The following is a 136,943-nucleotide window of genomic DNA, read 5'->3' as shown; positions in this document are numbered from 1 at the left end:
TATATATGTACCACATCTTCTTTATCCATTCGTCTGTCGGTGGGCATTTAGGTTGCTTCCATGACCTGGCTATTGTAAATAGTGCTGCAAAGAACATTGGGGTGCGTGTGTCTTTTTGAATTAACATACCCACTTTGGCCACTCCCCTCTGAAACAGCTAAAGCCCGTGCATTGGCCCGCTGGTCTCCCAGTCCTTTCTGACCAGCTTTCCCCATGCCGTGGTCCAAAGTAGTGGCCCAGCCCAGGAAGAAGGAGCCCGGAACGATGCTCCTAATTTGACACCATCCCTATGGAACACCACTTCCACCCGGCACCCCACCCTAGTAGCCTAAACCTGTGGCCTCAGGAACCAGACCGGCTATGCAGACTCCTCCCCCACCACCCCCATCGCCCAGGAACGGGGAAGGATCACAAATCAGCTCCTTCCCGGGCAGCGGAAGTAGCTGGGTGCCGCACCTCTGAGTCTCTCGGGGTTTTGGTAGGCGGCAAGGAAGAGGGTGATGCTCGGCTGGGCAGCAGCATCTCCGTCTCTGGCTGCGCTTGCACAGCGCCCCCTGCTGGCCCAGCCAGAATTTTCACCCCTCAAAGTGCTGTTCAAATTACAGGTATACATAGGAAATAATTCTCATTTGAATGATTTTATGTCAGTTCTCATAAAATGTGCCTCAATTTTATAAAATTTTATATAATAAGTGGAGATTTATTCTGCACAGAGTTGCTGTGTGCATAATTTCATGTTGGAAAGGTGTGGAAATGTCACCACCAGTGATATTTCTGTGGTTGGAGAAGCACAGCTTTTGGCTGGTCCCTTTGTGGACGCAGAAACTGCTGTGTAACAGTGAAAACGTCGTTCCGGATGAATTATCAACCACAACCATCACGGCGATACGTTTGGCTGCCAAGAAAAGGGTTTACTTTCTTCTGTTGTTTCAGGGCTGATGGAAGTGAAGAGGGTGTAAATAGCCAACAACAAATTGACTTTCTAAAAGATGTCAGTCAAAGCTCACAAAATGTGTTTATTCTTTGATTTAATGAGCCTTCTTTTTGAGATCTATCCTAAGTAGTTAAGGTTGTTGGCAAGGATTTAGCTGCAGGATCTTTAGTGAAGCACTGTTTATACAGTAACTCTCCTCCATAACGAACCTTCAAGTTTCGAACTTTCAAAGATGCGAAAGTACGTTCACACGTTCAGTCACATAACTTAGTTCACGTGTCTGGCATACATTGTTATGTGCGTGCATTCTCCACACGTGGTTGTGCTTTTGTGTACTTTACAGCACTGTTGCTGTGCAACACGGGGCGCTTACTAATGAAGACCTGAAGGAATTGGAGGCCCAGAGAAAGGATAAATATAGACAAGAGGAAGAAGAAGTAACTGAAGAACAAAAGAGATTCACGATGCAGGAAATAGCAAGGGGATTTTCTTTATTTGAGGAGGCACCGTTAGTTTTTGAGGCACAGGACCTGAACGTAGAACAGTACACGAAGGTTGTAGCAGCCGGTCAGAATGTAATCCAGTGCTACCGTGTCGTCTATGACGAGAAAAAAGAGCTACTACCCAGACGTCACTGGATCATTTTTTCAAGAGGGTAGATAGAATTGAATCCAGCAAGGAACCAGACGTGTGCTATCAAGGTCAGGTGTGAGTGAAATTGCAGCTTGCTCTCCGTCTCCTATTGCTGATGACCCTTCAGCTCTACCATCTCCCACCTCCTCTCCCTCCTCCAGTCAGTAACTCTTCTTGCCTGTTCACTCGATGCCAGCCCCTGGATGCCAGCTGTTGTACTGTACTATTGTACTTTTCAAGATACTGTACTGTAAGATTAAAAATGTTTTCTTTATTTTTTGTGTTTGTTTTTTATGTATTATTTGTGTGAAAAGTATTATAAACCTATTATGGTACAGTACTATATAGCTGATTGTGTTAGTTGGGTACCCAGGCTAACTTCGTTGGACTTACGAACAAATTGGACTTACGAACAGGGTCTCGGAACGGAACTCGTTTGTATGTAGGAGACTTACTGTAAAGTCCAATACCAGAAGGATGGTTGAGTGATGGTGATAGATATGTATCTGTGCTCCATTTAACAACTTTGAAGAACTGTATTTATTGGCACCTAAAATTTTACCTTTTAGAGGTTGCAAACATAGGTATTGCATACCTGCGTTAAAAAAATATACATCAGGGGTTTGGGATTAACATATACACACTACTATATATACAATAGATAACCAACAAGGACCTACTGTATAGCATGGGGAACTATACTCAATATTTTGTAATAACCCATAACAGAAAAGAATCTAAAATAATAATAAAAAAGAAATAAATGTGAACACTGAAAGTTCAAAATATTTTTTAAAAAGATAATTTTGCACTTCAAAAAATATATATACATTATATGTTTTAAAAATTTGAGCACGTATATATCAAAATGTTTCTTGTGTTACCTCTGGATGATGGTATTATGAATTATTTTTAACACTAGTTTTCCTTAGCTGCATTTTCTAGATTGAACATTGTTTCTGCAATTGCGAGCGTGCATTACTCACGTGATAAAAAACACAGCAGAACTAATCTTATGATTTTACCTTGACTCTACAAAATTATTTATCCAAGTAAGACACATGTGGCTCCAAACATTCTAAAACTGCTCTTGTACAGCTGATCCAATACAGGGCTGACAGCAGCGCACTCAGCTTGGTTCAGCTATTGAGGTGGTCTTATTCTGTGACAGCTCTGGAGTTTCTTCTGAGGTGGTTTCGAGTAGGGTGGCCCCTACTTGGAAGCATTCTAGGGCATCCTCAGACCGACAGGGGCACTCACTGGGTCCCTTGTTCCCAAACTCCATTTGTCCTTCTCCTCTGCTGCCAGGTAGGTCTGCCTCAGCGGTGATCTGAGTTCTAACTAGTCTCACTGAGCTCTCATTCCTGAATTTATTTTGTTATCCTAGGATTTGTAACCAATAGGTCTTTGTTTAAAGTAACTAAATCTAGGTCTTTGTATAAGATCCTTAGGCCTTTTGGTTTGGAGATGAAACATTGGAAAATATTTGCTTATTCTCCAGCTGCTTGCTTTGCCTCTGTGTGTGTGTTTATGTGTGTGTGTATTTATAAGTATGAAGTCTTATTTCAGTTGTCTTTTTTTGTCCTGGATTATCTTGTGTTCCACAAGAAACATATGGTTGTATAAGCTGATTATTCTCTGCTCCAATCCAATCCAGCCTTGAAGACAAGTGATTGGCGGTCCATTAGACCAGTGACCAATTTGTGAAAAGGCAATTAGTCAAATCTAGACTTGGGTGCCTACAAAACCTTCATAATGTCACTCATCATCTTGCCAACTTATGAAAGAAGGTCCTTTTGCTCAGTCTATATTTTAGGGCAAACAATTATTGGGTCGTTGATTGTACAGCCCCTTCTTAACCTGCTTGGCCAGGGAACCCAAGACACCATTCATGAGCCCATACTGTGGACCAACTGTACTGACCCATCTTCTTTGTGTGTATTTGGCTAAATCGAAGTCTCAAACTCTGAAAGAAATTTTTATTCCTATATTAAAGTCTCATTATGATCTTAACTCTTGCACGTTTTGGGGGTAAATGGCAAAAAATGGCAAAAAGAATGGGCATTTTAGAGAATGTTTGCTATGTCACAATCAATAAATTCCAAGAATGACACAAAGGCAAAAGATATAAGGAAAAATATATTTTAAAAGAATGTTAATACATAGAAATGAAAATTTTCTTCATGAAAAAAATACCTAAGAAAAATTTAATAGCCAAACAACAAAATGGGAAAAGTAGCTCTATTATATATTACAAAGTGTTAATAATATTAAAATATAAAGAGGAACATGAAAACCCTGAAAGAGAAAAGGACAAAGTTCATAAATGGCAATCAACAAAAGATGGAGTACAAAAGGCCCATAAACATATAAAATGTCCTGCCTCCAAAACCAAATTTAAAGCTTTGAATCACTATTTTAAACTGTCAAATTAGTAAAGATAAAGAACAATAAAAAAAATTGGTAGAAAAAATATTGGTGAGAATATGAAGTGAATATTTTCTCATATTTTGGGAGAACGTTAATTTGTACAATTTCTCCTAAAGTCAATTTGGTGGCATGTTATTTAGCTGCAGAATCTTTAGTGAAGCATTTTTTATAAAGTCCAATACTAGAAGGATAGTTTTGAGTAAATGGTGATACACACACACACACACACACATATATTGTCATCTAAAATGTATATGATCTTTTAGTACAAAAGTTTACAAACGTGTATTATATGCCTGCATTTAAAACATATACATTGTATACTTTAAAAATTTGAGTGTGTATATATCAAACTGTTTCCAGTGTTATCTCTGGATGATGATATTGTGGATTATTTTAAATATTTGTTTTCCTTAGCTGCATTTTCTAGAATGAACATGTATTCTGCATTTATGAGCATGCATTGCTCATGTAATAAAAATCCCAGCAGAACTAATCATGTGTTTTCACCTTGGGTCTACAAAATTAGAGATAATTTATCCAAAGAAGACACACATGGCTCCAAACCTTCTAAAACTGCTCTTATACAGTTGGACAACGTCTTATCACGATGTTACTTCATGTCCCAGCTTTTACCCAGAAATGATTTTCCTGGGAAAAGTAGGGCTCCAGCCCTCTTTTGTGCTGTTCCGGCCTCAGTTTCATGTGGTGGGAAATTGCTTTTTACTCTTCACCTTAGGCTTTTTGCAATACAAATACACTCTTAGGGTCATGATTAATGTGTTTTAATGGGCTATCCATTTAAAAAAATCAATGAAAAGAACTTACATTAAAAATAGAAGGCGATTAGATTGATTTGGATGACCTATTTTTAATCCACCCCATTATTTATGGATCTGAAAAATTTCAGGACATCTTTCTCTGTAGCATTCAAGGATCAGCTCTTCTCTGTTCCTATGTATGAATAACTTTAAAACAGGAGGCACCAGGATCATTGATAATTTGCTAAATACTTTAAAAAATTACCTACCTTAGAAATGTCCCAGGATTGCTTCCCTTTTCTTCTTTCATCAACCCATCACCCCATCACAGATCCTTCTTGCTTCCCATGGTTTACTGGAATATGTTTGAAAGGCACAGAAGACACTCTGTTCTGTTTTTTGAAAAGTTTAAGTGCATGCAGTCCTTACTCAAAATGAACTTTTTGTTAATAGTGTTACCTCTTTTCTCAACCATCCTTATCTCTTTATATTCAACCACTGACACCATTGCTTCTAAGGTTATTTCTTGCAAGAAATAAGAATTATTTCTGTCTGTCTCATTTATCACAATTAGCATCGTTATAAAATGCACAAAGTTTAGATTCTTTTTAAAGATTTTTTGTTTGATGTGGACCATTTTTTAAAAAGTCTTTATTGAATCTGTTACAATATTGCTTCTGTTTCAGTTTTGGGTTTTTTTGCTTTGTTTTGTTTTGGTTTTTTGGCCACGAGGCACGTGGGATCTTAGCTCCCTGACCAGGAATCGAACCTGCACCCCCTGCATTGGAAGGCGAAGTCTTAACCACTGGACCGCCAGGAAAGTCACACAAAATTTAGATTTTTTTAAAAAAAGGAATTCTCACTTGTTTTCTCATCTTCTGTATTTTAAATGTCTTGCTTATATCCCAATATTTTTCTATTGCTGAATGGGATATGCATTTTAGAACTCTTTATGAATTTTCTTAAGTCTATAGTTTTGCAAGTATTTGACAGAGAAAAATAATAACTCCCATTTCAATACCTATTCCTTTCTATGGTCTATTAGTAGTATTTTTTACCACATATTGAATTTATTATGAAAATGTTATGTTTTTCATTTGCAATCATTCTTCTGAAATTAGTAACATAATTTGCTAGTGCTCAGAGGGGAAGAAACTGCAGAAACCAATGTCTCCTTTACCTGGAACATTCTGTAGTCATTTGCAATATGTAAGTGCTATTGAACCTAATTGTCCCAAAAGAACCGTGAACTCCTTACACCCTGAAGGGTCTTGGAGTTTAAGTTAGTGTGTTTAAGAATATGAACATCCAGCTATAACTGAGACAATGCCCATTATTAAGGCAGTGTTGGTGATAGTTTCCCCTCCCATGTGGCCCCAGCTTATGTTTACTGTGGGTTTTTGATTCACCAGACTGGGGCATTGTGATGGTTAATTTTATGTATCAACTTGACTAGGCCACCAGATAACCAGATATCTGGTTAAACATTACTTCTGTGTCTGTGAAGGTGTTTCCAGAAGAGATTAGTATCTGAGCTGGTAGACTGAGTAAAGCACCCCAGTGTGGATGAGGTGGGCCTCATCCAGTCCATAGAGGGCCTGAATAGAGCAAAAAGCAGAGGACTGGGAGAATTTGCTCCCTCTCTCTGCTTGAACTGGGAAATTGGTCTTTTGCCCTCAGACTGGGACAATCGTCCTGTGGTTCTCTGGCCTCCAGACTCAGACTGGAGCTACACCACCAGCTTTCCTGGGTCTCAGCTTACAGAAGGCAGATCGTGGGACTTCTCAACCTCCATAATCCTGTGATTCCTAATTATACGTATGTATATATTTCCTATATATTTATAATTTATATTTTATTTTAAAAAGGTTGGTATCACACATACTCAAGTATGTTATACCATATTCATTCCTCAAAAGTGGCACTTCAAAGTGTCAAGCATTGTTAAATATCATAAAATACAACTCTGTTTTACAATGTAGTACTGGCACAAGTCAAGGTAGTATGCCAATTATAAATAGTATAATCAAGTTTCAAACATCTTTTCAAACATATTGAAAGGAAAGCAGGTAGACACGCATTTATTACACCTTGTGTGTGTGTGCGCTCTCTGGGGGTCCGTGTGCCACTCAGCGGCAGCAGAAGTTCCTCTCCCTCAGCGTCCTGTGTTTGTTCCTGCTCCTCTGCAGCACGATCTGCAGGGCTGGTGCCTCCACCTCAGAGCGCGATGCTTCCCATGGTCCTCATGGATGGCCCAGATAGAATGACTCTGTTAGAAAATGTAAGGGGGTGGGGAGATGGATCCTGGGGCAATCCAGTTCCTGCAGTAATAACATTAGTAATAGCAATAACACTATTCATTGAGCAGAGACTGTGCTAAGGGGTTTATGTATATTGTATCCCTTGATCATCTCAACAAAGGAGAGAGATGACCTGTCCTACAATCTTGCAGTTTGTAACCAAGGCCACCTTGGGCAATAGACCTGAGCCTCAGTTATGTCATCTGTGAAATGGGAATAGTATCTACTTCATGGAGTTATGGAGATTAAATAAAACAAGCTAAGTAAGAGCACCCGTCACAGTGCTTGGCATAAAGTATAACGGTTACTAAGAATGTAATTTCCTAACCATGCAGGTGTGGGGCTGGAAAACAGGCAGAAGAGAGGGGCTACCTCTAAATCACATCGCAATACCTTGAGTGGCAGCGAGAGGAGGATGTCTATCCAAGGTACGTAGTTAGGAAAGAAAGCTGGTCGGAGATGTTTTTTTTCCAATTAACATCCCAAATTTCATTGTTTTGCTGAAGCCTGGAAAGAACTACCAACTTATTTTAGAAAATAACTCTTGGATCTCGCTTTATAGTTTTTTTTAAAAATAAATTTATTTGTTTTATTTATTTATTATCTTTGGCTGTGTTGGGTCTTCGTTGCTGCACGCGGGCTTTCTCTAGTTGTGGCGAGGGGGGGCTACTCTTTGTTGCGGTGCGTGGGCTTCTCATTGCGGTGGCTTCTCTTGTTGCGGAGCATGGGCTCTAGGCGCGTGGGCTTCAGTAGTTGTGGCGCACAGGCTCAGTAGTTATGGTGCACGGGCTTAATTGCTCTGCAGTATGTGGGATCTTCCCGGACCAGGGATCGAACCCGTGTCCCCTGCATTGGCAAGTGGGTTCTTAACCACTGCGCCACCAGAAAAGTGCCAGCTTTTTAGTTTTAAAAAGCCAAATGGAAACCAAATAAGTATTAGTGCAGGTAAGAGGGCAGAGATTTCTAAGTGGCTCTGGTACAGAGACGTTAGCTAAATTACTTTCCTTCTCCTCTTTTTGGAGGGCAACACTTTTGTGTTTTCCAGGTGTCTGCTTTGTGCTTTCTTTCTTGGCTTTTACGGGACACCTACCGTGTTGTAGATGGAGCCTAATGGACCAATTTGCCCCAGAGAGGTCTGACACTATCACACTTCTTTGCCACATGTTTGAAAAGGCTGTGAGCAGGGAATATTGCCTCTCAGGCTGTGGCTTTCCTCCTTACTGTAGCGAAGCCTTTTTCTGACCTTTCTGATGGCTTTGAGGATTATGGTGAGGACGTTTCTAAGCCATGGTGTTGCTTCGGGTTACATTCCCTCAAGCAGCTCTTCTGCTGGAGAGAAGAGGTTCAGCTCCAGTCACATTGGTTGGGGATTATTACATCTATCTTGATGTCTACTTGTTCTTTAACTGAATATAAGTTTCAAGAAGGGGAGAGTGTCTATTAATATCACAGAGAGGGTCATTTGATGTGAAACTGACATTCTGGAAGTTGGGCTCATACATCCCATTGCTGAGAAGAGCAGGTCACAGGGGACCTGATTTCATCATCCATGGAAGCAATTAGACCTGCTGCAGGTCAAGAGGGGAGTCATTTCATCAGAGCACCTGAGAAAGCCCTCATTGCTACTTACCTACACTGACCTTACCTACAATTCCATCTATCGGGAAACGTGCGTGAGAACAGTTGGGGACATAGTTGCCTTACAGCTGCAGGGAAAACCTTTCCTTCTTCCTGGTTATTGGAGGGGACAATGGACAGGGATGCCACTGAAATAATAATAGTGACAATAGTGGTGACAATAAGTGGTGACTTTTTTTGGTTAATTATTTTCCCTTTTAATGTGAGATTGATCACAGAGCGCTGTATAAAACCTCCATGTACAGCTGAAAGAATACTCATAAGCAAACACCCCTGTCTATAGCCATGGTGGTAATAAAATTAAAATTTAAATGAATTCAAATAAAATTAAATTAAAATTTCAGTTAGTCACACTAGCCACATTTCAAGTGCTCAGTAGTCAAATGTGGACAGTGGATACCGTACTAGACAGAGCAGGTATGGGACAATCCATTGCCATAGAACGTTCTAGGAGACAGTGCTCTTCTAGATAGTTGATCACGGCACATAACAGAGGAATCTGTATTTTAAACCAAGACTCATAACTTGACTTGGAAGGGTATCTATTAGTGATCTTATATTATAACTAATAATTCAGCCTCATTTATTGTCATTTGTCTGAAGTGGGGTCTCCAGGTAGAAGCAGGCACTGTTGTTCCAGGGAGGACATGTATGTTTTACATGTCATAACAATGCTCGAGGTGGGCAGTTCGGATTCAGTAAGACTTTGCTTTCTAAATGCCTCAGCGTTAACTTTAATCTCCCCATGAGACTGTGAGTGCCTTACGGACAAGGACCACATCTTTGTGCTCCAGAATGCTCCATGGTACCAATCCCAAGGCTCAGCATGTGATAGAAGCTTGCTACCCTAATGATTTAGTTTCGGACAATGGAGGTCAGAAAGCAAGTCATCTCATTTGAGCCAGAGACAACCTCTCACAACAGAACTTCAAACAATACTTTAGTTAACGACTGTATTAATGACAGCTCTGTTAATGTGCTGGCCCAAGTCACCATACAGACATGGTATAGTGCTTTGCTTTAGTGATCAAAACCCCCAAATCCTTGACATGGTCTATGAGACACTATGTGATTTGGATCTGCCTCATCTCACACCACTCTCTTCTCTTTCTAGAATGCTCCAGTGATACTGACCTTCTTCCGGGTCCTTGAATGCCTGGCTTGTCTCTCTGATCCTAGTGGACAAGCTCAGCATCCTGCCCCTTTAGAACGAAATGTCATTTTGATGGGGCTGTCAATCATATGGCCGCACTTTCCTTGCTGCAGAGGTGAGGGTGTGACTTAAGATGGACCAAGGAGAGTCCTTTCAGGGATTTTATCCAAAGGTAGTGGGAGAGAGAAGTCCTCTTTCTTCTGGATTTGCCAGTTCCAAAGACAAAAGCTGTCTACAGCTCACTTGCCCCCAGGCTTCTCTCCTTATGGCATCTTGGAAGCCATACGCAGTAGGGGAGAATGAGGGCATCGCTCAGAGAGAAGCAAAGCTGAGGGGGGGAGCGTGGTGGAGGAGCAGAAGGGTTTCTTAAGTCAAGCACAAAAAACATTAACTGTAAAAAGAAATGGGGACTTCCCTGGTGGCGCAGTGGTTAAGAATCTGCCTGCCGATGCAGGGGACATGGGTTCGATCCCTGGTCCGGGAAGATCCCACAAGCCGCGGAGCAACTAAGCCTGTGCGCCACAACTACTGAGCCCGCGTGCCACAACTACTGAAGCCCACGTGCCTAGAGCCCATGCTCCGCAACAAGAGAAGCCACCGCAGTGAGAAGCCCACACACCACAAGGAAGAGTAGCCCCAGCTTGCTGCAACTAGAGAAAGCCCGTGTGTAGCAACGAAGACCCAACGCAGCCAAAAATAAAAAAATAAATAAATTTATATAAAAAGAAAAGAAATGGATACATTTGACTACATTAAAAATTAAGAACTTCATTAAAAGACAACATGAAGTAAAGAAATAGAGTAAAGAAAGACATTTGTAACTAAAACAAAAGAATATAGTCTTTTGAATACATAATAATATAGATTAATAACACATATATATTCCAGGTCAATAGGAATCCATCCATAAGATTAAGACAGACAACACAATAGAAAAATGGGGCGAAGATTGGAACACACCCCTCTCAGCAGTGGAACTCTGGCCAGTAAACACTAATAGTCAAGGAAATACAAATTAAAACCACAAAAAGATACCATTTTGTACCATCTGATTGGTAAAAATTTTAAAGTCTGATAATAATACCAAGTGTTGGCAAGGATATGAAGCAACTGGAATTTACTGACAAGAATGTAAATTAGTTCAACCACTTTGGGAAACACTTGGGCATTATCTACACACTTTTAACCAACCACTTTACTCCTACCTAAGGAGTCTATACCCCAGAGAAGTTCACATGCCCTAGAGAAGCCTAGGAACAGGTGCACCAAGGAACACAGATCAGCATGTCAGTAACAGCCCTAAGCTAGAATCATACTGCAGTAGTCTGCAAAGGCTGCTATAACAAAGTAACACAGACTGGGTGGCTTAAACCATAGAAGTTTATTTCCTCCCAGTTCTGAAGGCTGGAAGTATGAGAACAAGGTGTCGGCAGAGTCTGTTTCTTCTGAGGGCTCTCACCTTGGCTTGTAGATGGTCTTTCCCCTCTGTCTCCATAAGGTCTTCCCTGTGTGTCTGTGTCCTAATCTCCTCTTATAAGGACCAAGTCATGCTGGGTTAGGTCCCACCCCCATGACCTCATTTTAACATAATTACCTTCTCAAAGTCCTTATCTCCAAATATCAGAGGTGCTGGGGGTTAGGAATTCAACCAATGAATTTTGCAGGGAGACAAAATTCATCTAAATACAAACCTAATAATGTCAGTCAACAGGAGAATGGATAAATAGATTGTGGCCTATTCCTACAGTGGAATCGATTGCAGTGCAAACAGCTGAACTATATGTAATGGAAACCATGGCTGAATCTTACAAAAGCAGCGTTGAGTCTCGGAAGCTGAGTTGGGCCCCTAGATGTACCACGTAGTCTTCTCCTCAAGGAAGGGCCTGGGGTCTCGGCTGCTGGAGTTGCTTCTAGCAGGTGCCTTCAGCCCTCAGCTCCTCCAGGAACTGCTTCAGTTACAGAGGCTGCCTCAGCCGAGGGTGCACCCAACCAGGACGGCCCACACCCATGACGATCACTGCGGCCATCTTGGCCCAGCTCCGGGCAACTCTGAAGGACCCCACAGGTCAGCCAAGGCTGTCATTGGACCTGAATTGCAGCTCAGTCCTCTGCCCACTCTCGCTTCTGTCCCTTTCCTTGCACAGGTGTTGGTCTCCAGGGCAGTCTTTAATGAGTATCTGGTGCTCTAACTTCCATCTCAGCATCTGCTTCCTGAGGAACCCCACTTGGGACAGCTGGTTCCAGGAGAGGTCCTAGAAAGGAGGTTGTATTAGTTTCCTGGGGCTGCGGTAACAAACTACCACGGACTGGGTGGATTAAAACAACAGATATTCATTCTCTCGCAGCTCTGGAAACCAGAAGTCTAAAACCAAGATGTTGGCAGTGTTGGTTCCTTCTGTAGGCTCCCAGGGAGAATCTGGTGGCTTCTGGTGGTCCTTGATGTCCTCGGCTTGTAGATACATCACTCTAATCTCTGACTCCGTCTTCACATCAACTTCTCCTCTGTGCCTTCTCTCCTTCTCTCTCTCTTTTTTATTTTTTGGCCACACCGTGCACCTCGTGGGATCTTAGTTCCCCCACCAGGGATCGAACCCGGACCCCCTGCAGTAGAAGTGTGGAGTCCTAACCACTGGACCACTAGGGAATTCCCCTCTTTTTTATAAATACACTTGTCATTGGATTTAGGGTCCACTCTAATCTAGGAGGATCTCGCCTTGAGATTTTTAACTTAACTACATTTTCAAACACCATTTTCCCAAATACAGGTACAGTCCGAGGTTCCAGGACACATACAGTTTTGTGGGGCCACAGTTCAACCCACTACACAGGTGATAAGATGGGGTTTTGAACCCTGTCCTGATGGAAGCCAGGCACAAAGTGGAGCTCTAATTGCTGCCACTTTCTCTGGTGGTGAATGGGATGGCAGAGCGTTGGAAGGGAATGCATTAACTGGTGCAGCGTTTCAGGTAGTTGGGAAATACGGGTGAAGTAGCAGCTGTAGGAACAATGGGATTGGGTGGCTGTAGTCAGCTGGACACAGACAACAAAAAGCTGAGAGCAGAGAAAGAGGCTCATCTCCTGCAGGAGGAAGGCAGGAGGGCTGAGGCCCAGGCCCAGGACTGAATGCTCAGCGTGGCCGAGCTCCAGAGAAGGTAAAATCCCCGAGCAAGGCAGGTCTGCTGTGCCAGGTCAGGGTCCTGGTTGGGAAAGAACAGGACCCCGACACACACAGGATGGGGACAGCCAGGCTGGTGTCTCCAGCAACCTGGAACTCCCAGACCCTTCGGAAATAGCCCACTGCTCCTTATAAGAGTTAGCACACCCCCCTCTTACTCAGAGCCTATGCAGAGGTGTCATCTTCTCCAGACAACACGTGCTCTCCCAGCGTCTGCTGCCCTCCCCTCCCTCCACCCATTGTCTATAACTAGAGCTAAGTCAAAACAGAACCCAGTGGGGTTGCCCTGGGGCTGCTAGAGAGCTGCAACACCAAGGCAGCGCGTTCCAGAAGGAGCCAGGAAACCTGCAGATGTGATGAGGATGAAATAACAGGGGTATAACTGTTTACGTGGAGAACAAGAAAAGGATGCCTCTTAATATCATTATAATTCAATATTAATAAGAGCTGTCCAGTGTATTAAGTGTAAAAAAGAAAAGAGTTTGAACATCAGGAAAGAAAAGACAGATGATTTGCAGATGATATGATTGTCTACCGGGAAAATTTAAGAGAGTAAATCCATTGGGAAACATGCAATCAATACTAAAAATTATTAATAGGATATTTTATATTCTTTGTTTTCATGCTAAGCGTTTGAAATCTGGTGTGTATTTTATACTCATAGCACATCTCAAGTAGGACTAGCCATATTTGAAGTCTCAATAGCCACAGGTAGTCAGAGGTTACTGTAATAGCACAGATACAGACTATTAAAAATTAAAAGCCAAATGACAACTTGAAAAGGCAGTTGTTTATTTTGTGTGTATGTGTGCCTATTTCTTAAAAGGGTTTACATCCTTAATATATAAAGAGTTCTTAGGAATCAGTAAGGATAGGCAAGAAGGCCAGTAGAAAAATGGGCAAAGGATGAGAACAGGTAATTCACAAAATAATCAATGAACACATAAAAATATCCAGGTTCTAATCATCAAAAAATGCACATTAAAATACAATAAAATAGATAGTTTTATCTATTACACTGTGAAATGTTACAAATTCTAATTTCCTGTGTTAGTAAGAATATGATGAAATAGACACTTATACATGCTGCTGTTGGGAATGTAAATAGGTACAACCTTTCTGGATGGAAATGTATATCAAAAACCTTAATATATGTTTCCTTTGAAATAGCAATTCTACTGTAGGAATTTTCCTAAGGAGGTGTATTAGTTTGCTAGGGCTGCTATAACAAAGTACCACAAACCGGGTGGCTTAAAGAACAGAAATGTATTGTCTCAGTTCTGGAGGCTAGAAGTCCAAGATCAAGGTATCAGTAGCTTTGATTCTTTCTGGAGGCTCTGAGGGAAAAATCTGTTCCATGCTCCTCTCCTAGCCTCTTGTGGTTTGTAGCAATCTTTGGTGTTTCTTGGCTTAAAGAAACATCACCTGATCTCTGCCTTCATCTTTGCATGGCCTTCTCCCTTGTGTACGTGTCTGTCTCCAAATCTTCCCTTTTTATAGGGATATTGGTCATACTGAATTAAGGGCTCACCCTACTCCAGTATGGCCTCATCTTAACTAATTAATTCTGCAACAACCCCATTTCCAAATAAGGTCACATTCTAAGTTCTGGAAGTTAGGACTTCAACATATGATTTTTTTTTTTTTTTTTTTAGGTGGGAGCGGGGACACAATTCAACTCATAACAGAAAGCAAAGATGTGAACAAAGGTTTGGTTGCAAGAATCACTTCCCTCCATCTCCACTTTCCTGCACTTGGCTAAGCCACCTTCGGATTTTGCATTTGCCTTCCCTCTGGTCTCCGTGCTTTTACCCTTGCCTTCCTATTGCCCGTCCTCCACAAGCAGCCAGTTATTTGAACACAACATAACACAGCAACAGTTATGAAGAACACAACTCAGGTTGTGTCCCTCCTGTGCTCGGAACCCTCTATGCTCCCATCTCACTCAGAGTTAAAGCCCAAGTACAGACTGTGTTCTCCAGTGTCCTGTGTCATCTGCTTCTCCATCTCTCTGCCCCTTCTGATCCACTTCAGGCGCAGGGATCCTCTTGATGTAACTCTAGCACCTTGGGGTCTTGCCAGCGTTATTCCTTCTGCCTGGATGCTCTTCTCCCACGTGTCTGCTGGGCTCACTCCTTCACCTTGTCCACTTCTCTGCTCCAGTATCAGCTCCTCCACCATGCACCCAAATAACATACCGACTTCCCCCCTGCCCTCATTAGATTCTCCATTTAGATCTTGTCACCTCCCAACATATTATGTATTTATTTGTTTGTTTACTCTCATTCTTCCCCCTTCAGAAGGGATGGCAGGGATTTCTCTTGCTCCTTGCTGTGTCTTTATTACTTTCAACAATGCCTGGCAAAAGACAACACTTAGTAATATTTGTTAAGTGAAAGAATGAATTAACACATTGAATGAAGGCTTATTGCCCTCATTCAATGATGTAGAGAAACTGGAAACAGCTTGTTTGTCCAAAAAAGGAGGAGGGATGGTTAAATATATCATGGTGGTTTCTAAAATAGAATAATAAATCTTAGGAAATATATTTATTGACATAAAATATTCATGAAATGTTAAAGTGAAAAATGCAGGTTATAAAATGTGCACCTCAAATGATCTAATTTTGGAACTTATACATATTTACTAAAATCTGGACTTGTGTCCGACAACATGTGAATAGTTTTTCTCAGTGTGGGACTATAGGATTATAGTGTGTTTTTGTGTACAACTCTTTTCTTTTTTTTTTTTTTTTAAAGTATTTGTTTATTTTATTTATTTATGGCTGTGTTGGGTCTTCGTTTCTGGGCGAGGGCTTTCTCTAGTTGTGGCAAGCGGGGGCCACTCTTCATCGCAGTGCTCAGGCCTCTCACTGTCGCGGCCTCTCTTGTTGCGGAGCACAGGCTCCAGACGCGCAGGCTCAGTAGTTGTGGCTCACGGGCCCAGTTGCTCCGCGGCATGTGGGATCTTCCCAGGCCAGGGCTCGAACCCGTGTCCCCTGCATTGGCAGGCAGATTCTCAACCACTGCGCCACCAGGGAAGCCCTACAACTCTTTTCTAATTTCTAATTTCCTGTGTAAATTTTAAAGTTAACAGAAAAAAGGCCGTGGGGAAATATGCAGCCTATTTAAAGAGCTTTCCCACAAGAATAGCTAAGATAAAAGGAAAATCAGTAAAGTGGAAATCAAAAGTTATCCTGAAGCCCCATCCCATGAAGCTGCAGGTGAACCAGCTGGGAACCGCACATAACATAAGAAGAAAGGCCATATGTACCAAACAACGCATAGTGTACCCGGCCCTGTGATTTCCATCATGAATTTGGTGGGTCTCAATGCTGCCTGCACATTAGAATCACCCGGGAAACTTTTACAATAGTGATGTCTGCATGGCCGGGCACCGCCCACATATTCTGCTATCATCGGTCTGGAGTGGCCTGGGCATTAGTATTTTTAAAAAGCTTCCCCGATGGCTCCAATATACAGCGCAGATTGAGAAACCACAGTCTTAACTTCTTTTATGTCTCACGATGACCCTAGAAGGAAGATTCAATTGTCATCTTCTTTGTACAGAGAGGTTAGGCAACTAGGGTCACACAGCTAGTCTGTGTTGAATGTGATTGGAACAAGGCAGTCTGGGTTTAAAGCAGACCCTCTTAAACAAGATCGATGTGGCCTATATACTATACTGATATGCTGGACACCTAGGCTTAATTTTATCTAGTCTGGCACTTAACTGAATTATGGGTAAATAAAAAGGCACAATATATTCAAAAGTACTTTATAACTGATAAAGAACTATTTAAACATGAGAAGTTATTATTTCTGGTTATATTAGTTCCCATTTACAGTCTTATTCTTTTACTGAATGAAACCTATGATCTGACCAATACCAGCTTCTTCATCCTTTTCTGTGAATAAGGTCTTCAAGGCCACTCCTCTTTTAGTGGGTTATTTTTTTTTACAAACTATCTAAATTTGAAATGAAATCACAGTTTAGAATGTTTGTAGGGGGAATCTAATGTGTGAATCATTCGGAAGAAAAGAATTCAGATCTTGAGATTTGAAACTGATGAGGCATTTCTGAGCTTGTCAACAAGGAACAGGTTCCCCTAGGTATGCCCAGGGTTGGCTGGTTTCCCTGTTTTTTGTGAGGTTCATGAATTAAGCAGCACAAACCAATCACTCTCTACCTGACTGCCCTGAGAACACAAGAATGCCCTGAGAATGCCAGGATGCAGAAAGCATCATCTGCATCCTCTTGGAATTCACAAGACAGGGGGGACCCTGACAAATGAAGTGGCAGTTATGGCCTTGTGATGTAGGATGCAGAGGAGCAAAGGGCAGGAAGTGGATGGTGCCACCTGAGAAATGTTCTTGAAATAGGAAGTGCTTGACTTGGACCTTCAAGGCTGAGCGTAGAAGGTGGGAGAGAAAACATCCGGGTGCGAGAGCAAGGCAACAGGCAAAGCATGGAGGAGAGAAGGCACACGAGGCGGTGGGGCACTGATGGTCGCTCAGCCTTCTGGGAGCATGAGATCAAAGGCAGGTGTGAAAGAGGAGAGGTGCACTGGCCAGCTCCCTGATATGCAAATAACAGCCAGGAGGCTGAAGGCAACTAGTCTGAACTAGTCTGAGGCAACTAAGCTCATCTTGAAGTTAAAGCAATCTTCCCTAATGTTGCCAATGCTACTGCTTCTATCTTGGAGCTATCTTCATCATTTTTTCCTAATTCTTCTTCCCTGACACTCAGGAAGTTTCTGTTCTGTATAGAGCGCACCTTTGTTATCATTAGAGAGCCAAGATCTGGAAACAGCACAAAAGTAAAAAGGAAAGAGAATAAAATATCATCAGCTGGACCTGAATTTTGAATTTGTGTTGCCTAGGGGGTTGACCAGATGTCATGAAGAAATCAGGAAAAGTTCTGATCTTATAATTGTGTGTGTGGCCACAACACCCAATGAGTCACCTAATCGGGAACATATCTACGTTAGGACAATTCCTAAGAGGCCCATTGTGTCGGACCACCAAGGATATTGTTCTTAAGTATAGCATCATCTCTGTAATCAGAGAAGCTAGTGGGAAAAACAAGTTGTAAAAATTCTCACCGTAACTTTAGGGGTGGGGGGCAGAGGAAGTAACCTCACTGCAAGGACCCGGTGAGTTTTGATCCCAACAGCGTATTCTTCCTTTCCATGTCAGTCATAGGAAAAGAAACCCTTGAAGTGGAATCTATAATCTGTCCCTTTAAAGAACACATTAAAGCAGCCAGTCCTAAGTGGTTTCTAACACACAGCATCACAGGACTTGATAAATAATTGATTTAAATTAATGGCCAATGAAAGAAACATATCCGCACTGATCTATAATTACTGGAAGCAACCTCATATATTTTTCATAAAAGTGTCTTTTCATTGCAGTTTTTTTTTTTCTCTAAAATTCCATGTATTTAGAGTTTAAATTGCTTTCAATAACTGCTTTCAACTGCTTTCAGTGGTGGAGCTTCTCTGTCAATACGGGCATCAGAGAAGCCTGTGATTTGGGTGTTCCTTTCTCACCTTCTGATTCTGCCTTACTGTCTGACCTGGAATGGCGACAGCAAAGAGGGAGATTGGGACGGTTGGGAACACCTGCGGGCACACTTCAGCTGCTGTTTGTTCTGAGTGTGGCTCCCCCAGAGCCTCAGGGGGAATGTCATTGCTTCAGAAGTTTGTAGGAGCAGAAGCCAGGCCCACAGTTGGCATGAGAGCAAGTTTACAGCCCAGCCAACTGAGGGTTCCATTGGGTCTGGTGTAGACATATGATTCCACAGTGAAATGAACCTTTTAGGCAGTGATTGAAGTTTCAGTTAGGGTTCTGAATTAACTTTGCCAAAACAATCATTCGGACAAAACAATAACAACAAAGACCCAGTTCTGATCTGGAAACTGACTTTTTGTTATTAAGAGCATGGTTTCTGGAGTCGGACTGACTGGTTCGATTCCTAGCTCTGACACTTGCTAGCTAAACTTGGGCAAGTTACTTCATATTTTTGAGCCTCAATTTCCTCATCTGTGAAATGGAATAATAATACCAATTCCAAAGGGTGATTTTGAGGATTAAATGAACGGAAATATCTAAAGCTTTTGGTATAATGGCTAAAAGTTATCATTTGAAAATCAGTGAAGACCATCGAAATTGGTAATGAGAAAGGATCTGTTCCCAAAGTGTGCACGTGCCCACGGATCCAGATGTATCATATGAGGAGAGCAATACAAGTCAAAAGGTCTCGGAAAGCTTGGCAAATCATGAAAGGACGATGAGAGTTTTAATAATCAAACTTACCAATGAAGAACCAGTTCATAGAGCGTTTTTCTTTTGATGTGCTTTTAAATATACAAATTCCAAATTTTCTGTTAAATATTACACATTGGAAAGTCCTATTTCCTATCATTAAAAATGATTCCCTACCAGTGAAACCATGTGCTAGGCAACATCCAATAATGATAACCTACGCCTGAGGATTTGGCTAATGGTCAAACAAACAAGGATTCCAGAAAACAAGTGCTTGGGGTGTAAACTCACTTTTCTTTCTTCTTTTCTTTCTTCTTCCACCTCCTCTTCCTCCCCCCACCCCCTCATTTTTCTTCTTTTTTTCCTGATTGGCCTGGGAAATTGAACCTTTTGTAGCTTAGGATGAAAAAGGGAATTTTTCTTATCTTGATTTTTGCCATGAAGCATTAAATGTCATACTGAGGCCACTGAGATAAAGATCAAAGTAAATAAGACCCTTCATTTGCTTTATAGCTTCTGGTAGAAACTGGCTTATTGTTCGCAGACCTCATTTTCTTTTCTTCGTGGTCACACAGCTAGACCATACCTCCCAGCCTCTCTTCAAGGCAGGTGTGTCCACAAGCCTGCGTTCTGGCCCGTGCAATGTCATTAGAAGTGATATTTGTCACTTCTAGGCACAGCCTGGTGATTTCCCACTTTCCTTCTTGTCTGCTGGATTGACAGGTGACCTTACAGAGGACTCCAAGGGGATGCAGAGCCACAGAATGGAAGAGACTGGTCCTTGAACACCATGTGGCTAGCTGCCTCTTGAAGACCAACATTCAACTTGAACGCGAGCAAAAAATAGACATTTTTTGGCATGAATCCTCAGAGAGAGGGTTTGCTTGTTACAGCAGTTAGCCTGCCCTGAGTGTTCCAGAAATAGCCTCTAGGCACTTTTGCACACACACACACACACACACACACACACAAACACACACACACACACACATCCCCATTTTATCCTCCCTGTAGCCTGCTGAGGGATAGAGGTTTCCCTGAGGCCCATGCTTGATGTTTGATTAAGCTGGAACTAATCCCCATAGACTCTCCGATTAAGAAGGTACCTTTCATTTATTGATTGGTAGATTGACGAGTATAATTCAGCAAGCATTTTGCATGGCCCTCTTTATATGAGGCACAGTGCTAAGTATTGGGAACATAAAAGAAATTGGCTCTCAAAGTTTATTTAGTTCTGCTACACTGAATTCTTGAATTCCATCTAAAATAGTGTCCAAAATCAACTATCTGCCAGGCCCAGGCAGTGATATCAGGCTGAGCAGAAAGTAGGAGGATCTATAGGAATTTGGAGCGTGGAGGCATCAGACAATGGTGTTCAAATAAAAAATCTTAAAACACTCTGCTGCCCTAACAAAATATATATTTGGATTGTGTTCAGCCCACCAGCTCCCATTTTGTGACCCCTGCTCTACACCATCCCCAGGGATGGCCTTGTGATGTGGGCTCAAGACAATCAGTTGTATTTGCTGATAACAGTAATTGCTTAGGGTAGACTCATGACCTCCGTCAGGCCAATCAGAAACCTGAAGATCCAATTCTGAGACTTCTTTTTGTGTGGTCTGGGAAGTGGGCACTCTTCCCCCCGTTTTCCTTGTTCATGAGATGATGTTAGACCAAACTTCTCAGGCCATCCTGCAATCGTGAGTGGAAAAACATGTCTGAGAACAAAGCCCAGATAGAGAAGGCTGGACCCAAGAAATACATAGACAGAGGCCAGGTCCTAGTGATGTCATCTGAACTCCTGACCAAACTGCTCCTTAAGACCACATGACCCTGTTACTTTTAGTTTTCTGAGCTAATAAATCCCTTATTAAGCTAACTTGTATTGGGTTGGGCTTTCATTTATCTGCAGCAGAAATTCAAACTGATACACAGATCTCTTTCAAAGGAGATCTGGTGAATAAAAAATTTCCAAGTCTTTAATATAATAGATATGCCACAGAAGGTAGAGCAAGATCTAGCAACTTCCAAGTCTGAGTATCAGTGGTTGGGCTCAGTGATTATACTGGAATTACCAAGAATCCTGGTCCATTGGTGAAAGAGAAAGTATAAAAGGAGGATTAGGAAAGAGAGAGACAGAGAGACAGAGAGACAGATGAGATAGAGACAGACACAGAGAGAAGGAAATCTCCTTCAAGGAAAAAGAATCATGCTGTGAAGAAAAGTACTCATATGCATTTCCATTCCATTCTGCAGCATGAATAGGATGGGGCCTGTTGTTCGGCCAACTTTGATGACTTTCTGTTACTTGAGCCTAGAAATAGAGTTGTTTGTAGGCAAGAGTCTCCTGGCAAAGGAGACTTCTTACCTTCCAAGGTAGGAAAGGGCCTCAGGTTCTACAGGTGGTGGAAGCATAGGCAGAAAGCCTGGGTTTGCTCTCAGTTTCACATCACAGTGTGCGGCCTGGCCATCCGAAGTGGCCCTGGTCATATGCAGATGACTGAATCAATCAATCAATCAATCAATCAACCAACATTTCTTGGGCACCAACTGTGCCAGGAAGCATGGGAGGCACAGGTGTTATGTTGTCACCCTCTCTAAGGCCTAAGGTTGTTCGCACCTGAGATATCACATCACACAGGAACTAATTTTCTATTTGTTTGGGGTCCATGGGAAAATAAACAAGAAAACATCAAACGTATTTGAGCCTGGATGATTGATCCTATTCCAGGATTAGGAAAAAGTTAGTCGGGGGCCAGAAATGTTCAAAACACAGACCAGTGCACCTACGGTTCCCAGAACTCCATGTTTATACGCGTTCAGTCTTGCTTGTTGTCAGAGCTGTAACTTTTTGGGTAAAGGCTGAAGATGTATACATTGGAGCTGATCCTTAACCTGCAGTCTCCAATTGATCAAAGATGATATATTCAAAAGAAAGTACAAGGCTTTCTTCTACTGTGTTCTGTGGCTCTAGCCTCCTCCGTCCCGAGGGTCCTGGGTATGGATTCAGGTAGCCCTGGGCCCCTCCTCGCGTCCCCTGATGCTCGCTGGGAGAGCTGCCTGCTGTGGCTTCCGCTAAGCCTGATTTAGCATCACTGCGAGCCGGGTGCTTTACTACATGAACTTGGGCAACAGCAGGACAACCCCAGGGAGCAAAGAGAAACCAGGCGCAAATAGAGCATCTCCACACATGGAAAATCGACTTCTGAGGCAGCCGCCTCCAGGCAGGGAGGGGTTACTGCTTTGCCCACGGCTGAGAGCACTGATGGGCAGAGCAGGGCTGTGAGTTCCAGAGCAAGCACCAAAGCTGGCGTTCAGGCATCAGTTTCTGACCCATTCACTGGCATCTTTTGACAAAGTCATACTGTTGCCAACAAAACATAACCAGGTTGCCTGGACTTCTACCACATTTTCCGTCTTGGTTATCGTAATTAATGTAATAAAGACCAATAAAAGTAATAATAGCAGAGTCAATCAATAAAAAGTACTGTGGAAGTGTTCTTAATTGCTTTCTGCTGAGTCACCAGATGTGAACTGGTGCTGTTAATCTGCTTTGTAAAATCTGCCGGATTTGGCCCAGGTCATACCAAATCCTTGCTGCTCCTAAGTCACTTTTTAGAAGGACCTTGAACCTCACTTTTCACCACTAAAGGAAGCTGATGAAACCAGCCTTGGACGTGTTTGTTCCCGAATACTATTTCTGCCAGTTTTGCTTCATGTTATAATGATGTAAATTAATTAAATACTCTATAAATAGATGAGAAATAAATGTGTCAAGAGTTGCTCTTTCTATGGAACTATATGTGTTTTCAATTGCTGCTGTGACAACTTACCACAAACTTCATGGCTTAAAACCACATAAATTTCATGTATGATGATTCTGTACATTAGAAGTCCAACATGGGTCCCACGGGGCTAACATCAAGATGTTGGCCGGGGTGTGTTCCTCTCTGGAGGTTCTAAGGGAGAATTGTTTCCTTGATTTTTCCAGCATCGAGAGGCTGCCCACATTCCTTGACTCGTGGTCTCTTCCTTGTAGCATCTCTCTGCCTGTTTCCATCATCACATCTCTTTCTCTGACACTGACTCTCCTTAAGAGGACCCTTGTGATTACATTGGCCTCCTGGGATAATCCAGGAAAATCTTCCTACTTTAAGGTCAGCTGACTAGCAACCTTAATTCCTCCTTGCAATGTGATCTAACGTATTCATAGGTTCTGGGCATTAGGACGTGGACATCTTTGGGGGTCATGATTCTATTTACCATAGCATTTTAAATTGAATGCATCTCAAGAGTCTTTAAATTTTTGCTGCTCTTCAAAGAAACTGTATCCTACTACTAGCGCTGATGGTGTTTGCAAGAGGGTTTCTACTGAAATTGCAAGGAGCACAGTGGTAGTGAATTAGAAGTAATCGCATGTAACTCCCCAAGCACGACCTGTACAGCTTGGTTGATTCCTCCTCTTTCTTATATCCTCCCATCCAGAACTTCTAAGATTATAAAACCCATCCCTCCTCTTCATCATCACCATCACTCTCCTCATCTCTTGTTGGGACCAAATTGCTTCTTTGTTTTCATTCTTCACTTGACCACTGGGGAGACTCAAGGATGATCTTTGTAAAACACAAATCTGGAGATGACCCTGTGATAAAGCTCTTCAGTGCCTGCACGCTCGCAAGATAAATTCCAAACTTGTCTTCCAGGCTCACAAAAGGCCTGTTCAACCTCCTCTCCCTCAGCCCAACTACCACCTTTAAACTCCAGCCATCTGTTTGTTGATGGGCATCCCGTGTTTGGTTCCTGCTCCTGTTAGGAATGTGATGGAGAGGCAGTTTTTCTCATCCCCCTGGGCTATGTTGCTTCCCCTTCGGGTATTTCAGTTATCCATTTCTGCATCTTTGACCTCGACCATGCTGCGAGGCTTATAAGCAGGTAGCAGGTTGTACTAGCCTAGGTGACTTCGGTGCTCAGTGTTAGGCCAGTATGGGGTTGGTGCTCAGTTATTGTCAAGCTGATGAATGCATCAAATGATGAATAAAGAAATAAATTAGTGAGTAAAGAGAGAGGGGAGAGAGGGTAAATATGAGAGGGTGTGTCTGCGCTCAGGCACCAAGGTAGACTTGCCACTGAACCACAGGGAATTCTGGTCGGTGGCAGCCACGTGAGAACTGCAGAACATACAGCACGATGTCGAGACCTCCCGTTAAGGTTTGAGGTGCAGCGATGACTGGACACAAACTTGGGCAGCAGAATAACAGTCCCAGGGAACAAAGAGGGACATCGCACAAATGGAGCATTTCTGCACATGAAAAATTGACGTCTGTGACCTATGTTGTTCATTCGGCTTTTATCGCGTCCTACCACGTGCTAGGCTCTGCTCCAGGCCCTGGGGAAACGCTTGTGAAAAAGACAAGGCTGCTGCTTCCCCGGTGAAGCTGAATAAAGGCTGGAGGGAGAGAGAGGTGATCAATAACACAGAGCAGCACAATCTCATGGCAAGTGGCGATCAATGTAGCGATGGAGAACAAGACAGGGCGATAGGACACAGAGTGATCGGTGTTGGGGATCAGGGAGGGCTTCTTGAACGAGAGAGTGGCTGAACAGAGACCTGGAAGAGAAGGCTATTAAGAATATAATGATTATGATGATGAGCATTTCTGTATGCTTACTGGGTGCCAAGTACTATCTTGAGTGTGTGACATGTATCAACTAATAAAAGCCTCACAAAACATCTATGAGGATGGTATAATTATTATCTCCATCTTACAAATGAGAAAACTGGGCACAGAGAAGTCAAGTAACTTGGCCAAGGTCACACAGCCAGTAGTGAGTGGTGGTATGACTGTCCAGAGTCCAAGCTCACAACTGAGTTGGTATTAATAATGCTAATAATAATAACCACAGCGAACATTGCTTGAGAAAGGCACTGCTCTGAGTGCTTCACATGGGTTAACAAGAACCCTGGGTAGATACTATGATTATCTTCACCATTTTCTAGGTGAAGAAACAGGCACAGAGAGGCTAAGAAACCTGCCCAAGGTCACACAGGTGCAAGAGTGGCGGCAGTGCCCTTCTGGAGCCTGAGCTCTTAACCTCCACCCCATGCATCCTCGAAGCAGCCACATGCTGGAAGATCTGGGGAAGAGAGTTCTAGACATGGCAGATGGAAGACACCAAGAGCCTGAGATAGACAAGAAGGAGAAGGCTGGGAGCTGAGGCCAGCGGTTGCCCCAGGCCATTGTAGGGGCACGGGTTTTATCCTGATTACAACAGGAGGCCACCTGAAGGGTGTAAAGAGGGGACAGATACGATCTGACAAGGGCTTTGATGAGATGGCTTTGGAAGAGAGGTGGACAATGGATCCTGGGAGCAGAGAGGGAAGCAGAAGATCAGCTTCCAGGAGAGAGATGGCAGAGCCTTGGATGCAGGAGGTAGCAGCAGGGATCAGAGAAGTGGCCGGGTTTGGGGTTCACAGGATTGGAATTAGAGGCAGCACCGACGGGAATTACGGGTGGATTGGGTCACGGGGCAGGGGGGGAGAGAAGATCCGGGAATGACTCCAGGGTGAACACCAGGGTGGAGGACAATGCCAGGGGACCATGAGCTGCTCTGGGGGAGGCAGAGGTTAAGGGTTTGGTGGGAGTGGCTAGGACTCAAACACTATGGTTGGGGCCAGCTAAGTCTGAGATACGCTTATGAGACACGTAAGTGGAGACATCAAGGACAATCCTTGGAAATTCCTGAAAACATAACTTGTCCCACAGAAACATGGCTGGGACAGCCTTGACCTTCCTTTGCATTTTATTAGGGCCAACCTGCCTCTCTGTGCCTCTGCGCTGAGTAACTCTGAGGGCGTGTGCGTGTGTACGTGTAGGTATATGTTGGTATGTGTGCACGTATCTATGTGTGTGTAGGTATGTGTTCGCGAGTGTGTACCCCTGCACGTGAACAGAAAAGTCAGACAGAAGAACTCTGGAACCACACAGCCTGGATCCCAAAGCTAGCTCCAGCACTTGCTGGTTATGTAACTTTTGGCAAGTTACTTAAGCTGTCTGTACCTTAGTTGCATTATCTGTAAAATGGGGTGCCTGACACAGAACGGGCCCTCCATAAATGTTAGCCATTGTCACAGGTGAGTGTACACACATGCACTTAATTGTAGAGAGAGTTTATGATGGTAAACTTGTTCAAAATTAGGAATTCTTTATTGGGTGAATGGTCCAATACTTTCCTACCTGAGATGTCACTGTTACAGAATGGATAAAAGGAGAAACGCTTAACAGAAATCCTGTCCTTGGTCGTTGGATGGACTGCCTCGCTGCAACTGACCAGAATCCCACATCAGACACCAGTTTCTTCTGCACAATTCTTACTGACTGAATTCCTCATGCCCAGTCTTTTCCTTCAGTGTGTTTGAATTTGCAGCCCCTAGCCCGGATCCTGGCAGCCAGCCAATCCTGGTTTGATGGATGGAGCTTCTAGGGGCCAGCAAACTGTGGTGCTTGCTCTCACCTTGGAAAAATGTCTTTCCCGTCAGGGTACTTTTGGGACAAATATTCAGTTATCATTTGGGGTCGCTTGGCTATTTTTGTTTCTGACATTTGAACCCTTTTCCACTCAGGGACCACTCTGTGTGATGGTAATACTTCTAATAATCCTAATTGTCCGCTGTTTTCATGTTCTTTCTTTCCATTACATTTCATCGCCCGTAGCCATCATGCTTTTAAGTAACATTCAATCATCCTTTCTGTTTTGGGATGGGTTTCTCATCCCCCAAAGCAGAGAGAAGACAAAGCAGATCTGCTAATCCAAGTGGGCCTGGAATGTGTTTTTATTCTCACGCTGTTCTCATGACCACATTATAGTGGTCAGAAATCACTCTGAACTTACTTTGTCTCCTCAAGCAAAGTTTCGGTAATTTGGGTAAAAGGAAAGAAATGGCTTCTTATTGTCCGGAGCTCTAAAATGGGATGGAGCAGGGTCATCTGGGCCAAATGGTCCACTGTGTGAATTTTCAATATACAAGGTAGTTTCATTTCCTCTCGTACTCAGGAGCTGAAGCACACTTGGGCTGGAATCGGGGCAAAAACGTTTCCTCAAAAGACACCCTTCCATCTCACCATCCCATTTGCTTTATCTATTCGAATTGCAGATTTTAAAAGGCAGTTTCCTCTGTAGCTCTTTGAAATGATGTACTTTAAGTCTCATAATCCTCTTTCTAATTCCTGTACATCAGCATCGTTGACAAGCTTGTCCGATAGTCATGGAGTGTTTATGCACTACTGTCAGAGAGCACACCGTCCTGTGTAAGGAGCTTAACCCTCTCAGCAGCACTCTACATTCACCGATTCTTTACCCTGCATCATGGCATCTGAGCTGAGAGCTTTACAGGTGGTGCTAGAGGCGAGGACACTAGGTCAGGGAGGTCGGGACCTTGCCCAAGTTTGCCCTGGAGCCTGAGCTTTAATCCAGACCCATCTTCCAGAGGTGGAGTGCTTGATGGCTACAATATTCTTCCTTATTCTGAGAGATTTCTTATAAAAGCATAAGGAAAATTGTCATTGTTTACATTTATGTTGGTGAATATCAAATACTTGATCTCTGAGTCTGAGTTATTCTTGGTCCTTTTCACTTTGGTACCTCTATCATCTCTCTCTCTCTCTCCCTCTCTTTCTCTCTCTTTCCCTATCTCTATCTCTATCTCTATATCTCTATATCTCTATCTCTATCTCTGTATCTCATCTCTATCTCCATTTCCATCTCTGTCTCTCTCTACTTTCACCCTCATCCCCATTCCCATCTCCATCATCTTCATCCCTGTCTCCTTCCCCATCATCTCCATCTCCATCTCTTTACCTGTCTCTATCTCTATTTTTATCTCCATCTTTATTTTGTCTATAAAAACTACTGTTCATTCTTGTTTCCAGTCCCACTGTTGGTTATCACATGAAAAGCAACTTGGCTGACATAGAAAAATCATTGAGGAGTTTCATTTAGCCTCTTATGTCTGGCATAACTGAAGATGGCTAGCCATGAGCATGAAAGAGTTTTAAGCTCCTACCTCTTATCAAATCACTCAACAAAACTCTGATCTCTAAAGAAGTGTCAAAAAAAAAAACACAAAAAAATTAAAGAGGTGTCAAGCCCCACAGTTCCCTTGTCAGGTCACCTACAAGGGAATTGGGAAGACGTGAAGTTTAAGTGGTCTGGGGCAAGTCAGGCTGAGGCTGGCCAATGTTCAGATACCTTGAACACGGTTAGAACAGGAGTCTCTCACTTGAGACCAGAGGAGAGACTGGTGCCTCAGCGAGCCAGCTACATCTGATTCTGTCACAGGGAGCAGAGTTCGGGGGGCTGGGGAGATGTCTGAAGTGTACCAAGTCCAGAGGCGTTCCTTCTCCCCTAGGCAGACATGGTTCCTGGGTTCACCTGATGGACCATCTTCAGGTGGGTGGCACTTTATCTTGACCGCTCTTCTGGTTCCTACCTTTCTCATTGCTGCTTGTCTTGAAGCTGACCGTGGTGCTGGCAGACATCTGGTTCTTTCTGCTAAAGATGTAGCATCCCAGGTCCTGCCCTATATGTGCTGAAACAGAATCTGCCTTTAACAAGATCCTCAGGTGGTTCGAGTGTACATAAAAGTTTGAGGCAGGGCCAGGGCCTACCTGGGACTCCAGCTTCATGCAGGTGGTCAGGGGAGGAGGCAAGTTCATGGAAATTCACAAGCGCAGCCTCTGCATGAAGGGTGGCCTCTTCATGTAATGCCCAGTGGGCCCTCCTGCACTGGGCCAGAGGCCGTGTCCTTCCAACCAGCTCAAGTGGAGCAAACTCAGTCGGGGGGCACGCTGCCATGCATAGCTGTGCCCAGTCTTCAGGGGGGGGGAGAGACGGCCCGAGTGCCCGGAGAGGAGGCGGCCCCAGCGGACAAGGAAGCTGGGAGTTTAGAGAAGGAGCACGTTGGGGAGATGGAGGGGAACCAGGGCGAGGCCCTTGAACACCTGCTGACGTCTGGGCTCCAGTTCGTGGCCTGTGTGTGTCTCCTATAGGAACCTGTGTGCCGGAGCGGGCAGGACAGCCCTGCTTTCAAGAGGGGTTCTTTGGGGGCACAAATGGCCAGGAAATCTCTCCCATGACCCGTGGGGTCTGCAGTAGCTCAGAGCCAGTATATAGTATATACTGTATATATACTGTATATGGTCTGTATGGGCTATTTACTATACTATACTGTATACATATATGCTATCCATATATATATATGCTACACATATATATAGGTATACTGCATATACATATATATATTATACTATACAATGTATAGTAAGTAGACAGCCAGTATAGCAGAAAGAATCCAAGCTCTGGGTGAAAAGTGCATGTGTTGACCTTTTCCTTCCCTTGTAGACAACGAGCTTTGGGGGTGACATTGGGGGTCCCCCACAGAGTGTGACCACTTCTCTGTGTGGTTGCCCGGCTTCCGCCGGCTGTCCCTGTGCCCAGGGCAGCACACTCACCACTACCCAGCTGGCTGTGTTTTTGCCTTGTTCTTGCCGGGTGACAGCGTTTTTTCAGCTGGCACTTGTTTCTTCAGAGCTGAGGTTGTCTAACTCTGCCGAACTTGAGAAACATCAGATTCCTGGTTCAACATGTCTAGGTTGGGGCCTGGCCATCATTTTCAACTGTGGCCCTGAAAGGCCGATGCAGGTGGTCATGGGCCACGAAGGGGAACACCAGTGGAAGCAGGCGGGGGCTCATCTTCCTGTTTCAGTGGGCGCCGGGCAACAGAAAGAAAGGTGCCCTCTCCCTGCCCCATCTGCAAAGTGGAAGCCCAGACACAGGGATGCTGAGCTGGGGGGACAAAAGAAGTCGGAGGAAGAGGCTAACACGGTTGGTGCATCTGCCATGGTTGTCCTTTCAGTTTCCCCCCCAGATCCTGACACAGCCTGAGACGTAGGCGTTAGGATCCCCCATGGCTGAGGAGGAGCTGGGATTCGGGGGTTGAGTAGCTTTTTCGAGCTCCCACAGTTAGCAAAAGCTCAGAGCCAATTTCATTCAATATATATATATATTTTTAATTTTTATTTATTTATTTATGGCTGTGCTGGGTCTTCGTTTCTGTGCGAGGGCTTTCTCCAGTTGCGGCAAGCGGGGGCCACTCTTCATCGCGGTGCGCGGGCCTCTCACTATCGCGGCCTCTCGTTGCGGAGCACAGGCTCCAGACGCGCAGGCTCAGTAGTTGTGGCTCACGGGCCCAGTTGCTCCGCGGCATGTGGGATCTTCCCAGACCAGGGCTCGAACCCGTGTCCCCTGCATTGGCAGGCAGACTCCCAACCACTGCGCCACCAGGGAAGCCCCTCACTCAGTATTTTTAAAAACTATTTTTCGTTGTGGCAAAATACGCATAACATAAAATCCACCATCTTGCCCATTTTAAAGCATCCAGTTTAGCGGCATTCATTACGTGCATCCACATTGCTACTCAATCGCCACCACCCGTCCACTTCCAGGTCATTCCATTTTGACATGTTTTCTCACAGCACAAAAAATAGGGCAGCAAAGCTGAGAATTCAGTCTCCACGTGGAGCTGACGGGCTCTGCTTACTCTTCTGGGGCCAAGAGGGCTCTGAAGGGCCAGGCCAGGCCGACGTCATTGTTCACCTGTTAAACCTGCTTTAGGGATAAAGGTGATTGAAAATGTCTCTCCTGCAGCCACTGAATTTGCTCAGAGAAGCCACCTGCTGGCACTGAAAGAGAATGCAACAAGCTAGTATTTAAACATTCTTTAAAAAATCATGTTTGCCTCCGTAGAGGAATTTGGTCATTTTGTTAAGCCTTGGATAAAATGGCAAAGCTGTAGGCTGTATACCTATGCATCTATACCTATACATACAAATCTATGCTATATCTATCTCTGTACTTCTGTATCTACACCTATACATCTGTATCTGTAGCTATACCTGTATCTCTACCTATACATCTCTATTTCCATCTCCACTTCCACCTTCTCCTCCTCACTTGGTGAGATGTATTTTGAATCTTCCCCTGTAAACACAGCTCTAAATCACCATGTGCAATGGTTCTACGACGGTGCACCTGATGAGATCATCCTCCCTTCTCCCCATCTCTCTCATCCCCACCTCTGTGCTCATCCCTCCTCAGCTCTCAGTTTTCTTTCTGCCAGCCTGGGATCACTCACTGCTCTGCCACCTTCCACAAGGAGTATTCCTCCATAGCAGATCAGTGTGCAGTTGGTACTTCAGTCTCTATAATTTTCTAGCTTTCTGGTCTTTTGCAGTTCATATTTTGGTTTTCAAACTAAACTTTAGGTCCTGCTTTTCAAAACCTTTGCATCTCTGAAAATACCTGGAAGGATGCTGTGTAGATTGCAGGCTGAGGACAGAGAGGACCAGATCCACAGCCCTGTGTATGTGCATGCATGGGGTGGGGGGCCAGGAAGGAAATTGCGGCGGGTAAGGGTATGGGACTTTTTAGTCCTACAATCCACATTCAGGGCAATTTTGAGATTTCTCTGATTCTCTCTCTGTTTCTGGCTAGATCTCTTCTCACATGGGTCCTCATTGAGATGCAGCCCCTGAGGTTTCCAATATTCCACAGTCCTTACCCTTCCCTATTGCCTCACACTTGGTCACTCCATTCATTTTCACTACCTGTCTGACTCTTGGAGTATTTGAGTTTGTGATCTTACCTTAAGTTTTTTCTTAAAGATTTTCTTTGTCGAAGGGGTTTTCTCCCTGAATTGAACCTGTTTTCTGTAGGAGTAATTATCATTAATTATATCTTATCTCTCCTTACAGATCTTGACCAAATCCCTCTGCCTTTACAAAATTGCCCCCTGATTCTCATTATGTTTAATCTCTAACTTCTTTGCATTTGTTTGACTGTATAATCAAAATTTAAATTATACGATCTTATTTCTACTTGCCTGAGACATATACTTCATATATGAATACATAATATAAATAATAGCCAATAATTAAGGAACATTAACTGTAACAAAACTATTTAAATGGTGCTTGTGGTACATCATTTAAATAAAATGACTAAAAATTGCCCACTAGGGATTATTATTTTATCTCTCCTAGTGGGATTTTCACAAAGACAAAATGTAGTTTAAAGGGAGCATGGAAATAACTATAATTTAATAAAGCCAGCCTTGCTGAGTTTTCAGGTCACCCCCCTCAGCCCTGCCTAGCTAGCCCAATGCTGAATATATGTTGGTGTGGATAAAGTTAACCAAATCGACAAAAAAGCAATGTTTGTTAAATTTCCTAATCTTAATTAAAAGCTTTTAAACTATTAATTAATTTTATCATGACTTTCCATAATGAGCATTTCCCATTTCATTTGTGGTTTTTAAAATGTGCCACAAGTTGTAGAAATTCAGCTTTAGTATGTTTAATACTCTGATACAATTTGGCAAGCCAAGAGTGGGGATTTTGTATTCTTACTTTATGAGCATTTAAAATACCCTGTTCTATGAATATGCATTCTTTACTCATATTCAATTGCTACACTGCTACGGTATGCCATGGTGTTAACTGTCGTTTTTCAGTGGCTTGAGTTTTTTTTTTCTCCTCCTCTTAAGAGAACCTCAGAGAAGAAGGCGGGGCTGAGAAATCTCAAGTTATAAAAGCCTCTTCCTTTTGCAAGTAGATCAGAGGAGTAGGATCTTTGGAGTGAAAGCAAATCCTGTCTGATAACCTCCACAGGTACGTTATCAACTTTTGCTTTTCATCTTTCCATAAATGTTGCAGTTGTGTAACTTGTAGAATTGATGTTAGTTTAGTGAATCTGAGGAAGGCATCATTTGCTTTTTTTCTATGAAGATAAGAAACCAAAGGAAGACAAAATTTGAAATTTCTTCAAGGTCTGTGTGGATAAGCAACATGCTAGTGCACAGGTATCTTCAGTACTCGTTTGGATTTATTTAGAAATGTAGAAATCTGTGCTCGATTTTTGAGCGATTTAAAATATATCTGTAGTTTTTTCTCTGTTTTTCTTTTTTCCTGATTGCCAGAGTCAGAAATGTCCTCAAATGAGCTTTACTAAAAAAGTCACTGGGATCTTAAGTCTGTAACTGACTATCTTTCCCAGTCCGATGGTCTCAAACCTACTGGGAACAGAATAAAACAGGTTGTTCTTAAATCAAGACTATGGTGAAACATAAATTAACATCAAGAAAGGGTGCATTCAAATGGTCAATATTCTTTGATAATAAAAGGAGAAAGGTATATTTGACTTATTTTTACATACTGTGGTTCCCTTAGTTTTTTTTCAGCTTCTGAAACATGCTCATTGATTGTATTATTTAGAAGAAACAGAGAAATGCTGAGGAGTTGGATGAATAATTAAAGGTTTTATTTCTATTTAATTTTGAAGCTGTTCTTGCTAAAGCTGACTTTTTCAGTGTGAAGATTCTTAAGCTGAAAGTAAGAAAATGGTTATTCCTTAATCTATTCTATATATGTGCTCCGACAAATCTGCTTATCATGATAGGAGTTTTAGCTCATTAGTATCTTAGAGTGTAAAGAACTTTCTTCCAAGGTTATGACTTTGGATTTATAATTCTTTAAAACTTGGAACAAAGCTGTTATCCTCCATTATTAATTTTTAAAGAACTGATGTGACTCTTGGCACCTATAAAGATAATAGGGTTCCAGGAACCATAGGGACTCCCCACTTTTCTCCTTCCAGACCTTTGAGCATTGTCTCCTGCCCCAGTTCTACCTCCGGTCTCTTGCCTCTACTCTTTGGGGTAGGATATATGGGATTGGTGACTTCAGGAGCCTCTGTTGGCTTTTGCCATTTTCCTGGTTTTTACCCATCTATTCAAATCTCAAAAAATGTGGTCGACAGAGGCAATTAGAAAAGCAGGATGATTCTGATAACAAAACAAACCTCATTTCTTCTCTAGGGTTGAAAGACGTGTGGAGGCAATGGTGTACATTAACCCTTGCAGGTCACTGTAACTCTTGCAGGTACCGCTCTAGCACTTTTGCCAAAATGAGAATTGAGAAGATTTCTCCAGATGGTGTCATTTATATCTGAAGCCTCTGCAAGTGTCACACTCATCATTACAATGAATAATTGATGGAAGCCAAGAGTGGAGATGGCTAGGGTTTGGTACGGGGCCTTCTGGGACATTCTCATCAGAGCATGAACAATTTAGTTCCTCTCTCATTCAGTGTTAATAAGGAGAACTTCTTATTTCTTCTTATTTAAAAAAATTTTTTAAACATAGAGAGACTTAGAACTTGAAAATGACATCTTAGGACTGATTTGAACATGGTGATAGGCAGGCTGAAACACAATTTTAAAAACATGCCAAATGCCATTCTTGTGTTAGGACAATAACATAGCAGATTGATTTTTTTGTTTTTGTTTTTGTTTTTGTTTTGGGCTCACAGGATGCAAGAGTATTCTGTTGTTGATGGGTGACTTCTAGACCATTTGAAATTATTCATGAGCGTCAATGATAAAAATAACACCAGGTCAGCCTCTCCCCCAACCAACAAAACAAGGTTTCTAATTATTTAAATGTTGATAGTGTATTTATATAGTAAAAATGACAAGAATAACTAATAACAGCTTTGTCTTATATAATGCCTATTATGTGCTACACTCTTTACATGTGTCAGCTCCTTTAATCTTCTCATGAATTATATGGATTATTATTTTCCCACTAAAACTGATGAGGAAACCAAGGCACAGAGAGGTTAAGTAACTTCCCCGGAAGTCACACAGCTGATAAGTAGAGGATACAGCATTCAAACCCAGGCAGGCTGGCCCGAGAGCCCAATCCTTAAAATTTAAGCTCCTTTGTGCCACTTTAATACGTCCTTGTGAAAGGATAGATTGTCACCCGTGCTGTCGTTACTCAGCAAGCTGCCTGTGTCAGGGGTCCCCGTGAAGGACGCCGTGGGCTGGCATCCCCTGCACATCTGAGCACATCTTCTGGTGTGACATTGGGTCACATGATGATGCCAGTTTTTGCCACCCCTGAGTAGGGTGCCAGCTCCATGCAGAAATAAGGACAGTAGTCCCTTCTGGAAGGCAGCACCGTCCTTCTCTCTTTGTCACAACTGCCTTCATTAGACAGTTACTGAACTGGGGAGGCCAGACACTCCCCGGGGTGCTGTCCACGCCCCCGGGAGGCTGTAATCAGAAAACAATAATGAAACAGCAAACTTTCTAGAGCTGAAAACAACAAAACCAAAAAACCCCACCAAACTCGAATTTGCATGTAAAAAGAGCACATAGTGTAAAAAATTTAGACTAGTATCTAGTCAGAGTCAATGAAATATTAGAATTTAAGGAAAAGAGGAAGAAGCATATAAATGTTGGACAGAAGGAATAAAAGTGAGGCCACCTCAGGGTTTTCCTTTACAAGATCAAAACCCTAATAAGAATGGAACTGTTCCTATGGTGTTAGGGGGGAAAAGTGTTTGTCAAATTATCCATGTGTGAATGCAGTAAAAAGGAATTTGCACTGTAAAACATTAATAAACAGAAACATCAGTAAACAGAGTCGAAGGAATTTCCTGGAGGTCCAGTAGTTGGGACTCCATGCTTTCAATGCCGAGGGCCTGGGCTCAATATCTGGTTGGGGAACTAAGATCCCTCAAGGCCGGGGGTGAGGCAGAAAGAAAAAAGAAAAATAAACACATAGAGTTGAGAGACCGCAAGGGGGGAGCTCTCACACCCTGTGATGACAGCAGAGCCCAATAGGAAGAAGAAGGACTCTTCCTCCCCCCTCCCCCGGCGGGGGCTCAGCCAATGAAAAGCCAGGGACTCTGTTTACTACAGCCCTCCCTCCCTTTTCCCTCTATATAGGAGTCTCTTTCCCTTGCTGTGCAGGAACTTGCAAGTGGTTCACCATGGTCGCTGACCCTGAATAGCAATTCTCTGCTGGTTCTGAATAAACCCATCTTTGCTGGAGAAATATCTGGCGGTCTATTTGTTTTAGGTCAACAACATGGATAAGAAGCTCCTAACACACACCTCACTAAAATCATCCCCAGGGACCCTCTGATGCCGACACAGGAGTCCAATGCGGACAAGTCGGATACGGAAGGACACACACTGGACGCACGGACACCAGTGACACACGCAGGGCTCAGTCTAAATGAGTGTTGAAAACACAGAATAAAAATTAATATGAAGATAGAAATTATTCTCAAAGGGGAAATATAGAATCTAAAAAGAATAGCTTACTCGTAACAACATGGATCTAGATCCCAGATTGAGTAGCCCGCTGTAGTGAGGTTGGGTGATCAGTGCTCAGATGGCAGGCAGTCAGCGGATTAAGAAAAAGCAAACTTTCACCCATACCGACTTAGCGTATGGTCATCGGGGGTGTGCAGTTAGAAGGGAGGCTCGTTGCGGGTCCTGTGCCACCATTTTTCCTAAAGTTACTCTGATGTCTTCCTCAGGGTTTCTGCTCAGTCAGATACTTTAGGAGTCCTGCTTTGAATTTTACACTTATAAGACCCCAAAAATTGATGAGTCTTACGGCCAGTCTTGGCGCAATGCTATATTCAAAAGATATTCAGGTCCAACAAAGCAAAAGCACTGGAAATAAATGTGAGTTAAAGGTGCCATGGTAGGTGGGCTTCTAAGATGGGCCCCCCACCTGTGCAATTCATGGCTGTTCATGCCCTCATGTGGTCCCCTCCCCTTGCGTGTAAGTAAGACCTAGTGATTTGCTTCTAACCAACAGAATGTGGCAAAGGTGATGCGGAATGTCACTTGCGTGATTAGGTTACAAAAGATTGTGACTGTGTCTCGCTGGCAGACTCCGTCTTATGCCTTGTCAGCTTATATGCTTTGATAAAGAAGCTGCCATATTGGAGAGGTCCTGGTAGCCAGACAATGAGGGTGACCTCCAGCCAACAGCCAGTGAGGTACGGAGACCCCTGGTCCAACAGCCCTCAAGGAAACGTATCCTGTTAACAGCCACAAGAGCTGGGAAGCAGGCCCTCCCCGCCGCCCCCCACCAACCTCGGTCCCAGCCTTGAGACGAGACCCCAGCCCCTGCTGGCATCTGAGTGCAGCCTGTGAGAGCCCCTGAGCAGAGAATCCAGCTCCACTGAGCCCAGATGCCTGACCACAGAAACTGCGAGATCCTAAGTGTGTGTCGTCATAAGTAGTCACATTTTGGGATCATTTCTTACACAGCAATAAGCAGCTGATACTAATGGTTGGACTCTAAAAAACATCCAGAAGATGCTGTCCACCCATCTTGCTAAAGCCTTACTCACCGCGGCAGCTGCCTTCCCCATAAAGTCTGTACACATTCTCACCTCTTGCTCCCCACTCACCGAGCTCTCCTGCTCCCATCCCATTCCTCTCTCACCACCTCTCCCCACATTCTACATGTGTTCCCTGTGACTGTCTCTGCATCCTTTTTTTTTTTTTTTAAAGATTTATTGATTGATTGATTGCTATGTTGGGTCTTCGTTTCTGTGCTAGGGCTTTCTCTAGTGCGGCAAGTGGGGGCCAATCTTCATCGCGGTGCGCGGACCTCTCACTGTCACGGCCTCTCTTGTTGCGGAGCACAGGCTCCAGACGCGCAGGCTCGGTAGTTGTGGCTCACGGGCCTCGTTGCTCCGCGGCATGTGGGATCCTCCCTGACCAGGGCTCGAACCCGTGTCCCCTGCATTAGCAGGCAGATTCTCAACCACTGCGCCACCAGGGAAGCCCTCTGCATCCTTTTGAATGTAAACCTATTTAGCTCTCCTAGGTCACTTCCAATTTTTCACCCTGCAAGGGCCTCAGGAGCTGAGCAGATAAAACACGTTTCCTGGTGACAAGGGAGGGAGTGGCCACGACACTTGTAAGTCCCTGTTCCTGATTCTTCCTGCCGCGCCGATTTTCCTCCTCCTTCTTACTTGCTCTTCTCGTGAAGCCCCGATGCTAGTGATAGGAGTATTGATAAAAGCACCGGTGTTTACGTTACTCAAGCACGTGCCAAGCTTGCTGTAGGAGCGTCCTCTTCAGTCCTGTCACAACCAAGCCATGGGGCAGGGAGACACGTTTTCAGAGATCAAGGAGCTGAGACCCAAAGGGGCTAAGTGAGCTGCTAGTCAGTGGTGGAGCTCAGTCCCACGCTTGGATTTTCCTGACTCACAAACCCAGGCTTTTGTTTTGTTTTGTTTTCTGTATCTCTACAGTCCTCATTTTCCTCCGAGTTTGATTGTATTAATAATAGATGTCTCTTAGTGTGTTTATTTGAGTTCCTCTTGACATTGTATTTTTCATTATTGAAAAAAAGTACATGTTTCATTTTTGCCTGAACTTTTGAATCTCTGGCCCGTGTTATGACACTAGTGCTTTCCTGATGCATTGACCAACCCTACGATTTTTTAGAAGTAGAATAACAGAGTGAACTGGGTTTGAGTGACATGAAATCCGCCTCATCAGACCTCATGTACACATTATGGGGCATGCTTGGTGTGGCTTTACTGGTGGATTCTACTTGGGGAGGTCCCCTCGGTGGGGTTCGTCCACATCCAGTGCTATCATTTTCCTGACTCCATTTTCCCACTCCTCAGTGAGAATTTCATTAATTTATAGAAATACACTCAGACACAGTTACAGGTAAAGCAAGAAGATGGTCTAGCCTTGAAACTCATGCTTGTCACCATTATACTCCACTGCCCTCCACATGGGTGGAACGTCAGTGCCAAATACCCCATTTCTGATCCAGAGAAAGACATAATATCCGAGAGGTAACTTTGGTGAGGTTTTAAGACCATAACAATTATGTATCATGCTTATATCATGTTATGTTATGCTGTGTTATAGTTTGGGAGCTATGAAATCACGTATTCCAAGATGTATGTGAAATGCCAACCCCTGATCGTTGGGGTTATTGGGAATGAGTCCATCACCTTTAACTTCTGGAGCTTGGCAAACCATCTATAAACTCACTTTTCCTCAAGTAAAGTAGTGCTTTCTTACCAACTGCAAGAGACGGAAGCTGCAGACGTCCCCTGGCTGCCTGTGCAGTCAGGTGACCGGGAGCAAACCTGCAGCGGAGCTCCAGAGCAGATGTGTCCAGCTGCAGAAACCTTTCCTCAGGGGGAATCTGCTAGGACCCCGGAGATGTAAGTCTGATGAAACAGCACTGCTCCCATTGAAGTGGGGAGGCATCCCTGAGCCCCTCACAGACGCAAAGCCCTAAGCCCCGCCTTTGAACCCACTACTCTAGACTCGGCTTTTTCAACAACGATTTAGAGTTTCAGAGCCCTGAAAATGTATGCAGTGTCCCCAGCCAATCTCCTCTCTGGGGCGGACTTGGCATTTCTTCTCTGGCGTACAAGTCAGACAGTCCAGATAAGACCAAGCGCCTGTGGCCGGTGGGAAGTCAGTTTCATGTCCGGAAATGATTTCAAAGAATATGATGTGAGAGAACAAAAATCCCCCGATTGTCATCAGTATTTATTATGTTATTGTTGGCTCTCTTTTCCTTTTATCTTCAAGTTATCATTTATCCTCAATCGATCAGTTTAGTGCTGATGGCTTCACCGCTCCTGCCTACCTCCACAAAGTCCTACACCATGCTCTGCTGTCATCATAATTATTACATTATTACATTTGCCCTGTAGTTTAATCTCTCCCTCTCTGCTAGTTTTCCTCCGCCAAGATTTAAACACGATCCCACCTCTTGAGAGGAAACAAGTCAGCCATGGACCCTCCCCTCCCTTCTAGCTACCCACCCACCACGTGCTCTTGTGGATGGAGAGGTCTGCCCTGGTGGTCCTCAGTCTCTCACCCCACTTACTGAAATGTTCTCACTAAGGTCACTGGTTACCTTAGCCTTGCCCAGCCTCTAGACACTTTTCCTGTTTATTAAATATATTCTCCAGATTATTTAAGAAATATATTTAATTTTGGCAAATATAAAAAGTGAAAGAATAAAATTAAAATCACGCACAGTCCCAGCCCCACATATGGCAACGGTGAACACCTTGGTGTATTTACTTCCGTGTGCCTTATACACATTATACGTAATGCGTTTACATCCCTTACTTCGATAGCTGCCCTTCCTGAAGGTGGGTCGTATGTCAGCTGCTGAACCATCTTTATAGGGAAGCTGAGAGGGTGAAAGACCCACTCAAGGTCACAGGGTGAGTGACTGAACTCGAGCTGACCGTCTCTAAAGCCAGAGCTCCTGACCACGGTGATTTCTTGCCTCCTGCTTTTTTTCTACTCACAATAAGTCCTATGACTTTTTCCATGTCATTAAAATGCACCCACTTCATGGTACCATCATCTTACTTCTTCTGGGTGTGATGTGCTCCTACTGATGGAAGTTTAGGTCATTTCTAATTTTTCCTATGAAATGAATATCTTTTGAGTATACCCTTTAATGTGTTTCTGATGATTTCTTTTATCTAGAATTCTCCAAAGCCAATTAATTCACTGGGTCAACAATGATAATACTTAAATGTCTTGCTACATTATTGCCACATTCTTTTGCAGGCAGGAAGACGATTTTTACCCCCCCCCCCCAATGATATGAGAGTGTCTGTCCCACTAAGCTCTTCCCAACATCCAATGCTGTCATCTGAAATATCTCCCCTGGGTGTTTCATCGTCGTTGGACTTTTATTGTTTTTATTGCTAGGAAGGCTTAGCGTGTTTTTGTATTTATTAGTGACTTGTGTTCCCTTGTTTGGTGGCTTTGGATTCTTTTGCCCATTTTCTCTACTGGATTTTGTTCAACCCAGTGGTGTGATTTTATGACTTTTCCTTCGTGTGTGATGCATCAACTGGTTTCTCCCTGGCGTGACTTTCATTCCCTCCTCCTCCTGGTTGTCATCCTACTTTTCCAGTTCACCCCCTTTCAGGGGCGGGCCACCCTCTTTCCCGAGGTTCCTGGGGGGGCCCCTCTGGACCCTCTCCTCTCCTCTCCAGACCCCCCTGGAAGCCCTTGGTCCTTGGCCTATGTCCCTCTTCCTAGACACCCCTTTCACACCGAACCCTTAGCTCCTGCATGTGTTTAGGAGATGGATAAATGGTACACCTGGAATACCTGGTATGTGAGATGGTATGAAGACCGCCTGGACTCATAATTAGTCACCTTGAACATCACCTGGCCTCAGAAAACCAGTTAGAAACTAACATCGAATAAAGGCATGTGAAATGTCAGAACAGGGCAGATTCTGCACTTCTTACATAGCTTTCCCATTTCTTATTTGACTGAACTGTGATGAAAAAGCAAAAACAAACTTTTCTCCATTGCAACAAAATAGGCAGTTGTTTCATTGTGAGCAAATGAAATCATTTCCTGACTGTTGGTGCCCTACTTAGAAGCCATTTGCTGTATGGGGATCATAGTAAATACCTTGCAGGATTGATTTGCGGTTTTGCCATAATGTATGTAAAGTACCAATTAATACTCTGAGCCTCTCCGTGAAATGCCTGGGGAGAGAAGTAAAAGAAGCGCTCCTTGTTTTAAACAGCCTGGCCTGAGGGTTCTGAGCGGGCTTTGAAGAAGCATTGGCTGAGCCGAGGGTCTCAGGCCTTTCCTCATGCAGGGGGTATGGAAGGCGAGGTGGAAGTAATTTTCAAACTGAAAGAGGATTTTGAGGGTGGGAGGGAGTGTTATGTAATCACTTAGATTATTCACTCATCAATATTGGTACAATTCTACTCTGTGCTCTGTGCCAGGCTCTGGGAATATAGCGCTGAACAGATAGATCTGGTTTTTGACTTAAGTAGGCAGACAGGGGTCAAGCAGATCATGTAACAAATCAGGATACACACGGCTTGGTGGAGGGGAGATGGTGCTTCCAGAACAGGCCACCAGGCACCTGCGCCAGCCTGGGCGTCAGAGGTACCTCCCTGAAGAGATGGTGCATAAGGCCCGGAGGATGGGCAGGAGATAAGCGGCTGGGCAGGGTTTGGGGAAGAGGGTTCCAGACAGACGGTGGGACCCAGAGGGGAAAAGCGGGGCCCCGTGAGGAGCCTGGCCCAGAAGGAGAGGGGGGTGGGCGCAGTCATGCTGGGGAAGCAAGCAGGGCCCACGTGGCAGCTGCGGGCCACTGGAGGGGCTGGAGAGGGGCGAGGGGGTGGGACTGCCACTTGGATGTGGTGATGACGGAGGCGAGGGTGGGGGCAGAGGTCACAGGCAGCTGGGGGAGCTTGGTCCCAGGAGGAGACACAGGGAGGCGGGGTGGGGTGTAGGAGAAGAATGATGCCCTTGTTCTAGAAACGTCTTGTGTGCTGTGTCTGTCGGACAGCCTGGGGATGTGAAGTAGCTCTCTGTGGATACGGGTCTGAGGTAGTGTTTGGGGGACAAGAGGGACGGGGGCTCCTGCAGCTGGGGTGGGAGGGTCTGAGCCCTAGAAGAGCAGGGGGCAGCCCGGAGGCATCTCCGTGGCAACTGAGGCTTCCGGGATTCCCCGGGCTAATGGCCTGCTCTCCAGGCTGGGAGGGAATTGTTGCCGGGCGTCCTTGGGAACCACGGGCCGGCTCCAAGTCTCAGGGTGACGTGGAGCACACTGGCCCCCAGGCCCTACTGCCCCTGTGGGTCAAGGTCCTTCTCCCACTTCACTGGACCGCATCAGGGCAGGACTCCTCTCTGCCGCCAGCCAGCTGGTCCTCTAGCTGCTACAAGCCACTAGTTACAGCTCTGCAAGTTCCTTCAGTACAAATCCATTAACTTGGAAGGAGCTATGGTGCACCTCCTATGCGTGGTGGTCTGGGATGCGGGATCCCACCTCCCATAGGAGAGGGGGCACCCAGGAGGGCCCTGCCCAGACGGGAGCGGCCAGGGAAGGGGTATGGAAGGACTGAACTCAAGCTGGGTCCTGGAGGACGAGGAGGAATGAAGCAAGGAGAGCAGGGGCAGGGGGACCAGTGTCCTTTGGGGGTGGGGGGGCGGGACGGGGCTGGGGCATGGCGGATAGCGAGAGGGGGAGGGGAGGGGGAGGGGAGGGGGAGGGGAGGGCCTCGCGGTAAAGCTTTCAGGGAAGCCCGTCCACCGTTTGTGACCCCATCTTACCCTCCCTCCCCTTTCTCCACAGGAGAACCGATGTCCTTCAAGGGCGCCCGGCTCAGCATGAGGAAAAGAGGGAACGGCACGCCGGACAGCACCCGGACCCTGTACTCCAGCGCGTCTCGCAGCACAGACGTGTCCTACAGCGAGAGCGTGAGTTCAGCCTCGCCCGCCAACCCGCTGTTATGTCAGAAAGCATCACTTTGCAACTAGGATTCTTTGGGGACCAATACTCCTTCTTTAAAAAGATCATATCTCAACATATGGCATTTCGTTCTGTGGATTATTTTTGTCGAACATAGAGGCATTTTCTTTTCTGTGTAGTTTTTCAAACATTCCTGTTTTGAAGGTTGTGGCTGTAAGCTTAAGTTGCTAAAGAATGCACTTGTTTTTGGCCTTTTTAAAAAAATAGCAGTGTTAATTTCTGCTGTAGAGCAAAGTGATTCAGTTACACATATATATATACCTGCTTTTTCATATGGTTTTCCATTACGGTTTATTACAGGAGACTGGATATAGTTCCCTGTGCTGTACAGTAGGACCTTGTTGTGTATCCATTCAAGAATGCACTTGTTAACTGACTTTTATGAAATCCTAAATACTGCACTTTTAATATTCCTTTTACTATTTAATGCTTGGTGTTCTTGCTTCCATCCCTGTGGGTTCACCTTGGAAGTGATTCTTTTTTTTTTTTTTTTTTAAACATCTTTATTGGAGTATAATTGCTTTACAATGGTGTGTTAGTTTCTGCTTTATAACAAAGTGAATCAGTTATACATATACATATGTTCCCATATCTCTTCCCTCTTGCATCTCCCTCCCTCCCACCCTCCCCATCCCACCCCTCTAGGTGGTCACAAAGCACCGAGCTGATCTCCCTGTGCTATGCGGCTGCTTCCCACTAGCTATCTATTTTACATTTGGTAGTGTATATATGTCCATGACACTCTCTCACCCTGTCACATCTCACCCCTCCCCCTCCCCATATCCTCAGGTCCATTCTCTAGTAGGTCTGTGTCTTTATTCCCGTCTTGCCACTAGGTTCTTCATGACCTTTTTTTTTTTTTTCCCTTAGATTCCATATATATGTGTTAGCATACTGTATTTGTTTTTCTCTTTCTGACTTACTTCACTCTGTATGACAGACTCTAACTCCATCCACCTCATTACAAATACCTCCATTTCATTTCTTTTTATGGCTGAGTAATATTCCAGTGTATATATGTGCCACATCTTCTTTATCCATTCATCCAATGATGGACACTTAGGTTGCTTCCATGTCCTGGCTATTGTAAATAGAGCTGCAATGAACATTTTGGTACATGACTCTTTTTGAATTATGGTTTTCTCAGGGTATATGCCCAGTAGTGGGATTGCTGGGTCATATGGTAGTTCTATTTTTAGTTTTTTAAGGAACCTCCATACTGTTCTCCATAGTGGCTGTATCAATTTACATTCCCACCAACAGTGCAAGAGTGTTCCTTTTTCTCCACACCCTCTCCAGCATTTATTGTTTGTAGATTTTTTGATGATGGCCATTCTGACCAGTGTGAGATGATGCCTCATTGTAGTTTTGATTTGCATTTCTCTAATGATTAATGATGTTGAGCATTCTTTCATGTGTCTGTTGGCCATCTGTATATCTTCTTTGGAGAAATGTCTATTTAGGTCTTCTGCCCATTTTTGGATTGGGTTGTTTGTTTTTTTGTTATTGAGCTGCATGAGCTGCTTGTAAATCTTGGAGATTAATCCTTTGTCAGTTGCTTCATTTGCAAATATTTTCTCCCATTCTGAGGGTTGTCTTTTGGTCTTGTTTATGGTTTCCTTTGCTGTGCAAAAGCTTTTAAGTTTCATTAGGTCCCATTTGTTTATTTGTGTTTTTATTTCCATTTCTCTAGGGGCTGGGTCAAAAAGAATCTTGCTGTGATTTATGTCATAGAGTGTTCTGCCTGTGTTTTCCTCTAAGAGTTTGATAGTGTCTGGCCTTACACTTAGGTCTTTAACCCATTTTGAGTTTATTTTTGTGTATGGTGTCAGGGAGTGTTCTAATTTCATACTTTTACATGTACCTGTCCAATTTTCCCAGCACCACTTATTGAAGAGACTGTCTTTTCTCCACTGTATATGCTTGCCTCCTTTATCAAAGATAAGGTGACCATATGTGTGTGGGTTTATCTCTGGGCTTTCTATCCTGTTCCATTGATCTATATTTCTGTTTTTGTGCCAGTACCAAACTGTCTTGATTACTGAAGCTTTGTAATATAGTCTGAAGTCAGGGAGCCTGATTCCCCCAGCTCCATTTTTCGTTCTCAAGATTGCTTTGGCTATTCGGGGTCTTTTGTGTTTCCATACAAATTGTGAAATTTTTTGTTCTAGTTCTGTGAAAAATGCCAATGGTAGTTTGATAGGGATTGCATTGAATCTGTAGATTGCTTTGGGTAGTATACTCATTTTCACAATGTTGATTCTTCCAATCCAAGAACATGGTATATCTCTCCATCTATTTGTATCATCTTTAAATTCTTTCATCAGTGTCCTATAATTTTCTGCATACAGGTCTTTTGTCTCCTTAGGTAGGTTTATTCCTAGATATTTTATTCTTTTTGTTGCAATGGTAAACGGGAGTGTTTTCTTAATTTCACTTTCAGATTTTTCATCATTAGTATATAGGAATGCAAGAGATTTCTGTGCATTAATTTTGTATCCTGCTACTTTACCAAATTCATTGATTAGCTCTAGTAGTTTTCTGGTGGCAGTTTTAGGATTCTCTATGTATAGTATCATGTCATCTGCAAACAGTGACAGCTTTACTTCTTCTTTTCCGATTTGGATTCCTTTTATTTGTTTTTCTTCTCTGATTGCTGTGGCTAACACTTCCAAAACTATGTTGAATAATAGTGGTGAGAGTGGGCAACCTTGTCTTGTTCCTGATCTTAGTGGAAATGGTTTCAGTTTTTCACCATTGAGGACAATGTTGGCTGTGGGTTTGTCATATATGGCCTTTATTATGTTGAGGAAAGTTCCCTCTATGCCTACTTTCTGCAGGGCTTTTATCATAAATGGGTGTTGAATTTTGTCAAAAGCTTTCTCTGCATCTATTGAGATGATCATATGGTTTTTCTCCTTCAGTTTGTTACTATGATGTATCACGTTGATTGATTTGCGTATATTGAAGAATCCTTGCATTCCTGGAATAAACCCCACTTGATCATGGTGTATGATCCTTTTAATGTGCTGTTGGATTCTGTTTGCTAATATTTTGTTGAGGATTTTTGCATCTATGTTCATCAGTGATATTGGCCTGTAGTTTTCTTTCTTTGTGACATCTTTGTCTGGTTTTGGTATCAGGGTGATGGTGGCCTCGTAGAATGAGTTGGGGAGTGTTCCTCCCTCTGCAATATTTTGGAAGAGTTTGAGAAGGATAGGTGTTAGCTCTTCTCTAAATGTTTGATAGAATTCGCCTGTGAAGCCATCTGGTCCTGGGCTTTTGTTTGTTGGAAGATTTTTAATCACAGTTTCAACTTCAGTGCTTGTGATTGGTCTGTTCATATTTTCTATTTCTTCCTGGTTCAGTCTCAGCAGGTTGTGCATTTTTAAGAATCTGTCCATTTCTTCCAGGTTGTCCATTTTATTGGCATAGAGTTGCTTGTAGTAATCTCTCATGATCGTTTGTATTTCTGCAGTGTCAGTGGTTACTTCTCCTTTTTCATTTCTAATTCTATTGATTTGAGTCTTCTCCCTTTTTCTCTTGATGAATCTGGCTAATGGTTTATCAATTTTGTTTATCTTCTCGAAGAACCAGCTTTTAGTTTCATTGATTTTTGCTATTGTTTCCTTCATTTCTTTTTCATTTATTTCTGATCTGATCTTTATGATTTCTTTCCTTCTGCTAGCTTTGGGGTTTTTTTGCTCTTCTTTCTCTAATTGCTTTAGGTGCAAGGTTAGGTTGTTTATTCAAGATGTTTCCTGTTTCTTGATGTAGGCTTGTATTGCTATAATCTTCCCTCTTAGAACTGCTTTTGCTGCATCCCATAGGTTTTGGGTCGTCATGTCTCCATTGTCATTTGTTTCTAGGTATTTTTTGATTTCCCCTTTGATTTCTTCAGTGATCACTTCGTTATTAAGTAGTGTATTGTGTAGCCTCCATGTGTTTGTAGGTTTTACAGATCTTTTCCTGTAATTGATATCTAGTCTCACAGCGTTGTGGTCGGAAAAGATTCTTGATACGATTTCAATTTTCTTAAATTTATCAAGGCTTGATTTGTGACCCAAGATATGATCTATCCTGGAGAATGTTCCATGAGCACTTGAGAAAAATGTGTATTCTGTTGTTTTTGGGTGGAATGTCCTATAAATATCAATTAAGTCCATCTTGTTTAATGTATCATTTAAAGCTTGTGTTTCCTTATTTATTTTCATTTTGGATGATCTGTCCATTGGTGAAAGTGGGGTGTTAAAGTCCCCTACTATGATTGTGTTGCTGTCGATTTCCCCTTTTATGGCTGTTAGTATTTGCCTTATGTATTGAGGTGCTCCTATGTTGGGTGCATAAATATTTACAATTGTTATACCTTCCTCTTGGATCGATCCCTTGATCATTATATAGTGTCCTTCTTTGTCTCTTGTAATAGTCTTTATTTTAAAGTCTATTTTGTCTGATATGAGAATTGTTACTCCAGCTTTCGTTTGATTTCCATTTGCATGGAATATCTTTTTCCATCCCCTCACTTTCAGTCTGTATGTGTCTCTATGTCTGAAGTGAGTCTCTTGTAGACAGCATATAGATGGGTCTTGTTTTTGTATCCATTCAGCCAGTCTGTGTCTTTTGGTGGGAGCATTTAATCCATTTACATTTAAGGTAATTATCGATATGTATGTTCCTATTCCCATTTTCTTAAATATTTTGGGTTTGTTATTGTAGGTGTTTTCCTTCTCTTGTGTTTCTTGCCTAGAGAAGTTCCTTTAGCATTTGTTGTAAAGCTGGTTTGGTGGTGCTGAAGTCTCTCAGCTTTTGCTTGTCTGTAAAGGTTTTAATTTCTCCATCAAATCTGAATGAGATCCTTGCTGGGTAGAGTAACCTTGGTTGTAGGTTTTTCTCCTTCATCACTTTAAGTATATCCTGCCACTCCCTTCTGGCTTGCAGAGTTTCTGCTGAAAGATCAGCTGTTAAACTTATGGGGATTCCCTTGTGTGTTATTTGTTGTTTTTCCCTTGCTGCTTTTAATATGTTTTCTTTATATTTAATTTTTGATAGTTTGATTAATATGTGTCTTGGCGTGTTTCTCCTTGGATTTATCCTGTATGGGACTCTCTGTGCTTCCAGGACTTGATTAACTATTTCCTTTCCCATATTAGGGAAGTTTTCAACTATAATCTCTTCAAATATTTTCTCAGTCCCTTTCTTTTTCTCTTCTTCTTCTGGGACCCCTATAATTCGAATGTTGGTACGTTTAATGTTGTCCCAGAGGTCTCTGAGACTGTCCTCAGTTCTTTTCATTCTTTTTTCTTTATTCTGCTCTGCAGTAGTTATTTCCACTATTTTATCTTCCAGGTCACTTATCCGTTCTTCTGCCTCAGTTATTCTGCTATTGATCCCGTCTAGAGTATTTTTAATTTCATTTATTGTGTTTTTCATCGTTGCTTGGTTCCTCTTTAGTTCTTCTACGTCCTTGTTAAATGTTTCTTGCATTTTGTCTATTCTATTTCCAAGATTTTGGATCATCTTTACTATCATTATTTTGAATTCTTTTTCAGGTAGACTGCCTATTTCCTCTTCATTTGTTAGGTCTGGTGTGTTTTGACCCTGCTCCTTCACCTGTTGTGTGTTTTTTTGTCTTCTCATTTTGCTTATCTTACTGTGTTTGGGGTCTCCTTTTCACAGGCTGCAGGTTCGTAGTTCCCGTTGTTTTTGGTATCTATCCCCAGTGGCTAAGGTTCGTTAAGTGTGTTGTGTAGGCTTCCTGGTGGAGGGGACTAGTGCCTGTGTTCTGGTGGATGAGGTTGGATCTTGTCTTTCTGGTGGGCACGTCCACGTCTGGTGGTGTGTTTTGGGGTGTCTGTGGCCTTATTATGATTTTAGGCAGCCTCTCTGCTAATGGATGGGGCTGTGTTCCTGTCTTGCTAGTTGTTTGGCATAGGGTGTCCAGCACTGTAGCTTGCTGGTCGTTGAATGAAGCTGGGTCTTGATGTTGAGATGGAGATCTCTGAGAGATTTTCGCCGTTTGGTATTACGTGGAGCTGGAAGGTCTCTTGTGGACCAGTGTCCTGAAGTTGGCTCTCCCACCTCAGAGGCACAGCCCTGATGCCTGGCTGGAGCACCAAGAGCCCTTCATCCACATGGCTCAGAATGAAAGGGAGAAAAGAATAGAAAGAAAGAAAAAAAGAGGATAAAATAAAATAAAATAAAATAAAACTATTAAATAAAAAATAAGAAAAAAAATTAAGAATAAATTTATTAAGAAAAAAAATTTTTTTAATTTTTAAAAATAGATTTATTAATTTTTTATAATAAAACATAAGAAAAAAATTAAGAAAAAATTTATTAAGACAAAAAATTTTTAATTTTTAAAAATAAAAAATATGAAAAAACTTATTAAAAAATTTTTTTTAATTTCTAAAAATAGAATATAAGGAAAAAATTATTAAGAAAACATTTATTAGGAAAAAAAATTTTTAAGTAAAAAAAAGATAAAAAGAAAAAAAAACAAAACAAAAAAAAACAAAAAAAAAACGGACGGACCTAACCCTAGGACTAATGATGAAAGCAAAGCTATACAGACAAAATCTCACTCAGAAGCATACACATATACACTCACAAAAAAAGGAAAAGGGGAAAAATTAATATATCCTGCTCCCAAAGTCCACCTCCTGAATTTGGGTTGATTCGTTGTCTACTCAGGTATTCAACAGATGCAGGCACATCTAGTTGTTTGTGGAGCTTTAATCCGCTGCTCCTGAGGCTTCTGGGAGAGATTTGCCTTTCTCTTCTTTGCTCGCACAGCTCCCAGGGTTCAGCTTTGGATTTGGACCCGCCTCTGCGTGTAGGTCGCCTGAGGGCATCTGTTCCAGCCCAGACAGAACGGGGTTAAAGGAGCAGCTGCTTCGGGGGCTCTGGCTCACCCAGGCCACGGGGAGGGAGGGGTACGGAGGAGGCGGGGCGAGCCTGCGGTGTCAGAGGCCGGCATGACGCTGCACCAGCCTGAGGCGCGCTGTGCGTTCTCCCAGGGAAGTTGTCCCTGGCTCACGGGACGCTGGCCGTGGCGGGCTGCAGAGGCTCCCCGGAGGGGCGGTGTGGAGAGTGACCTGTGCTCGCACACAGGTTTCCTGGTGGCGGCAGCAGCAGCCTTAGCGTCTCATGCCCGTCTCTGGGGTCCGTGCTGATAGCCGCGGCTCGCGCCCGTCTCTGGAGTTCGTTTAGGCGGCGCTCTGAATCCCCTCTCCTTGCGCACCGGCGAAACAAAGAGGCAAGAAAAAGTCTCTTGCCTCTTCGGCAGCTGTAGACTTTTCCCGGACTCCCTCCCGGCTAGCTGTGGTGCGCTAACCCCTTCAGGCTGTGTTCACGCCGCCAACCCCAGTCCTCTCCCTGAGATCCGACCAAAGCCGGAGCCTCAGCTCCCAGCCCCGCCCGCCCCGGCGGCTGAGCAGACAAGCCTCTCGGGCTGGTGAGTGCTGCTCGGCGCCGAGCCTCCGTGCGGGAGTCTCTCCGCTTTGCCCTCCGCACCCCCGTGGCTGCGCTCTCCTCCGTGGCTCTGAAGCTTCCCCCCTCCGCCACCCGCAGTCTCCGCCCGCAAAGGGGCTTCCTAGTGTGTGGACATCTTTCCTCCTTCACGGCTCCCTCCCACTGGTGCAGGTGCCGTCCCTATTCTTTTGTCTCTGTTATTTCTTTTTTCTTTTGCCCTACCCGGGTACGTGGGGAGTTTCTTGCCTTTTGGGAGGTCTGAGGTCTTCTGCCAGCGTTCAGTGGGTGTTCTGTAGGAGCAGTTCCACGTGTAGATGTATTTCTACTGTATCTGTGGGAAGGAAGGTGATCTCCGCGTCTTACTCTTCTGCCATCTTGCCTCGTCCCGGAAGTGATTCTTGAAGTCCTTTTCTTCAACTCTGTGGCCGGGGGCTCATTCTGGGTCTGCATTTGTTCTTGCCGTAGCTTCTAGCTGTTCTCCGTGGCACCTGTCTCTCCTCCTTCCAGGCCCGTGTCCATGCTGCCTTCAGGACATAGAGACGCACTGAGCTGTTGCTTAGGGGTGAGCGGACTCGGGGTGGTGGGCCCGGCAGAAGGCTTCCCGCTGTGCTGCGCTGCCTCTTCCATCCCCCAGCCACCTCGAGTGATTCCCGCAGGATTTCTGTTCACTCTCACGTCCTAGAGAATACTCTCATTTGTCAGGAAATAAAGACAACGTTCCCGTCTGGTACCAAGCTTCCGCCGACTAGAGTGTTAAAAGTCGGGGCAGTGGCTAACTTTGGAAAAAGGAAGGAGGAGGGACTGGGCGGGGGCTTCTGGGGTGCTGGGCATGTCAGTATTTTGATCTGCTGGGTGGGGTTCTCGGGGGCGCCCGTGCACTTGCCACTCCCAACACCCTGCACCTCCTTAGATTTTGCACCTGCCGTCACCTTGACCCTGGTCCGGTGAGAATTACACAGTGGGCAGAGGGCGCTGGTGGCCTCTCCAATGCTCCCTCCTCCAGCCTCCCGCAGTGACAGACCTCTGGGAGGGCAGAAAAGGCCTTTCCAGATCACACTTGGACGCAGGTGTGGGTGCCTCTGGGAGACAAAGGCTGGCTCTCCCTTGCCCTGCTCCTTTGGGCTCCCATGGGATTTCTGGATGGATTTCCTGCTCCCCTCAGAGATGCCAGCTGCCCTGTGGGTAGAATTTCTGAGATCACCCAAGTACATCCCAGTTATGGCAGGGGGCAGGGGGTCCTGTTTGCCCCTGAGAATAATTACACCTTTGCAAAGTACATTTTTCAGAGGGAACTTTTTTTTTTTTAAGGCCTTTATTTTTTAATTAAAAAAAATTTTTTTTGGCCACGCCTCATGGCATGTGGGATCTTAGTTCCCCGACCAGAGATCTAACCCATGCCCCCTGCAGTGGAAGCGTGAGTCTTAACCACTGGACCGCCAGGGAAGTCCCCAGAGGGAACTTTCAGCAACAAGGCAGTTTTTATCACCACCCCTCCTCCACCATCATCGATTTCACAAGCTTATACATATAAGCTTATACTGTTGAGTTTTCTTCATCTGTGTTAAGTAGACTTAAAATTAGTGAAGAGCTAGAAGATATTCTGAGGAAGAAAGGGCATCACAGGTTTTCAAAATTCTTCGCGTTCAGATGAGTGTAGGATTTATTTTTGCTCTCTACATTTTTATTATTTGTAGAAAAGAACATGCAGATGTAAATTCCCAGCCTAAGGAAGAATAATAAAATGAACACGCTTGCACCCACCATCAGCCCTTTTCAGGAGTCCCCCACGTGCCCTCCATGCCGAAGGCGACAGCTATCCTGAATTTTGTGTTCCCTGGTCCTGCTTTTATTTATAAGCTTATGATTTGAATATATGTCCGTAAACAATACATGGCTTTGTTTTGTCTGTTTTGATATTTGTGGAATTACACAATAAGTATTCCTTTGTGAATTCATTTCTTGCTCACCATCCTGTGTTTGTGGTCCCTCTGTGTTGCCAGGTGTCATGATTCACTCCTGCTGGGCCACGCCCCATCCTGTGCAAGTTTGTCCAGCCTAAGCGGGTTGAACATTTGGGTTTCGGGTTTTGCTATTAGGAGCAGGGCCACTTTGAACCTTCCTGGATGTGGGATGTTCTCTCTGGAGAAGGTTCTTCGGCTTGAGGCCGATGGGTAAAGGCGAACACCTTTCCCTCATGGGAACTGGGGTTAAGACACAGGACTTCTGGGGGAAACTTGGGGCACGTGGTCCCCATGCTCTGATGTCTCAGGACGTACGTTGGTGGTGGTAGGGGCTAGCAAAGGGGGAGACTGCTGAAGGCGTGGTGGACCTTCTTCCAGGAGAGGGACTGCCGCCTCCCTTTTCGTGGTGACCTCATTGTGGGGGGGTGAGGAGTCAGGCCTGGCTTTGGTGCAAAGCCGGGGGGCAAACCCACATGACATTGTCTGAGAACTGCTGGCGCCCGGTGACCTAAGGGAAGTTAGTTTGGGCTGCCAGCCCCACCTCCACGGAACAAGACAAACCCCTAAAGCTGGCAGCGCGGTGCCAGGCATCTGAGCTTGCAGGTCATTCACGGGACACAGGGACTATCTCTAGGGGACAGTGGTGGACAGTTTCCCAGAGTGGTCGAGCCAATTCACTCACCGCCCATAGGGGGCTGAGGCCCCCTGGCTGGCTCTTCACTGGCATTTGGTGCCAATGGCTTCTCAATTTTTCCAGCCTGGTGGGTGTGTAATGGGATGTCATTGTGGTTTCACTTCACATATGCCTCATTACTGACAAGGTTGAGCTCCTTTTCACACATCTGTGTGTCCTCTTTTATTTAATGCCTGCTCATGTCTTTTGCGTTTTTCCCATGAGGTTGTCTGTCTTATTCTTAGGGACTTACGGTCTTTTATATATTCTATTTACCAATCTTATGATGATTAATATACGTTGCAAATATCTTCTCCCACTTTGAGGAGTGTAAATATTTTCGAAGTATTCTTCAGCTGTCTCCAAGGGGTTTGTTTCTGCCAACTAAAGGGAAGCGTTCCATTGTTTGTCAGAATTAGGTCCCAGATATGCCTTACCACCTTGCCCATGGGGGGACAGATGCAACTCTGGAAGGAGCATTTGGAATATATCTTCTTTTAAAAAGCAAGCGTAAGAGGAACTAGAATCTGCAATAAAACATTATTTATGCTAAACTATCAATGTATGCTTATATTCCCGCAGTTGCCTTAGAGTCAGAAAAACATACTTTGTATGTATATAATGACATTTGTTACAAGATGATGCCAAGTAACTTTTAGAAAAATTTGCATTTAGTTATAAAAATGTAAACGTATGCCTCTTTTTACAAACTTTGTGTACTCTAAAAGCATGAATGGATGCTGGTTGCTATGGATGTGTGGTGAATCCTTAAAACCTTTGAAGTAGGTTTAAGTCATTCATGAAGAGCAGCAGGGGGTGAGAACAGATTAGTGACGTGTTGTTCCAATGTTCTTTCTCCAAAGGACTTGGTGAATTTCATTCAAGCAAATATTAAGAAACGGGAATGTGTCTTCTTTACCAAAGATTCCAAGGCCACGTAAGCAACTATTTTGCCTCCGTTTTTTGCTACCATGTTCAAAAATAAATTATTGACAGCCATGACAACTGACAAACAAATTGATCACTAGTTCATTATTCAAGTTGTTTGCATCTGCAATTCTCAGAAACGGTGTGTGAACAGGAAGAATTTGGCAAGCAGCTTGTCCCTGGAGAGGTATCATTTCATTTCATATTTTAAGCTTTGTCAGTAGTTGGTAAAGGCTCCAAGACAGGCTGTCACTCTCTTTGATATTCCCACGAGCCTGGGAGCCCACCGGAGTGGCCACGGCAGTGAACCTTGTTGTTTCATAGCGGTTGGCAGGAGACCCCAGACTTGCGCACACGTGGCAATCTGACTGGCTCCTCTGTCAGGCTGTTGACTGTGGCCCTTCCCATCTGATCGGGTGTTCATCTTCTCTGAATCTCGTGTGTTTTGAAACATCGAGGCTGAGTCACAAAAACCTTGGGGAGCACCTCCAGTAGCTCTGCCCACAGGAGGTCCTCAGCGAATGCTACCTAGTGGGCCAGTGATATGTGGGCTGACCTCTGGTGTTTCCCACAGAAGGTGCCCTGGGATCTAACGAAGTGATTTTAGTCCTCCTTCGCTCTCATCTTTTTCCTCTCTGCCCCCTCTCTTTTGCTTACTGGTGATAGGAGAGAGTCTAGCTGTTAATATTTTTAAATTGAAGTGTAGTTGATTTACAAAGTTGTGTTAATTTCAGCAAAGTGATTCAGTTATGAACATAGATACCTTCTTTTCAAAATATTCTTTTCCAATATGGTTTACCATAGGATATTGAATATAGTTCCTGGTGCCATGCGGTACGACCTTGTTGTTTATCCATTCTATATAGAATAGTCCAGCTATTAACTGATTGTTTAGTTGCTGCTGTAGTTTGCAATGAAAGCACTGACTCTGTTGAACGGAGGCAGTGCACAGAGGAAGGCAATAGGAGCAGGAGCCTTAGAATCAGCGTTGGGTCCAACCTTGGCCCGGCTGCCTGCTCACTGCATGAGCTTGAACCAATTATTCTCTTTTCTGAACTGAATCCTCTTATCCTAAACCGCTGGCAAGGTACACCTCCTGGGTTGTAGTAAGGGTGCCGTGGGACGATACATAAAATTCCTGCCGCAGAAAGTTCTCAATCAATGTGTTTTCCTACTTTGTACGAACTAGAAAGCGAACATTGGAAAAACTAAGAGATCTCTATTTTGTCATTGGTATAAACTTAGTCATTATGAGTCATTTTGACAGAGTATAAACTCTGTGAGTCAGCTATTTATTCCCCACATGTTTCCCTGAAAGATTTTGCTGTTAATCTATTTGTTTGACTGGTAGAAAACACTGTTTGGATTCGTTCACTCATTCAACAAATATTTATTGGGCATTGGCTATGTCGTGGGGACTCATGTACTTGACTACTAATTCTACAACTGCCCTGCAAGGTAGCTGTTATCATTTGACTGACAAGGCAAGTGAGGCCTGGAGGGGCTCAGTGTTTTACCCAGGGTCACACGGCTGGCAGGGGATAGATGAAGGATTGAACTCAGTTTTCTGATTCCTCCTTGTGCATTCCTTTTATGCCCAGCTCCTGCCCCTTCTAAGAACAATCCCGTCTCGGGCCGACTGTAATCGTCAGCACCTTGTCAGTTGCAGATATCCAGTCTAATTGGCCTAAGTGAGCGGTGATTGTAATGGGACAGCCACATCCAGGGCTCAGTGTCACCGAGACCCTCCCTCTTTCTACCTGTGGTCTGTCCTTCTCTGGGTGGGCAGGCTCCTTATTAATGGGGGCAAAATGGACACCACAACTCTGGCTGACACCTTTTCAGCTTCCCAGTGAGGGGAAAGAGGGCCTTGTTCCTAGCAATTCCACCCAAAGTCCTGGGCTCATGTTCATGGCTCTTATTGGCCTGGCACGGGTCAGGCACCCACTCTAATCGCTGCAACTGGGCAGTGGAATATGTGACTGGCCAGCCTTGGGTGTTGTGTCCACATGGACCTGGTGTGGAAAGGATGATTCCTCAAAGGAAAATCAGGGTGTTCCTACTAGCAGAAGGAGAAGTGGATGCAAGGTAGGGAAACCTATGGCTGCCCACCTTATGGTGCTTGACTACCACTCAAGTCTGGCCCCATATAAAGGGAGATGTGGTGAGCAGTCCCCGCCCTCCACAACACCAGCACAGGACAGGAAAACCTCAGGGTCTTCCAGTGCCCATGTCAGAGGGGACCCAAGGTTATAGACCAGAGTCAAGACTCTATAAGATTTTAACATCTTGTATTTATTATTTTCATCTCTCCATCAGCAGTGGGGATGCTCTGCGTAATCTGAATTACTCATCGGACAAGTGAATCAAGGGAAATGACTAGTAATAGTGATACTGTAATTTTGCAGCTACTTGCCACATCAGCTGACATAGGCTGCCCCAAATCTCCCCAGAGCCGCTTCACATGTGCTAAGCCCAGACCACTCATGTTTCTCTACTTTAAACCCTTTCGGATGTCTGTTTCTTGTGTGGTCACTAGGCAGTGACGGCGGACCATGGCTCCTCTTGCCAGGTACCCTCTGAGGCACTGCTGTCCAGCTTAGGGGCCACCTCCTGGCACTCCTGAGGCTGTAAGTCCCTGGATCTGGGTTTATTCTCTTCAGTTCTCACTGCCTCGGCCAGGCTGGGTTCTAGGTAGAAAAAGGAAGAACATTACTTTTGCTGTAACGGGCTCTGTGTAATGGAACTTTCTATTATTACTATGATGGAAATATTCTTTTTTTAAATCAAAAAAACTTTAAAAAAATTTATTTAATTTATTTTTGGCTGCGTTGGATCTTCGCTGCTGCGCGTGGGCTTTCTCTAGTTGCGGCGAGCGGGGGCTACTCTTTGTTGCGGTGCGCGGGCTTCTCATTGCGGCGGCTTCTCTTGTTGCGGAGCATTGGCTCTAGGCACATGGGCTTCAGTAGTTGCAGCATGCGGGTTCAGTAGTTGTGGCTCGCGGGCTCTAGCGTGCAGGCTCAGTAATTGTGGTGCATGGGCTTAGTTGCTCCGCGGCATGTGGGATCTTCCTGGACCAGGGCTCAAACCCCTGTCCCCTGCGTTGGCAGGTGGATTCTTAACCACTGCGCCACCAGGGAAGTCCCAGAAATATTCTTTATGTGCATCGTCCCATATGGTAGACACTAGCCACTTGTGACTAGTGAGCATTTGAAACGTGGCTAGTGCAACCACGGCATTGAATTTTCAAATTAAGTTAAATTAAATTACATTTAAAGTAAATTGCCACACATGGCTACTGGCTACTATATTGACAGTGTAGCTCCAAAGGATTCAGACTTGTCCTGAGGGGTAGAACTAGCGTCCTGACGCTCTCCCGTCCTCTCCGTCTCCCCTCTCTGTCACTCCTTTGCCTCCTCCATGTATCTGTGCTCCTGACGCCTTCCTGGAATTCTTCCTGCCTCTTCTCCATTTGTAAGCCAGTTCATGTACATTGGTGCTTGGAGGGCTACCAGCCCCATCATCAAGATGGAGACAGAGGTCACCCGAGACACACCCCTACCCTTGGAAGGGAAAAGGGCTCGAGAGTCGGTCTTCAGTTGTAGCAAAGACAGGTGGGGCAGGGAATTCCCTCCCCAATCCTGCAATGAACTTGGGTGGGTGTGGACAGACCCCAAAGGAGAGTGGGACAGTAACAGCTAAAGAGAGAGGGGAGGAAGCCAACTTGGACCCTAGTGAGGAGAACCCTGAGATCGCTGGGAGCAGCCTTGGCTCAGGAAGTGCCCCCGGGCTTAGTTAGAGAAAAGGCTAAGGCAATTGTAATCAATTCTGGTTGACTTTTTTTTTCTTGGCCAAACTGAGTGATGCCCCAGGCAACTGTTCCGAAAGAGGCAAGATTTCTGGTGGAGGAGTGACTTTGGATCCAGGTTCTAGCTCAATTTTTATAGCTCTAGAAAATATTGAATGTTTTGACATATATTTTTAAATACAGATAATTTCCATACTCTATAGTAATTAAGACTTTCAGTTGCAAGGAACCCGAGCTAGCATAACCTAAATGGGGAGATTTACTCTAAGGAAATAGAAATGCCATGCAGAACCTGAGCGAGAGAAGTGGCTGGGAGTCTAGAATTGTTAGGACCGTGGCTGGAGCATGTGGGGGCTCAAGGACTCTTCTCTGTTTGTCTTTTATCCCCACCTCTCCCTGCATTCATGCTTTCTTCTTTCTCAGCGGAGATACAATTGTATTGTATTGCCTGGATCTTCCATGTCACAGGGGTAAAACACCAAGATAGTTTTTTGTTTTTCTTTTTTTTAAAGATTGATTGATTGATTGATTGATTGCTATGCTGGGTCTTCATTTCTGTGCTAGGGCTTTCTCTAGTTGCGGCCAGCGGGGACCACTCTTCATCGCGGTGTGTGGGCCTCTCACTATCGTGGCCTCTCTTGTTGCGGAGCACAGGCTCCAGACTCGCAGGCTCAATAGTTGTGGCTCATGGGCCCAGTTGCTCCGCGGCATGTGGGATTTTCCCAGACCAGGGCTCGAACCCGTGTCCCCTGCATTGGCAGGCGGATTCTCAACCACTGCGCCACCAGGGAAGCCCACCAAGATAGTTTTTAAACAACCAACTGAGATGATGAAAATAGTCTGAAAATTAGATGTGATGGTGAAATCTCTTTTTGTGTTTATTTAAGCTAATCGTGTGTGGTCTATTCTAAGAAACGTGATGAAATATTTAAGCAGGTTTAATGAAAGCTATTCCTTCCCGTCAATATCCTTCCACTCAGGGAAAATGTGTGCAAGTGTGGCTATACCCAGAGCCAGCACATAGAAGGCACCCAGATCAACCAAAATGAGAAATGGAATTACAAGAAACACACCAAGGAATTTCCCACTGATGCTTTTGGGGATATTCAATTTGAGACTCTGGGGAAGAAAGGGAAGGTAAGCAATGCTTTCCTACTTGAACTAGCTAATCCATATGCTAACATGGTGTGGGCTACCTTGAGTTACCTTGAATTGTCTAATAGTACGCGTGGAGGCGGGAGAGATGGGTAGTCAATCCAAAAATGATTGCAGAAAAAGATAAATCTCGTGAAAATCAAAAGCTGTGATTGGATTATGTGCCATAGCAACACTCCACGGGTGATGACTGGCTTGTCACTGAGGGTCTTTTCTCCAGGCACAGGGCAGGCTCATGTGACATCCACACTGGCCCTCACTGCTACAAAAGGCCCGACAAATGCACTTGTGAATCATCCGGTTTAGTTTGGTGTGTGACATTCTTGAGAATAAATGTGGCCTTGAATAAGGTGACATTTTCCTCTACACAGTCACACTGCAGGCTCTTACACAGGATTCTACAAAGATGTTTAATGATTATGTCCAATGAAAAAAAAAAAAAAGCACAACATGAGAGTTGTGAGTTAAGTTTTATTTGGGGCAAAATGAGGACTATAGCCCAGGAGACAGCGTCTCAGATGGCTCTGAGGAACTGCTCCAAAGGGGGCGGGGGCAGTGTTATCTATGATTTTAGTGAAGGGGGGACGCGCAGTCAAGCTCACATTTTGGCAGAGCTTTCTTGCTCGTCACAAGGAGCAGATGTCTCCGTTAACGATTTTAGTGCTTTTCCAGATACGAGGAGATACAAGAATTTGGGCTCATAAAATCTTCTGAAAAGTATCTAACTATCTGAAGGCCTGTTCTGCCAGTTTTTCCCAGAGCACAGAGGGCCTCATTCCTGATCTGCACCCTGACCTCCTTTCAGGGTGTGCTGAAGGTCAGCGACTGCAGTGGCTGTTGACTTCATCCTTGTAGAGGCAGATGGCAATGCCAGTTTTCAGTTGGCAATTATTAACAGTCTCCTTAAACCCTCCTGTGTCCTCTGTGCCAGTGACACAACCATCCTCGGGCAGCTGGAAGCTGGGCCTTGACTCCTCACCTCCCCAGGCCCTGCCGTTGCAGCCCTGGAAGGTGACCCGGCTCTGTCCACTCTGTCTGTTCCGAAGGCCTCTGTCCCAGGACGGGCCACCACTATCTCACCTCCCTGCATCTCTCGCTACCTGTCTTGTCCCATAGTCAACACTACCGCTGGAGGACTCGCTAACCTGTAAATCCCATCCGGCTTCTACTCTGCTTAGAACGCCTCACACGTGCTCCACTCCCTTTAGGATAAAGTCCCAAGTTCTCCAGCCGGCTTGGGGGGGGGGGGTCCCTGCAGGGGCACCCACACCCGCCCCCACTCCACTGCCTTCCTTCCACTTCCCCAAGGGGACGCTCCTCGGCTGCAAGGCGCTCCCCTCTCCCCAAGGGGCAGGTAAACCGGGCTAAGCCCCACCATCAGGAGAACACCTGCGATACTGATGCTTCCCCTCTTCCCCACAGTATATCCGACTGTCCTGCGACACGGACGCGGAAACCCTCTACGAGCTGCTGACCCAGCACTGGCACCTGAAAACGCCCAACCTGGTCATCTCGGTGACCGGCGGCGCCAAAAACTTCGCCCTGAAGCCGCGCATGCGCAAGATCTTCAGCCGCCTGATCTACATCGCGCAGTCGAAAGGTGCGTCGGTCCCCGTTGCGTCCACGCGGCTGTCGCTGCTGCAGCCACGGGACCGTCCCTGCGGCGGCGGGGACCTTGCGCCCGCGGGTTTGTCCATCCAGGCTGCGCAGCGTCTTCAGAGACGGAACGAGATTCTCCTTTGCAATCATGCGCAGACTCCAGATGCTCTAGAACTGTATGATTAATCATTATCTTAATTAAAAGCAAGATCCTTCAATGAAGGGACAGACCGGGAGCTCTGGCCGATGGTGAGGGGGTAGGTGGAGGGTGGGGACACAGTAGCTCTTTAAAATCAGCGTCAAGGAGCTTCCTTGTGGGTAATTTTATGTTTCTTTTAATCTAAAACGTTCATTTTGTTATTTTTACATGTGAACTTTTACCCAGAGTGTTCTGGCGAATCTAAAAGGAAAGTTTCATTCGTTTGCTCTTTGGTGTGTTTTGGAAATAGTGTTAGTGCCTGGCAGGTTGTAAGCACCAGGTAACTGTCTGATGGAGATCAAAACAAATAATCGTGGCTTTGTTATTTGAAATATTCAGCTTATTTTTTTTCTTTTTAACTTTTTATTATGAAAAATGGCAGACCTACAGGAGAGTTGGAAGAATAATACAAGGAGTATCTGTACCCCCTTCACTTAGGCTCACCAATTGTTAACATTTTCCCATATTAATCTTCTCTCTCTCTGTAAATATCCAAATATTATGATTTTTAAAAAATCACCTGCGAGTAAATTTCAGGTATCATAACCCTTAGTGCCTAAATATGTGAGCCTCCCTGAAGGACAGGGGTGTTCTCTCAGATAACCCGATACAACTAGCAAACCTGAGAAAGTTAACCTTGACCAACACTGTTATCTAACAAACAGTCCTTGGTTTAGTTTTGCTAATTATCCTAACAATGTCTTAAGAGAAAAAAAATTTTTTTTCTCCGTCTGGATTCCGATCCATTTAGCTTTTCATATCACAGGAAACTGAAAACCTTTCTTTAGTCTGGAACTACTCTTTAGCTTTTTTCAGTCTTTCAGGACATTTTTGAAGAGTATAGGCAAATTGTTTTTGCAGCCTTACTTCCATTTGAGTTTAACTAGAATGTTAAACTCTAATTTCAAGATTAGATTCCATGTATCAAAGCCTAACCTTTATTTTATTAGTTTATCTAAGGCTAACATTTTAAAAACTTCTTTATTAAGAATATTAGTTGACAGAACTAAGGAAGCATGTCTTGTTTCAGATACGTTTTTCCTTAATGTCAAGAAGAAACTGTGGCACCCCTCCCCCATTTATTCTTAATTTCCTGACCAGTCAGAGGGGACCACACAGTAGGTAGTTACTTTGTTATGAAACCCAGCAACTCAACTTCCTTACTACTAGATCTGAACATACATAATTCATTCATTCAGCAAATGCTTCTTAAATGCCTGCTATGTGTCAGGAATTGTTCTAGGTGCTGGGAATAGAGTAGAACAAAGCAGACAAAAGTCCCCGGTCTGGGACATCTACTTAGATGAAGTGAGGGGCCAGAGCAGGGAGGTTACTTGTCTCCTTGTGGAGAGCTACTATGCCTCCCATTGCCTCATTTGAAAGGGAGATGTTGACAACTGAAATCTGTCTGCTGGAAGGAGGCTGGCTGCCAAGGGGTCTGGAGTTCACCTCCAGTGAGAGCTGGCTGAAGGAATTGGGTCTGAAACTTCTAAGAACTACATCACATTTACCTTAAAATATTGGAAGGACTTTTATGTGGGAGAGGACTAAATTAGTTCCTCATCAGGAAGACTGTAGCAAAATTAGAGAATGGAGACAAAAATGAACAAAAGGACTTTTTAACAGCTGGGGGAGGGGGCTGCTCCGGGACCCCTGAGGCTTCCGTTACCAGAGCTAATCAGGGGAGGCTGGTGACCCAGCCTCAGGCTGGATTCCTGCGTGGGTAGCATATTAGCCTAGGGGCATTTCCAACTTTAGATTCTATTATTATGAGATAATATTTTGTAGGTATTATTTACTTCAATTCTGAAAACAAAAACAAAACTGTGCAACACCTTTGACACTGCAAAAATCATCAAATAAAAACCTTAAAATACCAGTGTGCAAAGCTGTGCAATTGTGAAGTTAAATCGTAGGCACCAGGGTCAGGCCAGGAAGATCACCAGGATCCCTGAGGGGGCTCTGGGAGCAGACCGCTCTGCTTTCCATGATGACGTTGCCGAACTTGCTCAAAGGCTCAGGCCAGGCATTCATTACCCATAAAAGATCTACCCAAGAGGCTGGTTAAAGAGGCAGGTGCCCTGGTCCCACTTCCCAGAGTCTGATGATGCGGGTCTAGAGTGCGGTCCAGAATCCGTATTGTTTTTAAAACAGCATCTCTTAGAAACTTGGAGATCTTCTTCTCCTTCCTTTCTATACGGTCAGAGGTCAAGCCCAGTCCAAAGTGTGGCCAGTAATGCCACGTCCTAGCGCTCACGGGTGGGGCTTCTTTAGGGGTCGAGCAAAGGATGGGAAACTTATGCAGAGCCAGCTGAGCGTTTGTTCTTCTCTCTTGTCGACAGGTGCCTGGATTCTCACTGGAGGCACCCATTATGGACTGATGAAGTACATTGGAGAGGTAGTGAGAGATAACACCATCAGCAGGAATTCAGAGGAGAACATAGTGGCCATTGGCATCGCGGCTTGGGGCATGGTCTCCAACAGGGAACCCCTCATCAGGAATTGTGATGTCGAGGTATGGGCTGGACATGAGGGGGTCTGCGGGGTCACGGGGGAGAAAGACCACGGCACAGGGCTCTGGCCTGAACGCTGGGGCTCTGGGATGGAGTCAGCTCATAAGGAAGTCGGCCTTACAAGGTTCCTTTGGAACCTCAGGAATTAAAAACAAGGATGACATAATCAAAGAACTCCTGGGAAGGAGTTACCAGTGGATGTGTTTTGTTCATTAAGATTTGTTCCCAGCAAAACCTGTTAGAGTCAGTTCTTTAGTTTTTTATTCGCTGGTATTAAGTGCAAGGACAAAGTATCTATTTAATTGCCTCTTTTCATGGTCCTGTAACTATGTGCTCCTCAAGGGCTAGGACTCCATCTTATTCATTTTCTAATCCCTAGACGCTGTCTTAGGTCTTGGCATATGATGGATTACAGACAAATATGTGTGTGTGTGTATCAATGTCTACCTCTACCTTATCCAGACACACACACATACAAATGTATGTGTCTGGATACACACACACACACACACACACACACACACACACACACACACACTTTCCTGAATGCTATCAGTTTCAATGAATTTATACTAAAGAGCACAGGGCAATGGAACAAGAAATGGATTAGAATCTGATTCTTACATGCCACCGGTTATTTACGTGACAATAGCAAGTGATGCAACCATTATGAGCCTTCATTTCTTCATATTTAAAATGATGGCCTGTACTATAAGACCTCTAAGACCCTTCTGCACTTAGGAATCTGGGAAGAGCATCAGTGTAGTTGAACCCAAAGGGTTACCCTTAATATGAACCTGTGAAAATGTCATCATGCGTTTTGGCCAACAAATAAACCTCAAAGACAAGTCTTCTCTGTGCCTTTCAGGGATATTTTTCAGCCCAGTACATTATGGATGACTTCAAGAGAGACCCTCTGTACATCCTAGACAACAATCACACCCACCTGCTGCTCGTGGACAACGGCTGCCATGGACACCCCGCAGTCGAGGCAAAGCTCCGGGATCAGCTGGAGAAGTACATCTCCGAGCGCACTATTCAAGGTCAGTGTTGAGGAGGTGGGGCCTTAGACAAACATCCTAACAAGAGCAGCAGCAGCAGCACCAACAATAGCTCCCAATTATTGAGTAAAGAATGGTGAACTCACCCAATTCGATGTTCTATTGCCAAAGAAGGGCTGTTACATCTCTTCTTTAATATACTAGAGGTGCTCCTGCCTAGGTAACTCTGATATGTACCCTTCAACGTGCTGGAACACTGACAAATGCTGCCTCGTCCTCCCCTGGTTTGTCCCACCCAGTATAGAGAACCTGCTGTCCATTCTGCTCGACAACATTTAAGAATAAAGTAAAATTTGCAATGGCAAATTTGTGCTGACAAAGCAATGCGGTTAGCTAGGATAGAGGCGATAAAAACCAACCCACTAGCTTAACTGTTAGATGGTTTACTTCTTTGGTTATTGGCTACTTCTATATACTAGAACCACCTAAAACACTGGTTTCAAGGGGAGAATGCAGCAGTTGAGTGAAAGCCTTTATTTGCTATGGCAAGTGATAAATAACTCTCTCTCTTCCTATTGCTGAGATGTGTCCTGTTGTGGAACCAGATTACTTCGTGATCTAGTGATAGACTCCATCACAGGGACTTGTTGGAGATAATCTCAACCTTTTTCCTTTCTCTAAAGGAAGACATTTATATATGCAATACTCTCACTGGAAAGAACACATAGTTATGCAAATTTTTCACCCACTCAAGAAAGCATAGGATTATGCAAATGAGTGAAAGTGTAATTATTCTAAAGATAAACTTGAACCTGGCCTAATGTATATTAGCAAAAGTCAGTCATTCACAGACTTTGGCATTTTAAATATCAGTAACAAATTGCAACGTGACCTGTGTCATGCTATTACTGGTTTGGAGCACAGAGATGCACCCATTGTGATCAGCTGGTAGATGGTCAAGTCTGTGAGATCTGCAGCCATCACCCCACACCCTGGGCTCATGGGGTCCACCACTTCCTTGAGGTAGGTGAATATTTCTGATGTGCCCAAAATAAGTTTTACGTTTTATATTTTACAGATTCCAACTATGGTGGCAAGATCCCCATTGTGTGTTTTGCCCAAGGAGGTGGGAAAGAGACTTTGAAAGTGAGTCTTGGTTTGGTTTTCTAGAAGATCAGTCAACAAGCTTACTCAAAAAATTTGCATTTTCAGGGCTTTGGGGTTCACCTAATCTAACACGACTAATTTCTTTTCTACAGCAAGTAGGTAGCATTTTCCCAATCACACAGTGTTGCCCTAACAGGCTTAAGTTGTTTCCTCAGCTGAGAAAATTTAGGAAGAGAGTTTGTAGCAACATGAATAGTCTGTGCACTTACTGCTCTCTTTGGCCATCAACCTGCCAAAGGGAAGGCTTGACGTGAACTCACAGGACTTAGTGACCATAACCAGCGCATATGTTGGAAAACCATGGCCACCCCATGATCATATACACCTGGAGTTACATGAAATTTCTGGCAGAGTTATTTGGAATCATAATCTAATGCTTCTGTTTGTTTATTCTTTTCTATAACAGTGATTCATTCATTCATCTATCATTCATCAACATGCATTCATTCATCAACAGGTATCTATTAAGCACCTAAAGACTTTTCAGAGAGAAATTAAAATAGAGATTTTTTTTCATTGTGAAACAGTCAATATGGAAATGCTTGAAGAAGCAGTCACATTACAGAGGAAGAGAGATGGAGAAAAAGTAATTGAAGATGGTTACGTTTATTATCTCTCAGATTTTAGATTTAGAATTATGGTTTCCAGCAACCTGCTCCTGACCTAGAGTACTGCATTTTTATAGCATTTCCCACAAGGTCTGTTCAGCCAATTCACAACCCACAGAATCCACAGGAGAGAGGAGAGAGGGAGGAGAAACTGCCTGCTGAACACTTCATCCCTTCATCCTTCACCTCACTCTCTTATCATCGCCACTTCCGCCCCAGCACAGCCCCGACACCCACCTGTAGCACAGGTAGTGAGGTGAAGATGGATCTCACTCTGATTTGATGAAGGCACCGCACTCTTTATGGCCAACGTCTTCTCTAAGGAAGACATCACTCCTGGCTAAAGGAAGGGGCTTCACAGTTTCTTCTGTACCCACGTGTACATCACTTTGTTTTGTTGTCAAGTGATTAAAATTTTTCATACCTGGTTCTCCTCTGCTGGTCTCTGTGATTTTTATCAAGGAAATAAAAATGTGGTAGGTGTTTATCCAGAAAGCAAATATATTTTTCTTTTCTTTCAATGGAAGGAGCAAGGGAAATTATTTGAAGAGGGAAATATGTGAGTCAACATAACAAAAAATGTATGGCTGCTGCTGTGAAGGTATTTTCATACCTTAAAAGTACGAATGTTGTAAACCTCCATCAGAAAAGCTATCAACGACAATGTTGAGTACCATCTTAAGAGCTGTCGCTCAAATCTACGATGTCAGTATTTGGAATGATCGATTTTGTATAGAGGCATATTTTAAAGCACTTATTGATGGAAAACTTGCCAGTCACACGTGTCCTCATTATGGAATTTGGTATTAACATAGGATGTAAGACAACTGGCTTACATTTCTGATGCTTAAAGTGGTTGCAAACATTTGGTTTGCTTCTGATTGAAAATAACCCCCCCACTGCCCCGCCAAACGATAAAGTGCAGAGATGTGTCAATGTGATTTGTTAACCAGCTTGATTAGAACCTCCATCCTGAGCTGGGTTCTGTTGATCACCTGGTCAACTCTATCTCCCTTCTCCCAGGCCATCAGCACCTCCATCAAAAGTAAAATTCCCTGTGTGGTGGTGGAAGGCTCCGGGCAGATTGCCGATGTGATCGCCAGCCTGGTGGAGGCGGAGGATGCCCTGACGTCATCCATCATCAAGGAGAAGTTGGTGCGCTTCTTACCCCGCACGGTGTCCCGGCTGCCTGAGGAGGAGATTGAGAGTTGGATCAAATGGGTGAGTTGTAGGGAGCAAGTTCCTGGGAAGGGAGAGCGCCTTCAGTGCCCAACTCCACTAGCAGCTGAGGGTCTTTATACTTTCTCAGTGACTTCGAAACTGCACTCTGGCCCAAACCAGGTTTTTTTGCTGGAAATTGAAGCTCACATAAGTTAAATGACTTGCCCTGTTTCCATACCTCATAAGGGGTAGCAGATGGGGCTTAAATTCCAGTCTGTCTGTTTGCAAAGCTGATAGTCCTTCTTTTACACCCTGTCAACAAGCATTGAGCTTCTGTGTTTTGTAGGTTATCAGCAGCGGGGAGGAAAAAATCCCTGTGATGCTGTTTTAGAAATGCAGATTCTAAATTGAATCTATGTCTAGTGGAGAAGCTGTTACTACAGAATAATTGCCTTTCTAAGTTAACTGACCTGTGATTAATTCAGAATCTCTCACCTTTCCTATTGGATCATATAAGAAATATGTACTAATCGAAATATCTCATGCTTCTTATTGCTAAGCCTGTAAAGCATTTTAACATAGTGCTATGCTTTCTCACCTTTCTCTCTTGTTTCCTGACTGGTGTTGACTTGAAATGACTTTCATTCTGTTGACTGTTCAGTTTGTGATAAAGCTCACATTAATATCAGTAGGTATGTTCACATCAGCTCATTCAAAAATGGCCTTTGCTGTTTGGATATTCTTAGGAGCATGTGCTGCCACTTGGAAATTTTCCCATGAAGGAAATGACAGGCTGTAGACAACAAGAGTTACTTTAATCATACAGCCCATTTCATCATTAGAGTGAAAGGTTGAATTTAGTATAAATAATTTTAAAAGTTCTTTAATTAGCTTGGTATTTCAGCAGTATTTAGTTGTGGAAGAGCCTCAAAGTGCCAAGTTTGGCAAACTGAAATCCTGGAATAGTGAAGATTATCTGGCTTATGGTAGCCTTTGTCATTATTTTTTTCTTTTACTGAAGTAGAGTTGATTTACAATATTGTGTTAGTTTCAGGTATACAGCAAAGTGATTCAGATACATATATATATATTCAGTCATATGTATGTATATATATATATATATATAAAACTTTCTTTTCCAGATTCTTTTTCATTATAGATTATTACAAGATATTGAATATAGTTCCTGTGCTATACGGTAAATCCTTGTTGTTTATTTTATATAAAGTAGTGTGTATTGGCCTTTGTTGTTATTTAAAGCAAGCCCGGATAAATCAAATTCTTGTAAATAATGAGAAAAATCAACCCCGCCTTCTAGGCTGACAGGTACTCTGTACAAAATTAACACACAGTGAGACCCTATTGGTTTTGTTTAATTTCACATGAGTAGGCAGTTGGGTGATAATCCCGGTAAGGTACAGCAGGGTCAAAGTGACCAGGAAACAAGTCCTTTCTGGATTAAGCCTCATTACTAAGACTCAGGATTAAAAAATGCACATGCATCTTCTGTCTGTAGCTGAGAGTCAGTGTTGGTACTGAACGATGCCCTGCCCAACAAATGCGTATATGATGTTCCTACTTGAGATACTGCATTTTGCAGATTTTACTGAAAAAGGTGAAGCTGATGGTTTTACATGAAAGTTTTTGCTGGGATTTTCTTGTATCTTGGCCAAGTCCAGTTGAGAGACAGACACAAGAATTAGGTAAATGAGAGATCAAAATATCAGCTTCGTTGGTGATGAAGGCCAAGTTGAAAGATGTGGCTTAGGGGTGCAGTCACCATGGGCCTCCTTTTTTGAGCCCCAGAAAGAGACAAATGAACCCACCCAGACAGAGGCAGCCCTGGATGACTGCTGGCCCCCATCTGCCTAGCCCTAGTCTAGGCATGTGGCTGATAGCAGACACCAGAGCACTAGCACCCTGCAAGGAGCAGATCCCAACGGAGAAGCAGGACAGGACTTGGCTGGGCAAGGCCAAAGTCATCAACTGGCTGTGTCACTCCCCTACCCGGAGTAGCAGTAAGCGAAGGGCTGGGGGATACCTAGGGACCTGATTTGGATGGAGGTCCCTCTGCATGAAAATATGTGGATGAGGAAAATATGTATCACCCAAAGTAGTTATCTTCAGTTCTCCATGTATTCAGACCTAAACAGTTTGAGTCATTCCAAACACATCAGGGGAGCAATCCCAAAGCGTAGATATCAACCTAATACCTTGTGTGTTGAGCAATGTCCTCAAGGTAACTTCCTGTGATGGATGGAAGAAATTCGGTGGTCCGTTCAAGGATGCCCACAGAGGAAGGAATAGACCACTCTTAATTCTCCCACCAAAGATGGCCCTGGGTCCATTCTAGTGACTTCTCTCTTACTCCTTCTGTGAGTTGGCTTGTTTAGTCCAGACCAGGTCATGTCCAGAGGGCCATGCCACCTTATGGGTCCCCACATCCTTTATGAAGGATTTTGATTTCTGCTTCAAAAAAACTGATACAGGAAAGTCGTCTGAAGCAGGCTAAATGTTGGACACATTTCACTTCCTGTGATTATATTATTCTTTCTGGGATTCACATCTAATTCATATTCATATGCTAATGATTTATCATAATTATAATCAAGTCAACCAGAAGACATACAACAATAATAAAAATTAGCCTGGCATTTTGATTATGCACTTGTATGGGGTTTTGCAGTTGGTAGAAATTTCCCAAAAGACCAAGCCCAAGAGTGGAATTATTAATTAATGAATGTATACATTCAATCAAATTTTTTTTTGAATTTTTGAATTTTGTTTTATTTATTTTTTTATACAGCAGGTTCTTATTAGTTATCTATTTTATACATATTAGTGTATATATGTCAATCTCAATCTCCCAGTTCATCCCACCACCACCCCCACCCTGCCACTTTCCCCCCTTGGTGTCCATATGTTTGTTCTCTACATCTGTGTCTCTATTTCTGCCCTGCAAACTGGTTCATCTGTACCATTTTTCTAGGTTCCACATATATGTGTTAATATACGATATTTGTTCTTCTCTTTCTGACTTACTTCATTCTGTATGACAGTCTCTAGACCCATCCACGTCTCTACAAATGACCCAATTTCATTCCCTTTTATGGCTGAGTAATATTCCATTGTATATATGTACCACATCTTCTTTATCCATTCGTCTGTCGATGGGCATTTAGGTTGCTTCCATGACCTGGCTATTGTAAATAGTGCTGCAATGAACATTGGAGTGCATGTGTCTTTTTGAATTATGGTTTTCTCTGGGTATATGCCCAGTAGTGGGATTGCTGGGTCGTATGGTAATTCTATTTAGTTTTTTAAGGAACCTCCATACTGTTCTCCATAGTGGCTGTATCAATTTACATTCCCACCAACAGTGCAAGAGGGTTCCCTTTTCTCCACACCCTCTCCAGCATTTGTTGTTTGTAGAGTTTCTGATGATGCTCATTCTAACTGGTGTGAGGTGATACCTCATTGTAGTTTTGATTTGCATCTCTCTAATAATTCATGATGTTGAGGAGCTTTTCATGTGCTTCTTGGCCATCTGTATGTCTTCTTTGGAGAAATGTCTATTTAGGTCTTCTGCCCATTTTTGGATTGGGTTGTTTGTTTTTTTAATATTTAGCTGTGTGAGCTGTTTATATATTTTGGAGATTAATCCTTTGTCTGTTGATTCACTTGCAAATATTTTCTCCCATTCTGAGGGTTGTCTTTTTGTCTTGTTTGTAGTTTCCTTCGCTGTGCAAAAGCTTTTAAGTTTCATTAGGTCGCGTTTGTTTATTTTTGTTTTTATTTCCATTACTCTAGGGGGTGGATCAAAAAAGATTTTGCTGTGAATCATGTCAAAGGGTGTTCTTCCTATGTTTTCCTCTAAGAGTTTTGTAGTGTCCTGTCTTACATTTAGGTCTCTAATCCATTTTGAGTTTATTTTTGTGTACGGTGTTAGAGAGTGTTCTAATTTCATTCTTTTACATGTAACTGTCCAGTTTTCCCAGCACCACTTATTGAAGGGACTGTCTTTTCTCCATTGTATATCCTTGCCTCCTTTGTCATAGATTAGTTGACCATAGGTGCGTGGGTTTATCTCTGGGCTTTCTATCCTGTTCCATTGATCTATATTTCTGTTTTTGTGCCAGTACCATGTTGTCTTGATTACTGTAGCTTTGTAGTGTAGTCTAAAGTCAGGGAGTCCGATTCTTCCAGCTCCGTTTTTTCCCTCAAGACCACTTTGGCTATTTGGGGTCTTCTGTGTCTCCATACAAATTTTAAGATTTTTTGTTCTAGTTCTGTAAAAAATGCCACTGGTAATTTGATAGGGATTGCATTGAATCTGTAGATTGCTTTGGGTAGTATAGTCATTTTCACAATATTGATTCTTCCAATCCAAGAACATGGTATATCTCTCCATCTGTTTGTGTCATCTTTGATTTCTTTCATCAGTGTCTTATAGTTTTCTGAGTACAGGTCTTTTACCTCCTTAGGTAGGTTTATTCCTAGGTATTTTATTCTTCTTGTTGAAGTGGTGAATGGGATTGTTTCCTTAATTTCTCTTTCTGTTCTTTTGTTGTTAGTGTATAGGAATGCAAGGGATTTCTGTGCATTAATTTTGTATCCTGCAACTTTACCAGATTCATTGATTAGCTCTAGTAGTTTTCTGGTGGCATCTTTAGGATTCTCTATGTATAGTATCATGTCATCTGCAGGCAGTGACAGTTTTACTTCTTTTCCAATTTGTATTCCTTTTATTTCTTTTTCTCCTCTGATTGCCATGGCTATGACTTCCAAAACTATGTTGAATAATAGTGGTGAGAGTGGACATCCTTGTCTTTTTCCTGATCTTAGAGGAAATGCCTTCAGTTTTTCACCATTGAGAATGATGTTTGCTGTGGGTTTGTTGTATATGGCCTTTATTATGTTGAGGTAGGTTCCCTCTATGCCTACTTTCTGGAGAGTGTTTATCATAAATGCATGTTGAATTTTGTCGAACGCTTTTTCTGCATCTATTGAGATGATCAAATGGTTTTTATTCTTCAATTTGTTAATATGGTGTATCACATTGATTGATTTGCATATATTGAAGAATCCTTGCATCCCTGGGATAAATACCACTTTATCATGGTGTATGATCCTTTTAATGTGTTGTTGGAGTCTGTTTGCTATTCTTTTGTTGAGGATTTTTGCACCTATATTCATCAGTGATATTGGTCTGTAATTTTCTTTTTTTGTAGTATCTTTGTCTGGTTTTGGTATCAGTGTGATGGTGGCCTCACAGAATGAGTTTGGGAGTGTTCCTTCCTCTGCAATTTTTTGGAAGAGTTTGAGAAGGATGGGTGTTAGCTCTTCTCTAAATGTTTGATAGAATTCACCTGTGAAGCCTTCTGGTCCTGGACTTTGTTTGTTGGAAGATTTTTAATCATAGTTTCAATTTCAGTGCTTGTGATTGGTTTGTTCATATTTTCTATTTCTTCCTGGTTCAGTCTTGGAAGGTTATACCTTTCTAAGAATTTGTCCATTTCTTCCAGGTTGTCCATTTTATTGGCATAGAGTTGTCTGTAGTAGTCTCTTAGGATGCTTTGTATTTCTGCGGTGTCCATTGTAACTTCTCCTTTTTCTTTTCTTCTCCATTTTTAAAAATTAAGTCCTCTCCCGCTTTTTCTTGATGAGTCTGGCTAAAGGTTTATCAATTTTGTTTATCTTCTCAAAGAACCAGCTTTTAGTTTTATTGATCTTTGCTATTGTTTTCTTTGTTTCTATTTCATTTATTTCTGCTTTGATCTTTATGATTTCTTTCCTTCTACTAACTTTGGGTTTTGTTTGTTCTTCTTTCTCTAGTTCCTTTAGGTGTAAGGTTAGATTGTTTACTTGAGATTTTTCTTGTTTCTTGAGGTAGGCTTGTATTGCTATAAAATTCCCTCTTAGAACTGCTTTTGCTGCATCCCATAGGTTTTGGATTGTCGTGTTTTCATTGTAATTTGTCTCTAGGTATTTTTTGATTTCCTCTTTGATTTCTTCAGTGATCTGTTGGTTATTTAGTAGCATATTGTTTAGCCTCCATGTGTTTGTGTTTTTTACGTTTTTTTCTGTAATTGATTTCTAATCCCATAGCGTTGTGGTCGGAAAATATGCTTGTTATGATTTCAATTTTCTTAAATTTACCAAGGCTTGATTTGTGACCCAAGATGTGATCTATTCTGGAGAATGTTCTGTGCACACTTGAGAAGAAAGTGTAGTCTGCTGTTTTTGGATGGAATGTCTTATAAAATATTAATTAGATCTATCTGGTCTATGATGTCATTTAAAGCTTCTGTTTCCTTATTTATTTTCATTTTGGATGATCTGTCCATTGGTGTAAGTGATGTGTTAAAGTCCCCCACTATTATTGTGTTACTGTCGATTTCCTCTTTTATAGCTGTTAGCAGTTGCCTTATGCATTGAGGTGCTCCTATGTTGGGTGCATATATATTTATAATTGTTATATCTTCTTCTTGGATTGATCCCTTGATCATTATGTAGTGTCCTTCCTTGTCTCTTGTAACATTTTTTATTTTAAAGTCTATTTTATCTTATATGAGTATTGCTATTCCAGCTTTCTTTTGATTTCCATTTGCATGGAATATCTTTTTCCATCCCCCCACTTTCAGTCTGTATGTGTCCCTAGGTCTGAAGTGGGTCTCTTGTAGACAGCATATATATGGGTCTTATTTTTGTATCCATTCAGCAAGCCTGTGTCTTTTGGTTGGAGCATTTAATCCATTCACATTTAAGGTAATTATCGATACGTATGTTCCTATTACCATTTTCTTAATTGTTATGGGTTTGTTTTTGTAGCTCCTTTTCTTCTCTTGTGTTTCCCACTTAGAGAAGTTCCTTTAGCATTTGTTGTAGAGCTGGTTTGGTGGTGCTGAATTCTCTTAGCTTTTGCTTGTCTGTAAAGCTTTTGATTTCTCCATCAAATCTGAATGAGATCCTTGCCGTGTAGAGTAATCTTGGTTGTAGGTTCTTCACATTCATCACTTTAGATATATCATGCCACTCCCTTCTGGCCTGTAGAGTTTCTGCTGAGAAATCAGCTGTTAACCTTATAGGAGTTCCCTTGTATATTATTTGTCATTTTTCCCTTGCTGCTTTCAATAAGTTTTCTTTGTCTTTAATTTTTGTCAATTTGATTACTATGTGTCTCAGCATGTTTCTCCTTGGGTTTATCCTGCCTGGGACTCTCTGTGCTTCCTGGACTTGGGTAGCTATTTCCTTTCCCATGTTAGGGGAGTTTTTGACTATAATCTCTTCAAATATTTTCTCGGGTCCTTTCTCTCTCTTCCTTCTGAGACCTCTATAATGTGAATGTTGTTGCGTTTAACGTTGTCCCAGAGGTCTCTTAGGCTGTCTTCATTCTTTTCATTCTTTTTTCTTTATTCTATTCTGCAGCAGTGCATTCCACCATTCTGTCTTCCAGGTCACTTATCCGTTCTTCTACCTCAGTTATTCTGCTATTGATTCCTTCTAGTGTATGTTTCATTTCAGTTATTGTATTGTTCATCTCTTTGTTTGTTCTTTAAAACTTCTAGGTGTTTGTTCTTTAATCCTTCTAGGTCTTTGTTAAACATTTCTTGCATCTTCTCGATCTTTGCCTCCATTCTTTTTCTGAGGTCCTGGATCATCTTCACTATCATTATTCTGAATTCTTTTTCTGGAAGGTTGCCTATCTCCACTTCATTTAGTTGTTTTTAATGGGGTTTTATCTTGTTCCTTCATCTGGTACAAAGTCTTCTGCCTTTTCATTTTGTCTGTCTTTCTGTGAATGTGGTTTTCCTTCCACAGGCTGCAGAATTGTAGTTCTTCTTGCTTCTGCTGTATGCACTCTGGTGGATAAGGCTATCTAAGAGGCTTGTGCAAGCTTCCTGATGGGAGGGACTGGTGGTGGGTAGAGCTGGGTGTTGCTCTGGTGGGCAGAGCTCTGCAAAACTTTAATCCGCTTGTCTGCTTGTCTGGGTGGGGCTGGGTTCCCTCCCTGTTGGTTGTTTGGCCTCAGGCGACCCAGAACTGGAGCCTACCTGCTCATTGGTGGGGCTAACCGTGGACTCTGGGAGGGCTCACGCCAAGGAATACTTCCCAGAACTTCTACTTCCAGTGTCCTTGTCCCTGTGGTGAGCCACAGCCACCCCCTTCCCTCCACAGGAGACTCTCCAACACTAGCAGGTAGGTCTGGTTCAGTCTCCTATGGGGTCACTGCTCCTTCCCCTGGGTCCCGATGTGCACACTGCTTTGTGTGTGCCTTCCAAGAGTGGAGTCTCTGTTTCCCCCAGTCCTGCCAAAGTCCTGCAGTCAAATCCCACTAGCCCTCAAAGTCTGACTCTCTAGGAATTCCTCCTCCCATTGCCGGACCCCTAGGTTAGGAAGCCTGACATGGGACTCAAAACCTTCACTCCAGTGGGTGGACTTCTGTGGTATAAGTGTTCTCCAGTTTTTGAGTCATCCACCCAGCAGTTATGGGATTTAATTTTATTGTGATTGTGCCCCTCCTACCATCTCATTGTGGCTTCTCCTTTGTTTTTGGTTGTGGGGTATCTTTTTTGGTGAGTTCCAGTGTCTTCCTGTCGATGACTGTTCAGCAGTTAGTTGTGATTCTGGTGCTCTTGCGAGAGGGAGTGAGAGCACGTCCTTCTACTCTGCCATCTTAAACCAATCTCCAATCAAATATTAATTGAGCAACCTCCCAGGGTAATTGTGGGTGACCTCACTGATCATGCGGACAAAGAGCCCCCAAACCTGACCTCATGGTTTCTCATCCTCTTCAAGAGACCCTGTATTCTTCCCCACTGGGACCAGGCCCTCCTCCCTTAGCAGTGCTCTCATAGTTATTCCGCTGTACCTAGTCCCCACCTTCTCAAGAACTTAACCCTTCAGAGTCTCCCAGTCTATCAGCCAACCAAGGTATCATTCATTCATTCATTCATTTCAAACACTTGGATTTGTTTAGTTGTTATTTATTGAGCACATACTGTATGCCTGGTACTGGAATAGGCATTTCAGAAAGAATAGTATACGCAACAGGGAGTGCTTGTCCTCAGAGAGAACACAGAAATTGAAAAAAATTCATGTTGAGTGATTACAATACAATGTATTGTATAGTTTCAAAACTGAAAGGGTGTTCTGAAGAAAGGTAGCATGGATACACAGGGCTTGAGCCAAGGGAGCCGGGCCTGGTGTGGAAGGCCTTTCAAGGGAGGGCTTCTCAGGGGAAGTGGTGTGGGAGCCATGTCTGAATGATGGGTGGGGTTCAAGGGTGAGGGCTGGGGTTGTTTGGTGCAAAGTTCCTGAGATGTGAGGTAAGCATGGCTACCGAGGAGTTGAAAGATGGCAATGAGGGTGGATACTGTGGGTGGAAACTGGAGGACTTTTGAGGGTTTTGTTCTTGTTCAGGTGTAGTGGGAAGTCACTGAAGGGTTTGAGGCAGGGTGAGGTGTGATCCAAGTGTATTCAGTTAAGGTCACACCGGCTGCAGTGGAGGGTTAGGATCCGAGGAGGTGAGAGTATGTGGGTGGGGAGGGGGGATGAGGTAGGCGCCCCTGCAGCATCTCTGGGTCCCATCAGTTTGCTCTGTATCCATATTCACCTTCTCCTTCTTCCTTTTTATTTTGAAGGAAAAGATGTCTCACCCCCTCTGTGCTGCTTACCCCCACATGTGCCCCAGAATCTTGGGACCTAGACCACTGCCTTCCTGTCATTTCTTGTTGGACCCCTTTCCTCTGCCTGAACAAAGGCTGCCAGCGTAATGAGAGGGACCTTCCCCTCCTGCTGTCAGCCCCTCCTCCTCTCTCCATCAAACCCACCGTGACTTGTGTTTTCCTGCCGTTTTCATTTATTTCCTTGTCACCCTCAGATGTCCTTTGAACTAGGGCCTCTGACACTATTTTTCCCAGGAAACTGCAGCCTTGAGGTCACCTCCTAAAGTCCAAATCCAAGGGCTTTTCTTTTTTCTTTTTTTTAAAAATTGAACTATAGCTGAGTGACAGTATTGTGTTAGTGTCAGGTGTACAGCAAAGTGATTCAATTATATATATATATATATATATATATACACACACACACACACACACACACACACACACACACACACACACATCTTCTTTATCCATTCATCTGTTGATGGGCACCTGGGTTGCTTTCATGTCTTGGCTACTGTAAGTAGTGCTACCATGAACATTGGGGTGCATATATCTTTTTGAATTAAGAGTTTTCGTCTTTTCTGGATATATGCAAGGGCCCTTTTTAGTCCACATCTTCACCCTTCCAGCCTGACCTGAGGCTTCCCTCTCCACCCAGCTGAAACTCTCTGTAGTTTCAGGCCCTCATTTCCAGATGTTGCCAGGAAAACCCACCACCATCTTGAACGCAGTCTAACCACAGCCAGACTCGTTTCCTCCTCCAGAAGGAGCTCTTCCTTGCCAAGCTCCCACCAAGCTCGCCAATGCCTGAATCCTTGGAATCAAGGGCTCTGCCTCTCCCCCAGCTCTTGAATCTTAAAAAGTGTCTTAAAATTAAACTTTACAGAAAAATCACAAAGGATAATATAGTGAATTCCTCGTCTCCTTAGTCAGTCACCAAGTTATCTTGGCTTTTTTTCACACTGAAATTTCCTTCCTATAATCTAAGCCCTACATCCACACTCGGATGATTTCTGTGGTCTTCTGTTGTCTTTTCCGCATTTATTCACTCATTCAACAACTGAGCACCTACCATGTGTTACACACACACACACACACACACACACACACACACACACACACACTCATCCCTAGTCAATGAGTCTCTCAGCTTTTTTTTTTAAATTAATTTTTATTGGAGTATAGTTGATTTACAATGTTGTGTTGGTTTCTGCTATACAGCAAAGTGAATCAGTTATATATATACATAAATTCACTCTTTTTTAGATTCTATTCCCACATAGATCATTATAGAGTACTGAGTAGAGTTCCCTGTGCTATACAGTAAGTTCTTATTTGTTATCTATTTTTATGTATAGTAGTGTGTATATGCCAATCCCAATTTATCTTTCCTGCCCCCCCTTTCCCCCTTGGTAACCCTAATTTTGTTTTCTACATCTATGACTCTATTTCTGTTTTGTAAATAGGTTCATTTGTACCATTATTTTTTAGATTCCACATATAAGCGGTATCATATGATATTTGTCTTTCTCTGTCTGACTTCACTCAGTATGACAATCTCTAGGTCCATCCATGTCACTGCAAATGGCATTATTATTTTATGGCTGAGTAATATTCCATCGTATATATATACCACATCTTCTTTATCCATTCTTCCATCGATGGACATTTAGGTTGCTCCCATGTCCTGGCTATTGTAAATAGTGCTGCAATTAACATTGGGGTGCATGTATCTTTTTGAAGTATGGTTTTCTCTGGATATATGCCCAGCAGTGGGATGCCTGGATCATATGGTAGCTCTATTTTTAGTTTTTTAAGAAACTTCCATACCATTCTCCATAGTGGCTGTACCAATTTACATTCCCACCAACAATGTAGGAGGGTTCCTCTCTCAGCTTTTTGATAGGGACTTGTTGATATATGTACCCTTGTAAAGCCAGTACTTTATTCTCATTGTGGTCAAGGACTCACTATTCCAATTTAGAAATTAGATGCTGTGGGTACAGGCGCTGTAGAAGAGGAAAGGAGATTTGGAACATTCCTATAGGTGGTCTTTAAAAAAATGGAATAAAATATTCCTCACCAAAAGAGAGTTTATGCTCCTTGTGCCTAAAATCAGTTGGCTGACAACTCTGCTCTTTAAATCTTGCCAGCTCAAAGAAATTCTCGAAAGTTCTCACCTATTAACCGTTATTAAAATAGAAGAAGCTGGGGATGAAATTGTGAGCAATGCTATCTCCTATGCATTGTACAAAGGTGAGTAAAATTAGCTCCTGTAGAAGTTTCAGCTTTGTGTTGCTTTCTGTGGCTTTTAATGGCTTCCATTTATTTTTTAAAACAGCTTTACAGAAATATAATCTTGCACTTAATTTTGATTATCATATATTAGAAGTTGGAATAATTCCTATTGACCTGCTGAGTTAAATCTCCTTGGTTGTATATATCTAAGAGAACAAGAATTTTTATGTCATCAAAATATCAGTTAAATATGATCACAGTGCTTTCCAAAGAGCTGTCTCTAACAGTGGTTTAGAATCTTTATCTGAGTCTCAGACACTTTGAGAATATGATAAAAGCTATGGACCTTTGTCCTAGGACTCCACATCTGTGTACACACGTGCACACACACATAGATCATTTTGCATTCAGTTTCAGGGTTTAACACATCTCCTATGCTTATGAATGAACCTCAGTTTTAAAATCCTCATGTGTGAACTTTGCTGTCTGAGAATCCCATCAAGGTGGAATTACCTGAAGTAAATAGACCCCTGGCAAAGACCACGTAGAGTTGAGCCATCTGATTAATATATTTAAGGCATGCAGAGCAGGGCAAGGCACAAGAGAAGTGCACTTTAAGCATTAGCTATTTATTAGAATCATTCTTAATGTGCTTGTCAGAAATTTGGTTGTAAGGGTATTTATTAAAATGGGACTATATCTGTAGAGATACATAGGTACAGAAATTATTAGCTCTGAAAAAGACAAGTGGAATATTGTTATAATAGAGCTCATTATGTCATAGATTTAGATATAGTAAAAGTCAGATGTGGTCCTGGAAATGTGCCATTTATGGAATCTGAATCTATGGAGAAATATCAATGTACCATAGTTACACTGTTAGGATATGAATTGGAAAGATATTATCACCTAAACTGATCCACGTTACATACTTCGGGACATATAGAATATGGATAAGATTGAGTGAAAATAAACTGTCAGTGAAATGACAGCTCTGAGTGTCTGATTCTAAGAGAACATGCTTAGAATCTCCTTTGATAAATGGCTGTGATAATTGGCCATATGGAATTGTTCTGACTCTCTTGTTTCTGGGCGTTTGGTTAATTGATTTTTTTCCCTGTCCTCTTACAGCCTTTAGCACCAATGAACAAGATAAGGACAACTGGAATGGGCAGCTGAAGCTTCTGCTGGAGTGGAACCAGCTGGACCTAGCCAGTGATGAGATTTTCACCAATGACCGCCGGTGGGAGGTACATAGGAGGCCCTCCTGGGTTATTCCAGTGACAGGTCTGGTCCATTTCTGACAGGGTCTTTGCTCTTGAATATTGTAAAGGATTGTTCTGTCCTGGTACATCAGTGTTGCCAAGACTCACTTTCCTCATCTGTAGTAGGGGATAATAACATTGACTTAGTAGGTTGCTTGCAAAGAGATAATAAAAATAAATACACTAATGTAAGGTAACATCAATCCACCATTACCATCCAAAATTTATAGCTCTTCCGCCATGATGTGAGAGGCGATTCTCCATCGAGGTGTTGAGGTGCAGATTTCCTCCTGGGAGTTGATGGACAGAAATGTGGGGAAACTAAGTGCAGGATGATTGAAAGGGGTTTATCGAGGTAACTCAACTGAAAATCCAGACAGCGGTACTCATTTTGTGCCCTGTCCCACCTTCTTAGCCAAGTTCTCATAAGAGAATTGTCAGCAGTGAGACGCATAAGAGAAAAATAGAACAAGTTGATTAAAGACATACAATGAATATCTTAGAGTTAGAAAATCAGGACTCCCCCAGACAAACGAGTACCTCCAATATGGAAGTTGTATGTCCAGAAAATCTGTACTTTTTTTCCAGTAGAATAACTTTTCTCACTTTGAATTTGATGAGAGTTGTAAGACTGCATTTTCCAGCAGCATCCTCTTGGGTACAACTAAAGTGAGATCCGCCTTAGGAGCTCTGTTTTGTAGGAACAACTATAAACCATCACACTTGGATCTGCAAGGTGGAGGCTTCTTTGTTTTAAGCTCTTCAGTCACTGGTGGGCAGTGAAAACACTTTTAAGCCTATTGTTGTATAATCAAAGATGAAGACTTCATTTATCCTTACATGTGATCAATTTTAATAATAGAATCCAAATAAAGTCATGGCTTACGGGTTTTTAAATTATTCATTCCTTTAGCAAACATTATCTTTGGTTTTTGCAGTACAATGAACCCTATCTCACATGGCAAACCTTTAGTTAGTTGAGGGAAAACAGAGCTGTATGTAAATCTAGGTAATTGATTCAGAAATGAACCCCTGTGTGTGAAATGTTCTATTTAAGTGACATCAGATGGTACAAATAAACATAAACTCAGGCATGCATTGAATAGTACATTTAATTTTATTAACTCAGCTAAAGATAGTTGAGTGAAGGACATAATGGTTGAGAGTATGGATTCTGGAGCCAGCCCATCTGCATGACCTAACCTCTGCAAGTTACTTAACCTTCCTCAGTTTCCTTGTACAGTGGTGAATTGGGGTCAGTTCATACTGGTTTTAGCAAGAGCTGACTGCTAAAATTTTTAGGGATTTTTGAGTCGGTTGTTAAACACAATCATTAAAAATCAAATACTATACTCTTAGAACTAAATAAATTTTATTAAAAACAAAGGCAATAAATAATCAAACTCGTCCCTTTCTAACTATTTTACTACATTTACTCTGATCTATACTCTGGAGGTTATGTCAATTGTATCTGCATTCTGGAAACACCGTACTTGCTACTCTGTGTTGGGTCCCAATTGTGCATTCAATGATGTCACATGGTAGCCAAAGACTGGCCATGTTGGGAGCATTTACACTGTAGCAATGGTCAAATACTACAAATCAGGGCTTATTATTTTCTTCCAGAGTGTTGGTTGTAAAGTATTTACCAGCACACCACTGCTCATCTGAGAACAGAGATGGTAATAATAGTGGTAGCTACCTCATTGGATTGTTATGATGATTAAATCAGATAATATTTCTAGAGTGCTTAGAACACTGGCACATATTAAGCCGTATATAAGTCTTTGTTTAAAAATAACTAAAAATCTTTGCATAACCTTTTGTAGTGCACAAAGCAGCTTCACCGTGCTAGTTCACTTGGCCGTCATGCCAGCCATCACAGGGATTATCTCATTTTGCTGGTTAATAAGCCAGGGCTCCATGGGTACCACAGGAGGGCCATTCTGATGTTCTTTTGAGGGCCTGCTCCGAACTTGAATCTCTGAAGGCATCTTGACCTGTGTTGTCTCATTTCATCCCCACAAGCACCTATTTTACAGACGAGCAAACTGAGGTTGAGACACAGTCTTGTTCGAGGTCGCACATAAGGTAATGGTAGAACCAAGGTTTGGAAACAAACGTGTCTGACTGCAAAGCTGTTCTCTTCCCCGTATGCCAGTGGTTCTCACAGGGTGGTCCCTGGACCCGGGGCAGCATGAGAATAACCTGGGAACTTGTTAGCAGTGCAGATTATCGGGGCAGCCACCTCCTTTTGTCCCTATCCCACCTGGAGCCACAGTGTGGGGACTCAAGGGACCCTTGGCAGTTGCCTCTGCAGGCAATGTGTGATCCTGGAGAGACCAACGTCAGACAGAAACAGAAACCGCTCATGCTGCCCTTGGCAGCGGATATTCCCCTGAACCAGCGCTCAGACCATTAAAGTGAGGGCAGTGGGCTGGGTGAGCAGCAGCGAGGCTAGTGGGGGGCTCAGGGCTACAGTGCCCAGGCTCCTGGAGCTGCCCCAACTGGCTCCAACTGATGGTTCTCTGTGTCGTCAGAGCTTCTGGTATTTACTTGTGAATCTGGATTTTAATGCTGGCAATGTGGATTTTTATGACCTGTCTAATTTTTAATGTTGGCAACAGAATAAAATTGTAAGAAATAGTATGGAGGACAATCAGAACATATCTGAGAGCTGGTGTGGCCCGTGGACCACGGGTTTGTGTCTGAAGTACACATTAATTATTAAGATTCTTAATAAGCTTCTATGGGATAAGGATTATCAGGAGCCCAGACAGTAGAGGTAAAGATAAATAATAACCAGGTATCACTGTCAAGTGTTCCAGTGACTCATGGTTATATAACATGACCAGGCCTTTGCCTCATGGCATGGGAAGGGCAGTGGGGCGACCCCCTGGCACAGAAGGAAGAGTTGGCTGGTGGTTGGCTCACAGTTGGTGTCCAGTGTAGACCTCAGAGAAATGGTGCGAGCTGTACCATGAGCCCCCTGCCCCCTAATGGAGCGAGTGCTTCCTTTATGCCGGACACTGGGATCAATTCTTGATCAACATCATCCCTTTTTTTAATGTAATTTTTTTTTTTAGATTTTTATTTGACGTGGACCATTTTTAAAGTCTTTATTGAATTTGTTCCAACACTGCTTCTGTTTTATGTTTTGGTCTTTTGGCCACAAGGCATGTGGGATCATATCTCCACAACCAGGGATCAAACACGCACCCCCTGTATTGGAAGGCAAAGTCTTAACCACTGGACCACCAGGGAAGTCCCTCAACATCATCCTTATGTGGGTGTCATTATCTCCACTTTACAATAGCAAGGGACCAGTTCCCATCCAAGCTCATATCTGGCTGATTTCAAAGATTCCACCTCGCTGCTTCCCCCATCTCAGTGTTTGAGCTGTAATCTAATATTGTGTTACAACTGAAAAGATAAGTTTTATTTACCTCATGATTGAAAATTCGATGTGGCTGAGAAAGAAGATGCCTTGTTTTCTTGATTGGATTTAGGCTGTACGTTCTCTCTCTGCTCTTTCTCCTCAGTCTGCTGACCTTCAGGAAGTCATGTTTATGGCTCTCATAAAGGACAGACCCAAGTTTGTCCGCCTTTTTCTGGAGAATGGCTTGAACCTGCAGAAGTTCCTCACCAATGACGTCCTCACCGAGCTCTTCTCCAATCACTTCAGCATGCTGGTGTATCGGAACCTGCAGATTGCCAAGAATTCCTATAATGACACCCTCCTCACGTTCGTCTGGAAACTGGTTGCTAACTTCCGAAGAGGCTTCCGGAAGGAAGACAGGAATAGCAGGGATGAGATAGACATAGAGCTCCATGTGTGTACTGTCACAGTTGTCTGCTTGAATTCTTTGCTCTCTTGAGTCTTCCCTCAAAACATCTCTCTACTTCCATCTTTCCTACTCCCTACCTCATTGCTGTCATGTAGTTAACATGTTGGGGTTGTTATTTTTTCCTACTGCCTTTATTTAAGCTAGCAAGTCCTAGCGAGGTAACAAGTGGTACATTTTCTTGCTTTATTCTTTGTGCTATCTTTACAACTAGTTATTGCAGTATTTCCTAATTGCAAAGCTTGGTGTGACACACTTTCTGAAGGCATCTAGCAGGGAACGGGGACAAATGACTGGCTGCCTGATCATGTCTTAGCCTTTTGGACATGATCTACCTAAAATAGTTCTCTGCTACCTATGCAAAGAACTGGAGAACTACCGAGTTTCCTTTTGTGAATAAAAGGGGCAGTGAATCTCTGTAAAGCGATAATCCAGGTTTCCATTTGAGAAGGTGTTGTGGATGTACCACTTATATTCTCTCAAGATTTCCTATTTTAAGGACAGGCAGGCCCAGTTTCTAGCACCTGCAACTCTTTGCTGAAGGTCTGCTCTGGTCAGAGCCCAGTGACTGCCAGAAGTTGGTGTATAAATACCTCAGCAACCCCCCTGCTCAGAGGAGATAATTCTGAGACCTGTGTCCTACACTGGCTCCAAGGGTTGCGTAGTGGGATTAATCTCTGGTTATTTACCATGACAACCTGTTGGTCCTTTCTTTTCCAATCTCATTTCCTCAATTTCCTAGTGGTTTTCCTGGAATCATGTCCAAAATAAACTACTTGTCTCAAATGCTTGATTGTTTCTGGGAAAACTCAAACTAGGTCATTATCTTTTATAGTTTTAGAATTTTATTATATGTGTGTTGCAAAAATCTAAATGAGCTAGGTGTTTGAAGGAATTGGAAATGTTTAAAAAGCTGTTTGATGCTATTTATGTTAAAACTCCCCACAGTATCCATAACTGTGCCAGAAACATGTTGGATCTTGGTAAAACCTGTCGGGAAGATTAAAAGGAATATATACATAGAGTTGTTTTCTATCTGAAAAGGTTCCCTTGGAAGATATGGGAGCATGAATAGGAGCTGGGATTCTTAGTTGATGTATTAGGAATTGTAACTTTGAATAACACTGCAAAGAAATAACTTTAGTTTTACGTTGTGATAGTTGAACTTCAACTATTGGAAAGTTAGAATTTAGTTAGAACGATTTTTCTAGATGAGAAAGAGATTTCTATGATGAGAAGGAACTGCTTTCTCTTCAGCCTGTCAGAAGTCATTCAGTTTTTAAATTTCTGTCAGCCCATTTTTTCACCCTTTATACCTTTCCATCTACTTGTACGTTGTCTTTTATGATAGATCAAAGATTCTGTTGAAACTCACATCACTGTTCTGTGAAAATGGATTCAGACACCAAGTTACAGAGCCCTCCAAACATGGGGCACTCTCCTAGGGCATCCTGACCCTGTTTTCATTCTTATACTAGTGTGTCTGCCAAAGTGATTCTCCATCTGCATGTGCTGACCCCCTGCTCTAATCCCTCCCAGGACGTGTCTCCTATCACTCGGCACCCCCTGCAGGCACTCTTCATCTGGGCCATCCTTCAGAACAAGAAGGAACTTTCCAAAGTCATTTGGGAGCAGGTAAATGTCCAAGTCTGCGGCAGATGTATGCTTGGTTGTGATTGCTCTGACCCTTTCAAACCTCACATACCTAATCTAAAATGTCCTCAGTAAAATGGAATATTTGATGTCGGTGGACACGGTTGTGCCTGTTTCCATGTGAACAGGGGTGTGTTTGGGAGGGGAGGTCCCTGGAAAGTTCTGGGCTTGGTTGGTAATGCAGGAGGCACCTGCTTCTTAGGTTTGTGTGGATGTGTGATTGTCTTCCAAGTGGAGGAGGTTTTAAAGTTTAATTTAAAATTAATTTCTAACTTTCTTGCATTATAGGCAGGAAGTAGGGCCTGTGCAAAGCCTGCTTTGGGAAATGATTGAGATTTTTCTTTGTGATTCCACCCATAATGATTTTTATAAATGATTTATGAACAGTTGAAAAGAAGCTGCATTCTCTGTTTTTAGAGCCTAAGATTAGGTATTGAATATCGATTCACACACACACTCTCACTAACTACAGTTGTCAGTCTTCGTGTCCTTGACCACTTTCCCCCTCTGAGCTGTTACAGCATGATGGTGGGTCATCAGGCTTCCCATTGCCACGTCCAACTATCAGCTTCTCCTGCATTTATCTTTTTTTTTATTGGAGTATAATTGCTTTACAATGTTGTGTTAGTTTCTGCTGTACAATGAAGTGAATCAGCTATATGCATACCTATATCCCCTCCCTCTTAGACCTCCCTCCCCCTCCCCCCCGCCCCCCCCCCCCCGCCATCTAGGTCATCACAGAGCACTGAGCTGAGCTCCTTGTGCTATACAGCAGGTTCCCACTAGCTATCTATTTTACACATGGTAGTGTATTTATGTCAAACCTAATCTCCCAATTTGTCCCACCCTCCCGTCCCACCCCTGTGTCCACATGTCTGTTCTCTATGTCTGTGTCCCTATTCCTGCCCTACAAATAGGTTCATCTGCACCATTTTTTCTAGATTCCACATATATGCATATACAATATTTGTTTTTTTCTTTCTGGCTTACATCACTCTGTATGACCGACTCTATAGGTCCATCCACATCTCTACAAGTGACCCGGTTTCATTCCTTTTTATGGCTGAGTAATATTCCATTGTATATATGTACCACATCTTCTTTATCCATTCATCTATCATTGGACATTTAGGTTGTTTCCATGTCCTGGCTATTGTAAATAGTGCTACAATGAACATTGGGGTACATGTGTCCTTTTGAATTATGGCTTTCTCAGGGTATATGCCCAGTAGTGAGATTTCTGTGTCATATGGCAGTTCTATTTTTAGTTTGTTAAGGAACCTCCATACTGTTCTCCATAGTGGCTGTATCAATTTACATTCCCACCAACAGTGCAAAATGGTTCCCTTTTCTCCACGCCCTCTCCAGCATTTATGATTTGTAGATTTTTTGGTGATGGCCATTCTGACTGGTGTGAGGTGATACCTCACTGTAGTTTTGATTTGCATTTTTCTAATAATTAGTGATGCATTTATCTTGATATTTTCTTTTTGTATGTTAATTCCATGTTCAAGACTGTGAGTATATTCAGGTTCAAGACTCTTGGTACACTTTGCAAATTTTACTGGGAATCATTATGAACAGTTCAGATTTTTACCTTTTCCTGCTTTTGCCATCAATCTGTGCTTGTCTGACTTTGATGTTGACTCGACTGCAAGGGATTACGAATTAACTGTGACATCCTCACCCCTCTGGAAGACCAGGGGCTGTACTCTGGCAGCCCTGGGAGCCAGCAAGCTTCTGAAGACTCTGGCCAAGGTGAAGAATGACATCAATGCTGCAGGGGAGTCTGAGGAGCTGGCAAACGAGTACGAGACCCGAGCAGTGGGTAAGCCTCTGGGAATGGGAGCCGTGGCCGGCACAGCCACGCAGGGGGCATTTACCGACTTTTCCAAGAATGAAGGTGGTAAAATATAGGCTCTCTCATCCCACAGCTGCCCAGGGCCACACCCAGGCCAGGTCTAAGTAACTCAGCACCATAGGGAAGCCTTGGGGTGTTTTGTTTGGGGGATGCTATTCAGAAACCTTGACACGTGTGAGGTTTTACGTGACGTGCAAGCTAACAGGTTAGCCTGCCAGCTTCCTATACATATACTGACCGACGACCCCAGACCCCTGGGTTAGGGACACAGATGGTTTATTACTAATGGCAAAGGCAGCAACCAGAGCAGCATCTTGGGTTGGTCCCCGTGCCTCGATTCCCCACGAGGTCACGTGAATAAGGGCTGGTGTTGGTGGTCCCACATCTCCCCAAACTTAGGAGGCTCAGAGCTTCTATAACACAAGGCAACAGGCGAGCTGCCCAGCTCCGCCCCCCCAGGGCGATGTTTCTCATCGCCTGGAGCGGAAGAGGGCAGAGGCCCCGCTGAGTGTGACGCTCCTGAAGCATCTGTCCTCTGTTCGCTGTTCACCTGCCCTTGAACACAGCTTGCCGTTGCCCCTGCTCAGAGGGTCCGGACCAGTTGCCTCGCAGCGACAGAGAATTTTAGGCCGGCTCAGTTTTCTTCTTTCCACTGGGGAGTTTTAAGTTTGCAAGGTGGCACGTTGCAAAATGCAGGCATGTTTGTCTGTTGTCTGATGTAATGAAGAAATGTTCATGCATTTAACCTCTCTGTGTTGGGGAAAAGGTGTCTGATTATTTCTTCTACTATATTAAAAATTTCAAGGTATTACGTTGTTTTTGGATTGACTTCAGCTAGGCAATGGCTCCGAGCATTTCGACTTTTAAAAGATTTTCTCTGAGGAGCTGCACACCAATCTGTTTGTCATAAGGTCTCAAAATATAAGCACACCCTCAATGCAGTAGGCCAGTGTTGTTGTTTTTTTTTTAAGTTTTTTTTTTTTTAATTTTTATTTATTTTATTTTTGGCTGCGTTGGGTCTTTGTTGCTACGCGCGGGCTTTTCTCTGGTTGCGGCGAGCGGGGGCTACTCTTTGTTGCGGTGCGCGGGCTTCTCATTGTGGTGGCTTCTCTTGTTGTGGAGCACGGGCTCTAGGCACACGGGCTTCAGTAGTTGTGGCACATGGGCTCAGTAGTTGTGGCTCACGGGCTCTAGGCGCGCAGGCTCAGTAATTGTGGCACACGGGCTTAGTTGCTCTGTGGCATGTGAGATCTTCCTGGACCAGGGCTCAAATCCGTGTCCCCCGCATTGGCAGGCGGATTCTTAACCACTGCGCCACCAGGGAAGCCCTGGGCCAGTGTTTTATATTACGTCATTTTGGCTTTTTTTTTGCACTGTGCCTTAACTGCAAAGAACCTCACCAAGAAAGCACAGAAGGTAAATGAGATGGAGGGGGGCTCAGGGTCTGGATCCCCTCCCCAGTGGCTGAACCCCACCAAAGAGGGCATTCCCCACGTTCACTGCAGCTCAATTCAGTGGGCATTTCTGGACACCTGCTGCCAGGGGGCGCTGTGCTGTGTGCGCGGTGCCCAAAGCAGGTCCCTTTGTTCAGTGGAGAATCATATTGTACTGGTGTTCTCTTTGCCTTTTATAATCCAGGAAGCTCGCAGCCAGGCTTTCGTGGAAGTCAGGGCGTGGCTGGTGGGCCCGGGGGGCGGGAAAGTTCTGTGTATTGGCGAGCCCTGCCTCCCATTTCCCTCTCTCTGGGGACAATGTCACTTAGAGCTGTTCACGGAGTGTTACAGCAGCGACGAGGACTTGGCGGAACAGCTCCTGGTCTATTCCTGTGAAGCCTGGGGCGGAAGCAGCTGTTTGGAGCTGGCGGTGGAGGCCACGGACCAGCATTTCATCGCTCAGCCCGGGGTCCAGGTAAACAACATGCAGTCACCAAACATCATGCCCAGAAATGGGCCTTTCCATCAGCTGGGTCTCTGGATCCAGTGTATCTCTAACTAGGTGTAGGGATGGGCCAGGTTACATGAACTCTCTGAGCCTTAGTTTCCTTATCTGTAAAATGGGCATAATAGGGGGTAAAGGAAGGGTTGCTGTGAGGATTCAATGAGATAATATGTGAGTGGGGCCAGCCCTTTATGGTAGCCGTTACTGTTAGAACTATTAGTAGTAGTAATGGCAGCAGAGAAACTAGTATGAAGTGGGTTCAGCCAGTGTAGACGTTTTCTGCCCCAAGTTACATTAACAGCAGTTTGCACCTGGTATCTCAGGTTTCGGAGGGGAGATTTTTTCCACCCACCATCCCAGCTGGAGGGGTCTGGTGTGAAGGGGAGGAAGACAGGGAAGAGATGGATGGACTGACACTTGTCTGCATAGCCCTTGTACACGCGATCTCGCTTCATCTTCACAGCACGCGTGCGGGTCGACATCATCCCATTTTCCTGAGGAGGACTCAGGAGCTCAGAGAGGTTCTGGAGCGTTCCGCAGGTTGCTGCTAGGAAGTGGCAGGGCTGGGATTTGATCCCATGATGATTGCCCGCCTTACGGCCTTTCCATCATACCACGCAGCCAATAACTGGCACAGTGTTTACAAAAGAATCCGTTTGCTATTGCAGCCAAGTGGATTCAGTGAGTGTGGCCATGGATGACAAGGGACACACAGGGGGCCTTGCTGTTGTTCTGGTTTAGCCTCTGCGTCGTGGTGGGCTGGAGGGAGGCCAGTGCTGGGGTCAGGGTTGCCTGGGAGACCCAGCCGGCTGCCACGGCTGCCTCGCTCTGCTCATGGTTCTGCTCACAGCTTCTTAGCCCCCAGACCCCCTCTTGCCGGTGTTCCAGAGCTTTGGGCCCTGGGGAGGTTGACTCACGCTCCCGTCCAAGTTCACCAGGCCCGACGGTTTCCACCAGATGCCGGTTCAGCGATGTTTATGGAAAGTCTCCCTGCCCGGCCCGCGGGACCAGGGAGTGTGGCTGCTCTGGGCAGGCTGACGTGTGGGGTCAGATGTCGCTGGTGGCCATGGAACCCGAGCTAGCGCGGGAGCTTTCTGTGACCGAGGGCCTCGTGGTGCCGCTCGGCGATGGCCTGGTGGGCTCATCACTCCAGCAAGATCCGGACAGGGAGGAAGACCGGACCTTACTTGTCTCGGTGTGCCCCGCAGAAGCGGACCGCCACACAAGGATTTGACTGCAAGTGGTTTATGCTGGACGTGAGTCCAGGAGGTGCACGAGGGGAGTGGAGGCCGAGAGGCCGGGGAGAGAAGGGAAGGAAGCAGACACAGGTGTGCTAAGGAGAAGTTGCCTTCTGGGGGCTCCTGGGAGCTTCGTGCCGCCTGCCCCAGTGTTGCCCATCCAAGCATCTACCCACCAACTGCAGTTTGCGGTTCCCTGGGGGCTGCCCCTCAAGAGCCAAGTACACGCCCGGCCCCAGAAGCCCAGGCAGAGCGGGGCAGGGCTCTCGGGGGAAGCCGTCCTCTCCTGGAGGGATGCGCCGGGGTATGGATGGGGCACCCGGGTCCCAGCCCTACAGACTGTGCTGGGAAGGCCTCAGGTACCCCCCCTGCTCTACCACAGAGACACACCGGTCCCTTCTGATTGACATGATATTTTTGTTCTTGTGGGGTTTTTTTTTGGCCGTGCTGTGCAGCTTGCGGGATCCTAGTTCCCTGACCAGGGATTGAACCTAGGCCCTTGGTAGTGAAAGTGCGGAGTCCTAACCACCGGATCACCAGGAAACACCCAATGCGATCTTTTCTGAGAGCCGCGGGGTCCTTCCGTGTGACCCAGCCTATGCCCACCCCTTCTGTGTTGACTTTCGGTGCTGCTGTCAGAGACAGAGCGAGTTTCTAATTCCTGCCTTCGTGGGAGGCCCTGTTCCACCTTTCAGGGGCTGATACGGTCTGGGGAAAGCTTTTCCATGCCTTTTTAGCTCAAATGGGTGTTGAGACACCAGTGGTCTCTCTCTTGCCGACTTCCTTTCAGTTTCCTGACAGGTGTCACCTGTCTGCCTCCAGAAATGAATCCTTGGGGCCCCGCAGGTAGCACTGGATGTCGTGTGAATTTGTGATCTTTCAAGGAAAAGGAGCTACAGAGGTGCTTGTTTAAACTTACACAGTAAGAATTAGAGTTGGTTAAAATTCATAGGTTTAGTGAATTTGGACTCATACACCTCTGTTTTAAAGTTCACAGAACCCAACGTAGAAAAGGACTGAAAATCAAACAGAATTTTATATGGTTGAATCATAGCCCCTTAAAATCCAGGTAACTAATATAAAAGAATAAGGATCTCAATTCAGAGAGTTATTTATTTTGGAGAGGTTTGAGGGCTGGGAAGAAAGGTCACACACCATCCAGCATGTCATTGCATTAATAAGGACCTGTGTCCTTTGTCTCTGTTTCCTGTAGAATTTTCTTTCCAAGCAATGGTACGGAGAGATTTCCCGAGACACCAAGAACTGGAAGATTATCCTGTGTCTGCTTATTATACCCTTGGTTGGCTGTGGCTTTGTATCATTTAGGTATGAAACCAGGGCACATAATCGTGTGTGTGAGTGTGTGTATACATACATCTGTGCGTGTACAAGCATCTGTGCGTGTGTACATACATCTGTGTGTGTGTACATGTATCTGTGTGTGTGTGCTCTTGTGCAAAGCATCATAAGGCCTGGAAATTACGATGTTCACTCTAGTCCCTGCACTTTAGGTCTGGGATCTCCGTGGGTTTCCCCCAGGTTTGATTTCAAAGAGGTAGAAGTGGGGTCATGTCTTCAATATCTGAGGCAGAATTTGGATCTATTAAGCATGAAATGCCGAGGCTGAATTTTGGCTGGGTCAAACTTAGAACACAATTTGGACACCACCTGTCCCTGGCCCAGCTGTGGGTCTGTGTTCATCTGTGTTCAGAAGGAGAGGTGTAGCCCACGCAGTGATGTTGGCCAGGACGGTGACCATGCTGTCACTTCTCGGTGCAGGAAGAAGCCCCTTGACAAGCACAGGAAGCTCCTGTGGCACTACGTAGCCTTCTTCACCTCCCCGTTTGTGGTCTTCTCCTGGAACGTGGTCTTCTACATCGCCTTCCTCCTGCTCTTTGCCTACGTGCTGCTCATGGATTTCCACCCCGTGCCGCAACCCCCGGAGCTGGTCCTCTACGCGCTGGTCTTTGTCCTGTTCTGTGACGAAGTGAGACAGGTAGGTCAGCCCCGACGTGGGGCGCCCCCTCCTTTCCTCAGTGAGCGGCATCTTCCTAATGCCAAAGGGGAGCAGAAGTTGCTCCTCAAGTTCCAAAGTCATTATTGCCCCCAAATAAATGTTCTCATTTGGTGGCCACCCATGAACATGAAGATGCTCTTCCATGAGATCTCCTAGCCCCAAGCCCAAGCTTTGCTCTCTAATTAACGTTAATTGGTGGAGATGAATTGCTCGGGAATGTGTTCAAAGAGCAGATTGACCTTGGACTTTTAAACCCACTCCCATCGTCAGGAGCCATTTGTGATCCTGTCATTACCGTCACTGGGGCAGGCAGCACCATGAGTGGCAGGGGAATTGGAAGGACTTTCCAGCTAAGGGCATCTCAATGCCCAGCGTGTCAGATTGACAATGTCGGAAATTCATATTCGTCCTTGTGAATTTCAGGGAGTTCATGTCATTTATTCATGGTGTTTTCTCTAGTTTCTTGGGATCTGCATTGTTTGGCATCCTCTTCCCACCCTTAATCCGAACTTAGCCCGGGCCTGGCACGTAGCAGGTGCTCAATTAATAATTGCTGAATGAATAAATGTTGATGGTGAAGGTCAGTGCTGTCCTTAAACCATCATGAAAAGTCATCCCAGAAAATCCTTTTAAAATCGTAGTTTACAGAATATTTGAGAACTGCTGTTGCTGTCACTCTTGTCCCATATGAGCCCAAACCCAAAAACATATCCATTCAACACGTATGGCCTAGGTGCTTACAGTGTAAAAGGAAGGTACTGTGCCAAGTGATACCAGATATTTGGAGGGGCAAAGGATGCTGTTCTTGACCCCACAGAGTTGCTGCCTGGAATAGGATTCCTAAATTGTTTCGACTATCATGCTAACTCTAATAGATTCTTTTTTTTTTTTTTTTTTTGGTGGCTTCTAGGAGCCTTGGGTTGAGAAAGATTCTGAGCCTCTATTTTCAGCAGGAGAACATCTTAATGAATTAGAAGTGTCTGCCATGGGCACGAGGGGCGGCAGGAGTCCTGGTACCAGTGCCCTGGATCTGCCTTTGCTTGCCTAGAAGGTGGGAGGTGCAGACACTGGCTGGAGATGGAGTACAGGTGGAAGTGTGTTGAGCATGCAAGATTATCAGGCTTTCTGTCTACCAGCAAATCTACCCCGGGACCTGGTCCTGCTGACGTGCAGAGGGTTTCTGTGACTTCAGATCAGCCTCAGGGGTGCCCCAGGCACTGGCTCAAGTGGTCACAGTTCAGTCCAGGGCACTTCTGTATTAGCTCGCTAGGGCTAGGGCTAGAGCTGCCATGATGAAGCACACCAGCTGGGCGGCTTAAACAACACAAGTTCATCATCTCACTGTTCTGAAGGCCAGAAGTCTGAGATCAAGCTGTGGGCAAGGTTGGTTCCTTCTGAGGATGTGAGGGAAAACCTGTTCCAGGCCCATCCCCAGTTTCTGGAGATTTGCTGGCCATCTCTGCTGTTCCTTGGCTGTAGATGCATTGCTCAATCCCTCATACTCACACTGCATTCTCCCTGTGTGCATGTCTCTGTCCAAGTCTCCCCTTGTCATAAGGACACTAATCACATTGGATCAGGGACCCATCCTGCTCCAGTATGACCTCATCTTAACTAATTACATCTGCAAGGACCCTACTTCCAAACAAGGTCACATCCTGAGGTGCTGGGGGGTAGGACTTCAATGTATGAATTTGGAGGGGACACAATTCAACCCACAGCCCCTTCCATATAGTCTCAGAGGCCTTCTTTTACTTGCTAGTTCTCTCTTTTTTTTGACTTCTGTGTATCAGCAGCCAGGGTGTGAAAATATCCTGCTGGAGAGAAGCAGAGAAAGATGGAAGGAGAGTCAGCATTTAAAATGGGAATGGGCCCTGGCCATTGTGAGAAAGTTAACCAAGAACTTTTAAATTAGGAACCTCCCGAGTTACGTTGTCATGGGAGCTGGCGCTGCACGGGGTCGCACGTGTTCCCTCCTAGACCGGTCGGGTGCTGGGGCCCTGACTCCCTTCCTTTGCTGTGCTCACGGGCGTGGTTGACCACCTTTCAAAGGCACATCAAAGAGAAAGTTTGGCTTTTGCAGAGGAAGAGGGTGAAAGGGTGAGTTTGGAGGGGTTTGTCTGGCTGCAGGGGGAAAGCCCTGCGTCTCATCCTGTTTGAGACACCAGCAGACAGAGCTCTCATCCTCTGTGGACGGGGAGGCCCAGTGGGGCAGATAAGTCATGAGCACAAATAAGTGGAGAGAGAGAGAGAGAGAAAGGGAAAAACCAGCAGGAATTGCAAATAGCATGGTAGTAACTTACTTAATTTCTTTGATCTTCTGGTTCCCCATCCTTAAATGGGCATCTTTCCTACTGCACGCAGTTATTTTCTTCAGCTTATTGAGATATTATTGACATACAGCACTGTATACTTTCAAGGTATACAGCATAATGACTTGACCTACATATAAACCATGAAGTTACTGAGGGGAATAAGAGGACGGGGTGTCCTACCTGCAAGACTTGCCCATCTCATCCGGCACCAGCTCCACCGGGGAGTTCCAGCTCCTCACACATACTCTGCTCTTGCCCAGAGTTGGGTGGCATGGAAATGACTTCATGCAGATGTTTGTTTCTTTTTTTTTTTTTTTATAAATTAATTAAATTAATTTATTTATTTTTGGCTACATTGGGTCTTTGTTGCTGCACATGAGCTTTCTCTAGTTGCGGCAAGTGGGGGGCTAGTCTTTGCTGCAGTGCGCAGGCTTCTCATTGCAGTGGCTTCTCTTGTTGCGGAGCACGGGCTCTAGGCACGCGGGCTTCAGTAGTTTTAGCATGAGGGCTCAGTAGTCATGGCTCGTGGGCTCTAGAGCACAGGCTCAGTAGTTGTGGCACACGGGCTTAGTTGCTACGTGGCATGTGGGATCTTCCCGGACCAGGGCTTGAACCCGTGTCCCTTGCATTGGCAGGCAGATTCTCAACCACTGCGCCACCAGGGAAGCCCGTAAAAGTTATTTTTGAAGGGGCAGTTTTTTTTTAACACCGTTATTGGGGTATAACTGCTTTACAATGGTGTGTTAGTTTCTACTGTATAACAAAGTGAATTAGCTATATGTATACATACATCCCCATATCCCCTCCCTCTTGCGTCTCCCTCCCACCCTCCTTATCCCACCCCTCTAGCTGGACACAAAGCACCGAGCTGATCTCCCTGTGCTATGTGACTGCTTCCCACTAGCTATCTATTTTACGTTTGGTAGTGTATATATGTCCATGCCACTCTCTCACTTCGTCCCAGCTTACCCTTCCCCCTCCCCGTGTCCTCAAGTCCATTATCTACGTCTGCGTCAGGGGCAATTTGAATTCAGCAGTCCTGCATATTAAGGCGATGGTGAGGGACGTGCCTGTGCTTAAGGTCAGGAGCGTGGGGTCAAGGCCACCCCTGCCGACTGAGAGCAGCTCTGACTGTGTGGTCTGTGAGCCCCATCTTCACAACACAGCCTTGCCGATTCCTGTCATTACAGGACTCTGACACTTGGGGTCGTTGTTTCGCTTTCGGGTCTGCAGACTCAGGCCTTTGGAATGCTTCGTGTGGTTGGTTTCCTCAATCAGTTCTGCCGGCCTGGTACTGTCTTAATTAACCTAATTCACACTTGTTAGCGAAAAGCAAAACCAGGCAGGATGTTACCTGCTTCAGATAGTGTCTGGGTGTCAAATGCATGCTTGTCAGTGTCTCCCTGTGTCCCCTTGCCCAGGAGACAGAGGTTGCTATGTTAATTGGAATTTTTAACCAAGGCAATCAATAAGTGCAAACATGGTTGCTAAATAACTCTTAGGTCTATTAAACAGACTGTGAATGTTTATTTAAAATGAGGTAAGTCCCAGCATCTCTTCATGGAGAGCACATTCAGTCTTGAGGCCCTTGAATCCCCAAATCCTGACAGATAGGATGAAATATGCTCCCAGTATTTTATGAATATAGCCAATCGCTGGCATTCCATTCAGAAAAGAGGTGGCTATTCCTTTTTAAAAAATGTCTTCTTACTGCAACGGTGCCTCCCAGCCCCAGACTTGATCTACTTACGGTTCTTCCCGTCATGTGGCCCGAGGCTGAGCCAGGCTGGGGCTGCCCCGTGGCCCTGTGCCTACCTGCCTCTCAGGCCAGGGTTTCGAAGAGGGAAGCAGGTGGCAGGTAGAGCCTATCCCAACTACCCTCGCCTTGCAAATGGCTCTCGGTGGGTGGTGATCAGTTTCACCGGGCCCACCCAAATGGACAGTTAGGGATCCTGACTCGATTTCTGAGCCCACGCGTTCAGCCATCCCACAGGGGAACACGGTCAAATTGGGCTGCTCACACCTGGGGGACTTTAATATTTCCTTGGTACTTGATTTCATAACGCCCTCACCCCTTTGTCCACTAAAGTTGCTGTTTGCATTTATAAATGAGTGAAAAGAAGTACTTGTTGAGAAACGGATGATGTTTCTTGAATCTCTTCCAAGTCTAAGATTGTGGGATCTCTGTGGGGGGGTGTCTAAAGAAGCAGGGTGATGCTGGAGAGAGGAAACCACGTTTCAGAACCCTAAGACCCATCACTTGCTGGCTTTCTGCCTAAGGGCAAGTTCCTTTGTTTCTTTTTCTTAGGCCTTGGTTTCAGGTGCAGAATAGGAAATAAGATATCTTAATAGCAGGTGGACCCATGTTGACGGTTCATTTAGTAGATTTGAAAAGTGCCAAGTACCTTTGATGACACATCTTTGCTGTTGTTTTCCTGCCTTGCACAAGTCTGGTGGTTTCCTTATCTGAGCTCACTTGGACCTTTGATCTTACCTCCCCTCCGACCCTTATCACGTTTCATTTTAAACATGTTTAACATCTGTCTATGCTGTGGGCCAGTAGGTTCCGTGAGTGTCGACATCACACCCAATTCGATGATGTCTCTGTGTCCCAGGAGCCCAGGACAGGTGTTTGCAACCCCGTGGATTCTCAGTAAACATGTTTTGAGTGGATGGACGAATGAAAGGGTTAGATGACCACCCTGGAATCCCCCAAATCCAGCGTAGGGATTGCCAGAGAGGCTGTCCAGATGCAGCCTTCTAATGGATACTCTTATCCCTCTTTAAGTGTTTTCCTGACATGCTTTCTTCTGAGAAATCATGACCGATATATACAAATCATGATGGAAGGATCACTGAGGCACACTCTTCCTGTCGGTCATTTCTGTGACCACGTCTGTCCTCCTAGCTGCCACACATAGCACCTGTGTGCAAAAAAAAAATTTTTTTAAACTTTTAAAAAAGTTTCTTTAATACGATGTTTTATTGCCATGTGCCAGAAAATTTTTACAGTAAACACACAATCTGTGATGACGGCAGTATGGATAACACCCTCTAGAGTTGTGCAGTGCACAGCCTACACCACTGTACGTGGCAGCCATGGGGAGGGGGGTTCCACCTTTGCCCACACAGGTTGTACTCACTCTCTGCAGGTTTCTCTTTAAAAAACAGTTAGGATCCACGAGTCTTTTTTTCTTGACTTTGTTAGCAACACATGAATAACAGCACAGCAAGCATGCAACCTACTTTCCAATCCCCCTGGAACAGCACAGGGCAGTTGCAGGGCATACTTGGCACATCATGGGCTCAAAAAGGGTATGGAAAGAAATTTGTGAGCAAGAATAAATCTGGAAGCAGTTGATATTTCCAAGCTGCTGTGTCCTCTCTCTGTCGCTCTCTGTGCTGCAGTGGTACATGAATGGGGTGAATTATTTTACCGACCTGTGGAACATCATGGATACGCTTGGGCTCTTTTACTTCATAGCAGGGATTGTATTTCGGTAAGTAGTCCTCACCACGTTTTCAAGTTTCAGGTGTTTTTGGATTCTCTTGGGTGGAAAGGCGGAGGAAAGACGTTTCAAGCCCAAGATAAGAGAGAGAGGATGAACTGTGGTCCTGTTATTTTATGAATATAGCCTATCTCTGGAATTCCATTCAGAAAAGAGGTTGCTATTCCTTTTAAAAAATGTTTTCTTACTGCAACGGTGCCTCCGAGCCCCAGAATTGGTCAACTGACGGTTCTTCCCATCACGTGACCCGAGGCTGAGCCAGGCTGGGGCTGTCCCATTGCCATGTGCCCTCCCCGCCCCCATTTAGAGATTATTACAAACGCCCATTGTCTCTGCCTCTTAGAGACACAGCTTGGTTGGCATAAAGCTGGGTCTACTCTCTTCCCCCCTCCTGGTGATCTGTAATTGAAAAAGGGTTCTTCATGGTTTTTCTCTTTGTGCTTATAGAATTCGGGGAGAGAATTAGAAATCGAGGAGAGAATGATGAAGGTGTTAAATATAGCACAGTGTTTTCGTTTGGGGCCATATAATCTTCTAACACACACTTAACTTCAACTTAAATGCTGGTTCTGGAGCCTGCCCTCCCAGCTACAAGAGTCCCTCAATCCCTGGGCCACAGCATGTGATTAGAAAAACCAGTTGAAGAGTACGGTTGAAGGCAAAAAGCAATATGACTCCACGTGATAGGGAAATTGGGGTGCATACAAACCTTGGCCCACCTTGTCCAGACCTGCTCCTTTCCGGCCTGCCTTTCCCAAATAGCTTCAGGGTGAAGCTCGTGGTCTATTGGAACAGAGAAGCCTGACTATTAATATTCACACCTACCCAGAATGAGATGCTTTACAGTGAGTACTCACTCTACAATATGAATGGGGTAAGAACTCAATTTCCTCCTCCAAAAAACCTCCCTTTCTGCTTGGGTTAAAGGCCCAGCATTTTTTTTTTTAAGTTTTTATTTTATATTGGAATATAGCTGATTAACAATGTTGTGATAGTTTCAGGCGCCCAGCAAACCGACTCAGCCATCCATATACATGTATCCATTCTCCCCCAGACTCCCCTCCCATCCAGGCTGCCACATAACATTGAGCAGAGTTCCCTGTGCTATACAGTAGGTCCTTTTTGGTTATTAAAGGCCGAGCATTTGAATCACGGTTGGATGTGATTTCTAGAGCATTCCAGTTAGAAAGCACATATGGCTTTCAATGAACACGCCAGCAGGAGGTTAGCTAATTAAATGATCTGCTGCAAACGAGGTAAGTTTCATTGGGGGGGAACCTGGCAGGGTCACGTCCCAAGTGGTCGGGGTCATTGTAGAGGCCTGTGAGCCAGGAAGTTAGCGATGTCGGGATTGGGTCCTGCAGGAGTATTTGGGATGAAGGACTAAAGTGTCCTGCCTCTCCTGGAGTCCACGAGGGCAGTAGACGTGGCCTTTGGTTTTCAGTGGCTGATGGGCCAGTGATGTCCCTGGTCTATTTCCACTTACTCTCAATTCCCAGGCTTTTGGCTGTTTCTTCACATTTGGTTATTTTTAAAAGCAAAACTTTGATTGTAAATCAACTGTACTTCAATAAAATGTAAAAAAATTAGCAAATAAAATCCAGAAATAAATAAAAATGATAAAAAAGCAAAACCCTGAAATATTTTGTCAGCATCTCACAGCTTCTTTCCTCTTCTTTCCACAGGCTTTACCCTTCTAACAAAACCTCGCTGTACTCCGGACGAGTGATTTTTTGCCTGGATTACATTATATTCACGCTAAGGTTGATTCACATTTTCACGGTCAGCAGGAATTTAGGACCCAAGATTATAATGTTGCAGAGGATGGTAAGAGTGAAGAATATTTGTAGTTAGTTGTCCTTCTTCCAGCTGCACCCAGCGTTCCTTTCATTGTTGAGAGGAGGATTTTGTGCATAGAGTGATGGCTGCATTTCACAATCAGTAGGGTTTACTTTCTTGATGTGTTTTCATCAGGGGCCCCTTCCAGGTTAAAATTTAACAAAAGATCACTGTTAGGAGCAAACAGCATGACTCAGTGTGTTGCTAAGAAAGATCTCTAGATTTTATATGTTTCCAAGTGCTTTCACTTGAGTCTTAACAACTCACTAGGAGCCTAGGCGGGAGAGGGACTTTTATACCCATTTTACAGATGCGGACAGTCAGGTTCAAGAAGGTTAATATGTTTGTCTGGAGACATGCAGTGAGCTAGAAGCATAGCGTCGAGTGGAACTTTCATCTTACAATCATGCGATACAGACGTCAGGAAAGCACTACCAGCCCCGTTCCATGGGGACAAATAACAGAAAGATACACACTGACGATGTTGCTTCTCTCAGCTTGTTTTCCACGTGACCCAAACCTCCCGTGTTTCTGTCTTTAAATCAGATGGGCGTTTGGATGAGCTCATCTGGAGGTTCCTTTCCAATACTGAGCTTCTTCGAGTTTGTGGTTTTAATTCAAAGCATATCTGGGGCATCAAGTCACCATGAAGTCATGCTGTGTGTGCAAAACATTAAGAAAGATAAAACGGTGCATTCTTGTCTAAAAAGGAGAGCTTTTATTTTCCTTAAGAAAAAAAAAAACTAAGGCAAGAGCTTAGGGGTCTGCAGAACGTGGGCTGGAGAGGAGGAGGGGAGGTCCAGAGTTGGATCCCTCTCCTGCTCCCAGGCTGGTCTCATTCAGAAAGTCTCTGCTGCTGAGCTGGTTTGGGGACCTGCAAGCAAAGATGCATCCGTCAGTTTTAGTGCTGGGAAGGAGATGCCCCGAGACCCAAGGGTGATGATGGCCATTTTAAAAAATTAATGATCAAACGCTGGGCACCTTAGGTTCCAGGGTCCCGGAGCCTCTGTCCTTCTCCGTGGTCAGCGGAGCGGACAGGCCGCCCTGGTGCAGTCCTGACTCCCCTCTCCTGTCCTCCCGTGACAGCTGATCGACGTGTTCTTCTTCCTGTTCCTCTTTGCCGTGTGGATGGTGGCCTTCGGCGTGGCCAGGCAAGGGATCCTCAGGCAGAACGAGCGCCGCTGGAAGTGGATCTTCCGCTCGGTCATCTATGAGCCCTACCTGGCCATGTTCGGCCAAGTGCCCAGCGACGTGGATAGTAAGCCTGACGTGGCCTGGGCGGGGGGCAGCTGGGAGGCGGCAGATGCTTCTAGAACCCGCCTCCGAGGCTCCGCACTCTGACCCTGGGGACTGTCTTAGGAGCAGGCGGCTGGCATCTGGCCAGCACGAGGCAGCGGGCACTAACCCTCAAGGCCATTCCTTTCTCCTGAGCAGGATCTTACGTCCACCTTGTGAGCTGGTCTCCAACATGTCAGCCTGCAATTTTTAAACCTTTTTAAAAAGTGTGTTTCTCATATTTCCAACAGCAGCGTGGCCGATGAGAGCAAGGAACCTCACTTGTTTAGAAATGAGTGTTGCGAGTCCGTCCTGTACAGCAGAGTGACGGCGTGCTCATTTAGTTCAAAAAGTGCAATATTGAAAAATTTTGCACTGGAACCTGGAATTTAAACTTCCAGCATCAGCCTTCTGCCAGCTATCTTTCAGAGGCAGGTTAATGGTGGCAGAGATGGCATTGATTTGGCCACACCCAGTTGACATAAGGGCATGTGTCGGGCATGTGCAAACTGGTGTGTGTTTTGGATAAACTGTCTAAAGCAGCTCTGGGATGCTGACAGTAGCCTGGGCTTGTCACATTCTGTCCTGCCATGGGAAAACTGCCCCGATGTGTGCCTGGCCCTATGCTCTCATTTCTCAGCTGCTTGGTGTTTTCTCAATTATCTCCGTGGCCTCGTGTGGTGCTTCTGGCCTCTTCTGCTGCAGCCTCTTCCAAGACCTTAGGAACAGCTCTTTTCCGTGCAACGATGGGAAGGCACCTTGTTATTATTATTTCCCGTCTGCACACTGTACTTGCCATTTTACAGAAAAGTGAGTGTGTGTTGTCCTCACAGCAATCTCACGTGTCGGTGGTTTTAGTCTTGTGAGGGACCGCTCACAGTAACTAACCTAAAGAGCCAGTGGCAGCTGGGGTTCAAATCCTGGTCCAGCCACGTGTGTGCTGTGCGCCCTGGGACGCAGCTTGGTGTCTCTGCCTCTCAGTTCCGTTGCAGGTAAAATGGGTGTAGCACTGACTTTTCTGCCGGGCGTTTCACCGACTGGCAGGACTGAACTCAAACTCACAGGCTCAGATGAAGATCTGTAGCCCAGAGCGACTCCCAGAGGGCCAGACACTCACATCCATTGCCTTCTCTGAGATTCTCAGACACACCTCTCCATCCTCCCTTCCAGACTCAGACTTTCTGCAAGTCCCCACTTTAGGATCTGTCACCACCGGTCGCACAGATGTGCAAAGCAGAAGCCTCGATGTCACGTCCTTGACGCCTCCTATGACTTCCTCCCCCACCTCCAGTTCATCAGCTAGTTTTGTTGATTTTATCCCCTAAATGTCTTTGAAACCCAGCCACTTTTTACCATCCCCACCACCACTACCCTAAGCCATCCTCAGCGCCTGCCCGCATGGCTCTTAGTCATAACCTCCTCACATCTCCCTCTGGCTCCTTGTGATCTGTGCTGCAGCCAGAGTGATCCTTGAATGAAGAGAATCTGATGTGTCACACCTCTGCGTCAAGCAGTCTAACGGCTATCTGTTGCTTTTAGTATAAAGATAAAAAAGTTAACATGCTAACTGCATATCCTATTCTCTCATTTCAACAGACCTTTCCAGTCCCCCTACCACAGGGCCTTTGCTTGTGCTGTTCCCTCTCCAGATGCTCTGGGCACCCCATCTCTCCCCATTCATTTAGCTGGCTCCTACTCATCCTTCTGTCCTCAGTTCAGAGACGCTTCCTTCCTGTGGAACCATTCTCAGATGAGATGCCTCAGTTTGTGCCCACGGAGTACACTGTACGTGTCCTTCTTAGCACTTCTCAGGGGCTGAAATGTTCAACTTGTGTGGTCAATCATCTGCCTCTTCTTCCAAAGAGGTTGGAAGCTCCCTGGGGGCAAAGACCATGTTTACCTTGCCTTCCTTTTTATCTTCCATCCTAGTGAAGTCCTGGCTCACAGTAGCTGCTCAATAAATACTTAAAAATTTTTTATTGAAGTCTAGTTGATTTACAATGTTGTGCTCGTTTCAGGTGTACAGTAAAGTGAATCAGTTATACATATATTCACTCTTTTTTAGATTGGTCATTACACAGTATTGAGTAGAGTTCTCTGGGCTATACAGTAAGTCCTTATTAGTTAACTATTTTATATATAGTAGTGTGTATATGTCAGTCCTAAGGTATCCCCCCATTTCCCCCTGGTAACCATAAGTTTGCTTTCTACATCTGTGACTTTATTTCCGTTTTGTAAATAAGTTCATTTGTACCATTATTTTTCGGTTCCACATATAAGCAATATCATATGATATTTGTCTTTCTCTTTTTAACTTACTTCACTCAGTATGACAATCTCTAGGTCCATCCATATTGCTGCAAATGGCATTATTTCAATGCACTGTTATTCAGTCAATAAATACTAAATGAGTAGGTGAACGCATGGTTCTGAGGCTTACACCATGATTCTGAGGCTTACCCATGATAGAGTGCCTTGGAACAATGCCCAACACATTGCATGATCATCACACCTTTGTGGTGCTTTAGCACTGCCCGCTCCAGAGGGTCCTCACATTGCCTGTCTGTTGCTGTATCCTCAGGCACCACGTACGACTTCTCCCACTGCACCTTCACTGGGAATGAATCCAAGCCCCTGTGCGTGGAGCTGGACGAGCACAAGCTGCCCCGCTTCCCCGAGTGGGTCACCATCCCCCTGGTGTGCATCTACATGCTCTCCACCAACATCCTGTTGGTCAACCTGCTGGTCGCCATGTTCGGGTACGTGCTTGGCCATGCACCGGCTGGGGGTCCACGCCATGCCGGGCCCCGTGCCAGGCGGGGCTGGGGGAATCGGGAGTGAAGCAGCAAAGGTCCACGCTTGAGGAGCTTATGATAGAGGTCTTATGATAGGAGATTGGTGGTCTGGGGTGGGGAGAGGCCTTGAAGGGACTATATTAAGATATAGCGAGTCCTATAAGCAGTAACGTAAATTTTTGGACCCCGAAGACAGGTGCCTGTAACCCCCTCCAGCACGTTCAGACTGCATGTTTAGTGTCCATTGAGCAACCTCCCCCGAGCGCCGAGATGCTGGCCTGACAATGACTGTGGCTCAGCTCGGCTCCCAGGTTCTCATTTTCTGTGGACTCCGTGGGATGGATTCTAGGGCTTAAGGGACTCAGCTTTTAGTTAGCTGCTGCTTTAAAATATTTAGTTTAAGTACAAATCAAGAGAGCAGAGTCAGGAGAGCAACTCTCCTTTGGGGCTCATGTCTAATGAGGTTGGCCTGAGAACACGATGGTGACTCTGAAACATTTTTTTTGCTTTTGGCCATTCCCTTTAATCCATTTAGAAAATCATGTTTATCTTGCCCCTTTGTCTTTCTTAGGAGCGTTTCAAAGAACCCCATGTGGTGGGTACCTTAATTTTATGCTGTTGTTGTGAAGTAGGGGGTTATTCTGGGTACATGAATCCTGGCATAGACAGGCAAGCAGTTTAGAAACAAAATACAAATTAAAAAAAATTATTAAACTTTGGAGTGAAAGAAAAACCATAGTTGAAACCAGAAACTGAGAAACTATGAAGGACAAGAAAAACACATTTAATTTCGTTAAACAGGATGCCTCAGATGAAGTCATGTCATAAATGATAGACTGGGGGCAATGTTTGCCTAAGGTGAACAAAGGCTTCTCATTCTTACTATAGAAAGAGCTCCTGCAAATCGGTGAGAGAAAGATGAGCCAGTGGAAAATGGGCAGAGGAATGCAATTCAGAGAAATTCAAATGGCCACTAACTGTAGGGGAAGGGGCTCAACCTCATGGGTGGGAAAGGTCAGCTGAAACCAACAACAAGGTGCTGGTTTAGGATCCATCAGGTGAAGAGACATCACAAGAAATGCTGGAGGTGATGCTGGGAAATGGGCACTGCTCTGGGAATGTGAATTGTCTCCCACTTTTGGGAAAGTGACCTGAAAATAGCTATTAAAAAATATGCAAACCTTTGGCCCAACTCCTTCATGTCTGGGAATCTTTCCTAAAGATATCTAGGCAAAAAACGTTTATTAGATCATTGTTTGATGCCTATCAGTAAGGGGATGGTAAAACAAAGCATGTCGTATCCATACCACGGAACATTATGCAGCCCTTAAAAAGAAAAGCTGAGATCTATATTTATTGACTTGGAAGGAAGACATTTTGTTAAATATAAGAAGCTCAGTGCAGGCTTATTTTTATGGCATAATCTTATTTTCTGACAGTAAAAAACAAGAAATCTTTAAAAGGCAAGTATATATTTCACTCAACACAATGATCACATATTACTTCCATAATTTAGAAAAAAAAATCAGAAGATAGTCATCACATAGAGTCCTGAGGGGCACCAGGATTGTAGATGAGGGTCATCTTTCTTTGTCGGTCAGTGGCCTCCCTTTGAGGGAGGCTGGGTGGGGGGTACCTGTGCCTTTGGGGACACCACACATCCAAGGGGCTGAGCCGTGAGTGGTCATCTGGTCTTCAGGTGTACAGTGACGTCCTCCTCTAGACCAGCTTCTACACTGTGGCCACAGTGGTGTTTCTAAAATGTCACTTCTCTGCTTAAAATTCTGGAAAGATTTCAGTATTTCCCCATAGTGTTCAGGGTAAATTTCAGCCTCCTCAGCTTCCTCCAAGGCCATTGACCTGGGCTTTGAAAACACCTTCAGGCTTCACCCCTGCTACCTGTCCATCCCTAAACAGGGTGATCTGTCGTGCCTGACACTTTTGCAAATGTCACCCCTCTGTCGGCATGACCCGTTCTATCTTGACCGTCTCCTCCCCATTCCTCTTGCCCTCTAAGGAGTCCAGCAGCATCCTTCGCCCGAGTGGTCCTCGTGCCCTCCCCACTGTGCAGAGAGACCCCGTGGGCCCCCTTCACAGCGACAGCTTCCTCTTCTTCCAGACCGTAAGCTCTGGAGAGTGGAGATCGTGTCTGTCTCAGCACCTGGACCTTCCTGCGTTTGTTCCATGAATGAAAAGAACAGGATTCTTTCTGCTTTTAGTTCATTATTCAGTTTTAGTTAGGAGAATAGCTTCCTGGTCTGTTATTCACCGAGTAGTGTCAATGGTGAATGTCAGACCAGTGAGGGGTTCATCACATAGATGGATAACGTCTGTTCTGTGCCAGGTGCCTGGGCCATGGAGATCATGTGGCCCTTTGTCCCACTCAGCCTTAAAGAGGGAATATGCACCCCCCCACCCCAACTCCATCACCACCCCTAAAGGGGGGTCTGGGAGGGACTCAGGAATCCAGACGCCTATACTGCTTACGGGAAGCTGGACCATGTCAGGCTGCCAGAGGTCCCCAAGTCTGAGCTTGCAGAGAGAAGTGGTAGAGACGGGTGGTTATGTATCCACGTGAGGGCAGAGAAGGGAGGACCGATTCCCAAACTCGAAGCAAGAGTGGGGAGGGAATGAGATGATTTGGGGTCTTATTTTATAGTGGTAACCTATCCTATCAACCTTTACATTGAACATCGGGTAGTCCCTGTAAAAACTGACCACTAATATAATATCTACAAAAATTAAACAGAAGGGCTGACAGCTCCCAATGCGATGGCCTTTGAGCTGCACGAATTCAGTAGATCTCAGGAAGCAGAGTGGAATAATGCTTAGAGCTCTCCCGAGTCTGTGTGCTGTGAACTGTTCACCAAAGCCATTCCTGAGGACCGTATCAGTTTGTAATTCATTATCCCCATGAGAATCATAAAATGATAGAATTTGGAGCTGAGAGGGACAGGAGTCCGGCCTGTGATTTTCAGGTTGAGGAAGTGAAAGTTGGGCAGCTCAGCATCTGTGGCCCTGGCCGCACTGCCGTCCGTCTTGCCTGTGTCCATTCGAGGCTTGAACTTGGGTCTCTTCCCTGCGAGGCCCGAGCCATTGGGCCACACCCCACTGTTGCTTCATTCAGTGTGTAAGTGTGACCACTGGGGAACTTCCCTTCCCTTGGGGGATCCTTAGATTCATCTTGGGCTAAGGCAGAGGGCTTTTTTCTGTTAATACCTGTCTGAGCAGCTAGAGCAGCCCCCTTGCCATCCTTGAGCTAACTCGTCAGGACACTGTTTCTGATGGTTGTGATGGATATGCTGGGTTCACCCCAAGCCGACAGCTCCGGGCTGTGACCTCTGTCTGGCACCGCATCAGAATATTCATGTAAGAGCTTAACTATGCACAATGGCAGCCTTTTGAACTGTAACATAAATGTACACTTGGGAATTTTAAAGTAATATTGGAATGCTCTCTAGATGGTATTCAGCAGGGAAAGGAAATGGGTGTAAACATCTGCGATTATTCCACATTAAAATTATCGATCGCAGGCCCTATGTGGCTTATCAGAGGCACGAAGTGATCTTAAGGTCAGTAGATGACTCGGGGTCGTCTTAACACGGAGACGTTAATGCTTTCAGGCACCGTGTCCTGAAGATAAATTCACCCAAGGCATTTCTGCTGGAAAGGACTCATCAGACATGCCCCATCTAAGATAATTTCTAAGAATAAAATATTTTTCTAATCTTAGGAATAATATATGTTCATTATGAATATGTAGAAAAGTAGACAAAAGAAAATATCTCCTGGTACAGATTAAACGTTCGGGTGACTTCACCAGTCCCAGGCAGGCTACTGAAATGGGATGAAAAGAAGAAAAAGGGAGCAGATAATTGTAACAATAACAATAGCTAATATTGATACTTTTCTGTGCTAGGCACATCCAAGTGCTTTACATGTGCAGTCTCATTGAATTAGTCATCATTTTTGTTTAGGTGTGGCTTTATAATCATTCATAAATGAGGAGTTGGAGGCGGAGAGAGGTTAAAGTCTCTGCTATCTGAGCGGAAGATGGGCACATAGACAGTCATATAAGATGATGTGAAAAGATACAGTACGATACGAGTGGCACGAGAAACCTATTCACAGAGGACTCTGGTGCAGAGTCGGGGTTATTAATTGTGACCCATCTTGGGGTTGGGCAGCAGCAAATGGAGGAGACATCTGCTCAGAGGACCCTGTGAGCATTGGTTGGAGAGGGAGAGAAGCAGAGGAGATAAAGCTGTTCTGGGGAGAACTAGAGACTGCGGATGGGGGCAGGTCGGCAGGGGCTGGGTTATGGAGTGTCTCTCATGCCGTGTTAAAGAATTTGGATTTTTCCCTGCAGGTGAAGGGAGATTTCATGGGTCTTTACACAGGCAACGGCACGATCTTAGTTGTGTTACTTTGACAGAAACATGCTCAAAGTTAGCATTTCAAAAGTCAGCGCAGTGAAATCGCTGGCTGTCTCTTACTGTTAGCGTTGATGGTTTTTTGGTGCTGCAGAGCAGGAGGCGAACCAGGACGTGTGGAACGTTTTAACGTGCCCGCTGGGGCACCGAGTGGGTGCAAAAAGTCAGGGTCATCAGGGTTCACTGGATATTGCTGCAGTGTCTGGGAAGGAATGGCAGATGCAAAAATGTATGAAATCTGTGAAAAGCTTGGAAGAGGGGTTTACCTGATTGCAGTCTAGCTGGCAAGTTTCTCGTATTTCAATTTCCTCTAAAATTCTGCCGTTGTTTTAGCATCTCCTTTTCCTTTGTGGATTTTTTGCAGACTTTTCATTCTGTTCTGTTGATCAGTCTTTCTATTTTGGTTTTTACTACCAAATGGCTTTAATTACTGATTTTAAAAAACCATTTTAACATCTGTTGTATGAGTGCCCTTCATTATTCTTACTCAAAACTTTCCTGGCTTTTCTTATATATTTAATCATGTGGCTCATCTTCTGCAATCCTTTTTTCTTTCCTCTTCCAAAAAAATTTCTTTAATGAATTTTATTGTGGTGATGTAAACTTTGTAGAGCCATTTAGGGGAAGCTGACATCTTTTAAAAATGCCAGAAAAAAATGGCGTGATTCTCCATTTATTCAAATACATATAGTTTCCCAGTAAACTTTTATGGCTGTATTCACATAGATATGGCCGATTGTTTGTTACATTTTGTTTTCTAGCCATTTGTGGTTGTGAGTGAGATATTTTTTCTATTATGGTTTCTCAATAACTACTTTTTGATATGCAGGAAGGCTATGAAGTATTGCTTACTTATTTTGGAACACGTCTCCTTACTGAATTCTCTTTTTTTTCCCCCCTCTCTTTTCCTTTTATCATGTCATGGCAGTTTCCTCCTATTTCTTATTTATTGAGCTCCTTCCTTCTTCTTCTTTATTTTTCTTCTAATCAGAAATGGATGTTGCATGTTGCCAGAAGACTTTCTAGAAACAGTTTAAATGGTATTTGTCCTTTTGATCTATGATGTATTATGAAAATGATGAATTATATAAATGACCTTAATATTGAGTCATCCTTTTGTTCTTTGGTCAAGCATATTACTCTTTTAACGTACTGCTGAATTTCATCCACGTACAAGGCTATCTGAATCCTAAACATTTATCTCTTGGTAACATTTTCACTGTCAGTGGGTGTCTGAGAGTTTGTCTCTCCTGCTTCCTCTTCCTCTCGTGCTTATCTGAGGTGTTCAGCTGCTCTTAGGGGACAGAGCTCCCACCAGCTGGGTAGCTGAGGGCACAAGATATCACAGGAGATGTCAAGTCAAAGGGGACCTTGCAGAGTTCCTCTCAGGGGAGACGCTAGATGGCCAGTGGTCGGCAGGGGCAGTGAGAGCCATCAGAGTTGGGTGGGCGAGAGCCTGAACACGAGAGTTGGCCCGTGAGCCGCTCTGGACATTTGGGTTCGCTGAGGGGGGTGAGGAGGCAGTGGTACCAGAGCTCAGCCTGTCTGCTCTAGAAACGGAAAACCATGTCTAAAAAAAATTAAAATTATTTGAGCAAAGCAGTTGGAAGCAGTGCCCAATTATCAGCCTTGCCTGGGGAACCCTCATGTCTTGCTGGCCGAGTCTGGATCTGACTCTAGAGAAAAAGAACAATTTGGAAGGTTTGGGGTTGGATTTCACCTCCAGGTCACGTTTTGCCCATTCCTGCTGCTCTCTGGGGAAGATGGACGTAAGTAAATAAACCTCAGCATGACCAGCCCCGGAAATGTGTTATTTATGCAAAGTGGCTTTTGGGTATTAATGTCCAGTAATCAACCAGTTCACCCACACCCCCCGGGGATGCGGATAAGGGCTTTTACCGTTTGCCCAGGAAAGGAGCTCTGCTCCCTGGATGCACGTGGACCCAGAGGTGCAGAGGAGCCAGAGGTTCCAGCAGGAGGCTCCTTGGAACCTGCTGGGTTGTCCTGAGGAGCACATGGGGCAGTGATGGGAGGCGGAGTTCTTCAAAATAAAGAATGATACAAACACCACCCCCTGTTGTGGGCACTGGCCTAAGTGCATTCCAGACCAGGGCTTGGCGGCCTTTTCTGTAAGGGCCGGCCAAGGTCTTGGCTTTGGCCAGATGTGCAGAAAGAAGCAGTGCTCGGCGACCCCGCACCCATCCCTGCCTCTTTGCTCGTGGGCCCTACAGAACAGGTTGGGTGTTAGATTTGGCCCCTGGGTCACAGTTTACCAATTCCTTTTCTAGATGACCTGGAAGACTTAAAATGTTTTTCACTGCCTCTGAGTAACCAGTTAAGCTAAAATGCGAATCTCTTCCCATTAGGACCCTGCTTGACCACAGTTCCACTCGAAGCTCCCAAGGAAGGGAGGGAGAAGCCACCTTCCCCAGCTCTAAGCATCTGAGTGTTCCTCCCTTCAACAGGAGCTATTAATTCCTTTTGGATAAAACCTCAGCAAACAACATTCGATGCCTTAAAATGAATGCAATTTGGGTGTCTGCTGAGTTTTAAGGGGCAGTCAGTAGGATCCATTTTTGGCTAAACACGTAAGATTTTAAGATGCTCCTAGGGGCCCATTTGAATGGTGATACTTGTTCTGGAGCAAAGTATGTAGTAAAACATGATCCCTGGCAGGTTCTTCGCCTGGACTTCATTAACCTGGGCGTGCCTGCCGTCCTCTCTTATTGCAGTGACAGAAGACTGCAGTGTCCTTTGCAGGCACAGAATCAGCAGGGACTGGCGAGGACAAATAATGATGCTTGGTATTCCCCTTGGAGCAACCTGACCTACATTTGGAAGACACAGCAGGCTCACTGCCAGATTCAGTTTGCTGCAGTCTCATGCATCACAGTACTGTCTGCTTTTCACCCAGAAAATCTACCACATAGAGTTGACACTTGAATCAGTCAAGAAACCATTTTACATGCCTAGTAAAGGAGTTTACGTATAGTAGATACTCAACAAACATGAATTCCCTTTGCTTTAAAGACCACACTCAGTTGAAGAGGCACTTTCTGGGAAAGCCTGCCCTGACCAGACCCCAGGACCTGTTGTAGAGCTCAGAGGGGTCTGATTCATCAGTAAACGCCAAGATAAGCAGAACCAAGCTTATAAGCAAAGCCACAACCATGATCTGTGTAGGCTAGTTGCTCAAGTGTATGATTCTCACTTGGCTAAAGATATTTAACTCTTAGGTTGTAGTGCACTAAGGGGTAAGAGTGAGGTCTCACAACAAATGTATCCCATTTCTCTGTCTGCAAGGTTTGGCCTCTGAAGTTTTGGCCTCTGATGTTTTTACCCAGAATTTGGAGAATTTAATCTATCTGCAGTCAGGATTTGCTGTTAGGCAATTTTAAGGGGTTTGCTGCTGCTTCTCTGGCTCTTGAAGGAGTGATTTGGTGTTAGCAATAAAAGTATCTCAGATGATTGAACTTCAACAAATGGTAAAATGCTTCACAGGTATCTTTTACTAAGTAGTCCAACCCGATCCTTTTGAAATGGAGCACAGCTCAAAGCATTCGCGCTCCACGTCATGAGGTGGCATCATGTAGTGACAGAGCAAATAGGCACTGGGCTGGATTTCAGGGTCCAAATTTTGGCTTCATCACCTGCGAGTCGGGGGACTCAGACAATTTACCTACCCCTGTTGTGCCTCAGCTTCTTGATCTGTTAATCACAGATGATAATAGCACTTAACGTGCTACAGAGAGCTGTTTGCAGACTAAATCAACTCATACAAGTAGACTGCTTAGAACATTGTCTGGTATGTAACAAGTGTTAGCTACTTAACAATCTTGGTTTAATTTGTAACAGATAAGTCAGTGGTACAGTCAGACATTTTCCGGATAAATAGACGTTTTCCTAATTCTTTGTTATGGGATCTATTTCTCCCTGTGAATTGTGATTTACATAGTGAGATTGGGTTGTGAGTACAAGTTTGAGCCTCATTATTTTCACTCACATGTAAGCATTTGCCCAAAATATAAAAGTTAGTCATAAACATATTTTTTAACAGCAGCTGCATAGTGTAATCACATTGATTGGCCATAACTTGTGATATATTTTCTTAGCGTTGAACATTTTGGTTGTTCTGTGCTGCTGGGTGGAAAGTGGGAGCAGCTATTACTCAGAGTGCTGTGGCAGACATCGTGTGTGATATCCATTTCTATATTTTCTTTTCTCAGTATCTCCTTATTCTTAGGTTAGATTTCCAGAAGTAAAATCAATGGGTCAAATGGATAAATATTTTTAAGGCCCCTGATAAATATTAACAAACTGCTCTCCCAGATTGTTTATAATTAAACTCCCACAGTGATGTAGGCAACTTACTCCTTCGAGAGTCGCCACCTTGGGCCTCTCGGTATCAAACACAATACCAGACTAACGGAAAAAGGGAATCCTTGAAAAGTCTTGAAACACGCCTCTACCGTGTGGGCGCTTGGCGGGTCCTTCAACCATGCCCTGCCTGCCCCCTCGCAGGCAGGAATCATTTTAAAGTTCATTGGACAATCTTTTGTGATTTAAAAAAAAACAACAAAATAACAAAAGCCAGACCCAATTTTGGCCCAGCATGAACGGAAGGGTGCCTGAGTTGTTCAGGCCCCGATACCACCATAGATCCTTCTCTCCTATGGCAGTGAGAGCTTGGTACCAATATCACCATATTCGGCAATGAAATGACCAGGCCTATGGAAAGCTGAGGCTTGACCTTCTCTCCCCTCCCGCCAGCTACACCGTGGGCACCGTCCAGGAGAACAACGACCAGGTCTGGAAGTTCCAGAGGTACTTCCTGGTGCAGGAATACTGCACCCGCCTCAACGTCCCCTTCCCCTTCGTGGTCTTCGCCTACTTCTACATGGTGGTCAAGAAATGCTTCCGGTGCTGCTGCAAAGAGAGGAGCACCGAGTCTTCCGCCTGTTGTGAGTGGCTCATCCGTTGTGCTGGGGCTTGAAGGCAGGGATTCATTTTGGGGAAGCGTGTCTGGTCCACATCTCAACAGGAAGGGTTAGTCGCGGCTATTTCAGCGCTCACAGGTGTCTGTCTGTAAAGTTCAGGCATCGAGCCCCCCAGTGACTTACTCGAGAGGAAGAGTAGATTTTTTTTTTGAATTTACAGAGCACAATATTAATATTTTAGTAGACTTTACAATACTTAGGGCAGTTGTCCATGCCCACAGGTTTTTTTTCTTGTTTTTTCTTTTCTTTTTTTAACGGTAGTGTTATCATAGCTGTTTTATTTTATTTTTTATTGAAGTATGGTTGATTTACAAAGTTTTGTTAATTACTGCTAGACAGCAAAGTGATTCAGTTATACATATATATGCATTGAAAGAGTAGATTGAGAAAGCCTTCGAGATCTGCCAGGACGGCCTTATTCCAGGGGCCTCACTTTGGGATGTACAGAATAATGATGTAAATAGGATGCTGAGCCAACAGGATTCACGGGATGGTGTCAAAATGTGACTTGGTTCTTGCTCTCCGTTGCTTCCGTGACATTTATTCTCTGGGAGATCTTAGCTTTGATTCCAGCAGGGGTCATGACTTTTCTGGTTGTTCTTAGAGAACTAGAAAAGCTTATGATGACTTTACTTGGTAAAACAGTCTCAATTTAGAAATTAGGACCTGCAGTCCAATAGATTAACCAGCCCATTCATCGTCATTCAGAGGGGAGACTCCCCGTACCCTGAACCCCCTCTCAGCCGGTGGAGCTGTCAGGAAGGATGGGCTGCTGGCTTTTCTCTCTTTCTTATTCCCTTCCCTCCTACTCACTCACCAGCTGCTGTTCCTGACCTTCTCTGGGTTGGAGCACAGGGAGAAGGGAGGGGAAAGTGCAGAAATCCTGTTTAGAAACGGTGGTGCTGTCCTGGGCTGGCTCTGTGCTCCCCGGCCTGGTGCATGCCTAAAACTGACCCTCTGCTGTGTGGGCGCTTGGCGGGTCCTTCAGCCATGCCCTGCCTGCCCCCTCACACCAACCACAGCTCCCGGGACTTGGCGATGCTCTCTCCGGGGGGCCGCTGCCCCACAGGAGCCTCTGGTTTCCAGGGGTGCGCTCTGCACAGACTCTCCCTGCTGGGGACTCTGGAGGTTGTTCTCTCTCTCACGTGGTCACCCACCTCCTCAGCCCCGACAAACTCGGGGCAGACAGGTCCCCACCTAGCCCCTCTCCTTGCCCCTGCTGTGGGAGCCGGAACCTCTGACCCTTGACTCTCAGTCACATCTGGGTCCCCATCGTTTTGGCTGCAGGGAGCACACATCTAGCTCTCTTCCCCACGACCCAAGGTTTACTTAACGCCCCTTCCTGGAGCCACTGAGCCGCACAGATCTCCCTCACCCACAAACTTGTTTCAACCAAATTCAGCACAAGGGAGGGAGAGGCCTATTTTCATTCATCTGGATGTCTGGATGCAAAGGAAAAGATGGAAAGGGCACCACTGGCTTGTACACTTTGTCTTCTAACCTCAGACTTGAGCTGGGGACTCCGTCTCCCGGTGGGTGGATAGGGGTGCAGCCACAGGACTGACGTCTGCACGGCGACGGGGCCCAGGCACTTTGGGGTCCACACAGCTCTTTTCATTTCTTTTAAAAATCAGAAGAAAAAGAAAGAACTTTTAGGTGACAGAAAACCTATTGGTATATACTTGTCCTTATACCAACCCAGTCATATAATCTTTTTCATATTTTCTTGATCCAGGAAGGGGCCCACAATGGCAAAAGTGCCGAGGGCCTAGGGTGGCTGACTTGTCCTGGTTCGCCCAGAACGTCCCTGTCTTAGCGCTGAGGGTCCTGCATTCTGGAGGTCCATTTAGGGTGACCGACTTATCTCAGTTTGCCAGGGACCATCCCTATTGTAAAATTACAAGTCCTGCATCTCAGGAACCCTGTCAGTTCAGGGGCTGCTGGTCACCCTAGCAGGGCCCACAAAAGTCATCAGTGTCCCCATGTGCTGACTGGGTAGGCAGAGTTAATGACTCAGGTTGGACCCAGCCCTGCTACCTGCGGGATTTCCATCCTCAGTCCCATTCTTGGGAAATACAAGCAGATCTGAGTCTCTAAGCAGATCTGTTGTGTCTTATTGTGAAACAACCCTTTGAAATCTGGTTCCCTAAAACTACCACCGTTTATCTGCCCAAGACTCCATGGGTCAGTCCTGCGCTGGTCTCTGCTCCTTGTGGTGTCCGGCTGCTGGCAGGTAGGCTGTGGGCTGGCTGGTCCCAATGTCCATGTGTGCTCACATGTGTGGGGTTGGCTGGGCTGTCATCAAGCAGCCTCAGTCTCCTCCAGCTCAGGTTCCCACAATTGGAGCCTAGACTCCCTCAAAAAGCAGAAACTGCACAGCCTCTGAGGCCCTGGGCTCAGAAAGTCAGATGACATCACTTCTGCCACATTCTATTGGTCAAAGCAAGTCACAGGCCCGCCCACCTCAAGGGAGAGCAGCCTACACATGGGGTGGGCAGAATCTGTGGCCCTGTTTTGCCATTTATCACAAAAGGCATCCCCTGAACAAGCTGGATGAGCTGATCTCCGGAGAGTGCCCTCCCCCTGCCCCCACCACCACCCCGCCCCGCTCCCATGCTGGTCTATCAAGAGAAAGCAAGGTTCTCACCGCCCTCCCCACCCAGGCATCACAGCTGAGCTGAGTCCTTGCCACTGGGGGCGGTGTGCATGTGGGCTTATCTCTCATTAACTCACCTGCCATATTAAACCTAGATCTGACACACTAGAAGTGAAAACATTTCTCTAGCCAGATTGATCTGACACACTAGAAATGAAAACATTTCTCAGTCCAGAATTATCTTTGATGCCTCGAACAGTTTAAAATGAAAATTTCTCAGCTATAATGGCTATAACTGTATTCACCATAAGGAAATGCTCAATATCTAGGCTGACCCTCTGTACATATACAGCTGTGCTTTTCTTGAGCCTCAGAAACTTAGACAACTGAGCACGGATCTTTAAGAAACAGCTTCTTGATCTTTCTCAGTCCTTTGCTGCTTTTTCTTTGCCACTTTCTAAAATGATATATTTTCATGAGCAATTGGAATATCTGCTATGTTTTCCTTCCTTGAAATAACCTTTCCTGAGCACTTCCTTTCTGAGCAGGATCTGTGATAGATGTGGATGGTATAGAAACGTACAAACTTGGTTCCAGAAAATGATCTTAAGCAATTGGGATAGAAGTGGGTGCCTCAATGTTTATGAACTATCCAGTTAGTCCTATCACTTAGATTCTAGACAACCACCAAGAACCAATGAAAAAATTCTCATGAAATGTCTAAATAGAGTGATAAAAAAGGAAAATCACTGCGTTCTTATAAATTCCAAAAGCAAGAGCCTACTAACCTCATTTCCTGCCACCGTTGTCTTTGGAAGATTTTTGTAAAACCCACCCCACATTTTCTGCAGATCTGGGTTTAAAAACAGAGGGAGTGCAGGGATGGATGGATACGGTGCGTGGGAAAGACAAGCAAAGCGTGAAGAGGGGCCTTCCCTACCTGAGCACATGAACGAGAAATACTGTAAAAGTATTACAGGAGGTGTTCATTTCTTTACACACATTTACTCTCAGTTCTGTGGATACAGCTGTGAACACAGCCATGTGCCATGGCCTGGAGGGATGCCAGCCCTGGGATGAGATGGTTAATGTCACAGAGAGCCTGCCAGGCAGGGAGTGAAAGGGACCTGGGGATCATTAATTCACAAATATGCGTCAGGTGCCCACCATGCGGCAGCCAGGCACTGTGGAAATGGTGCTAGCGGGTAACCTTGCCCTCAAACAGGGCTCATAATCTCAGGAGAAGAAAGAAAATGAGAAAGCCTTAATAGAGAAGCGTAGGAAGCATGAATTTAGAGAATGTGCAGGGTGCCATGAGAGCCACATTGTGGACACTTACACCCCAGACTAGAGTGAGTCAGGGGAGACTTCCTGGAGGAAGGGGATATTGAAACTGAGACCTAGAGGATGAGTTGGAATTAGCCAGGCAAAGGCGTAGATGCCGGGTGGGGCCCAGAGAGTGAGGAGAGGTCAGAGAAAGAAGTTACAGAGGTCAGAGGACAGGCGGGAGGGGTCCGGGGGACCAAGGGTTTCAGGGAGACTAATGAAAGACCCTGGTCCGTGTCCCACAGCCAGATTCTAGCTGCACACAGTCTCCTGCCTCCCGTCCTCTGCCGGCTGTGTCACAGTGTACATCCTGAGTCCCAGGGGAAGGAAAAAATGCAGAAGACACGATAGTGCAAGAAATGGTAACATAAATCATGAAACACCCTTTTGCTGATGGAACTTATTTCCCTCAAGATGGAAGTGAACAAAGAAACTCCCAGGGCCAGTAGCAGACACCCTCAGATCACTATGTAAAATGATGCTTCTCAGATCCTGACATTCGTTCTCCTGACTTGGGGAAGAGCAGTCAATTCAGGGTTTGGAGAGTGGGGCAGGATCTTGAGATGTGGCCCCCGAATGGATCACTATGGGTAAAAAGAAAAGTCTCTGTTAAATAGCAAAAAACTGGGTGTTGGGGGCAATTTGGGAAAGGGATAATCTAAGGGAGAATCCAGTACAAACAGTGAAAGGAATACCGTTAAGCTGGTCTTGTCTCCAGCTTACTGATTTTTGTCAGGATGCGTTCGAGCTTGTCTGCTTTGTCTGTGCCTTGTTCCTGCTGTTTACTGTGGTGTGTCTCCCTGGGGCTGCTGGGTGTGTGTTTATGTGTTGCCCTCTGGTCTTTTCTTTATTGCACCTGATAAAATGGTCACTGACTACCATCATGGGATTCATGTTCTGTATTGGGCCAATCATTCCTGTCCCTTTAGTGTATCCCCAATATTTTGATGATTCAGAAAGTAAAAATACGAATTTTACTAACCTAGACACGATAATTGGTGGTAATTAAGAAAAATTTAACTTGCCAAGAACCATCATTTTTTGTGGGATTCCTTAACTACACAGAAAAATGGAGGAAAGATACTCAGGAATATGACCTTAAATATTAGTCATAACTTACTTCTGTGTTATCCCTGGAGCCGTGATCTCCTAAAGTTTGGCTTTCAGAATGTAAATGTACCAACGACCCCCATCTCGTGTCTCAGTTTAAAGAATCCTCATCGTCAACTCTTTTAACAGCATTATTTCAAGACGTTATATGTCACTTTGGGGAATGTCATTAGCTATCACACATATGTAAATGCCTTTCCTAATGAAGAAAGGTGTTTTGACAATTTGGATAAGTTGCTGTCTTTCCCCTCATCATTTTGCCATGGAGGACAAAGTGAGTCATTTCTAACTAAGAGAATGAAGAGTCTTTATATCTGGGATGGGAATTGAAAGTTGAGACCTGGAATTTGTACTCAAAGACCACACCCAAAGATCAGAGGTGCGTAATGAAGTGTCTCAGAACTATCTTTGAATCCATTTTGGAGCCATGTCATGGATGAGTGTCTATAGAACCTGAGGGAGGGCTCAGGGGACCAATCCATGCCACAGATTTGGAGGCAAATGCAAAGTAAATTTAGGAAATGTATTGTTGACTAGAGGCTCTGGCAAAAAGTTTCATACTTCTTCCTGAATCGTTCCAGAGAACAAAAACAAATGATGGATAAAAGTTGTGGGGAGGAAGATTTGATGCAGTATAAAGGCAAAGCAATGTCTAACAATTAGTGCTATTTGGAAATGATGTGATACCCTGTGAGGCAGTGAATTCCCTATCACTAGTGGGATTCCAGTTGGGGGTGGGTAAGTAGAGGGGCCGTATGGGATGAAGGTCCACTCTCCAAAGGTACATTGTGTTCAGCCCAGGATCAATGGAACCAGGAAACTCGGTGTTATAGGTAAGGACAAATCAGTCCTCCAGATTCAGGATGGGTTGAGAAGGCAGAACGAAATGCATTACATTCCCCCCAAACTTATTTAATGATTAAGTACAAGAAAGAACATAAAAATGAAAACAAATCCCACAACCTGGCCAGCAAGTGGATGAGAGCTTCAACTAGAGAAAGCGAACAGGTCAGAAATGAGACGTGTTAATCTGCACCTGTGTCCCTGATAGGCCCCTGGGAAAGTGATGCTCTCACAACAATCGGAGAAACAGACAGCGAGCCATGGATGCTCTCTTCTAACAGTTCTTGGTCTCAGGAAGGAATAAAGAAATAGGGAGAATGGGAGACCACAGGACAGGATCCTTTAGTCACTGGGCAGTGATGACAGAAGACAGGGAGCCAAGAGCCCCAGTTTACTCCCTGGAGACTTCTGGGGGGACCTGGTCACCACCTGCTCATTAGTTTCTCCTTAGGGATGCCTAATTCTGGAACCACAGCATCCTGTGGTTGTCGAATCCTCTCATGGTAATTCATTTCCTACCTTTACTTTGCATTTGCCTCCAGTGATAGGACAATCATGGGGTTTAAGCTTAAAATTGCTCTTCTTTAGAGGAAAATGCAAGATTTTTCAAATAACTTTCAGAAAAGGTAGAACCCAAACTTCCATTTTTGGTACTTTTTTGGTGACATCGTCAAGTAATAGTAAAAAATATGCTACCCAGTCATTGCATTTTTATAAAATTTGCTGTTTTTCATGATTGAAAAAGTAATCCAAGCTCATTTATAAAATGTTCAAAAAACACAGAAAAGCACAACTAAGAAAGAGCAAGAGCAGATAACCCACCATCCAGAGATAAATGTTGATAACATATCGGTATTGATTCTATTATTCTTGTGTGGGTGTATAATTTGATTGCTCTGTGCATACACATTCAAAATCTAATTTGTTCATTTAACTAATAATCTCCCAGAGAACATCTCCCATAGCCATAAATATACAACTTTATGACAATTTTTAACTGTGGAATATTCCAGCCTATGGGTATACCATACTCAATTTAACCAATCCCTTGTTAAACACGTAGATTGTTTCTCCTCTTTTGTTATTATATAACACTATAAGAAACAGTTTTATGTATTCATTTTTGAGCATATCAGTAATTTTTTCCTTTGAGTTCTTTCTAGAGGTGAAATTTCTAGATACAGTGTATGTACTTTTGATATGTCTGCCCCCCTTCCCATCCCTCATTCCCTGAGGCTGTAACAATTTACAGATTTCCCCATTAGGTGGGAAACCTGTTTGTTTACATCTTCTCCAACAGAGAGTACAGTCATTATTTTAGACTCTGCTAATTTTCCAGTTTGGTTGTGACAATGCTATGTCATCGTTTCAATCAGCATTTCCTTGACAGTGAGAGAGGTTGGACATTTGGTCATTGGTCATTCTTGATCTTTAGCCACCTGAATTCAGGAACATCTATCCTTTCCATTGATTATTAAGTACTCCTATTGGGCTTCTATATACATTTAGTTTGAGGAAAAGACATTGGAGATGACTTTGCTAGGAAAAATCCACTTGAAAGAAATTCCGTTAGGAATTATTTTCTAAAGTGAATAACCACCATTTAAAAATAAATCTTTATTTGCTATATAGGAGTTGCTTCAATCCTGCCACTTTCATATGTCTTTGACTTCCAATTAATTCTTTTTATATCTAGGAAGATCTTAAAACGGTTCCTAAACTCTAACATGTAGATGAACACATTTAAAAGTAAACACTAGATACATTTATTCCAAGTGGACACCTGCATGAACATATGTGCTTTTCTTTCCCCGTGAATTCATATGGAGGATTGCTGTCCATTGCACTAGTACCTGAAACGCAGGTGACAGGTTGATTTGTTCCTTTGTTTGCTTGCCATCTGAAAGGTTAAGGCACTCTAAAAAAAAAATTGAACTAAAAATCTTGCTGGAACATTCCCCAGGCTAATTTTGCAGCACACCGGGCTTAGGTGAGAGGAAAAAACTAAACATCAGAATTATCCTTGAGGTCTACACCCAGACTGCATATTTCAAGAGGGTAAGAATGATGTCCAGGGATGATTTTCCTCTCCTCCAAACTTTCTCCCCCCGTGTTAGGTTGAGAATAGACAATCCATCAGTAATTATCCAACTGAATGATCAGAGTAGTATTCTGATGTCATCAAAATGGAACAGGAGCACATAAGAAATGTGAGAACCAAATTCACTAGTGAAATGATTGTGTTAAGTCACAAGACACACAGACAAGCTGTGGATGGATCTCTAGTTGGAATGAAGATTGCATTCCTCTTTCATGCAAGCTCCCATTCCTCATTGTTAGCAAGAAATTCATTGATATTCCATAGTTCTGCTGCTCTCACTAGTAAGTAGCATTAGTCAGATCAGCTTGTGCAGAACGAATCTAATTCTCTTGGTTCCAGAGTATGGCAAAATGCCTAGCAGGTATTGATTTAGGAGGGAAAGGGGGCAAATGAAACAATCTGAATGTTTTTCTTTGTCTCATTATTCAAGGTTTCAAGAATGAAGACAACATGACTCTGGCGTGGGAGGGTGTCATGAAAGAAAATTACCTTATCAAGATCAACACAAAAGCCAGCGACACATCAGAGGAGTATGCCAGTCTTTTATTCCTGCTTTGCGAGCCTCCCCTTGTGTACAGGAGCTGGCAGAACACAGGCAGCTTATTTGAGCAAACTCTGTAAAGAGAATTTGCAGCAGAGAGGAATGGCACCAAAAGGTTATGGCTCAGGCAACTGAAGGTGACAAACGCAAAAGGGTGTGTCAGCCTTTCAGGAAGGGCAAAACCCACCCACCTGCCATCTGATTGTCCCTCTGATTGAAGGGCAGAAAGAGAGATTTGGAGCCTGCAGGACAGGGCCGTGGGACCAGGTGACAAGAGCGTGGGTCCCTGTGCCACTGCTGCAGAGGTGGATTCTAGGAAGACCCGAGGATCGTGGGGAACGGAAGTTACCTTGCAGGGTCTGCACATGTATCTCTGTGAGGAAGAAGCAAGAGATTAGAAGATGGCAAAACCCTTTGGTTGATCTCTTACAGACAGTTGTCCCTGAGAAGTTCTGAACGCCCTTTATGAGTCGCATGGAGTTGTTGTGAGCATCCCATAGAACTAGCTAAGTCACTGACTCCCTAGATGGTCCATGAGGAATGTGGGATGCAGGGGATCCGGGAGCGTGCCCTTCGTATTTAAAGTGGGGTTAACAGGGTTAATGGTCAGAAGTCACTCTTACAGAGAGCTCCAAACACACCTCAGAATTCAGTCTAACAAAGAAAGCATAAACATAAGAACAACGAATCCCTTTGTTAGGTTCAACACAGCTATTGGGAGCAGGGGGTGCGAGGCATGCTTTTTCTCTTTGAGTAACAAAGCAGATGCCCTCCATTCTCCTCCATCCCTAGACGCGGAGATCTTAGTTTTGGAAGGAAGGGACGGACCTTACAGGTCATCTTCCACCCCCCGCCCCCCGCCCCCATCAACAAAGGTAGCATCTATTTGCTGTCCTTCCATCTGGGGTGAGAGTGGAATTCTGCTTCGCTTGGGTATTAGGAAGAAAGTAAAAGTGGTAAAAGCAGGTGACGTTGATTTAGTTGAAGATGAAAATGATCTGTATTTTGTTCTTTGAAAGACTGCGAAATGGAGCCTAATAGCCCTTTTTGTTTCTCTCTCTCTCTCTGTTCTCGCTCTCTCTTTTCTTTAACTTCCTTGAAGAATGAGGCATCATTTTAGACAGCTGGATACAAAGGTATACTTCTGTTTATAGTTTGGGAATTATTTTTTTTAATCTCCATTATCTTTGAGCTTTCAGCTAGAAGCCAGTGTCCAAAAATAGATGAAGTTAATTGTTTAAAAAAAAATGGATGTGACCCTGTTCTATACTCAGCTTTCTTTATTCACTGCATAAAGTCGGGGTGCTGGAATGGAATTGCTTCTCCGATGCTCCCAGCCCCACGGGAATAGTCCTGAAGTCCCATTTCCACGACTGTCTCTGTCTAACCCAGGACCCCTCCTTTCTTTTACTCTCAGGTGTAAGATGCTTGCAGTGACAGGGAACACCAGAAAGGCTCAGAAAAGCAGGTTGGGAGCCTAGAGACTCTATGCCAGTCTTTGCTGCCACTCTAATTTGTCATCCACTTCATTTGAATTGCGACTGCACGAATATGCACGTGAATTAGACGTAGAGAGAGTATGCCCACCTCCACCCTGAGCTGGGTAGCTGGAAATTATGATTTGATTCAGCAGAAATGACAAACGATTCATAAATGTCGGCTCCCTGTTAGGCTCTGAAGAGGAGGTGATATCCGTGGCATTTTGGGGATGACATCCTGGGTGACAGAGTCACATACCCCCCCAGGGCTGTGCGGTTCCACGGCTTGACGATACCCCATCAGGGGTGGCAGGGTCTCCAGCACCCAATTCCTTGCCTATAGTAGGGTCTCAAGGAGCATTGAATAAATGAACAAAAGGTGCTCTTCTCAGAGCTCTAAGATGATCATTTATTTGGTTCACAATTTCTCGTATATGTATTTATGTGTTGGTTACCAGCAGCATTTAAGAGATCTGAGGCCGTGTTTCCATGGGCCTCCCTTCCTGAACTCTGGTCTTGTGCAGGACAGTGGGCTGATGCCTGGTACCTTCCTACTTACCCCCCACCCCGCCCCCGCCTTAGCTCTTCTCTTCCTTCCTCTCCTTCCCTCCCCTGGAGCTGCTTGCTCCATATATTGGACTCAACCACTCAGGATGATGGTACATTCTGTGCTGACAGTTGAATGTTTCCATCACAGTTTGCTTTAGTTCCCTATTGCTGTGCAACAAGCAACCCCACATTTTAGTGGCTTCAAACAACCATTTTATTTCACTCTTGCTTTTCTGGGTCAGGGGTTTGGGAAGGGCTCAGCCGGGCAGTTCTTCTGCTTCATGGGGTCTCAGCTGGGTTTACGGGGCTGGATTCAGCTGGCAGCAAGGCCAGGATCTGGCACGTCAGCGCTCCTCCTCATGGCCTCTCTCTTCCACGTGATCTCTAATCCGTGAGGCTTGGGGGTCTCGGGGCAGTTCCCCTTTTTCCATAGGGACTGGCTTCCAAGCGTGAAGAAACAGAAGCCGCCATTGCTCCTAAAGACGAGACCTGGACCTGGCATGACATCATGTCCACCAGCATCTATTGATTAAAGCCGCCCCAGGCTGGCTGGGATCCAGGTGGGGGAGCAGTAGACCCCACCTGTTCACGTTCCACCTCTTGATGTGGGGGTGACACGTGGGCAGGGAGAAACGTGGCAACCATCTTTGGAGACACGCCATCACACAGGAGTATATCTTGTTACAGCTGCTCTCCTTCTGATGTTGTCCTGGTACTGAGTTTTAATTGAGGGGCTGGGAAGACTCCTATGTTCTTAGAGTTGAGTATCTGGACATAAACAATCATGCCAGGATGTATATCATGATTATAATCAGTGAAGAGGGGAAAGAAAAGTGCTGGATATTTTTAAAAATTTTAAAAATGTTAGAATGCATGAAAGGAAGCATAAGGGATAGTATTCTAACACTGAGTATGTATATTAGATGACTATAATATGTAATACAGAATATATATAAAGCCTTATAGGATTATTCACTTTCTCTACATCATATATTTATATTTAAATATATTGTCTGCTGCATCGGTACCTAAGCTACATAGCTCGTAATACTTACTGAGCACCTGCCATGTGCCAGGCATTGGGCTAAGTGCTGTCAAAGCAGACATGGGCCCCAAATTTCATGAATGGATCCCTTGTTAAGTGGTTTGGGTGTAGGAGCATTTTCCAGCTGAATTATGTTGGATTAAATAGCGATAACACTTTTCTTAGCCCTATCAGGCGTATGTTCCAGATCGCCCGTGTCTGCATTACCGGGGAGCAGGGTCAGCAGCTGTGAAGGCCTTAAGCCCAGAGATGCATGGAATGTTCTGGGCAGCTGGAGAGGGATGGCGTGGACCAGGGGAACACCGAGTAGGAAGAAAGGGGGAGGCTGGGTCGTCCTTGGCAGGAACTTGCTGGCCTCTTCAGGGTTGGATTTTATTCCCATGCAGGGCAAGCCTCTGGGGACACATCTGGGAACATTCCTTTCAAAGATCCCTCGGAGAGGTCAGAGTGGCCGCATAAGAGGGGCTTACACAGTTTGGTTTGGGGAATAGAGGTGCTAGGGACTTGTCTAAGTGTGTGTGTCGAGAAAACAGTCTATTTTTGTTTGTTGTGTTGAGTTGTTTTACTTGTGGGTTCGCTTAAGGTGGCTTTGGAGGGAGCCGATGGAAAGTACACTTGGAGCTGGGCTCAAGCTTCTGCAAGACTTTCCACTGCCCCTGCTCTGGGGCACGCAGAGCATAGACAGGATGGCAGCAAGGGGATGGGGCAGAGCGGGACCTGGGTCGGAGGTCAGCTGGAGATCCAGGTACTGGAGCAGCTGAACTGACTCCCAGGGGCCAGGGAGGCCTCCCAGCCAGTGTGTGTCTGGGTGCGGCGGGGTGACCCTCTGGTGGGGACAGTGGACCCGAGCATGGCGGTTGTGGGCGTGGTGCCGAGGGGGTCACAGATGACTGGAGTCCCAGTTGGGGGCTGTCCACACACACGTGCGAGCCAGGGCTCTGTGGGGTCCTCAGAGGAGTGACTGCGGGTCCAGCCCCCCTGCGTCTCCCTGGCTGTGGAGCTCCACCCCTTTGTTGGTTCCTGCAAGAAGTCCACCTACACCATGCCTTTTGCAGGTTTTAGTTGAATTTGGGCAGATCCCAGGGAAACCTCAAACCACACAACACTGAGACATGGGCCACCACCCACAGGATTTCACTGCCTCTCTCCCTGCTTCTCTCCTGCTCCCATGCCCCTTCTCTCCTGCTCCCCTGCCCTCTCTCCCCTTTTTATTCCCTCCCGCTTCCTCTACCCCTTCTCTTCTGAACAACAAAAAGTCTCTCCTTTCTATGCAAGGAGAATTTTAGGGTTGGCCACTTGTTTCTTGAGCAAGCTCTTGGTGTCTTAAACCCTACTAAGCATCATACTAAAGTCCTTTTACTGTCAACCAATACAGAAATCTCTCCAAAGCCCCTCCAGTGAAAAAAAATTTCTCCGTCTCATTCTTACACCAGAAAACAAAGTTATTCACATTGACCTTAAGTCTGTAAGTAGGAATCTTACTATGCCTTCTTTATTTTAGGCAACCATTAGCCCTTATGGTTTCTTTTTGTCCTTTTTGAAAAAAGAGTTAAATGAAGAGGTTAATACTGGAAATAAGCCTAAGTTAAACAGAAAGTTTTCCTTGAGTGAGTGATATAGCAAGTTGGAAACCAACTGTACAGAGATTGCGCTGTGTCTACAGCTTTTATTAAGTGTAAAAATATAGCTTGTAATTTAAAGTGATCTTCATGCATCTTGTGTAAAAACTTGTGAAATATGCATGTATTGCAAATAATTTTATCATGCTTTTTACTTAAATTGTTTTGCTACTTATACTGTTTGTGTGTGTGTGTGTGTGTGTGTGTGTGTGTGTGTGTGAGGGGAGACACTTTATTTGCAAAAACTTGATTAGTATTGTATCACATTATTTTCATTATATTATACTTTTACCAAAGCAAAACTTTATTGATACCTTATAATTTTATTAGTTACATATAACATTTTTATTTCTATATATTACTTCTCTGTGTTGTAATCTTTCCTTTCTATGTAGGAATCACTAGTGATTTTTATTTGAGTAAAGCTAATCCTAATTGGTGCTAATGATTATTTGCTTGTGATATGATTTCACAAAGTTAGTAATGGACAGAGTCTGAAATATCACCTGGAGTCTGCCATACTCCAGGCATGAACCATACTTGCTATTTCATATATAGTACATCTATTTCATAGAAAAACCATAGAGTCATAATTTAAAATTTAAAGTTGGAAAATTGATCTTAAGACCAGTTTTATTTTTTCCCCTTTCAAGCTTAATGATCTCAAGGGTCTTCTGAAAGAGATTGCTAATAAAATCAAATAAAACTTCATGGACTCTAATGGAGAAAAATCTAATTCTAGCAAGGTAAGTAATTTTAATGGCTTTTCTTTTTGCTCTGAAAATTTACGTATTTTAAGACTAATTCAAAAATCATGATATTTTCTCCATAAAAATAGAAAACAGGGAATCAAAAAGACATTCATATACCAGTGTTTGTAGCAACATTATTCACAATAGCCAAAAGGTGGAAAAAACCCAAATGTCCATCAACAGATGAATATATAAACAAAACATGGTATATACATACAATGGAATATTATTGTCATAGAAAGGATTGAAATTTTGATGTATGCTACAACATGAATGGACTTGGAAAACATCATGCTTAGTGAAATAAGTCAGACACAGAAAGATAAATATTGTATGATGGTATGAAGTTATATGAGGTACCTGGAAGAAGCAAATACACAGAGACAGAAAATAGATTAGAGATTACCAGGGGTTGGGGTGAGGGGGAAAAGAGGTATTGTTTACTGGGTACAAAGCTTTGCTAGGGATGATGAAAAGTTTTATGTATAGATAATGGTTATGGTTACATAACACTGTGAATATATTTAATGCCACGAATTATACACTTACAAATGGTTAAAAAGATAAAGATAACATTATGTATATCTCACCACAATAAAAATACATAGTACTATAAAAAAATCATGATATTTTCTCAGTTACTTTCACATATGATCAGATTTGAAAATAAGGCATGGTGTAAAAAATTTGAACAATATAGGTATATAGAAAAGAACAGGTAGAAGCTGCCCTCACATTACTTTCCCTGTCTGCTCCCCTGCCTGAGGTTAACACTGCTAGCAGTAGGTTACAGTATCCTTTTGGATCTTTAAAAAAAAACAAAAACAAAAAACTTCCAAACTATACAGCTATTTTGGCATTAACTGAATCAAGGTCACACTATTCTAAGACTTGGTAATTTTTTTTTTCTTACTTAACTCTTGATCATGGGTATCTTTACAGATCCATGCCTCAGACATGTACCTCATTCTTCTGATACATCATTTATGTTTCCTGCTATAAGGAATGTACAGATGTATGGGTTCTTTTGGTTAGTTTGTTTTAAATATTTGCTATCATCAAATGCATGTTGATCACATTTTACTACCAGAAATGTTTTAGTAAGGCTTTCAAGGTTTTTAGCAATAGCTCATTTGCACAATAAAAACGTAATTCAGTTAACAGACAAAATTGAAGCCAAGGCTTTGCTCCATATCTTACCATTTGCTTTAATTATGTTTTCCCGTTACCCGTCCAAATGCTGAAACAAAATGTTGTCAGGGACTTGTAAAGCTAGGAGAAAACAGCAGTGAGCGATCCATTTGATTAGAATTTTTTGAGAAAGTGAATGGTAAGGAATGGAAACAATTAAGCCTCCCTCCTTTCCTCCCTTCCCTTTTTGCGTTTACTGACTGCCTTTTAAGTGCTGGCAGTACTGTGTTCAGACCGTGATGAGGCTCAGACGCTGATTTTTGCCTTTGCATAAATCTTCACGCTGCAGAATTTCTACTCACAGGGTGACTGTGTTATAGGGGTGACTGTGTTATAGGGGTAACTGTGTTAGGGTCCTTTCAGTATATCTGGTAGCTCAATACTTTTCCTTGAGTTCTGACGATTATAGATCATGTTACAAGCCCTCTATCCTGGAAGACTTTGTAAGAGCAAGATTGATGCATATTGCATTTGCATATTTATTTGCATATTTGTTTTCTGTGAAGGCAGGTATAGTCTCCCAAGCTGCTCAAGAAAACACACCTTGTATATTTAGGAAGAATGTATTTCAACTCTTCCATCACGGTGTTTCATGAACACAATATTATACTTTAAATTATAATTCGAGTTTTGAAGCATTTATTTTGTTTGATGAATGAACTGAAATATAGGAAAAACAATTAGGAAGAGATAAAACAATTTAAAATGATTTTTAAAACCCTTAGAGGTGTAATAATTAGAAAAGATTCAAAATGAGCTGTACGCATCCATCTCTTAAAGCTCTCATCTCGTCATCTCTCCTTCTTTTTCCAAAAGTGTTGACTATGAGGAAAATGAGCAGACAGACTGGTTTCTTAGCAACTTGATCTTTGCTTAAACTTAAATTGTTATTACTATATGGAGAGTTCATTAATTGGTGAATGAAGATGAATCAGGAGAAGGACGTTACTTCATGTGCAAGTGGGCATCTTTAGAAACAATGCATTTGGCATGTCCAATTTGTTGGTATACTTTTTACTTCTGGATATAAGATCCATTTTCTTTTTGTGATGTCATCTGTTTGGCATATCCTTAAGAGGTTCACTGAAAATGTAATTTTATAGGCAACCACCTACATGCTGCTAAAATATATGTTTTTGATTTTTTAAATTGAAGTATGGTTGCTGTATGATATTATATAATATAGGTGTACAGTATGGTGATTTGCAATTTTTAAAGGTTATACTCTATTTATAGTTATTATAAAATATTGGCTATATTCCCTGTGTTGTACAATATATCCTTGTAGTTTATTTTCTACCTAATAGTTTGTACCTTTAATCCCCTACCCCTATGTTGCCCTCCTCCCTTACCTCTCCCCATTGGTACATGTTGCTGAAATATTATTCTTGTAGTGTCTCTCTGACACTTCTTTCTCTAGAGGGGTGAGGGTGTCTTTCCTGGGGGTGGAGGCAAAGAAAGAGAATGCCAGCCTAAGTGGGTGTGAGCTGGCACCAGTGGAAGTAGGGCAGCAGTGGACATCTGGGGACAGGTCTGTGCCAATTTGCCCGTCTGGGTTTTCCATCTCAAATCATCCTTTGATCCAGTAACTTGGGATGGGACGTTTGCGTATATATTTTCTTTTCTGCCACACTAAATTTGAAAGGAAATAAGAACCAGGGTGAGAGAAAGCTGTTTGTTTTTGTTTTCTCATACCCTTATACCTTCCCTGAGAATGGGGGTGGGGGAGTACTTCCCTGAGGGCACTGGAAATTGTTTGATCCCTACATAATAATCCATTGATTCTTGTATTTGCTGCAGTTAAATTCTAGTTCATTTTGATAAATTATTGTAGTTCTTAACTTTCTTATCAACTCATCCTTTACTTATCAGAAATCGCTCAGCAACTAAAGCACTTGGAAACTTTCTGGGTCTTTGAGGTGAAGTCTTAACCATTCAACCAGAGTCATTCTGTTCACACTGGCAAACTGGTCAGAACTCACATCTTTAAGAGAAAAAATGGTCTTGTAATTACTTCAATACCAAAAGGCAATCTCTCAATTTTTGGTAGTACATTTGGACCCGTTACCAGTATATTACCAATGTATTTTGAGGCACGTCGTATCCTGAGAATGAAAGTGGGAAATCATTCTTAACACAGGGCTCTTCCTTTGTTTTCACAGGTGGTATCAGACATCTAAATGGAAAAGATTCAAGGGATGCTGCTGAAGTTTTGTTCCCGTCTAAATGAGAATTGTTCAGGCCCTTGGGTGCACAGCGATGGTTTTAATCACCCCAGTGTGCTCAATCTGAGAATAAAATGTGTTCCTGATTTCACACGAAAGATGGATGTAAAGGAAGAACATCTCCTACAACTTGCTTCCCCTGAAGGCTGCCCTATTACTTTCTGAGTCTCAGTGGCCAGAACCTGCTGTTGATAGTTTAAACTGTACTGTGTCTTCCTGTTTCCTTCTCTCTTCCTCCTTTGACCCATGCATATTAGAGAATATCTCTCCTAGGAACTGGAACCTGGTCATGATTTTCCTCCTGTATTGTTATTTTGTTTATTTCCAATTGATTCTCCATTATTTCTTTTTTTTTTTGTATAGTGTGACTAATTAGCTGGTGTATTGTTAAAAGTCTCCCCAGTCAGGTCAGATTCTAAACACATGCTGCAGCAAGAAGACTCTGCTTTCTTCAGGAGAAACTATTTTCATTTCTCATTATGCTTTTATTCATTAAAGCAGGTGATAAGACAGCATCTTCCTGTCTCACACTCACCAGGAACTCCACTCGAAGGGAATATCCCCTTCCTAACAATGTGAAAAGGCACCTAAAAATGAAATCCTTAGAGGTGCATCTGATTTTGTTTTCACTGGGTGTTCCTCTTTCTCCTCCTATTTATTATTTTCCTATTAAAAATAATTCGTGGATATTATAGAAAATTCATGGGTATTATAAAAAACACAGACTACATGGAAAAGTAGGAAATATAGTCTCACTACCTAAAGGTAATCACTGCTAACAAGTCAGGATGTTTTTCCAAGTCTGTTTTTTTTCTATGCATGTTTTATTTCTCTTTAAAAATTTTACATAATGTCATCATACCACGTATACAATTTTATATACAATTTTTCAGTTAATATTTTATCGAAGATGTTTTCTTTATACTCACTATCTTCTTAAACTTTACATTAACAATTGCATGTTGTTCAGTCTCTAATGATTTCCACTATGTTGGTCATTGAAGGTGGTTTCTCGTTGGCCAGTTGGATGAGCATCTTTGTGCCAGAATCTTTTTCCACAGTTGGGAAAATTTCCCATGGCTAGATTCCCAGGAATATGTATTGATTATCAAACTATTTACAAGGCTTTTTCATAAATGTTTAGCAAATAGGAATTATTAACTTGATATAAGATATGAGATACATGAACCTAGAACTCTTAAGATAAAATATTATATTTAATCCTTAGTTTAGGAAGAAACCAATATACTTATTTCAGTATTGTAGATGGTGAAGGCATTGGTATAGAATTGGAAATATTATGTTCTTGGACACTTGTAGTCCCAGCTTTGTCTGGAAGTGGTGTTATCTTTGCCCAAAAGAGATGCGCTTGGAAGTACGTAAAGTCATTTAAATGTCCATGATTAGTTTTTCCACTTTGAATAGAATATACTCAGTGGCTAAAGAAGAAAATCTTAGAAGGAAGCTGTTAAATGATTATCTAATTAGAAAAACTACAAAAGCATGAACCAAAAAAGCTTTTTCTGTTTTGTCTGGGCAGTAGTTAAAATGACTACTCACAATATTCATGATGTTTGCAGGGAATGAACACAAATAAAAGGTGTCTTTTTACTTAGACCTCGTTAATGGTCTAACAGGGCATCTTATTCAGTAACAGGATTGATCAGTTCATGGTTTTGGATGCTGAAAGTAGATGCGATAAAATTAATGACAAACATTGTCAACGAAAGGAATTTTCAAGTTTTCTCTGTTAGTGAGAGAATTTCACGTTTGTTTCACCATGGCAACTGCCTTTTCTGAAGCCACCAAGAAGAGGCTTGTGTTATCTCCACGGTGACTGGAAAAAACAAAGTATATGGCACTGAACATATTGTGCAGAGAGTGACAACTGTCCTAACCTCTTACCTTCAATTCAAGTGGTGAATTTGAATAAAATCAGAAAATAAATTGAAAACCTACCAGAAGACAAAACTTAGCATAACTATTGGCTGATACCCTTAATTGTGCTTGTCCCTATATTCACATTTCCACTGACTGTGTTTTTGTTAGTGTAAGAAATAGGCCGTGTGCACATCAGTATCATGAGTAAAAGCAATTCTCCCATTGACACTGATGACAGATAACTTGAGCAATACTCGGAATTCACTTGTATTGGACAGGGAACTGCCCAGTGTTTGCAGCTCAGCTTGTCTGGCAGATGTTTTTGCAAGGTGACTCTCCATGATTTTTGTGTAGGCCAATTCATTGTTTTAGGTGTAGCTCATGAAAATAGCACATGTCTTGGATGCACCTCTCATCAAAGGTGCTCTGTCTTGTACCTGGTACTAAAAGTGTCCTGTGCACGTGTACGTCACTGATAACCCTGCAGCTTGGTTTAAATGAGTGGGTTAATGAATCAACCAAGAGGAAATGTCATGGGTTGCCTTTGTCATTCTACTGAGAGTGAAAAAAATACAATTCCTTCCTTCGTCCAGATGCATTTCTATGGGGGTTTGATTCCCAGAGTCACGTGAGCTGACTTCGCTAAGCAGATGACTAGAACATTCTGCGCGAATGCAAGCAGAAGAATGTCCCCTGTGGTTCTGGCTCTTGCCAGCAGGGCCAGATTTGGATCCCATGGTTAGGCACCCATCTGTAGCCCAAGGGTCTCCAGCTTCTGTGACTTGGAGCTAGCCCCCTATGTCACCAACCCTCAGACATGCATAGCAGTTTCTGAGATTACAGGGGTCTCCTGTGGCCTCAGGATCTGTCTTGGGGCCAACATGGTGTCTTTTGTCCACAGCCCCGTGTGGTGATGGAGCCTCAGGCCCAGACTGAGGTACATGGTTTCCTTGCTGAAGGCGGGGTCCTCCAAAGCCACCTTGGCTCCAGACAGAACTGAGGAAGTGTGTCTCCCTCCCGCCACCCCTTCCCCTTCTTGGTCCATGTGGGGGACTGAACTGTGTGGTTGTCATGGAGCCGGCCTCTGCCCATGGCCTCCGTCTCAAAAAGAAAAGGCTTAGAAGTCGGGCCGTTGGTCGAGCTGGAGCTGGATATTGGAGACAAACGTCCCACTGCCCTTCCCGACCCCCCATCCCATGCACGCCTTTATTCTCCTGAAGATGAAAACCGTGAGGGGAAAAGCAGCCTTCGGTGGCCCACCCCCTCCATCCATCAGACCTCAGCAGATGTTTCTGAACCATAGTTCATTTAGGATCAAGCTGGGGCTTTGGGACTGCACGCACACATTTATAGCCTCAATTTTTTACTCAATGTTTTTTCCCCCGGCAGAAGTCCTGTTTGACTAGGAGAAATTTCCCTCATTTTTTCATAATGTGCAATGTGTTGTCACTAAGTGTCCACTGTGAGCACTTCCTGGGGACCCAGAATAAAATAAGTAAAAAATAAAAATTAAAAAAAATCAAAACGGAGCAGGAGGCTCTGCCCTCCACCGTCTTACGATCCATTCGAGGACATTGATTTAAGAAGCAGGAACTTGACGCTACAGACAGCATGCCGAGCGCAAAGGCAGTGGGTTGCAGGCCCAGGAGAGACCTGCGTGGGTGGAAGGGTTCAAGAGGCACCTGCTTGTGCGGCAGAGGCAGGAGGTTGGCTTCCCCCGAATTCCTCCGTGTCTGTATCAGATAAGTGCCTTGAGAAGTTCCCTGGGGTAGAGAGTGAGGCCCAAGTGTCTAAAGCGGGTCACTAATGGATGTGCATACGCAGGGCTGAGGTGTCTGAAGTCGCTCGGGGGAAAACTGAGGCAGATTTATTGAGATGGGACACAGCAAAAGGGTGCAGGCTAGGAGGGGCGTGTTAAGGGGTGTGCAGGGTGCAGTTCTTGGGACCCCCTCCCTGTGAGGGTACCAATGGTCAGGAAGGAAATATACAAACCAGGAAGCAATCACGGCAGCAGACAGGGCACACATGGTCATCTAGACTACGGACCACATCATGCCTGGGTGCCACCCTCGGGCTCCTGTCACACTGGACCACAGCAGTATCCTTCCAACACGTGTCTCCATCGTTGCCCTCATGTCGCCTCCTGGTTCTCGGCACCGCCTGAGAGCTATCTTCTTGATGCTCCCCACGGAGCACCCTGCGCCCTGCTCATGAGTCTTCGGTGGGTCCCCATTTAATTTCTGCCCAAATCCCAAAAAGGGGGCTTATGACATGGGCAGCCTGCCCCTCATCCGCCTCTGCAGACACGTGATGTGACCTTCCTGCCTTGTCCCCAAACGGTCCTGCCTTCCCCCTGGATTTTTTCACCTCTTTTGTCATGTGCCTTAATGGGTCTTCTAATGGGTAGCAGTGGAGTGCCATAGTTTGGAAATACAGGACACATTTACCTTGCTGTGAATCCCACAGCTTCACTGCTTGCTGGCTGTGTGACTTTGGGAAGGTTACTTAAACTCTCTGTGCCTCAATTTACTCATCTGTAAAATGACTCCTTCCCCTGAGAGGGGTGGGAGGATGAAGTGAGATAACTGAAGAGGTGCTAAGGGCCTGGCTGGCACTTCCTAGCTGCTCAGTGAAGGTTAGCACTCTTTACTGTCACCACTCTCAGCTGCTCCTTTGTTCAAAATCTCTTCCACCTTTCTTGCTGGTGAACTCTTACTCTATCTTCAGGGCCCAACTTGGGAATCACCTTCTTCAGAAAGCCTGCCTTGATCCTCCGCTCCCAGAGCAGCTCTGTCCTAAGAGAGCTTCCCAACTCTTCTACCTCCTGGCTGTGCAGAAGATGAGAACATCTGTGGGTCACCTGCGTGCTAGACAGGGACTTCTCGAGGCCACAGGCCCTGGCCAGCGCCATGCCCCTCCAGCAGCCCCGAGCTGGAGGATGGGCACCTCACTCACTGACCTCCTGCCTGGCCGGCCATCCTGGCCGGGCATCTGTGGTTAACAGTTCCCACCATGCTCTGTTTTGGGTCTCCCTGC

The 136,943-nt window shown here is 44.2% G+C and overlaps 1 protein-coding gene across 3 annotated transcripts; it reads left to right on the top strand.

Moving 5' to 3' along the window:
* Nucleotides 1–32,895: 32,895 nt before the first annotated feature.
* TRPM8 (transient receptor potential cation channel subfamily M member 8) lies at nucleotides 32,896–134,436 on the top strand. 3 transcript variants are annotated; one of them, XM_082395543.1, is made up of 26 exons: nucleotides 32,896–33,017; nucleotides 43,343–43,467; nucleotides 54,490–54,563; nucleotides 59,342–59,498; nucleotides 60,939–61,116; nucleotides 63,657–63,829; nucleotides 64,696–64,870; nucleotides 65,907–65,974; nucleotides 67,627–67,824; nucleotides 79,586–79,688; nucleotides 80,802–80,920; nucleotides 84,478–84,768; nucleotides 86,320–86,415; nucleotides 88,132–88,261; nucleotides 90,057–90,202; nucleotides 92,684–92,796; nucleotides 93,250–93,466; nucleotides 99,211–99,302; nucleotides 100,997–101,138; nucleotides 102,237–102,408; nucleotides 105,007–105,184; nucleotides 114,424–114,614; nucleotides 123,057–123,156; nucleotides 124,270–124,303; nucleotides 128,512–128,604; nucleotides 131,964–134,436. In XM_082395543.1, exons 2-25 carry the CDS (start codon nucleotides 43,351–43,353, stop codon nucleotides 128,560–128,562), a joined length of 3,315 nt encoding a protein of 1,104 aa, XP_082251669.1. In that variant the 5' UTR covers nucleotides 32,896–33,017; nucleotides 43,343–43,350; the 3' UTR covers nucleotides 128,563–128,604; nucleotides 131,964–134,436. The 3 variants fall into 3 exon arrangements, with proteins under 3 accessions (XP_082251669.1, XP_082251667.1, XP_082251668.1); XM_082395541.1 differs by lacking the exons at nucleotides 128,512–128,604; nucleotides 131,964–134,436 and having other exon boundaries at nucleotides 123,057–126,904; XM_082395542.1 differs by lacking the exons at nucleotides 32,896–33,017; nucleotides 128,512–128,604; nucleotides 131,964–134,436 and adding an exon at nucleotides 38,014–42,597 and having other exon boundaries at nucleotides 123,057–126,946.
* The last annotated feature ends 2,507 nt before the right edge of the window (nucleotides 134,437–136,943 follow it).

The sequence above is a fragment of the Balaenoptera borealis genome, assembly GCF_965194805.1.
Source record: "Balaenoptera borealis genome assembly, chromosome: 6".
NCBI lineage: Eukaryota > Metazoa > Chordata > Mammalia > Artiodactyla > Balaenopteridae > Balaenoptera > Balaenoptera borealis.
Note: the sequence above shows the minus strand (reverse complement) of the source record. Positions and strands in the feature narration are given on the sequence as shown.

Coding starts and splice junctions, on each gene's coding strand:
- TRPM8 (XM_082395542.1), top strand. CDS start 43,351: ATGTCCTTCAAGGGCGCCCGGCTCAGCATGAGGAAAAGAGGGAACGGC. Junction 79,689..80,801: donor CTCCTATGCATTGTACAAAG/GTGAGTAAAATT, acceptor GTCCTCTTACAG/CCTTTAGCACCAATGAACAA. Junction 92,797..93,249: donor TGTGGCTTTGTATCATTTAG/GTATGAAACCAG, acceptor TTCTCGGTGCAG/GAAGAAGCCCCTTGACAAGC.